Below are 110,415 nucleotides of genomic sequence, written 5' to 3'. Positions count from 1 at the left end.
TTTTTTTTTTTTAAAGATTTTATTTATTTATTTGAGAGAGAGAGAGAATGAGAGAGAGCGAGCACATGAGAGGGGGGAGGGTCAGAGGGAGAAGCAGACTCCCTGCTGAGCAGGGAGCCCGATGCGGGACTCGATCCAGGGACTCCAGGATCATGACCTGAGCCGAAGGCAGTCGCTTAACCAACTGAGCCACCCAGGCGCCCTGGTTTCTTTGTTTTTGTTTTTGTTTTTTGAGTGAGAGCATGAGCCGGGCCGAGGCGCTGAGCAGGGAGCCTGACGTGGGGCTTGATCCCAAGTCAGACGCTTAACTGACTGAGCCACCCAAGCACCCCTCCCTCAATTTTCATCTTTCAGTTTGAGATCTGTGCCCACTCCCTGACCAGCAGCAGTCTCCAGGGGAGTGCCGTGCACTGATGAGCTTACAGATCCTGAGGTGAGACAGCTGTTGGCAAGTCAGCTGCAGTGTGCACTGTAAAAGGAAACTTCTTACTTTACTTTTGAGGTTAAACCATGTTAAGAAAACAGCTAAAAGTATGTTTAATACGTTCTGTATTGTGAATCATACTTCACCTCAGTCTAAGCAAAATCTAGTAATGAATACCGACCACCAATAATACCGCAAAAGGTGCATTACCAGATTTTCCCATAGGGCGGGAGTGATTCAATGCTAATTATGTTTAAGTGGAGCTGGCCTTGATGTCCAGTTACAATTGAGACTTTGGGTCCCTAGCTTTGAACCTTGCCCTTTCGATAAAATAATAAAAGTAGAACCCTACGTTTATATGATGGTTTTGACTTTCTGAAGTGGTTTCCACATCATATGATCTAATTTCATTTCACAGCAGTCCTATGAAGGGGCCGGGCAGGTGACAGCATTTTGTTTTGCAAAGAAAGTCCAAGGCCATCTAGTTAGTCAGTGGCAGGATTGAAACTAAATCCAAGCTTTCCTTGTGCTGTGGTGGCCACACTGCTGCTGCTTTGCTGGGTAGGAGTTGTGGTCACTAGACAAGATCCGGTCAACACATGAGTATGTAGAACATTTGACATCCCAGTTTAGAATAAGCTCCTTTTTCCATGCTGGCTCCCTCCCGTGCAGACCGAGGACATCCGTCTGGAACCAGATCTGTATGAAGCTTGCAAGACTGATATCAAGAACTACTGTTCCACTGTGCAGTATGGCAATGCTCAGGTGACTGTCTGTTTTTATTTTCTAATTGTGAAAATGGGAAGGTAACATTTTAATAATTAATTCTTTGCTGGTGGGATGAGCCTCCTCACATTCTCTCCAGCCTAATCACCCCCTCCTAAGCTATATCAGCCTTCTCCCAAAGGAAGTTCCTTACCTGCATTCATCTTGATGTACTGTTCATTGTCTTCCCTCTTTCAGGTTACCTTGTCCTTCCCCACCATGTCTTCCTGAGAAGCTCTTCCTGATCCTTCAAATGCTTCCTCCTCTCCATAGCTTTCCTAACACCGTGCACCTCCAAAATTGATTAGTCCCTTATTCTGTGCCCATTACACAGAAGTTCTTAACTAGTTCTTACTCTGTTAACATAAGAGTCACCTGGGAAACTTTGTTTCCTTAATGCACAGAACAGGGCCCTACCCAGAATTGTCAGGAATGAAGTGCAAACGAGTGATTTTTTTCTTTCAATGTTCTTCCAGTGATTCAGCTACCTTTTCTGTGTAGTTCAGGGCATTGCCATAGTGCTTTAGCCTCAGTTATTGTTTTTTCAAACACTGCCCTTTCCTTCCTTCTGGAACATCTGAATCTGTCCTCCATGTCTCTTTTTCTTTCATACTTTCCATTTCTTTGTTGTTTGTACTGCATTGAGGTAATTCCTCAGTTCCACTTCGCAGAGAAAACATGTATTCTTTAGTTCTGTCCGTTCTGCTCTTTAGAGAGACCACCTGTTGGGTTTTATTTTTTGTTTCCAAGATCCATAATTGGTTCTTTTCACAACCATCTGTTCTTGATTCTGGTTTACCATTTCTTTCTGTATTATTCTAAGGATATTAAATGCATTTTTTAAATTGATCTGTTACTTTTCCCTCTCAGTTATTTGGCGATTTTTGGTTGTGCCTTAGAGATTTCCTAGAAGTCTCCTGACCTTATGTACAGCCCTAGTTACTACAGCTTCCCGTCTGTTTCCCTTCTTTATCATTTGTTTATAATATCTAAAAGGTTGGTGTAGGGAACGGCAGATTTCAGGATACACTTAATTCACTATCTTAAAATCCATCGTGTGGCACTTTATGCTTTTATGTTAACCCACTCCTCTTTTTTTTTTTTTTTTTTGGTAGTTATTTGTTTATAAAAGTTTGCCCTGTGAGACTGTATTTATCAGGGGTAAGGACTGGGTCTCTTTCATGTCTGGCATCTAATGCTCTATTCTCATGTGGTAAATGGTGAGTTAAACTGATCCTCCTAGCTCGTGCCTACTGTCTAGTCAGGGCTTTTGCTCCAGAGAAAGGCAGAGAGCCTAATGTGGGCTCCAGAAGGAATCTGGACAAGGAAGAGCTGGAAGGCAGAAGAAACCAGGAATCTGAGTGGGTTTCCTTCCTTTTAGACTCCAGTGCAGTCTGCTCAACTCATCCATTATTTTTATACAGTTTGGTTCACTCTTAGCCCTGAAGCTGTAAATTGATTAATTCTCCTTGGTGAGCAAATTCTGATTCCTATTGCCTAGGAATTCGGAATGGAACAAAAGATGGGGGATGCACTAAGAACTGAAGGCTGTAGTCAGAACTCTTGGATTATCAAGCCAGGATACACCCCTTAACACGACCATAATTCTTGTGCCCTAGATTATTGAATGTCTGAAAGAAAACAAGAAGCAGCTAAGTACCCGTTGCCACCAGAAAGTTTTTAAGCTACAGGAGACAGAGATGATGGACCCAGAACTAGACTATACACTCATGAGAGTTTGCAAGCAGATGATAAAGGTAAGGGATCCAAAACCAAGGGGGTAAACACAGGGTAAGTAAAAATAACAACATAAGCTTCTTTAAATGTCGGAGTAAATTTGTATAATCTTTTCATTCAACCTCTTTTATACAGATGAGACAGTGGTTCTCATAGTATGGTCCCTCAGCATCACCTGGGAACTGATCAGTGCTTGGGCCCACCCCATATCTACTGAATCAGAAACTCTGGGAGCAGAGTTGTCCGTTTTAACAAGGCTTCCAGGTGATTCTGATGCAGGCTCAAGTTTAAGAACCACTGAGCTAAGCTAACTGAGCTCACCTTGACCTAAGGCACAAGTGAATAGATACCCAGGAAATACATGATTAGTCTTTGAGAGCGGGTAGTGGTAGGTATACTGAAAAAGCCACCACCAAGTGTCCTGATCATCGTCCTTCCGCAATCGAAAGACTTTTCTGTTCTACAAGTTCTTTTGTTTCATACACTTTTCCAGTGAGCGTTCTCTACAGCAGGGCTGACTTGAGAACCTAGATGCCAGTTCCTCAATCTTTCCACATATGTGAAGAGATTAAACTTAAAGTTCTGATGCCTTATTTAAAATAAAATAAAACAAAATGCTTTATTATAATTTACTTAAATAAAATACTACTTTAAAATAAAATGGTATTTTTCACTCTATCAGATACCAAAGAGAATTGTGAAAGTTAGAAGTGTCTTTAGCTGGGCCTGGTAGATTTGAGTCCTATGTAAAAGTGGAAATGTCAGACTCTGATTTGGGGTAGTTTTGTAAGATTTTGATGACTTTTATAAAAGCCAGTCAGCAACCCACGTCACCAACCTATATTAAGATATCAGTAGACTGTGATTAGCAGATAGACTGTTGATTAGCACATAGAGATGGAATTTATTATTAGTCCAAAACGGATCTCTCTGGCTTCAAGGACAGTAACACGTGTACAGGGGCTAGCTGCACAGACTGGTAGGATTATAGCCCCCGTAGTTAAAAGATGAACTAGACTGGTCCTTTCCCCACATTCTTGTTCCCATTGATTGGTGTGTAATTTTTAAGTTCCCTGTTCGGATTGGGTAGATACGGCTTGAGGGCTACCTGGCCACCTGGTATGGCATCACATTCATCCTTAAACAATGTTTAAGCTCAGGAGATGTCGTATAATGTAATATAGCCATGTAGGTACAGAGTCAGTCCTATGCAAAATAGGAAACGGTGAGAGTAGTAGAACTATGAGCGATATAGTAGAGAATAGATGAAGAAAAGGGAAGTTGAGGCTGGGTGTGTATTCAGACTTAGCTGTTTCTCTTGCACCGAGTGATATCTTCAAGCCGATTTTGTCGTTAGCACTCCAATAGATGAAAGAATGGTATGGATGGTGTTAATTGCCGTATTTGGATAACTACTTTTGTAAAACTTTATTTCTTGCAGAGGTTCTGTCCAGAAGCAGATTCCAAAACCATGTTGCAGTGCTTGAAACAAAATAAAAACAGTGAACTGATGGATCCCAAATGCAAACAGATGATAACCAAGCGCCAGATCACCCAGAACACAGGTAACATCATGGCCTGGCTTTCCCCGTCCCTTTGAGTGGGGCTTCAGTGGAACTGAGTTGGCATATACCTGCCTTATTAAACTACAGGTGTTTTGTTGTCTGTGGGTTTTAAGGGAATGGTCTGGATGCAATAAGCAAAACGACTTATTCTTTCTTCAAAGAGTATCTGGGAGAACAGAATGGAAGTCGTAGGAAAGAGGAGACAGGAGTCAGGGCTGGAGTTCTTTGAAAACTCTAGAGCTTTAACAAAACTTCCTGCATGTGGTAGGAGAATATATGGGTAATGTCTTTTAGAAGAGAGAAATTTCGGCTCTGAGTTGCAAGACCTTGTAACATAGTTGGTAAGATGAGTCAGGTAATCTCAGTGTTTTCCAAAACCTCTGTTATGGGGAACATTGGTGATGGCTGCTTGGTCTTCATGACAACTACTAAGAATACTGGTACCAGCAGAGCCCGTGGAGCTGCTGCAAAGTAGAATTCCTGGGGCTCCATCTCCACCTCTACTCTTTCATTAAATTCTGTTGCTGGTTAAAAATAGCATAGTGAGAGCTCGGTAAACATTTAGCGAATAAACAAATCAGTGGTTTGTTTGTGGTCAGTGACATAATATGCCCCCTTTTGAAAGGTAGATCTCTAATGTTTGTGAATCAGGTGGAATATTTTATCATGTTCTTATAACTTTCCACTCCAGATTACCGCCTAAACCCTGTGTTAAGGAAAGCCTGTAAAGCTGACATTCCTAAATTCTGCCATGGTATCCTGACTAAGGCCAAGGATGATTCAGAGCTGGAAGGTCAAGTCATCTCTTGCCTCAAGCTGAGATATGCTGATCAGGTATAAACTGGCTTGGACTCTTCACAGAGGTGTGCTTGTAGAGGCCCGTCGACTCCTGGTCATTTTTTCTTGGGAAGTCCCTAGCTTGCTCCTACTTTCCCAAGACCTTTTTCATACCTTCCCAAATTGGGCCAAATAAAAAGCTGCAATTGTGGGGCACCTGGGTGGCTCAGTCTTTAAGCATCTGCCTTCGGCTCAGGTCATGATCCCAGGGTCCTGGGATAGAGCCCCACATCAGGCTCCCTGCTGTGCCAGAAGCCTGCTTCTCCCTCTCCCACTCCCCCTGCTTGTGTTCCCTCTCTCGCTGTGTCTCTTTCTGTCAAATAAATATAAAATCTTTAAATAAATAAATAAAGCTGAAATTGTCTGATAGGCTGATGAAGTCTCCCTTTGTCACATGTAGCGGCTTTCTTCAGACTGCGAAGACCAGATACGGATTATTATCCAGGAGTCTGCTCTGGATTACCGACTAGATCCTCAGCTCCAGCTACACTGCTCAGATGAGGTAGGATTTGGGTACGAAACTGATTATGAACAGAGCTGGTCAGAGAAATCTTATTGGAGAAGAGTCCTGTTTTCTCTTGCCCTTCAGCCTTGAATCCAGGATAGTTGAAGGCCCATCTTCTGGATTCTCCATTGTTTGAGTTTCTGGTTCCCTGTGACACTGAATTAGACTTGGCACTGGTCCTATCACTATACAGTGTTGGTTCCGTGTTTCTCTGTTGTACTAGAGTATTCTTTTTATTTTATTTTATTTTATTATTTTTTATTTTTGGTATTTTTTTTATTATGTTATGTTAATCACCATACATTACATCATTAGTTTTTGATGTAGTGTCCCACAGTTCATTGTTTGCGTGTACTAGAGTATTCTTTTTTTATATATGTCTCCATATAGTTTGTTCTTCCCTTCTCCTTATTCTGATGGTCAACCTAGAATACCCTGAGACTTGCCAGAAAGATAAAGTGCTCTTCTAATAGCACTAAAGAAATGCCTGTCCTTGGAAATTATTTGACTTCCTAGCTAGAAAAGGCCATGTGGAGAACTTTGTTCAACATATGTCAATTTTAGGAGATCATAGCTAAAGATTTTTAAAAGAAGCTTACTCATACAGCTGTCCAAAGAAAGCTAAGTTTTTAATCTTTGGTGTGGACTGTGTTTTAGAACCCCTGTGTGTGTGTGTGTGTGTGCGTGCATACCACGTGCGCACACGTGCTGCCAAGTTGTGAGTCTGAGTTGACCCTGAACCTTTTAAAGCATTTGCTTTTAGTATTTCACTTGGTTATATCACCTTCCTCCTGTGTCATCAAGGATAGCCTTCTTTGTGACCAATCCTGGGACAGTCTGACTCAGGGTTGACAGCATAAAGATGGGTACGCTGACTCTGTGTGCCAGTCCTTGTGAAGGAGAATGGGGCCTGGCAGCTCGTACAGGAGGCAGGGGAGTGACGTCCATCGGGAAGCTGTTTGAGAGGACCTGTGGCTCTGTGTGGGAGGACCACCAGATCTACAGGCTGCAGAGACAAGGTTTCTGGTGAGAGTAGAGATGGCCTTGTGTTTCATGTGTCTCTTGAACAGATCTCTAATCTGTGTGCTGAAGAGGCAGCAGCCCAAGAGCAGACGGGTCAAGTGGAGGAATGCCTCAAAGTTAACCTGCTCAAAATCAAGACAGACACTTGTAAGAAGGTAACCACCACCATCAGTGGCCCTTTTCCTGCCTGCTTTCACTCCTTTTTCTTTTTCCTTCCAATGCTGTCCTCTGACGTCTCAGTGATAGCATCTAAACCTTCCTCCCCAGAATTCTACACACTGTTCCCTCTTAGAAAACCTTAATTGGGTTCTTAACAATTAATCACCTATACCTTAAGTATTCTTTTACATGTACTAATTATTTGTGAATATGTCTCATCCCCACAACCAGGCCGTTGTTGAGGGGCTGTGAGTACACTGCCGAGAGCAAGATGTCACGTCCAACATATCAGTACATACACTGCATCCATAAAAGTCATTTCAGAAATAGCACATAAAAACAAAGTTAACAAAATGTGACTGCTAAGCATACATTATCTTGTAAAACTGCAACTGAGATGATCTATCTGATCTTTTTTAAAAAACTTTTTCTTTTTTTGAGAAGTGTTTCAGTGATGTCATTGTTGAGTCACTGTGACTACTGTACACAGATCTTTTCATCTGCTGAAATGCTTCCGATTGCACACGGTCTGAGGAATGGAGGGAGTTGGCGGAAAGCTAAATCCAGATATTTTCCTTGGACTGCTTTGTCATCAAATGATCCCATTTAACTTTGAAGAGGACTTTTTGAACAATATTTGAGTTTCGGGTTTTGTTTTCTTGTTTTTATTATTGTTGTTTTATTGGGACTATAGTCTTTCCATTGAAAGCAAACTATTTTTATTTAAGAAAGCATTTCTAGGGGCACCTAGGTTGCACGGTTTAGCGTCTGACTCTTGGTTTCAGCTCAGGTGATGATCTCAGGATCGTGGGATTGAGCCCCGCGTCAGGCTCAGCATAGATTCTCTTTCTCTCTCTAAAGTAAATAAATAAATTTAATTAAAAGAACAAAAAAGCATTTCTGGCCTGTCTTTACCTCCTATTCTTTCATCGTGTATAAATGGAGAGACTGCAGAGCTGATTTCAGTTCCATCATTTTTATATTCCTCTTGTTCGGAACATCTTTAAACTCAGTAAGAATTGTTCTTGCAGTAAAATTTATGCTCTCTCAGTCTTTTTTTTTTTTTTCTTTTGAGGATAATGGAGGTAAAGTGAAACATTTTGCAAATGTTGACCGTTGTTTGGGAATTTTAAGATAGCATATTACTGATTTTCAGATTTCACATTTTTCAGTCTTCTTAAAGTAAGAAAATAGCTATGTTATACCAGTATAAATACTAACACTTAGTATTTAATAATATGGCATGCCAGACTGCCAAAACCCAAATCTGATTTTATAACCCCACACTTTACTGAGCATACAGCTTTGCTTACACTAGGTCTCCCAAGTGTATTTATGGAATTAAATCATTTGCTGAAAATCTACATTCTTTTCATCATCACCACATTGCCACCTATCTCGACAAGTTCTGTTGCTAACCCTCAGCCTTCCCTCCTTGACTATTTTGTTTGTATATAAAGTATTTGCAGATAACAGATCTGATGCATTTCCTCTATAAAAGCTCTCTCTGCGATGATTTTCCCTTCCTAGGAAGTGTTAAACATGCTGAAGGAAAGCAAAGCAGACATCTTTGTGGACCCAGTCCTTCATACAGCGTGTGCCCTGGACATTAAACACCACTGTGCAGCCATTACACCTGGCCGAGGGCGTCGTAAGTCACTGTTGACTCTGACAGTCTCTGAACTCTCTCTCAGACTCCCTCTGAGAGCACTTGCAGCCACTCTCTTCTGTAGCTGCAGCTCAGACACAGACAGCATCCTCTGGGGGCCTGGTTGGTGCTGGAACTAGGCTTTTGTGGCAGAATGAATTTAAGAATAGTCCTTTGGGTTTGAACTGACCTAGCCATGCCCAGATGTACGGATCTGATGAAAAGGGAAGGTTGAGTACTTATCAGGGAAGCAAAACTTAGTCATCATCATGGCCCTCTTCCCCCTTGTCCAAACTAGACCAGCTTCATCAACTTTCCCAGTAGCCACACTGGGCGGATCCTGGGCAGGTAGAAAGTTGTTTCCGAGCCAGACGTGCCCAGTAAAAATGAGAGCGGTTTTAAAAGTCTCTGGGCAGCTGGCCTTGGAAGTTCAATATCATTCTTCTTCATGTGAAATCTTGGTTCGAGTTTCCTAGAATGGATTTAACTTTGTGTAGCCTATAAATCTGAATTCTCTGGTGGTGAGGTCCCCTTCTCCCAACCTTACAGAAATTTCTGTTCTGGACAGTTTCAGACTCTTCTTATCCCTTTTCTTCCACAGAAATGTCCTGCCTCATGGAGGCCCTGGAGGATAAGCGGGTGAGGTTACAACCCGAGTGCAAAAAACGCCTCAATGACCGGATTGAAATGTGGAGTTACGCTGCAAAGGTAAGGACCGAGAGAATCTCCTGAAACGGCCATCTCTCTGTCATTTCCCCAGCTTCTCCACTGGTCTTGTCCTTGCTGCGAGACCAGCAGGGAGGGTATACGAAAAGCCACCCCAGCTTCCCTGAGCCTGCAGCCCCCAACTGCTTTTGCACGGGGCTGTGTCCGCAGGCTGTGCCAGGGCCAGCGCTTTCTCTTCATTGCCCATAGTCCGCCACGGAAAAGCAAGTCACCCAAAGGATGGGACTGAAGCCAGCCATGCGCAGAGAACCCAGACGTCATGCCCATGGGAAAGCAAGCGGGCTGGCCACTGCTGTCTGAAAGCTTGGTTTTCTGACTTGACCCAGTGTTTGGGAGGAGCATATGTTTATGAGACTAGCCCTGGCCCTCAGCTAGGCTGAAGCAGGGAAATAATTGGGCAGAGAGACATCAGGACACTGGTGAATGTGTGTGGTACCTGGGCAGACTGGGGCCGGGGGAGATTTTTCCTACAAAAATTGAGCCTCAGCGAGAAGAATAACAGTTCTTCTCATGTGTACATTGCGTTGTGGTGTATAAGACACACTGATGGCCATATTACCTCGCTTGAACCTTGAAACCCAGCAGGGTAAGTGGGTTGATTATTTCCTCACTTTACGGTCATGGAAGCTATGACTTGGCCTCAGTGAGAAAGTCAGGTTTCTAGATCCACACTCTTGGTGTCACCCACATCGGGATGGACATTCCCAGTTGCCTTAGATTAAGAGAGTGATCACAAGAACTGCGCCCACTTTCTTGACCAGTTCCTCCTGTCGCCCACTTGAAAGGTCAAGGTAACAGGCAAACAGGAAGGACCACGAAAAGTCTTCACACCTAGATGTAAGGGAAATGAAGGGACGGGATCACAGCTGTCCAAGTAGCAAGCACGTCCCTCACCCCTTCTTCCAAGGGACCCGAGTTGGCTTGGAAGCCATCAGTTAAGTGAGGCAGTGGAGAGGCGCCAGGTCAGTCTCTCCCTTGCTCAGCCTCTCCGCCAGCCAGTTGCGAAGCGTTGCTGCCATGACCCCACTGCTGGCTTGGTGCCGGCAAATGTCAGCGCGCAGATCACGTTCGTCTGAAACCTCCCCGCTCTGTGGGATGCGCAGAGAAGCAGATAGACATAGCCAGATGTCTCTGGGAAGATGCTCTCGGGCACCCAGGCTAAGGTGAGACCCAGAAGAGCAGGTCCCTGTCCCTGTGCGCCTGGGGAGCCTTTGGGCCCTGATTCTGCTCTCGGGGGCTGCATAGAGGTCCATCCGAGAAAGCAGAGAGAGGAGCACAGTATGGAAACTGGCTAGACTGCAAGTCCATGACTGTGGGAGTGGTGCAGTGTGTTCAGTCGGCCTGAGTCATGTTTGCACAGTGTTTCTGCTGGGGGGCAGTGCTCACGATTTAATGGTGAGTGAAAAGAAGTCAAGATACAGAACCAGCATCCAACACAATCTCAACTGTTCTCTGTGTTTTTAAAAATAAATCCGAATACATAAGAACCTGTGACATTGTGCAAGTAACCACCTCCCACCCCTTGGGCCTCTGGGTCTTCAGCTGTAATGTGGGAGTAATAAAATCTACTTTCAAGGATTGGTATGAGGACTAAATGATTGAAAACATGTCAGTGGGGCACCTAGGTGGCTCAGTTGGTTGAGCGTCTGACTCTTGATCTCAGCTCGGGTCTTAATCTCAGGGTGGTGAGTTCAAACCCCACCATGGGCTCCACGCCAGGTGTGAGCCCCGTTGGGAAAAAAGCAAAGCCATGTGGAGCACTCTGCCAGGTCTTCAGTGTAAGGGCTGCTGCCAGGTTGGTGGTGACGGTCACCATGATGGATGGTATGAGACCCCATCTCTTTGTATTTGTCTGTATTTTCTAATTTTGTGCAGTAGATATGCCTGTATTATCAGGAAAAGGAATTGTAGCTCTGTGTTTGATTTTCTTGTCCCTTGTCCTCTCTCCCCAAAAGAAATGGCATAAGCTAAACTAAGAATTGAGGGGGGCGACATAGAGCTGGCGCCGCCCTAGCCCACTTCTCTCTCAGAGGCCGATGCTGCGGTGTGTCGTTGCAGGTGGCCCCAGCAGATGGCTTCTCTGACCTCGCCATGCAAGTGATGACATCTCCATCAAAGAACTACATTCTGTCTGTGATCAGTGGGAGCATCTGTATATTGTTCCTGATTGGCCTGATGTGTGGACGTATCACCAAGCGGGTAACACGAGAGCTCAAGGACAGGTAGAGCCACCTTGACCGCCAGAGGAACTACCTGTCCGGTGCCCAGTTTGTACAGCCCTCCTGTATAGTGTGCCCACTCACCTGGTTCTTCTCACAGGTGGCACCAACACCCATGTTAGAGCAGCAGCAGGTGTCCTCTGCATTGTCCCGTCTCCGACTTCGCCCGTGTCCATGGTGCCCTCCTCCTCCTCCTCCTCCTCCTCCTCCTCCTCGACCGTTTGTGCAGCAGCTGCAGCTGGCCGCTCTGGTTATTGCCTGTGTTGGCAAATTTGGGTTTACCTGCCCGTAGACAAGTCTCTCTCATACCAATGGAACTACCAATACTTCCAGAACCAACTTACCTGACCTGCAACTCAAATGATTTTTAAAAAAAAACAAAACAAAACAAAACCAAAAAAAAAAAGAAAAAGAAATTTTTAAAGAAAGAAAAAAATGTATATAGTAACACATCTCCTCCAGGCTTGATTGGGCAATGGGGTTATTTCTTCTCTGTGACTGTAAAATGAAGGCAGGACTTTAGGGGGAAAACACACCACCCAATATGCTATTACTGGGATGTCTTGCTCATTTCTCAAAAGCACCTTTGGACTATGTGGGGGCCATGGACTTCACCGAGGAGTGGGAAACCACTAACCAGCCTGCTTTGGGTCTTGTTTTCTTCTGGGCTGAAACAGTGATGCCTTCCAGTTCCCACCTTAACAGAGCGACTGCTGGTCACGACCCCAAGGCCATGAGTATTTCTATGATCTCCTCACTTCAGTGAAGTAAAGCAAGCATGAGCTTCCCTGGGCCAAGGGCAAACGGGTTGGGGAGGAGATCAGAAGAGTGTGAAGCTGGTCAGCCACTTGATCTGCACCGAGAGGCTGGACTCTGAGTCCCAAGGCACAGGATCCCCAGGCATCATCCTCCTCCAGGCTAGCACAGGACTCAGTCACATTTGGATTGACCCTGCTGGGGGATAGCAGTTACTCTAGAAGGCCTGCTGGGAGACAGTGACTACAGCGGGGGAGGGAGCTCAGGGCAGGAAGGAGGGGCAGGGATTGATTCACTTTGCTTTATGTTTCAGGCAACAATGCAGGTCAGAGACAGTGGCTTATAAAGATTTAGGCGTGGTCTCAGGGTGTGACTGGCCGTCCAATGTGACCCTTCTGCAGGCTCAATGCCACCTTCCCAGACAAGTTCCCTTATGCCTCTTTGTGGAGAGGACTTGGAAATTACCATGTTAAAAGATGGAGCCTATTCTCCGTGTTTTGTTTTGTTTTTTTCCCCTTTCTGTCCATTTGCTGCATAACCCACTGTAGTAGGCATTGGCTAAACGTTGTACTTTGATGATTCATCAGTCTTTCCAGAATCTGAGCTTTATGGAAGCAGTCTTCCTGGCCGTCCTCCCTCGTCCTTCCAGTGTGGGATAACAGGTTTGGAGTGTAAAAGGGAGGGGTGCAAGCATCAGGGTCCAACCTGGCACACCTTGGTTTGAGTTTGGGGCATGGAGTTACAGTGGCTGCACAAGAGGGTGGCGTGTACAGTAGGAGATATATTTATATAATATATATTTTATTAACCTGTTAGACGTCCACAGAGTATTATAAATCACGTGCCTAAAACTGTCCACATAGACCATGGCGCCCTTCCTTGCCCTGCCCCTCCTTTGCCACCGTCCACATGGGCTGCAGGACCTACGCAACATTTGTCTCCCCTGAAATGTGTTCGATACAAAGTGGGTCAGTGTGTGGATCAGTTGATTCAAATTACTCCTTGTCTAATCTGACTGGCATATATTTGAATACTGTGGTTTTCTTCTTTTTCTTGTTGCTACCCTTCCTGGAGGCAGTGGGGTCCAGAAGCCAGCTCTGTCCCCCTGCCTAGGGTACTTCAAGTCACCAAGGGGAGCTGCTAAGCTGCTTGGTCCCCTCAGTCCTGCTCTTAGGGTCTTCCTGATTCTCAGCACCTGTCCTGGGATTCTTTAGCCTCATAAAACTTGAAACTCTTGGAGTCCAGGCAACAGCCCCCTGCTACCACCATGGTGGGACTGAATTGGGCTGGTCCAGATGTTCCACCTCCAGGAGTTCCCACCTGGGCTGCAGGAGCTTGGGAATGAGAACTGGGGATGTCATCTAAACGCAGGCCCCCACCGACGTGTCTGGCGTGGTTTACAGGATAGGACAAACATTCGTCATTTGGTGAGTGTGCGCGTACCACTCTCCATCTGTGCATTCTCCCTCCCAGTGTACGTAAAACATCTCCGTAGTTTAATGTGTCTTGACGTTTTGGGTTTGTCTTAGTTGTCTGCAACAAATCGGGAAGCTTGAAAAGGAGTTTGATTCTTGAAACATTTGTCATCTTTAGAAATAGTCAGAATAAAAGGGATAATTCTGCCAGTATCTTCAGTTGCTTGTTGCTAGAAAGCATTTCATCATCCTGCGTGGAGTAGTTTCAGGTGACCGGTTCTTGAGAGTCCCAGGTAGTGTCCTGAGCAGTTTTCTACCTCCAGGGGGCCCAGCACCATCTGAACCTGCAGCTCAACTGTATCCATTGGTCCCTCATTTGGTGGAACAACACAGGTTCTGGGCCTCATGGATTACTAGCCTTATGGGTCAGTCGTGGATAAATCAGCTAGTCGAGAGTTAATGAAGAAGAGGAAACCATGGCCCTAGTGGAGGAGCCGATGATGGACCTTTTCCTCTTCTCTTCTGGTGTCTAGCCCGTGGACAATAACAAGCAGCCAGTGATGGGGTTGGGGGGCAGGGGGGTGGGTGGTTCCAAGGTCAAGACTTCAGGCACTTGCTGAAAATTACAGTAGCCAGGGAACTCATCTGGCCTTGTCAGCTCCCTCCAGTATCTCAGGGAGTCATACTCAGTGTGCTCCACAACGCTCGAGAGGCACCAGGAGGTTACTCTCCCGGGCTGGAGGCCCTGCGGTACAGGAAATCAGAAATGCAGGCAGGCTGTCAAGAACAGGACTGTTCCCTCTAACTGAGTTTCTCTCACAGAAGGGTAGCTCTGGAAGTGAGACCTTTACCCTGGTGCATGCCTCGCCTCCCTCTGCTCTTGCTTCTGTCCCAAGAAAAGTCTCTTAGCAAGATGTGCTGAGGTGGGAGCAGAGCAGAGGCTCAGGTTCACTCCAGCAGTAAAGCCTTCCTCCTCTGCATTCCCTGGAGAACCCTCAGTTCTGTGGGTCCGGTCGGCTTGTTCGGAGCCAGCCCGTCCCTGGAAGCCAGGGGATTCTGGTGCTCGGCAGGCATTGGCCTGAATTCCCTGCAGGCCTTCCGGGCCTTCCGCTGTCTCGTATCCTGTACTTCCTTTTCTGGGGGACAGAGAGCAGCTCTGGGGGGGGGGGGGGGGGGGGGAGGAGAGTCTGCTTTCCCAGAAGAGGTGACAGAATGATCAGGTTTCACTTCCTCCCATTTCCCGAAGTCATGTAATAAAAGAATCCAATAGTAAAGAGGTCTGTATTATCCGTTTACATATCATCAAAGTGGAAAGGGACTTATGTGCTGACTTCCCTCTATTTTCCCAAGAGAAGATTCACTCTCATGTGTGAGAATGACTTCTGGAAATGTCTCCCATCCTCCCCACCTCCGGGCTTCTATCCCAAAGACCCCCACTATAGTGAGTCATCCAGGGAGAGGTGGATTGCTTCATGTAGCTGGTCTCAAATTCTTTTGAGAAAAGGCTCTCATTTCCTGTTTTTTCTCCTCCCCCACCAAAAACTACCCACACTCTGAGTATAGCTTATGTTAAGTGAACAGATACGGAGAGCCACAACGCCAGCCAACCCAGCCTGACACATTCAACCTAAATTTTGCCATAGAACAAAAAGAAGAGGGCTTTTTGAATTGTGTGCATTTAGGTATATAGTATCTGTATTTCAGATTCTTACAAATTTGAGAAACCTGAAAGATCCCTTTTATTTCTCACGATTTGGGTGGCACCTGCATCGCTTTATCCAAATGCAGCGCTCCAGTTCCTTGAGTTTCTCCCGGGCCTTTAGGGACTCCTCTCTCTTCACCTCTTCTCCTCTGGTCTCCGATTCCCAAGGGCCATGGGGCCAGAGCTGATGTTCTGGCCTGCCTTTGTCTTTCTTACTGTCTCCCTCTCTCCTCTGCTTTCGGTCGGCCATCTCTCTAGTACTCTCCTCTTGGTCCTCCTCTCCATTAGGACCAGGGTCACATGTTAGGTCAGTCTAGTTCGAAGGCGAAGCCCCTTTCCTACCCCGGCCTCAGACGACAGACAAGTCATACAAACCCAGACTGACTCTTCAGAGTGACCAGCTTCCCCGAACCATCTAGGGAGGTCACTATGGAGACCCAGGGACTGTTTGTCATCCGGAGCACAAGGTGGGACTATCTCCTTGGGCTGGTGGTGACAGGATCCTGACGGTTTCCTCTCCGTGCCTCCTCCCAAGATCTGTCACCACACCCCGGTAGGGATGTTGGGATTCGGGCAGTAGAGAAACCTCCCTAGGCAAGGAGAAAGTTCAGATAGTGCCTCTATATTCTGTTTTTGCCTTCCCCCATCATGGAATCGACACCTGGACCCCAGAGCCCAGCAGGCCCGTGCCAGAGCCGGGGAGGCAGGAGCAGGCCCCCGGGGCAGGCTGCAGCACACGGGCTGGAGGGGCCGCGGCAGAGCCGAGCCGGCCGTAGGCTTCCTGACGGCTCCCCCCGGCTCAGCGTGCCCAGGTCAGTCCAAGCAGGAAAACAGACTGAACAGCAGGTGCTGTGTGAGATCTTAGGCCTTGAACTTTTTTTTTTTTTTTAAGAAAGAGAAAAAGTGAAATTAACAAGCCTCTTTTGTAAATGATTTTTCTTTCTATGTATAAAATCCCGGCAGTTCCTTGTTTTTACATGTTCATGCTGTGTAATTTTGAGATGTTACTGAGATCCTGAACATAATGTGCATTTTTTTCTGTACAGATGAAATGGGAGAATTTAATAAAGAGTTTGCAGGTTTTTACTGGTGAAATCTTCTCTGGTGACTGGGAGGACCCCCGCCTGCTCTGCCAGGAGCTGCCGTGGAGCTGTGTGCACTGACTGAACCTGCCGCCGACTCGCCGCACTCGCTGGCGTCCTTTGTCTCCTCGGCTGGGGAGGTCAAGCAGAGTAGGACATAGGACCTTTAGAGGAGAGCCAGAGGTCAGATCCAAGGTTTTCTGACTTTCAGGCTGAGGTGTTGGGAATGATTCACTTGACGGAGGTGTTTAAGGCACGGCCTAAGGCTCCTTCCTGGGGAGAGCTCCTAGCCGGGACCTATCCTTACAGATACAACACGTGGATGGCACCAGTGACTAGTGGCCACCTTCCCACTGGGGCCAGAACTAGGCCGTATTTCTTCTCTGTGCCCCACCAGGTCCCTGTTGGTCAGCCCTCGCCTCCCCATCCCAACAACCCAGTCCCAGGGCCAGTGACCTCTGGGACACCCTGAGCCTTCCGCCTCCTCCACTGTCAGCAAAGCTAATTTGCGCTGGGGTATTACAAAGTCCACACTAAGGAGTTGGCACGATAGCAAGGATTTCTCGCAGTAGACATGTGCGTACCGGGATTCAAGTGCTGGGACGCCCAGTGAGAGAGGACTAAGGGGTCCTAGGACCAGGGTTTCTTCTCAGAACTCCTCAGATCCATTTTCGGCAGGTGCCACATCAGTGTAGCGCAGAGGCTGGGAGAAGGTGAAGTGTAGAAGAAAGGAGGAAGACGGCTTGGGGGCCTTTGAGCCCCAACTACAAACACTATAGGGAGCTCTGGGCAGCCATCACCCTGAATGGGAGGAGTGTGGGGCCAGATGCTCGAGAGAGTCCCCGAGAGGCGGCCCCCTGCACAGGTGTGAGCATGGGAGATGAGGTTCCGGGCTCAGGCTCCTCGTCACTGGTATCCCCACAAAGGAGAGGTGGGTTACCTTGCCCCGCTGCACGTGGCTCCTCACGGAGACACTACAGCAGCCATGGGGACCATGCTGCCTTAGCGGTCTCTGAATGACCCCCTACCGTCAAATTCTGTGTGCTCTCTCTAGTAAGAGATCCTTGACCAACTTCAATCCTCAGAGGTATTTGGCATTTGTTCTCAATAGGGGGTAAGAGGGGCGCCTGGGTGGCTCAGTCTGTTAAGCATCTGCCTTTGGCTCAGGTCATGATCCCGGAGTCCTGGGATTGAGTCCCATATTGGTCTCTCTGCTTAGCAGGGAGCCTGCTTCTCCGTCTCTCTCAAATAAATAAATAAAATCTTTAAAGGGGGGGTGGGGTAAGAAGAAAAGGATTTTAACCAAAAAGGGGAGGACCTTAGATACCCAACTCTCAACTAGATGAAGAAGTGACAGAGGGTGGGTGTGACCTGGCTTTCTCAGTTCATGAGCAGCAAAACATGATTGTCTGCCTCTGCCGTATGTGTTTCCCTCTGACTAGCCAGACTGGCTCCGGGACCTGTTTGACCATCAGGCTCCAGGCTGGGGTGGCTGGCCTGTCTCCAGAGTCTGCCGACCCTGGACAGGCCTCCCCTGGGAGCTGTTGGCCTTGGTCCTGGGATCCCACCTCCCTTGCCCAGAACAACCAACAGCACAGCAGTATCTTCTCAAATTCCCTGTATTTGTGGAGAAATTTGAACAGTCTGGGAGAAAAAGGGGGCCCCACGGGGTAACAAAAGGCAGCAGACTAGGAGGAAGCTGGCTGGAACAAGGAGGGAGGGTCCGGTGCACGGGCAGCCCCTCGGAGGACGTGGAATCCGCTGGGGCTCAGCCCCTTGCGCTCCGGGGCCCTGGCAGGGGGGCACCTTCTGCCCACCTGCACCCTGGAACCGAGGGCTGCTCCTTGACCCTGTCGGGTGAGTGGCTCCATAGGGTGGGCCCTACAGCAGCGATCCCTCTGGAGGGCAGCCACGATGAAGCCATAGGCCAGAGCTGCAGCAAGCAGGCCCAGGTAGCAGCAGGCGGCAGCGGTGAGGGTCTGTTCCAGCTCCGCTTCAAGGGAGACAGGCACAGCATGAGTTGGCCCCGCCGGCCCTCTGACGCTGCCTCCTGAAGAGCTCTCTCTGGCTCACTTGATCCTCCAGGAGGTTCTATTACTCCCCATTTTTACAGAAGAAAAAGTTAGACTTAAGATCTGTAAGGGCAAAGACAGTTTGGACTGTGAGTGGTAGATGGGTGGGTGGATCTGAGGCCGAGGGAAGGTAAAAGACTCCCCCAAGGGGCCACAGAGAGTTGAGGGCAGAACCAGGACTAGACCCAGGTGCTCTTGACTGGGCCTACACCCTTTCCAGCCAGAATCTGAGGGCTCAGCTCTGACTCTGCTTCGTCCACGGGAGCTTCCCAGGCCCTCCTGCAGGAGGACCCCCCCCCCCCCAGCTCTCTGAGCTCCTGAATATCCCGTGTTCCTGCCCTAAAACCCTTAGGGCAGTTCTCCTTGCATTTTAAACATTGGTTCAGTGTCTGACCTAGCCTTCTAGACTTACTAATGTTCACACTGTTCCAGTCATCTCTCTGCCCTGGGAAATACGTAGTACTCCTAAATGCTTGTCAAATGGGTGGTTGATGGTGAAAAGTCATGGCTTTGCTACCTAGGGGGTCCAGGTCCCAGCTCAGTGTCTGGGGGTCCTTACCTAGACGAGTGTGTCCAATCTTGTCATGAGTCTCATTCCTATTCTCCAGTTCCAGCCTTCTCCCGCACCCTGGAACAGAGCAGATGCCCTTCAGATAGCTTCCCTCTGCTGTATCCCCCAAAGGAAATAAAGAAGCATTCGCCACTAGAGAACGCAGAAGCCAGGAGTGACAGAGTGGATATTAGGGCTTTGGGGAAAGCTGGTCCCACAACGTCATTGCATAGGCTCCAAAGCCAAGTCCAGGCTTCACCCAGAAGCTGGGGCAGAGTCAAGGGTTCTTTGCCACACACAGCAGTGCCTTGAATTTGCCAGGGGGGAACTGATGTCAGTGTTCCAGGTGGTTGCATCAGGAAGCCTGGAGCACACCCCTAGGTCCTCTTTTCTCACCTTGGCCGCAGGGGAGGGGCAGCACGACTTCTGAGACTCCAGTCTGGTGCAAGCCTCGGCAAGTCACAGACATCCCTGCCACCTCCTGAGGCAGCTGCAGCCAGCTGACCACGGGCTCCCCGGCTCCCCCAGTGGAGTCCTCTTCCTCCTGATACTGGCCTTTCAGGACCCAGGAGACCCTCAGAGGGTCAGGGTTGTGTCCTAGGGCCACACAAAGTACATGGGAGGGAGGGCCAGAGTCTGGGACAAACAGGCTCAGCTCAGGTGGCTGGAAAGCCGGGGACTGCATCTTAGCTGCGGGGAATGAAGGGAAGAAGGATGTTACCCAATACCACCAGCCTCTTCCAAACTCATAGTCCTATTGCATCTCCTTCCTTCTGGAGACACTTCTCCCCTTCCTCTATGGCCTTCCCTTGCCTTTCTTGGAATCTATTTCCCCCCACAGCTAGCCTTCTGGCCAGAATATGAGCTCTGAGTTTGTCTCTGCCACGTACTTTTCATCCTCTGGGCCTCCAGTATCCTTCCTACAGAGCAAGGGAAGGGAGTGGATGTAATGTTCTTGATTAGGCTTCCCCTCCCAGGCCTAAAAGTCTGGGCCTAAGGTGTCTGTGTCCATCCTTAGATACTCCCAGTCGAATCCACCATCCAGAAGCTTGAGCCTTTTCTCTGCCGGCCGTCTAGTCTTTTGGGCCTTCCTTCTCTTCCCCTCATCCCTACTGAGCAAGGCTTTCTCCAAGGGGGCTCCACCATCTATACCTTTCTGCTCACTGCCACCCCCGCCATTACAGTCTTAACACACTAGAGCCACCAGATCCCTACACTCTTAGACTCACTCACCCTGATAGAGCAGACGGGTACCTTCTCCAAAGACATACTGGCCTGAAAACCACAGGGCACAGTAATAGATGCCCTCGTCAGCAGGGCTGGCATTGCCCACGGTAAGGAGGGCGGCATTCTTGGCTGGGTCCATCTCTACGAGGAAGCGAGGATTCACACCCAAACCATAGGTTGGGGGCATCCCTTCTCGCTGACTCAGCAGGAAGGTGGGGCCACTCCCCCTCAGCTGCTGGTACCAAGACAAGACGTGAGCGCTGGCAGGGCTGCCCTGCACCACACACCAGATCTGTGGATTGCCTTGCCCACTCACCACAGAAGACTGAGGCTGGAACAGAGAGGGCTGGGAGACCTTTGAGGCACCTGAAGAGGCAGAGAAGATAGTGACCCACTTGAAACAACTCAATGGTCATTTATTAGACACTGTCAGCTCAGCTGAGTGCATGGTCTTCCTAGAGGGCTGGTTGACAATACCTGTCAAAATTGCAAATCATCATATTCTGTGATCTGGCCATTTTATTTCCATAAATTTATCTTACGAAAATAACTGAACTCATGTATGTCGGTATACCTATAAGGATGATTATTGCAGTACTCATTATAATAAAGAGAAAATATAATTAGAAGAGAGGTTAAATTTTTAAACGAGACACTCATATGATGTAATACTCCACAGCCCCCAAAAAGGAAAATGTAGAACTCTCACTTCTGGATAGGATGGAGTAGTTGGCAGCCAAATAATGTTCCCAGTGAAAATAAACAGGTGATATTTCAAGTTTAAGAGAGTTACAACAGCTATTGGAAGGGTTAAGGTTGTGGAGAGGGGAGAACCGTGGGGATTTTCAGCCACTTGCATTTGCTGACTCTGGCAGGAGGCTAAGGATCCAGGCTTTCCCCAGGCAGAAGGGTTTTTATAGTGAGACAAGAGAAATTAGCAGAGGTTTTTATAGTCTCTTAGGCTGGAGTGATGAAATTGAAGGTTTGAGAAGCCTCAAATATAAGTTCAGGTTTCATGCCATTTACTGAAGTCTGAAGTTTTACAAGATGGGAACCTTAGAAGCTAAGCCCAGACCTCTGTAAAGCAGAGCAGAATTTTGCAGAGTCACAGTGCTGAGAGGAGATCAGAATTCAGCCTCTCTCAAAAGGAAAGACCCTGCTGTATACACCAGGATTTCAGTTGAAAACCCCAAAGGGGTAGGCCCTTAGGAACAAAGCAAATGAGAAGTAGATGGAACTCTTATTAAAAATGCATTCTGTAGACTTTCAACTAATTGTAGAAGGAATTCTGGAATTAGAAAGCCACCGTTTGACAACCACCATAGTAGTAATTGCTCAGGCAAGAAGCATCAATAGATGATGAAAAGTTTTGGGCTTTTGGTTTGGTTTGTGTGTGTGTGTGTGTGTGTGTGTGTGTGTGTGTGTGTGTGTGTGTGTTTTGAGATCAGTATCTTCATAGATTCTCAAAATTCCTCCCCCAAATTACTTGTTAACTACAGGGAGAAAAAAATAGTAATTTATAGTGGAGAAACCTGGCAGACACAGCTTAACCACATGATCAAAATTAATATCAGCAGGAATGGGGCAAACAGACTTCATGTGCCCCCTGATATAATGCATTGAGAACACTACCTCCTTTCTGAGGTATTCCTATCAAAAATGCATAGCCTGAATCTAATCATGAGGAAATATCAGACAAACCCAAGCTGAGGGATGTTACAGAATAACTGGCCTGCACTCTATCATGAAAGGTGAAGACTAAGGAACTGTTCCACATTAAAGGAGACTAAATAAAGAGATATGATAACTAAATACAGTGTGAGCCTACATTGGATCCTAGACCATATTTTTTGTTGTTGTTCTAAAGAATACTGGAGAGAGAACTGGTGAAATCTGAGTAAGATTGGTAGGTTAAATCTCATATTAATGTTGACTTCTTGATTTTTTTTTAATTTGATGAGACTTTTTTTTATTAACATATAATGTATTATTTGTTTCAGGGTTACAGGGCTTCTTGATTTTGATTAATGTACTAACTATGTTACACTAAGACTGATGGCTGACTTCTCATCAGATATGATGAAAGCCAGAAAACAATGAAAAGACATATTTAAAGTTCTGGGGTGAAAGAAAACTGCCAACATAGTTTGTTTTTGTTTTTTCCTAATGAAAACAGTCTTTAAAATAAAGGTGTTCTCAGATAAAAGCTGAGAAAATTTGTCACCATGAGGCTTTCACAAAAGGAATCCTAAAGGGAAATCTTCAGGCAAAAGAAGAGTGATCCTAGGGGCAGGCCTGGGTGGCTCAGTTGTTAAGCGTCTGCTTTCAGCTCAGGTCATGATATCCCAGGGTCCTGGGATCGAGCCCCGCATCAGGCTCCCTGCTGTGCCAGAAGCCTGCTTCTCCCTCTCCCACTCCCCCTGCTTGTGTTCCCTCTCTCGCTGTGTCTGTCTCTGTCAAATAAATACATAAAATCTTTAAAAAAAAAAAAAGTAGGCAAAGATTTCCTAGATGGAAATAGGGAAATGCATGAAGGAATGAAGAGCCTTAGGGTAAATATGTAGTTAAATATAAATAAACATTGTCTGCACAAAGCAATACAAATGTCTTTAAAATATATATTGACTTAAAATGCCTTACCAGAACAACACAAAAGTTGGGAGGAGGCAAGTGAAGTTAAAGTACTCTAATATCCTAGCCTTATTTGAGAAGTGATCAATGTAATATTATATTATACCATAAAGTCAGAAATGCATATTTTAATCTGTCAGAGTAGCCACTAAAAGAATAATAAAAGAATGTTTAATTAGCAAATTTTTAGAGGAGGGAATTTTTTTTTTTTAAGATTTTTTAATTTATTTTTTTGACAGAGAGCGAGAGAGGGAATACAAGCAGGGGGAGTGGGAGAGGGAGAAGCAGGCCTCCGGTGGAGCCGGGAGCCCGATGTGGGGCTTGATGCGGGGCTTGATCCCAGGACCCTGGGATCATGAGCTGAGCTGAAGGCAGACGTTTAATGACTGAGCCACCCAGGCGCCCCAGGTATGATATTTTTTAAAAGAATCCAAAAGAAGACAACAAATAGAGAAAAAGGAAGAAGAAACAAACAATAGAGTAGATATAAACCCAAATATATTAGTAATTATGCTAAATATAAGTGTACTAAATTCTATGATTAAAAGACTAAGATAGAATGGATCAAAATCTAACAACTATAACCTGCTAACCAAAGACACACTCTAAATATTAGGACATCAAAACATTGAAAGTAAAAATATGAATATAACTGGTATAGCTATACTAATATCAGACCAAGTAGACTTTAAGGCAAGAAACTGTGAGAGATAAAGATGTCCACTTAATGATGTAAAGGGGTCATTCTACCATAAACCCAGCCATATCGATAATCATATTAAATGCAAGTGGTCTAAACACCTCAACTGAAAGTCTGATTGGATAAGAAAATAAGCCCAACTATATTCCATCACAAGAAACCCACTTAAAGGCAAAAATAGTTTAAAAGAAGAAAGATGGAAATGAGATACTATACTACTATGATTAAAAAAAAAAAAACAACTGAAGGGGCAGTATCAAAATCAGATAAAGTTGATTTCAGGGCAAAGAATATTACTGATGGTAAAAAGTTTTATTTCATAAAGAGCTTAATTCATCAAGAGAATTTAACGATCTTAAACATTTATGCACATAATGGAGTTTTAAAATAAAAGAAGCAAAAGTAATAGAACTGCATAGAAAGATCCACAATAACAGCCAGAGATTTCAACATCCATCTTTTAGTATTTGATAGAAGTACAAAGAAAATCACTGAGGATAAAGATGACTTGAATAATACCATCAAACAACTTTTTTTTTTTTTACCATCAACCAATTTAATAAGTGCTACTTATAGAACAACCCACCCAACAACTGCCAAATATACTTTTTTTTCAAAAGTCCATGGAACTTTTATCAACATAGATCACATTCTGAGCCATAAAACAAGTCTTAACTACATTTAAAAGGATTCAAGTGACACAAATAATGTTCTTTGACTACAATGGAATTAAATTAGAAATCTAACAAAGATATTTGAAAAGTTCCCAAATGTTTGGAAAATAACATACTTCTAAATAACCCTTCTAAAAAAAAAATGCTTTAAAACTGGATTGTACACTTAAAATGGGTGAATTGTATGACATGTATACTTCACAGAAGTTGTTTCTAAAAATACATAAGGACTGGAAAGGAAGAAATAAAATTTTATTTGTAGACAACCTAGTGGTATTCATAATAAGTTTTTAAGTGTATAAACTATATTAGAATTAATGAATGAGTTTAGCAAGGTCACTGGATATAAGGTGAAGATAGAAAAATAGACAATGAAATTAATAAAATCTATGATAGCATCAAAAACATTAGATACCTAGAAATTAATAAAAATATGCAAGTCCTCTACACAAATCTATACAACATTACTGAAAGAAATTGTAAAAATGTAAATAAGTGGATGGATATACTATGTGCATGTATTGGAATATTCAATATTATAGAGTTATCAGTTCTTCCCAGACTGGTACACAGTGTCAAAACAATTCCAATCAAGCCCCAGCGGGTCTTTTTGTGGAAAATGATAAGCTGATTCTAAAATTTTTATGGAAATAAAAAGTTCCTAGAATATCTAGGGCCATCTTGAAAAACAGCAAAGCTGGAGGACTTACACTACCAGGGAACCAAACCATTAAAGGACTGGTGTAATGTGAACAGTGTGGGGTTGGTGCAAGAATAGACAAGGGGTCAGTGGAACACAGGACAGAATCCAAAACATGGATACAGTTTTATGACAACGGGATACTGCAAGTCTATGGAGAAGGGACAGTCCTTTCCATCAATGGTGCTGGGTCAACTTGATATGCACAAGAAGTGAATTCTAACCTCCATTCTTCGTAGATTACAACCAAAAATTAGTTTCAGCTGGATTATATATCTAAATCTGGAACGTAAACCAATAAAGCTTAGAGGAAAACATAAGAGAATATCAGCATAAATCCTAGAAAGAAATCTCAGAAGGCAAAGATTTCTTAAATACAACACCAAAAAAAGTCAATTATAATGGAAAAACTTTTATTTGAACAACATTAAAATTGGGAGCCTTTGTTTATCAGAAGATACCATTAACAACAGTGAGAAAATCCATGGAGTGGAAGATACAACACATATGACCAACAGAGGATTCTATTTAGATTATATAAAGACCTGCAAATCAGTAACAAGAAGTCAAACGAACCAATAGAAAAACAAACAAAAATCTCAACAGGCCCTTCACAGAACAAGATATCCTAAAGTTCAATACACATGAAAATGTGCTCAATCCCATTATTCATCAGGGAAACAGAAATTAAGACTACAGTGAGATCAGGTGCACACACACCTGAATGGCTAAAATGAAAGGTAACATTTCATTTTGGCAAAGATATGGAGCAATGGGAATTCTCTTACGTAGGTATGTGTCTGTTTTGGTCTGTATCCCCAAATCTGAAGGAGATTTTAAAACCATTAATAGCAGTAGTGTGTGGGTTTAGAACATGGGAGGTCCTAACACCTTTTAATATTTCTACCCCTGTTTAATTGTATTTTTCAGGCTTTACTATTACAGTCAGAAATTAAAAGTTTCACATTTGGAAAAGAACAAGCCCCTCTCTCCCACCACACTCGACCACCACAACCAGTGGGTACTAGGATCTCCTGGTCTTCATCTCTCCTGAACTTTCTGCAGCACTGACTTTGACCCTCCTGTGTCAAAGCCCGGTCTGCTCTCACCACCCCCCAACCCCGCTAGCCACGCCCCCGTCTCTCCTGGCTCCTGTAGGAGCGCATCTGGGGTAGCTCTTCCCTGAGGACTCCTCAGTTCCTCTCTGGTCTCCTTTCCACACAATTAGAGGGAGGAAGATTCCCCACCCCCTCCATTCCCCATCCTCGGAGCTTCACCAGCCTGCAGACAAAGTCTGGGTCTCCAGGTCCTGCAAATCCTGTCACCCAGCTGTCCTCCCCTCCACCGAAGCCTCCCCAGCCTGGGTCACCTCCTGCCTCCTGGATGACCCCCAGCCTCCCGCTGCTCCTGCTGATGCCTCTGTCCTGCTCCAGCCCATCCTCCCCCCAGGAACTCCACCGCTTCCACCAGACCCCCAGCGGCCCCCAGGTCAGCCCCCATCTGCTAGCTGTGTGACTGTGGACACCTTACGTGAGCCTCAATGTCACTGTAAAGTGAGGGTTGTAGAACCCACCTCACAGAATCGTCATAAGGATTAAATGAGATAAAGTCTAGCACACAGTGACTGCTTGATCAGTGTCACGAATTTCTACTATCTCTGTTTAGCTCCATTGGACAGCATCACACAAGGGATCTGTCCCCCTTCCCCAAGTACCGGTGCCGACCCTCCCATCCCTCAACTGCCCTTCCCAAGGCTCAGCCCCCTCATCCCTCCACCTTCTTGGCGCCCTGTTGTCACTCAGGCCTGGGTTCACCACAGGGGCTGGGAGTGAGGGGTCCGCGGGGCTGTGCACCAGCCTCTCTCCAGTCCACACCCACTCCTTCTAGGTTCCTAAACCAGAGTCTGTTGGGCAGCCCTCCACCCCTATAAAAAGGAGAGAGAGGCCTAATTAGGCTCTGGGACAGGGAGAAGGGAGGACCTCACCGGAGACAGACAGCAGTAGCCAGACGCACAGGACCCAGCCACGCCAGGATACCGGGACCCCGCTCGGAAGCTCTGGTTGGGTTGCCATCTCGTAACCGCCCCGAGACTGGATAGAGCATGCAGCACTTCTCAAACTGAGCCCTCCCTGGGGCCCCAGAACCAGGACCTGGGTGTCTGCTTCCTCCCTAGGTCTGGAGTGTGGGGGACAGACAGGCACAGTGCAATTGCGGGCCAACCCCAATATCCGGGTCTCTCGGAAAGCCCCTGTAGGAGTGGGGGTGGGGCATCTGAGTGCTGGGTCGAAGCATAGACGACTGCTCGGTTTGCAAAAAACAGAAACCCAAGTGCAACTGGTTTAAGCAAAGGAGGTGGTTTATTGCCCCCCAAACCGAGTCCTGAAGAGGTCCCAGCTTCATGGATGGCTGGACAGGCCTGAACTATGATGTCCAGAAACACATCCCTTTCCTTCTCTCCGTCCTGCATCCATCTTTCGGTTTGGTTCTCAGGCAGGCTCTCCAGGTGTGGTGGAGAGATGCCCAGCAGCATCCAGGGCTCCCATTGGCCAGCATAGCCACCCCGGGGAAAAGGGAAATTCTCCTTCCTGTTGCTTAGAGCACATGTCCAAGGCTGATGTTGGTTGACCTAGCCTGGCTCATGCATTTGCCCAAGCCAATCACTGAGATCAGTGAGCTGGCCGGGCCCTCTGGAAGCTGTGGTGGGAGCAGGGGGCAATTTCAGCTGACCTTTGAGGACTTCAAGTCATAACATGGTGGTTCCCAGAGGAAAGCTGGATACAATTACCAGAGGGTCCTGGGCGGGCATCTACCTGTCCAAAGGGATAATGTAGCAGAAGAAGGGGGGACACTCCTGCCCAAGAGAGGCCCCTCTGCAAGCCCCTTCCTGCTTCTCAGTTCAGCAGCCATGTCCCGACACTCGCCCACAAAACCTCCACCTCATTGTGTTGCTCTCTAAAGGGCGCCTCTGCTTCCTGATGTGTCCCAAGAAGTGGGGAGCAGCTTCTCCTGCGGCTCAGGGAGAAAAGCCCTGATGTCCTGCTCACCAGAGCCCTGAGACGCCCTTCCCTCCCAGAGACCAAGACCTCATGGCTCTCTGATCACAATCAAGATAATAATAACAATAAAGAGTTGGCCACTTCCTCATCTTCACTTTGGGTTGGGTTGCTGGGTGGGTGGACTTAGTACCAGCGCTGTAAAGTACTTAGCACACACCTGGTTGAAACACCTGCTGAATGAGGTAGGTTGTATTTTCCAAGATGGCGGCCATAATGTATCTCACCCCACACACCCTTCCTTTTTCCACCATAGTATTCATTTTGGAAGTTGAAATATAATTGACACACATCAAGATATTGAACATATCCATCAACCTTAAAAGTTTCCTCATGCCCCTCTGCCATCCTTCCCTCCACCCCACCCCTAGCATCTCCAGGCAACCTTTGATGTGCTTTCTGTCATCACAGGTTAGTTTGTATTTTCTAGGCTTTTATATAAATTGAATAATACCGTACCTGCACTGTTTTGTCTGGCTTCTTTAACTCAGCCTAATAACTTGGAGAGCTGTCCACGTTGTTGCATGTATCAACAGTTAATTTTTATTGATGAATTGTATTTCACTGTATACCATAAATTACTTATCTGTTCACCTGTTGATGGACGTTTGGGTTGTTTCTCATATTTGGCTAGTTCAAATAAAGCTGCTACGAACATAGGCTTTCCTTTCCCTCAGGTGGTTACGTCGGAGTTGCAGGCGGGATCATATGGTAAGTGGATTTTCACTTCCAAAGAAACTGCCCAGCCCTTTTCCAAAATGGTTGTATGAGAGCATCCTCTACAACACTGGGTATATTCCCAGTCTTTTGCGTTTAGACATTCTAGTAGGGGTATAGTGGTGTCTCAGTGTGGTTTTAATTTGCATCGTCTAATACGAATGATGCAGCTGGCCTGCCACGCTGGGGGGCAGCCGGGCAGCAGCAGGCAGAGCCCACGTGTAGGGGTTCAGCTGATGACCAGCCGCCACTGCTGGACATGTAAGGAACTGTCACATGATTCCAGCCCCCAGCCTTCAGGCCACCCCTACGGATGCCACATGGAGCAGAAACAAGCTGACCCCACCAAGCCTGGCCCAAACGACAGATTCATGAGCAAAACAGATGATTGGTGTTTTAAATCCCTGTTGGGGAGGGGGGTGTGCAGCGGTAGATAAACCAGAACAGTGAGTCGGCTAGCTGTGATGTTGTTATTACCACTGACCTAGTTCTGTTCCTCCACCGGTGGTTTATATTCGTCTTCTCAACAAACCCACAGCTCCTACAAGACAGACATCAACTCTTCGTTTCTGGAATCCTAGCCCCAGAACCTGGCTCCTTTTCTTATCCCTTCAGGTCTTTGCCTTCAACCCTCGGACCCTTCACCTTCTCTTAGCCACCTCTCGGGGGGCCCCGGGTAGAGGTGTGGAAGAGCTTAGGCTCTCCTGTGGGGCTGCCTGGATTTGAATCCTGTCTCTGAGACTTCTTTTCTAAGCTGTAAGAAGTTAACCAAATTCTTTAACCTCTCTGAGCCTGAATTTCATCTTCCACAAAATGGGAACAGCAACACCTACCTCAGAGAGTAGTTAGTCTAAAACGATCCATGTAAAGAACTTAGCAGGCTTAGCCTGGTCCCTGCTATTGTTTTTACTAGTGTTGTCTGATGGCTGTCTGCATATAAACACACCCTCCCTCATTCCCTCCCAGGGAGCTTGCCTGCCCAGCTCCTGGCATAACGGCATCAGGTATATGGGTAGGAGGAGTTAATATCGATTGTTCTAGGTGATTTAAAAACATGAAATCCCTTGGGTTTTTTTAAAATCTGGATTCTCTCTTTATAGGTCCTTGTATTGCCAGGCAAAATGTTCTGCCCCTCTGAACCTGCTTCCTGTCCCCCAAAACGGGGGTAATGCTGTCTCCCAAACAGGGGTGAATGTAGGGATATGTTATAAGGCACCATCCCGACACAGGTCCCTGATAAATAGTAGCTATTAACACTAGTAACATTTATCCTGCGATATGTCAGGTAACTAATTATTTTGGAAGGAAAACAATGGTGGGGGCTGACTTGCTAATGTCTATTTTTTGGAGCGTTTCAAGTTTGGTATTATCTATATTGTTTTAAAAATTAAACCTAAATTTTAATAATGTTAATAAATTCAAATTATTAATAAAAATTTAAATCTGATATCCTGGGTGCCACATAAATATTTTTATCCCGATTTATAGGTGAAGAAACTGAGTCACAAATAACTGGCCCACGTTCAAGCAGCCAGCCGAAGCCGGAGCAGGATGAGAACCCATGTCTGCCTGATTCCAGAACCCGTGGCCTTTCCTTGCACTTACCGTCTCGTTTCTGGGTAAGTAGCACTTTGGTGGTCAGGCAGCATAATGGATGAGAGTAGCTTCGTAGTGAGAAGCTGGCCCATGCCTGGTCCCCCTTAGGCTTCTGAGGATGGGGCATCTCCTCAGGCCATCTCCCAGCTAGGAGTCCTGGCCTCCTTGCTTTCCCACGTTTGCCCTTTGGGGTCCCCATCCCTTGGACAGCAGCCACGTCTAGGCCTGAGCTGATGTTTCAGAGGGGCCAACAACTACCCACCACCCTCTCCTCCCCGTTCCCGTAACTCAAGGTCTCACATGGGCAGCAGTCCCATCTCCAGAACCCAAGTGGACACCCATGGGGTTGGGGAGGTTTGGGAGGGCTTTAGCACCCCGATAATCTCCATCCACTCCCTCCCCCCAAATAATGAAACAGCTTCACGACAAGTCCTCAAATCCCCACTTCCTGACGCTCTTCACTCATCTCTATCTCATCTGTGACCCGTGGCCGCTGGTCAGAGCTGTTTCCTGACGTGTCTGTGCTATAGCCTGCCTCCTGTTGGCCCTACAGAAATGCAACCCGGGTATTCCAGAAACAACTACATTCTAAAAAAATTACATCGCTGTGGGGCGGGGGTGGGCCTGCATCGTGGGGCCTGGTCCCATCATTTTGCACTTGGGGAACCTGGATGGGGACAGGCAAAGACGTGCCTCTGGACAGCAGTGGCCCAGGCTCTCCCGACCCCCAATCACCCACCAATGCCCTTCTCCCTGAAGACCCCCTCCCCTTGCAGGGAACCCGAAACCAAACAACAACAATGACAAAAACAACACCCTGCCTCCAGGGCTTATGAATGTCCCTGCTAGAGAGGAGACGATGGAGTGAGGGGGATTCATGTCAAAAAACGAGGGAAGCCATGGTTATCCCATAACAAAGTCCTCAAGCTCACAGATGAGACCAACATGCAGACCTCCATGGGACTTGGGGAGTGCGTAAGTGAGTGTGTGGAGTGAGGGCAGGGAGAATATTATGGCTATAATTTGAGTCTTTCTGAAATGGTTAGGTCTAGCCACTTAGCTGTGCCTGGAAAGAGACTCAGTCAGGAAACAATGAAAGAAAGAGTCGCCCTAACTCTGACATAGGAGCTTCTCAATGTGGGGCATCGGGTTGTCTGGTGAGAGCAGGTGTCCTCAAAGGGAAGACAAAACAGATTTTGCTCAATTCCACCCCACGGACATAACTGTCAAAGTGTCTCAGAGTGCTCCCGGGAGCACCAGTGACACAGATACAATTACCTTTAAAGGGAAAAGGAGATTCGGAGACAGGACCAGTGTCAGGCACGAAACAGGAAACCCACAGCCCAGTAGAGCTGTTCTAGCTGATCCTTCCGCAGATAAAACCGAGTGGCTTAACACCCTGATCGGAAGCTGCCATTAGACCTTCAACCCAAACCCCACGAGGAAGAAGAGGAAGAAGAGCAAGAGTTTTCATTTTTTAAGCAGAGAAACTTCAAAATATTGCTGTAACAAAGAAAGCACACATACACTATGTCCCAAAACATTGTATAAAAAAAGAAATGGCACACATATGTTTTTCATTGTAAGTAAATTTACCCCACCCCCCACCCCCAACACACCAACTTTAAATAAACATTGAACTCTAGTTAATGATATGAAAGCTGAACTGTTTTGGAGGTGGCATGTCAAGCTTCCATAAAGGAGGAGAAAGCGGGCGCCTGGGTGGCTCAGTTGGTTAAGCGACTGCCTTCGGCTCAGGTCATGATCCTGGAGTCCCTGGATCGAGTCCCGCATCGGGCTCCCTGCTCAGCAGGGAGCCTGCTTCTCCCTATGACCCTCACGCCTCTCATGTGCTCTCTCTCTCTCTCTCATTCTCTCTGTCTCAAATAAATAAATAAAATCTTTAAAAAAAAAAAAAAAGGAGGAGAAAGCTCCTCACAAACAGATCTTCCAACGAATAACAATTATACACTTTGGACAAAATACAGAACACAGTGCCCTGAGAAATTTGAAGATGGAACAAAAGCAGGTGGTTTTTAGAGGGGAGTCAAAACTTGGAGCAGCAGCCTGAACCACCTGATGCTAAAACTCCAGGACTAAAACCCACCAAGTTCTGGCGCCTCAGAAGACCCCCGGCTGCTAGAGAGTGAGGAGGAGCCTCAGAAAGGACCAGTCAGAGAAGGAGGACGCCTAATTCCAGTGAAAACTCACCCAAGTCTGGCTGACCCCAGAAATGTGCATGGGGGATGCAAATGATTCCAGACGTGTCAGCCCCCATCGTCCCCGGAGCCAAGATACGGGCACTCCCAAGTTTTAGTGAGATGCCGTGACATTGGAACCTACATATATTGCTGGTGGCAAATTAAAAAAAAGAAAAAAAGTACACTTTGGAAAAGAGTTTGGCAGTCTCTTAAAAAGTTAAATATGTACTTGCCATGAACCCCAGAAATTTTACTCCTAGTTCTCTGCTCAGAGAGTCAGACACAAGACAAAGTCCATACAAAGACTTGGTCACAGGTGACTGCAGCACCATTCATAACAGCCTGAAGCTGGAAACAACCCACACGTCCCTTGAAATGTTGAACAGATAAACTGTGTATGGCCATAAAATAGAATACCATTCAGCATTAAAAAGGACCAAACTTTTGTCCCTGAGCTTTATTGAGATATCATGAACAGTCATGGAACAAACTTTTGAGTCGTGCTGCAAAACGGATGAACTTCAAATGCATGCGGCAAAGAGAGGGAAGTCACACAAAATGCCATATGTTGTATGATTTCATTGATAGGAAATGTCTACAAAAACAAATCTCTAGAGGCAGAAGGCAGACCAATGAGTATCTGGGGATGGGAGTGGGGCCTGACTAACTATAAAAATTCATGACAGAAGGTTTTGCATGATAAAAACGTTCTGAACCTGGATTGTGGTGATAGTGGCAAAAACGTATAAATTGATTGGAAATCATCCCACAGTACATATACGATGGAGGAAATTCCTGGCATGTAAAATATATCCCCATAAAGCTAAAATGAACAGACGGAGGAAACACCAACTCGTTTTGTGAGTCCAGCATTACACGGACACCAAAACCAGACAGAGATATCACAAGAAAAATATTTAGGGTGAAGAGTCCCTATGTCTACCATTTACTTTGAAATGTACCAAAACCAAGACAGATTAATGAATGGATGAAAGGATGACCAGATGAATAAAGACGTGACAAAGGATGTTTAGTACAATGGTAGGATCTAGCATTAGGTATTTGGGTGTTCACTGTAAAATTCTTTCAATTTTGCAGTACCTTTGAAATCTTGAATAATAAAACGGAGAAGGAGAATGAAATCATAGCACAGGACACGGCTCAGCTGCGAATATTTTTTATGAAGTCAAACAATGTAAATAATATTGAGTTCATCCAAAAGGGAAAAGAAAAAGTTTAAAAACTAGGTGGCAGGGTGCCTGGGTGGATTGTCTGTTGGGCATCCGACTCTCGATTTCAGCTCAGGTCATGGTCTCGGGGTCATGAGAGCAAGCCCTGCGTCAGGCTCCACATTCAGTGGGGAGTGAGCTTGAGATTCTCTATCCCTCTCTCCCTGCCCTTCCCGTTCATGCTTTCTCTCTCTCTCTCTAAAATAAGAAAGAAAGAAATCTTAAAAATAAAAAAAGGTAGCTTATTGAGCTCATACAATTTTGCTGAGCTCCAGGGACATCCTGGAATAAATTTACATCAAGCCCAGGTCCTTAGTAAACAGGTCATGATAAGCTCAGTTAAAAAGCATTAGCCCTAGTGGCACTTGGGGACTTGAGCCCAGCTTTTGTCATAAGCATCTGCTGAACAGACCCTTTGCTCCTCGAGCTTCATGACTCTCGTTCCCTTTGGATCACTCAGTGTTGCTCATCCCGCCACAGTCTCCCACCCCCTTGGTGCCAGGCCATGCAGCGCACCTTGCAAGAGTAAGAAAAGCAGGAGTGCCTGGGTGGCCCAGTCGTTAAGCATCTGCCTTCAGCTCAGGTCATGATCCCAGCGTCCTGGGATCGAGCCCTGCATCGGGCTCCCTGCTCAGCGGGAAGCCTGCTTCTCCCTCTCCCACTCCCCCTGCTTGTGTTCCCTCTCTCGCTGTATCTCTCTCTGTCAAATAAATAGATAAAATCTTTAAAGAAAGAAAAAGAGAGAAAAAAGAAAGAAAGAAGGAAAGAAAGAGAAAGAAAGAAGAAAGAAAGAAAGAAAGAAAGAAAGAAAGAAAGAAAAAGAAAAGGTGTCATTGCCCATTTTACAAGCAGGTAGATAGAGGCTACGATGAATAATTTTATGTGTCAACATGGCTAGGGCAGGGTGCCCAGAAGTTTGGTCAAGCACGAGTCTGGCTATTCTTGTGAAAGTATTCTCTAGATGTGATTAACATTGAAACCAGTAGACTGATTAAAGCAGATCACCCACTATAACGTGGGTGGGGCTCATGCATTCACTTCAAGGTCTTAAGAAAAGGACTAAGGTCTCCAGAGGAAAAAGGAATTATGCCCCCTCGACATCATGAGACCTCGACATCAATGATTCCTGGGGTTCCCACCCTGCCTGCCTGCCCTGCAATTTCAGACTTGCCAGGCACCAAATCCTTAAGATAAATCTCTCTGTATATACACACATCCTATATGGCCCTCTCTCTCGTTCTCTGTAGTCTCTCTGGGTGACAACTACAGCGGGGGCTCGGGAGAGGTAACGTGTCGGTGTCATACTCCAAGGGGGAGGCAGTGCGGGCATTCGGACCCAGGCCAGGTCAGCTCCAAAGTCATGTTCTTAACCAAACAGGACAACAGCCCTTCCACCCTGGACTCTGGGGGACTGAGTCAGATGATGCCCCAGATCCAAGTGTCTGAGGTGCCTAACTCCACAGACCCCTCCAGGTGAGGACAGCGGGAGGGAAAGGGCACATCCCTTTTATCAAGGCTGCCCAAAGGAGCCTCTCCTCAGCCCCTCCTGAGTCACGGGGGCCACATGGGGTGTCACCTCTCAGGGGGAGATTTGATTAGTCTGATTTGGGTTTCTAGTTCATCCTGACAACCCACACTCCAGATGCAGGGCTGGGAGGCCCCAGGAAACTTCATTGGTATGTCACAGCGCCACCTACTGGTCCGTTGGAGGGCCAGCTGCAGTAACCGAATGCCCCCTGCCCTCTGAGGCCAGGACCTTATCCCCATTTTACAGATTGGCAAACAGAGCTTTTGCTCGCCACTTTCCCCCATTCGCTCCATCATGTGATAGATGCCAGGCATGATGCCAGATGCTGGGGGTTCAGAGAAGCCAGTCCTCCTCAGAGGGATTGACAGACGAGTAGGGGAAAAAACCAGTAAAGACAGAGGTGGAAAAGAGTAGAGTGGGCACACCAAAGGGAGGCCAGTTGTCGTGGGAAGGAAAGGCTTCACCGAGGAGATGCTGGTGATGGTGCGCTGAGGTTTTGAAATTCTGGAGGCGTCTGCCAGGCTGATGGGAGGGGCCGCGGGGGATCATTTGATTCTCAAGTCAGGACTCTTCCCCAAGCACAGAAGGACAGGGGCCGGAAAGGACATCTTAGCGAGCAAAAGATGTGTTTGGCGGAGTGGGACTTGAGAGCAGGGTGTGCGATGGGATCAGTCGCACACGGGGGGCAAATGGGTCAGGATTCGGGCCCCAGCCTCGCACACAGTTGGCCCCAGAGCCACCTGGGGCACCTCTGCCGGTCCCACCATGGAGACCGTGCTCCGCCACGCTGAGGAGTCTGAACACGTCTCCCCAACAACGGGGAGTCCCGAGGAGCTGTTAGGTTAAGCCAGTGAGTAAAATGATCTGACGTGCTTGGGAAAGACAACCCTGCAGAGTGAGGATGGGGTGACACCAGAAGCAGGGATCATCCTTTTAGGGATGATCATCGCAGCAAGGGATGCCAACTCTCTGACCTCCAGCAGCGGGGGTGGGGAACGAGAGGCCAGGAGAGATGAGAGATCTGGGGACACAGACTCGGTTGAGCTGGGTGATGAACTAGAGGTACAGAGAGAAGCCAGTGGGGTGACCAGACGACTCCCCGGTTTGGGGCTCGGTTGACGGTTCGTGGATGTGAAATAAAAGGAGACTTGGAAGACAGGATGATGAGGTTGTTCCTGACGTGTTAGCCTGGGGGATTCCCACCTGTAGCTGCTGGAACATTGCTTGGATGAGCAGAATAAAGACCAGTGACTCCAAGCTGGCAGTGAGTGGAGAATTCCTCAAGGGGATGAGGCCGTGATGGCATCATTCCTACATGGCTACACCGTGGGAGACCCCCTACTTAAGCTGCACAAGGCGGCATACAAACCAGCCCAAGACCTGGTGCCTTCCACCGGCATTTTGTCTCGTGCTTCTGGGCCTGCGGTGACCGCGGTTTGGCTGGGCAGCCGATTTAGGCTGCAGGTCAGTGGGCTTTGCTTCAGGTCGGGGTCCCATCTGTTTCCCGTGTCTGTCACTCATGCCGCGTGATCCTCCGAGATACGGTGGCTACTCAGGGCACCATCTAATGATGACAGCAGCACCCAGGAGGGCTGATGACCACGCACGATTCGCCTGAAGGCCTCGGTCGCTCCACCTGCACACGGTGGCGGTTGCCTGGCTTTTAAAGCAAGGTCTCAGCATGGCTGACGCCAACCAACATGACCGGACGAGAGCTATGCTCCAAGCCGGTCATGCGCTGCAAGCTCATGGGGCAGACGAACGAGGAACTGAAAATGTCCAGTGTACCACAGCCAGGGAGCACCTCCCTGTTACCCTGTGCGCTCTTTTCTCGCTCCCTGTCCCCAGCCTCAAATGGCCTCCTGGCCACCTGCCCGGTGCTATAACGCAGCACCTTTGGGTTCATTTCCAGATCTTCCCCCAAGCTGTGTGATCTTGGAAACGTCATGTTCCTTCTGAGTCTACATCATCTGCTAAAACCTCACCTCCTGAGACTGTCATAAAGATTACATGGGATGATGTGTAAGAAACACCTTGTCCTGCTCAGGGACCAGCGAAAGTCCTCCCTAACCCACAGATCTCTCAACAACTACCATGTGTCCTGCGGACTCTTAAACAGGTGGCATCCAGTGGTTTCGAGGCACAAGAGAAGTTGCTGGAAGTCTCTGGAGAAGTACTGATCAGATCTCCAGTCCTGTTGATTCCAATTCACGTGGAGGGGATTGCTTTAGGTGCCCCAGATGATTCTAAGGCACCCCCACTGGCGTCTAGCACATGCTCAGCACCTACTTGACTAGTTCACCGGTTTCGTGGGTTAAAGACTCAGGTGTGAGTCCTCGTAACCTTCGGAAGGAGGAAGGGAGGCCCTCCGTCCCCAGCCAGGCCACCGCCGCATGGACGGTGCTGTAGTGCCTGCCCGTGTCTGCTGTCCCTGGGTGTCCAGAGTCTGTTTCACAGTCTGCTAACACAGACGCGAACGGTTTTATGTACCACGTTTAGCCTCTGTGATGGCAAATACGACACACAGCCACCAGAGATGAAGAACGTGTCACAAGTAGCCACGGCCAGAGTAATGAACATGTCTGTTTATTCACTTACAAACCTAGTAGCATGAAAAGAACATCTTAATTAAAATCCGGTTTGATAGAAATATAGGGCACGATGTTACTACCGCCTTCATGGACTCAGAAATGCTAGTCGCTCTGGGTGCCTAAGATCAGCAGGGCTCCTGAGAAAGATCCCATCCCCTAAAGTGCCCCAAACGTCCTCAGTACCTCGTGCTGTCGCCACGCAGGGACAGGAAGGGGCTGAGGGAACTGCACACTTACAAAGGTAAATAAGGAGTTACGTCCCTGTACAATCATTACAATGGCATTTCCCAGATCCCAAGAGTAGACCCGAGAGTGAAGGGTGAACTGTTCTGCTAGAAACCCTTTGATTGAAACGAGCTGCAGAAAGGCGTTTGATCTGGGGACAGGAGGCTCTGGGGGGAGGATGGGCACCCATCCCCCATGGAGAATGAGTGAAGTTACTTTCTTTTTCTCTTTCCTGTCTACACCCACCATTGGGTGTAGAGACATTCTGGGGTAAGGCACGAGAACCCGGCTTGGAGAAGAGAGGTGCTCCCAGCTGCAGTTCTTGGTGTACAAAGGATCAAAAGATCCTGGCACAGATCTTTTGAAAGAGATGCCGGAAATACCTTCCCCACCCCTTGTAATTTCTGTCCTTGAGAGACAGAAAACCAACAAGGCAGAAGGTTTGCAAAGGTGAATCCAAACATCAAGCGAATAAAGTCCTACCAGGACATGTGTAATTGTGCATGGGATGCTCTGTTCTGTGAAGTATCTATAGTACAGGAAACCACTGTGACCTTTCTCAGACAAGGAGTAGCCAAAAAAGATTAAAATATTCCATCCTCTTGAAGAATAGTGCAGTTGGTGGGTATGAGAGCCTACAAAGTACAAGAATCAACGTTGACAATAAAAGGAGGCTTTGGACTTTGCAGAGAAGAACAGCAGTGGTGGTTGAGGGCAGCAGGGAGAAATCTGCACGGCTTGTTCAGCACTCACTGCTTGTCCACAGAGTGGGATGAACGCCTTAATGATCACTTTACTTCACCCACCGTTTCCTACAGACAGTGAGGTTTCTCCCAAATTCATAAGCCTGCAAATGGCATAGGTCAAGCTGCTCATCAGGAAAGCCTGTGGAGGTTTCCTCCCCAAATTGCCACGTCTGGGCATCAGGAAAAGACTTCCCCAGGAATACACCTCAGATGAGTTCGTCTATCTCCTCTTCTTTATGGGCAGTCAGGTGACACCAAGCTCTCGGCCATTAGCCAAAACATGAAAGTATTTCTCTAGCACAGAAGCCCGGAACGTCTTAAACTTTCACGTATCAGACTAGCCAGAGACGGACTTTCTGTCCTCAGGCAGCCAGAACTCATCTGCCGTGTATCGTGTGAGTTAACTGGCGCTCGCGTCTGGGGTAGAAAGTATGCAGCTCGGGGGCTGGCGTGGTGCCACAGGGGTCCCCGGAGCTTTCTTGCCACTCGCGAATGGAAGAAGCTCTCTCTTTGTGCACTGCCGAATCCCATCGCCCAGCACGGTGCCTGGCCAAAAGAGGCCATAAGGAAACAAGATGGGCTTGTGTGGCGAGGGGGGCCTGAATTCAACGAACGGGAAACGGGAGTGTGGCGCAAACTGCAGGGGCCGCTGTACCCTCCGAACGCTCTCCATTCCAAGAGCGAGTGACTGGACGACGCGCCAAGCAGGGCTGCACGTGCTGGGAACGCAGCCGTGCCCAAGACCGAGGTTCTGTCGAGAGAGGGCAGGGCTTGCAACTGGCGGGAAAGGCAGTCCACCAACACAGACTGAACAGGGGGACGAGTTCCACAAGGGAAAGAAAACAGGGCCACTGACAGTAAGGGAGGGCGGGGCGGGGGCCTTCTCAGAAGATGGACTGCATGAGTCCATTTCCTCGGCGCAGACAAGGCAGGAAGGTGCAGAGTGACGACCGGCCCAGAGCTCAGGGCCTCTAAATCCCGCCTCCCAGGTCGGGCCAGGCCGGCGGGGCGGATTTCAGTCGCGCTCCGCTACAGCCTCGCCCAGGAGGAGCCGAGCGCCTGCGGGTCCAAGACGCCCTTTGGCGCCCTGGACCAGAGTGGCTTTGAGCCGCGACCCACTCGGGGACGGAAGTGGGAACGCGCCTGGAGGGCAGAGCGAAGCCCCGCGCTCCCCACAGCACGGCAGGGCGAGCGGCCCACCGCGGACGTCCCGGCTCCACCTGCAGAGGTCAACCGGGTCGGCGGCCCGAGCTCCGAGACGGCCCCGGACCACCGCAGCTGCCGCCCAGAGGGCCGGGGCGGGGCCTGGCGAGACCCAAACAAGCCCCACGTGGCAGGGGCGGGGCCGCCGCGGGGCGTCACGGCGCGCGCGTGCGCCGGAGCGATCTCGCGCCGGCGTACCCTTGTGGGGGCCGTAAAGCGCGGAAGGTCGCGGGCCCCGGCTTTCCCCGGAACTTTTTGCTCCCTCCGCCCCGCCCCTTTCCCTTCCCCTTCCCCTTCCCCATTCCCCGTGTTCTGGCGCCGGGACCTCCCGCAACTGTTGTGGCTGCTGCCCCGCTGCCGCCCGGGTGCTGCTGACCGCGGAGCCCGCGGGGGCCCGTGAGGTAAGGAAGACAGCTGCGGGGCTGCTCTGGCCTCCCCTCCGCGCGCGTCTCCGCGTCCCCCTTTCCGCTCTGGTCTCCCTCGGGGGTGGTCCCGTCCGCCGAGTCGCCTGGGGACTCCGGCGGCCCGGGCCGAGAAGGGTCCGCCTCATCTCTCTCAGCCTGTCCGCGGCTGCGCTCCGTCCGGCCGAGGTGGTCCGGGCCTCGGAGACCCGTGCCCGGCTGGCCCGGGGCCTGCGCACCGGCTCCTCGGGGGGCGTCCGCCGGCTCAGCCCGACGTCCAGAGCGGCCGGGGTGACCTCGCTTCGGCCTCCCGGCCTCGGGCAAGCCCCTAGCGCGCATGAGGCCGGTCTCGCCCGGTCTTCCTCCACTGCGGGTGCAGTTGCTTTCCCGCCTGGAGACGTGCGGTCCGCCTGTGCTTCCCTCACGTGTAAGACTGCTGCAGAGTGCGGCGGCCGAGTTCCCGGGGAGAGTGTAGGCCCAGGGCAGTGAGCCGACTTCGTGATGTGTGACCACTCGGGACCGATGTGAAGGACACTGAGATTAGATTCGGGCATCTTCAAGTGCATTTTGCCGGTGTGTGTAAGCGTGACGTGCGGGGCCGCGGAGGGAAGGAGGAGGGGAGCCGGGCCACGGGGCACACTTGGCCAGCGCTAGCGATTTGTCTTAATTTCTTCAACTTGTCTGATCACCTGGTGGCACTTGTTGAGAATTACACACCCGGGACCAGCAGGATCCACTCTCCAGAGACGGAGCCTGGGCTAGAAATGTGCTGGCTGGCTGTTGTGCTGAGGCAGGTGTGGGAGATGTTGTTAATCGCTCTCCACTCACCTGGCTTCCTAGTCCCCAGCGGCCCATTTGTACACGCGCTGTGACCATACAGAGGAACAACTCAGAGGGACTTGGAGCTGCCCTCTTGTTCTTCTTGGTGTAAGCAGGTGTGAGCATACCTAGTCCCGATATCGCGGTTGCTTGGCAGATATTTTTCTTAGCAGAAAATATTGTAGGGTCATCTTAGTTTTTAAAACATGTAATTTATTTTTGGGGCCCCTGGCTTGTTTAGTTGGAAGAGCATGTGACTCTTGATCATGAGTTCCAGCCCCAATGGGGTGTAGAGATTACTTAAATAAAACTTAACATATATATTTATGTGTGTGTTTATATTAAATCTGGTTACGACTTTTCTTTGTTTTTGACATCTTCAGTTTCTTGTCTACCGACTTTCCCTTCTCTGCCATCAAACTTTGCCTTGGTTTTGCTGCCAAACCTACTTGGGTACTCTGGTGCCTTCCTTTCTTTGTTTGCATTCACTTTAAATCCTTTTTTGTTCTTGTTTGCCCTCACCACTTCAGTGACTCTTTGAAGGTCATGATGCACACAGGGTCACAAATCCTTTTCTTGGTTCTTACCACCCTAGGCTTTTTTTTTTTTTTTTTTAATCACCCTAAGTTTTTAACCTTGTTTATCCCATCTTGAACCTCAATTGTTGTTATGTGTCTTCTGTTACATTTGCAGTTCCTTTTATCCTGCCAGGGGATGTGCCTTGTGGTTCTGTCCTCACAGCTACCCTTTCTTTACTCACCTGATGTTGTTTGAAAGGTAGCAGGGAGGAAAGATTCCAGGGCAGACTCCGGTGCCAGCCCGGCAGGGTTTGACTCCTGGCTCTGCCCCTCACCGGCATTAGAGAAGCTCGGATGAGTTACTTCTCTGTGCCTCAGCTTCTTCAAGCGTAGAAAAGAAACTTTAGTATCTACCTCGTAGGGTTGTGAGGCTTAAGTCCGTTGTACACGCCTGAAGCAGCATCTGGCCGGCTGTAACTGCCTATGAAGATACTACCATTTTCTGTTTTAAAAATTCTGTCACGTGATTTAGATATCCCCTCCAATCTGAGGGCCTAGCCTTGAGATCCCAGAGTCCTCATTGAACTTTTCCCCCTCTCGTGTGTTCTCTCCTCTCAGCCATTCGGCAATGTGTATTTCCTAGGTGCCTCCCCTGAATGCTGGGAAAACCATGATCAAGTTATATAATTGGTCTCAGCTCCCAGAGAGCTCCATCGTAATAGGAGACTAAAAAGGACCACTTACTGAGTGCTGCTTAGGTGCTCGTTGCCATGTTTTTCCTTCCTGTCTGATTGAGTGTTTGTAGCAGCCGTGTGAGGTGGGTAGTCCTAGCTCACCTTATGGATGAGGAGCCCAAGGCACAGAGATGTGGCATAAGTTGCCGAAAGTCAGAGCTAATGAGAGGTGGGGGGAGGTTTTCCAGCCCACAGCTGTCTGCCTCTCTCTCAAGCCTACATTCTCAGCTGGGTGGTTGTGCTGTTTCCCTCATTGGCGACCAGACCGTGACACAGTCCGGGAGGCTCTGTGCTGGGAGAAGTGCAGGGTGTGATGGGAGAACATAGGAGAGTCACCCGACCCAGTGTTGGGGGAGAGGAGGTCTGGTAAGATGTCAGATAGGCTGAGAGCTGAGGCAGTTACCTTTGTCTGCGGGGGGAGAGTGGCAGGAACTATATACTATTTGGTTTAGAGGAACAGCGTGCCCAGATCCCGGAGGTTTCAGAATCCTGTCCTGTTTGAGGAGTTAATTACAGGTGGTTGCGTGTGGCTCCAGAGAAAGAGAGCAGAGATAAGAAATGAGCCAGAGAGTGAAGGATCTTGCCCTTCCTGTGAAGGACATTGCCTTTTCCTGAGGACATCAGAAAGTCATTGAAGGGTTTTAAGCAGGGGCGTGAAACAAGACTTGCATTTGAGAAGACTGGCTCCGAGTCCTGTGTAAGGACTGTGGGGTGTTGGGGAGAACGGTGTACAGAAGCCCCGTCAGGAAGCTTCTGCAGTAATCTGAGCAAGGGTGGCGGCCTGTACTCAGGTAGCTGCAGTGGGAATGGGGAGAAGTGGGAATGAGGGAAACGTGGCTGTGGAATCGTTAGTCCATGCTGGTTGGCTGCATAGAGGAGAGGAGAAAGGAGGAGCCCAGGGTAACACCCAGGGTTCTCGAATATGGTGTCACTGGGGGACACAGAAGTGGAGCAGATTTGGAGATTGAGGAGGATGGGTTTCCCTGTTGGAGGTGCCCGGTTTGACGTACGGGAGCCCAAGTGGACATGCCATTGTTCTGCTTAGAGGTACAGGCGCAAAGGTCGGGGCTGCTGTGGGTTGGGCTCTCGGTCACGGTAGGCAGTGAAATCCCCCTGGAGAGTAGTGGCCCGAGGGGAGAAGCTGGTCCCAGAGCACCGTGAGGGACGTGGACTCGGAAGGACGGGCCGGGGAGAGAAGCCAGCGAAGACGTGACCAGGGTAGTGGGAGTCAGGATAAAAACCGGGAAAGGGGGTGTGAGTAGCGGGAGCGATGGGCGATATGCGGTATTGTGGAGAGGATGTGAGGTGGGGCCGGTGTCCCCGGAAGTTGGCGACGTGAGCCTTCTTGGTGAGAGCAGCGTTCCTGGCTTGGCGGGCAGAAGCCCAACCGCTTTAGGTTCAGGACAGACTGGAAACGGGGAAAAGGGGACAGATCATATAGGAAGCCCTTTCCTGAAGGTATTTGTCAAGTGAAAAGACAGGCTGTGAGATCACATTAAGAGTCAGTTCTGGGGGCGCCTGGGTGGCTCAGTTGGTTAAGAGACTGCCTTTGGCTCTGGTCATGATCCCGGGGTCCTGGGATCGAGTCCCACATCGGGCTCCCGGCTCAGCAGGGAGCCTGCTTCTCCCTCTCACCCTCTCCCCTTCTCATGCTGTTTCTCACTCACTCTCTCTCTCTCTCTCTCAAATAAATGAATAAATAAGCAAAATCTTAAAAAAAAAAAAAAAAAAAAAAGAGTCCGTTCTGGCTTGACGGCCGGCAGACTCTGCAGTCACTAAGGAGTAAGGAAAGAAGGACACGGGACAGGCGGCAGCACTCAGGTGGGCAGCAGGGCAGCACATTGGGACTGCTAATTTTGTATGATGGGAAATCATGGTTTTAAATTTTATTTATTTATTTGAGAGAAAGAGCGCAGGCATGTGCGTGCGTGCCTGTGAGTGGGGGAAGGGGCAGAGGGAGAGAGAATCCCGACGTGGGGCTCGATCCCCCGACACCGAGACCACAGACCTGCGCCAAAGCCAGGAGTCGGATACTCAGGCGCCCTGATGGGAAGTCCTAACTGCCTCCTATGTTTGTGCTTTTTGCCAAGACCGTATTTTTTACCATTTAGAATTTTTAAAATGACGCTACTCGAAGACAGTTATGGAGCTTTTGTTCCATTTCTTTGGTGGGTTGGGAGGACTTGAGCATATGAAAACGCTGAGGGTCAGAGCGGAGCACCGAAGGTACGTGGAAGAGGAGCTGGGTTCATGGAGCTGAGTCCCAGGGAAGGAGGGAGAGGGATCCGGGGCTCTTGTGGGGCGACGAACTTTTGACCCTCTGAGGGAAGGAGAGATGGTTGTAGATGCAAGTGGGATTATTGGTGGAGTTTCAGGGGATGCGATGAGACAGGTTATCTGCTTTGAAGGGAGGAAGAGAGGAGGTGGGGTCCGAGGTTGGGAGAGGAGTGTTGTGGGTTCAGAACCCGAATGTAGACAGACATCTGCCTGTGGCTGAACCCGCGGTGGCCCCGGGGCTAGGCAGGGGGTGCCTGCTAGCCTGAGCCTCAAAGGAACTGGGCCTTTTCGAGTGTGACCAAGCAGTAATAGTTCTGAAGGGAGGAGGAGGCAGATACTCACCCCCCAGCCCCCCGCGTGGCGAGCTCAGTAGAGTGGGGCTGGCCGTGTGGCGGTGGCCGCTCCCTCAGAAGAGCTGCGTCCCCGTGGAGACAGGTGAGACGGTACTGGCGAAGGGCCGGGTGTTTAACTCTGGAAAGGATGTTCTGGAGGGCACGGTGGAGAGGTCTGGAGGGGAGGACAGCAGAGAGACACGGAGGGAGGGACAGAAATTGGTCACGTGGAGACGAGGTTGCAGGAAGAAGCTTCTGTCTTGAGACCCTTGGACAGGGACCGAGGGTGTGAGGCCTGGTGACTACCGCCAGGTGGCCGAGTCATCAGCCCTGGTTGGATGGGATTTATCCTGGGACGCGGTAGAGGCCTAGCTCGGTCTCTGTCCTGAGATGCTGTGTGGTGATGGACGGGCACCCACACCTGGGCCTTGGACGAGTTGGGCTGTTTGGGGCCCTCCGTGGGTAGTGGCATGCTGCTGGGCGCACTGTCTGCCGGGGCTGTCCTCTGAAGTCCCCCCTCTCCCCACGCTCGGTGACCCTGCCGTCTCCCGGCAGGTCTGTCTGCAGTTTCCTGAACAGGCCTCTGCTTTGCCGGGAGAGTAATTCTCTCTGGTGGCCCGATCCCGTACCCTTTCCCTTCTCTGCCTTATGATGCTAGTTGTCTCGTAGACACGTGTGCTTGGTCACAGCGTGTGACACCCGAGTTTGCGGGATAAGCCCACCTGGACTAACCTTCCCCTGCTTCTGGGAAGAGGCCTGCTGGTCCTTGAGTCTCCCTCCAGCCCGTGGCCTGGGCAGACCCGGGGCACGCCGTCCCTCACTGCGGCTTTGGGTCCTCTCTCTCTCTGTCCTCTTCCAGGACCTCGTTCTTTGTCACCACCTCTCCTTCCGGACCCACCTCTTTCCCCTTTACTGGCCCTTCCTGCCAGCAGTGAAACAGTCCCCACGGCCCACGCCTTTATAGACCAAGAATCCTGCTCTGCTCCCATTCTTTTCTTGCTGCTGGCTGGTTTTTCTGCTCTCTTTGCAGCAGAAAGTCAAGGAGTGGTCTGCACTCCCTCATCTCCTCGCTCTGGAGCTTGCTCTGGTCCGGATTTCATCCCGAGCACTCTCCTGGGAATGTTCTTTTTGGGGCCACCAAGGACCTCCGTTGTCAAGTCCCAGCGGACGGACCCTTGGCCGTCCTGCTGCAGCCCCGGGCACCCTCCGTAGCGAACCGCTTCTTAAAACCCTTTCCTCTCTCTCGGCTTCTGTGACACCGCAGCCCAGTTCTCTTTTCTGCCTCGCCGAGGCTCCTTCTCGGTCTGTTGCACCACTTCTGTTTGTCCGGATGCTCTGTGCGTCTGCCCGGCGCTCTGTCCTCTGTCCGGGACTTTCTTTCTCTTCCCAAGCTGTACCTGCTGGGGAGCCTCAGAGTTCTTCTTGTTCCTCAGCATGCCGGGTCTCGGATACCCCACGTGTTCCCCTGGCTGCCGGCCTGGATGTCCAGCTGCTGCCTGACCTTTTCCCGTGCGTGCCCGCCCGGCGTCTTGCACTTGACCCCTCAGAGGGGAACGTTGGCTTGTCTGCGCACCCGCGCCTGCACCCTTTCACAGCCTCCCTCTCGCTCCCTCTCCTTCCCCGCCTCCCTCCCCATCCCTAGCCCTTCACACTGTAGTAAGTGGCACCAGTTGATTAACCCAGAAACTCTGCCATCATCCTTATTTCTCCCCTTGCCCCATTTTAACATCCCGTTTGTTGGTAGGTCAGTTCCGTCATTTCACCTCCAGAACAATCCAGCCGTGGCTTTGACTCCACTGCCACCGTCCGGGTCTCAGCCCCCAGGCCCTCCCTCTAGGACTGCCACAGCAGCTGCCCAGCCCTGCCTTTCCTCTCATTCTCCAGCCCACTTCCCGCCGCCGCGGAGCCTGACTGATCTTGGAAAAGCATATCTGATCGTTTCATTCCGTGCTTTAGTATTTTCCTTTGCGCCCGGAGCAGAATCCCAGCTCGTCACGATGGCATCCCAAGCGCTGTGTGTCCTTGCTTTCTGCCTCCCTCTCCAGCCTTGTCTTGGGTCCTCTCCGCCTCGCTCCTCGTGCTCTGGGCACACTGGCCTCCCTTCTGTGCTCGGACTCCGCAGGGTCGGCCTCCCCTCAGGGCCTTTGTACGTGCCTGCGCTTCTGTCCGGAAGACGCATCCAGCTGATTCCCGGTCACCATCAGGTGTCTCCTCCGACGTCCCCTTCTTCCCGACCGTCCTAGTTTACATATGCCTTCGGGTATTGCAGCACACCGGCCTTGTTCCTTGTTTTATCTGTGTCTGGGCCGCCCCTGCCACAGGCACCCTCACACACACTCACACACCCACTCACTCTCTGTGTCTCTAATGAAAGGTGCATAAAGGCAAGACCGTCCTCCTCGTTGTCCCCTGCTGTCTCTGCAGCTGGCAGGGCGTCTGGAACTGCGCAGGGCCTCAGACACTGGCCGAGGGCATGATTAGCGTTCTTTGGCGCCTCCTCTCCCTTTCTCAGTAACCCTGTGCCCTGAGTACAGTACGTGGAATGAAATCTGGTTGCTTTCTCCGTCTAGTGTGCATGTCGGGGGTCTCTGCCGTAGCCGAGTGAGAGCACCGCGCCGAGCTGCTGGCAGACGTGATGTTTTACCGGCTGCTGTCGGCGGTCCGAAGACAAAGGACCGGCCGAGGATGGCAGAACTGGTCGTCGGGGAGGAGCGGCGCGTCGGCTGCCGAGGCGCATTCTGTCGCCCTGCCTGCCCAGGCGCAGGTGGTCATCTGTGGTGGTGGGATCATGGGCACATCCGTGGCCTACCACCTCTCCAAGATGGGGTGGAAGGATATTGTCCTTCTGGAGCAGGGCAGGTAAGGACCAGACTGCGCGGGCTCCCCTCAGCCCCTCCCCTCCCGGTAATGCTGTCCCGCCAGTAGCTAAGCTGACTGGCGCTAAGTCGCAGGACAAGAACCACAGACAGGCAACATCACCTGGATGCGGTTTTGCAATGCAAACCGCCCGTGTTTTCCGGCTTGGACAGAGGTGGCCGATTCCAGCACACCCAGGTCTCTAGAGAGGGTGCGTTTCATTTCAGGGTGACGGCACACCTCACCGTCTTGTCCTCTCCGTTGTAGTCACACAGCGACATCAACCCCGTGGCTCAGGAGCTTCCTCTGTGAGCCGAGATGAAACTGGCTACCTCCTGCCTGATCTCTGTTCCTTTTCCCCGTCGAACTCACTCACTCGAGAGCAGTGGTAGATTTACAGAACAGACGTGAAGGTAGTGCAGCGGTCCGTATGCCGGGGTCCCGTGCGCACCTCGGAGGAACATCTTAGGGTGGGATCGCCGTGAAATGCAGTGAATCTGTGTGGATACCTTAGTATTAACTGAAGTTCATGCTCTGTTCGCGTTGCTTCACTCTTCCCCTAATGTCCCTTTTCTGTTCTATTGCCTACCAGAAATTGGATGACCTTTAACACGTCCTTTGTATTTATTTCTGAATAGGCAATACATGTACATGAGTCAGATTGAAAATTGTAAAAGAGTGTACAGGGAACATTCTGCCTCCCACCCCTGACTTCTAGCTGGAAGGTTCCCTCGCTGGAGGCAAGTTAAGTTCCTCGTGTATCGTTCCAGATACTCCCCGAGTCATTATATTAGAGCAAATCTGTATCGGTCAGTTTGTATATGTGTACCCGGGTATTCGTTTATTATTTTTTTCTCTTTTTTATACAAGTTAGTAGCGAACCTTAAACAATGTCCCTCCCCTTGCTTTTTTCATTAGGGTTGTTCCGTATTGTTGCATAAAAGCTTTCTCTCGTTCCTTTCTTTATGGCCGTGTAGAGTATCCCATCGTAGAGGGGTCCTCCAGCCTGTTCAGTCCCGCTCGTGTCGGTGGATACGTAGGTTGCTTCCATCTTTTGATATGACACACGATGCCGTAGTGAGGATCTTTGAACTAGTTGCATTCACAGCTGTGGGAGTGTACCTGATAGCATTTTGAATGCATCCTGCAGGCTGGCTGCCGGCTCTACGAGGTTCTGTGCTGGTATCCTGAGCACCGCCAGGCACTTGACCATCGAGCAGAAGATGGCAGACTATTCCAACAAACTCTACCACCAGTTAGAGCAAGAGACCGGGATCCAGACAGGTAAGCAGGTAATCCGCCATTTACTGGTCCGCCTGTGCCCCAGACTCTGGTGCTCCGTGCCGTGTGTGGCCCGACGCCGCGTCAGCCTGCCGACCTGGTGGTCAGGGCTTGAGTCTTAGTCCGGGCTCTGCCAGTCGCCAGGGTCTTTCCTGGGGCAAGTCTGTTGGCGTGCTGGGCTGTCTCCAGTTTCCCTACCCGCCGAGGGGATTCCGTCCTTGTCCCAGATCCTTTCCAGAGCCTATCATTCTCAGGATAGGAAAGGCTTCCCGGGCCATTTCCTATTATTTCACTCACTGAAGTCTAGCAAGTGGCCACGCTTGGCTCCTGAACGAAGAAGCCAAGGACATACTTCCGTTTCGGTGCTTGATGGTGAAATCGTGGTCTGACCCGCTGCATTTCACCAGTTGCTCCGAAGGCCTCTTCTGACTGAAAAGCTTAAACGGAGGTTACCCCTTATGCGTGTCAGCAAGGGAAAAGAACCCAGGGAATCGTGAGCTAAGTACGACCGGAGCAAGTAGAAGGGGAAGGCTGAGCCATGGGAAGGTCCCGCACGATCACAAGTTAGAAGCGTGTCTGTCAGCGTGTCGTCAGGTGATGCATCGGCCAGGAGCCCAGGGGCGAGCCTCGCGTCGTGGCTGATGAAACCGTTTGGTGGCCACGGGAAATGTCCCGGGGGAGTAGCGGGGCCTAGTGATGAAATTCAGGACGCCCCCGCCCGTCAGGGTTGCTCTTTTGAAGACCCGCATAATTCAGATCACAGGTAATTCCAGGCTAATCCTGACAAGGATGGTAGCCTGATCTGTTCGCCCGCTGAGGCGGCCCTGCCGGGGGTCACAGCGTAAACACAGTGGATGGTCGCCTTTGCTGGCCGGCTCAGACCTTATGTGACCCGTGACACGGTTCTCGTTGGGAAGGTGAGATTTGAAGTATTGGAAATTTTGATGACAGGCTGAGGTTTTATAGCATTTCCCCTTCATAGGATTCCTGCTCTGGCGAAGTGTCCTTGTGTGTAAGTCCTCGATTAAGACTGAACGTCTGGGAACTGGGATTGGGTAGCTGTGTTCGTGGGGAGAGGAGATGCCAGGAGAGGAGCTAGAGGAGGGGAAGGAAGGGGCTGTAGCCCTCGAGCACATAAGCAGGGCTCCCAGGCTGGCCCTGCCCCGGCTCGGTGCCGAGAGCGGGCGTCTCACTTGCCTCGCCCTGGTCCCCGCCCAGCAGATGAGCCTGACTCCCCCACGGTCACCTGTCACGTGGCCAGGCTTCCTTCAGAGAGGCGAGGACTCTGAGTGAAGATAGTAGAAGGCGTTCCTGCTGCCTCACCACCTCTGGCTTTTGTCAGGGAGGATGCCTGCTACGTGCAGGACAGGCGGGAGCGAGTCCCTTTTGGTTGGATTTAATTTGGTGGCGACGGGTGCTTGAATCGGGTGGTGAGCAGAGTTTGAGTCAGAAGAGGGCCCACCTAAGGGGCCCCGAGCTGGAACTGCTGACTTCCTTGCGGTCCCCTGGTTCGGTCCCTAGTGCTTTGCCGAGCCCTGCATTGCTCACCTGCTTGGATGCTGGAGGAACCCGAGTCGTAGGCCTCTTGTCTGTAAGCTAAGTTTGTCTCACTTGAGTTCTGGGTCACCATCTGGAACGCCTTTTTGGGCCTGGTATCTCCTTGATGCTTGCCGGGCAGCGAGGAAGTCAGGCAAGGGAGAGTCCAGGGATCACCCTCAGTCTGTCACCCCCATTGCAGTTCAGCCGTGGTGCAGTGAAAAGGGGACGTGGGGTCCCCCGATGGAGGATTCTGTTATCCGGCAGGACGCGCAGGGGCCGGTCAGTGGACTGCTTTTGAGACTTAAAGACACGTGACATATGTACAACCTGGATTTCCCGGTATGACAGCGCTCATCCTCAGAAGACAGTGCATTTATGTGAGGTGTATGTTCGCTCCTTTAATATTCTGACACATCACTACTTCATCCGGAAGTCCACACGGATTTTGTCTCTCCAAAGTTTGCATTACCTTTTGTTGGTGCTTTTTGCTTAACACTTTATCATATACTTTTTGTACCATCTTTTGTTTTGGTAATTGCTTCTCTGCTACATGTTTATTTCTTATTTCCTTTAATACAAAAACATTTTAATAATCATTAAATATAAGTGTGTTATGGAGGGCTCTCTAAATTAGCTCATATAAATAAGTCTGCTTTGGGGCGCCTGGGTGGCTCAGTTGGTCAAGCGTCTGCCTTTGGCTCAGGTCATGATCCTGGTGTCCTGGGTTCAAGTCCCGCATCGGGCTCCCTACTCAGCGGGGAGCCTGCTTCTCTCACTCTCTCCCTCTGCCCCTCCCACTCATGCTTGCCCTCTCTCTCTCTCAAATAAATGAATAAAATCTTTAAAAAATTCTGCTTTTTATAACTGCAGAGGAAGTTGCCATAGTATGTGCAGTTTTTTTATCCATTTCCCATTACCTGATGTTTATAGTTCCTTTTCTGTTGTTATAATGATGCAGTACAGATCCTTGTCAGTATATATTTGTTTTCTATTGCTAGTTCTAAAGGATGGATTTCTAGAAGGTTGATAATTTGAGCAAAAAGTGTTCATATTTTCAGCTCTGATAGGTATTGCCAGATCATCCTCCAAAAGAGATGCCCCTTCCTACCACCAGTATATGGGAGTGCTTATTTCTTTAGAGTCTTCTCAACATTGCATATTGTTTTATTTTTCATTCTACTTTTTTTGTTAAGTAATCTCTACGCCCAACACGAGGCTCAAACTCATGGCCCCGAGATCAAGAGTCACATGCTCTACCGACTGAGCCAGCCAGGTGCCCCAGCATTGGGTATTATTTTCATTATTACTAATCTGAGAGATGGAAAAAGTTAGCAGATTCCAATTTGCATCTTTTTCAGTTAAACTTTATTTCATAGGTCTATTGGCCATTCATATTTCTTTTCTGACTTGTTTTTTAGTATCAGATGTCTACCTTCTTTTCTTACTGAACTTAAGAGTTCTATTTTATTGCTTTGAACCTGTAATAAAGCAAATTTTATGTCAGAAAGCTCTAGACCAAACTTTACAAGGCCTCTGTGGGAAAACAGTAGACTGTTATTCTTGTGAACTGGCGATAGGCTTTTGTTACGGCAGGTGGTTCTGTTTGGAAAAGCATGATTTGACCTCGTGTGTGCCGTGATGTGTTACGTTGCTTCGTGCATAGTGGCCCTGTCCTCCCAGGGGGACTGTTTGGTAGTGAGTGGGAAGTGACTGCTCAAGCCTTTGTCTGCAGGTGAGACTCAGAGTGTGATAAGCCCCCACATCACTGGCCACGATCACTGCACTGGCCTGGTCTGTCTACAGTTTTTAAAAACCAGTCTCTGAAATTTCAGTTCTCCAAACGGAGACATTCTTGTCATGTCAGCGAAGGGCATATTTACCTGATGATTTCAAAAGAGATGAGAAAAACATTTAAGTGACCGTCCTGTGCTGCCTTTTAAAAAAAATACCCTGATTGATTAAGCTTTTTCATTATCAGAACTGAGAGTCACTGCATGTTAGGAAGATTGTCATTGACCCAAGCGTAATCAAGGTTGTGTCAGGTATGTTGATTGCAAAGAGCAGGAGTCGACTCCGGCCAGCTGGGGCAAAAAGGAGTTTGTTGGAAGGCTTTCGGAGCCAGTCGAGTTGGCAGGAGGCTGCCAGCTGGAGGAGGCAGCGTGGAGGCCGGACTGGGGGGACCCACGGCAGGCAGCCCCTCGGGAAACGGCCCATCTGGCCAGGACACCGCTGCTCCTGAGATGATCAGCCTCCAGCCATTCACCTGCTTGCTCCAGACCCGGTATCCCGGGAGGGTTTGATTGGCTGAGCTTCGGCCACATGCCCCCTGGCTCTGCCGGGGAGGTGGGGGGGGGTCCAGCCCCGCACTGATGTTGTGAGTGGCCTGCATCGGGGGTCACACTCCCACCAAAACCATGGGGAGGAAGGTGGGTTTTGGGGTACATTCCCTTCCAAAAGGCTTTGTAGCAACAGTAGCTCTCGTGTTTATTTTAAGAGTGATTATTTAAGATGTACATGAAAATCCCACTCGATCCTCCCCAAATCCTAGCTGAGGATGTCTGGATGGTGGCAGTGCCAGGACTCCTCACCGCTCTTTGAACTTGTAGTCTAGTGGGCTCGCCCGCCTGGCCCCGCAGGAGGCCTGGGCTGCTCAGTCTGGGCTGGTTTTCCTTACAGGTTACATAAGGACAGGCTCGGTCTTTCTGGCCCAAACTCAGGACCGGCTGATCTCCCTGAAGCGCATCAACTCAAGGCTGAAGTACGTATGAGGCCAGAAGCCTGTCCCGATGCTCCTGTCAGACTGACGTCTGCCAGAGGGCCATGCATGTCATTGTCCCCTTGTGTTCTGCGGCAGCGTCATAGGTATCCCTTCTGAGATCATCTCCCCCAAGAAAGTCGCCGAACTTCACCCTCTGCTCAACGTGCACGACCTGGTGGGGGCCATGCATGTTCCCGAGGATGCCGTAGTGTCCTCTGCTGACGTGGCTCTTGCCCTGGCAAGTGCTGCCTCCCAAAATGGTAAGCAGGTTTCTGGGTGAAGAAGGAAGAGGTTACGGAAGAAGGTGTCACAGCCGGCAGTGACGCCAGCTCGGCTTCCGTTGTTGAACGCTGGCTCTTAGAGTGTTTGTTTGAATATACCCTCTGTTAATAAATGGGTTTCCTCAGGGCCACATTTCCCTTATTAAAGTTCTAAGGAACTGCTTTTAGTACTGACCAGTGCACTTCAAGCTTATGGGAATCCCCCCCCCCCCCAACATGAGAAGCTCCAAGGTCAGAAGACACAGCGTGGACTGAATCCACAGCTGGTCATGTCCTGGGGTTGGAATGAATGAGGGGAAGACTAACCAGTGTCCAAGGTGCTCTGTACTTTGGATGAACTGATTCCCGGTGTGGGTGGTTTAGGGTTTAAGATGCCTTATTTGAACTTTTTCTCCCCTGCCCGTTTTATGATTCCTGGAATTGAGTTGTGTACTAAAGTCGTCTGCTGTTTTCAGTCTTGGAATAGGCCCATTGACACAGTCTTAGGATGTGGTTCCTGGGAGTTTTTGTTTTTTTTTTAAATAAAACACTGACTTGGCTTTTTCAGCATTTCTCGGGGGTTGAGAATCTGCTGCAGAGGCCTTAATTCTGGGCCATCAGAGGATGGATTCACCAACTCTTTCTTTACCTTGGAACAGGTGTTCAGATCTATGACCGGACCAGCATTCTTCATGTAATGGTCAAGAAAGGTCAAGTTACTGGTGTGGAGACAGATAAAGGACAGATCGAGTGCCAGTATTTTGTCAACTGTGCTGGTCAGGTAGGTTAGCAACAGTACTGGGTCACTGATTTTATCACTTCACTTTTACCTCTGGGATTTTAGGTATGGAGATGTAAGGTTAATACTGTGATGAATTAAGCAGACGTCAGGGACCACCTGTTCCTTCTTTGGACTAAAAACTCAGAATTCTTGTATTCTAAATCAGAGGCCTGTAGCTAGTCCTCAGAGAGGAGCACCAGTGATGACCTTTTCCTTCCTCCACCCTGGGTTAAAGGGTGCCAGGAAGTCTGTGAAATGGTCGGGCATTGACAGAAATCCTTGGCGTTGGGTCTCCTCTGGTGTTTCATTTCATCCTGCAGCCTAGCAAATAAAGCATGGGGCTATTTTTTTGTGTCAGGAGTGTGGATTCAGTTAGGAACACTAAGCTGCTTCTCCTGACCTAGGGGTACTTTTTGCCTTGCAGACGTCACATATGACGGGATCTGGGGTTTGTAGTCGAGGCCAGGCGTTTTGTTAACAGGGCATCACTTGCCCCCCAGTGAGCTCCTTTTATTGGTTGCTGAATCTCTTGTTCTTTGGTCTAAGAATAATTGTTATGGTTTAAAAAGGACCTGTTGCTCCCCATCCACATAACTAAAGCAGTCTGAACCTTGGCTTCCCATGCCTCACGTTGGGGCAAGAGCACACACAGGCCGCTTGCAGTTAAACTCCTGCAAGCAGCTGAATATGCTCATTTGTCTTTCTGTTCCTCTTCGCACCCACGGATCAATCTCTCTGTTTGTAGTGGGCATACGAGCTGGGTCTGTCCAACGAGGAGCCGGTTAGTATCCCGTTACATGCCTGCGAACACTTCTACCTTCTGACTCGCCCCTTGGAGACCCCTCTGCAGAGCAACACACCGAGTGAGGACTTACACTTTGTTTTTAATCGTGTTTCCTTGCCACTGTCCTGTCCTCTGAAAAGGAAGACTTTCTGCTCAGGATAGACTGTGTTCCAGAGAGTCTCGTCTCTTCTGGAGCGTGTTACGGGGAGGCTGACCCAGTTCTACCTTTTCTCTAAGAACTCTTTATGAAAGGATGGACAAAACAGACATTCCACTGAAGCAATTTTTTGGTTTGTTTTGTAAGCTAATTGCAGTCCCACACAGAGGTCCAAATTGAGAATTTGGAATGTAACCTGGAGTTTTTGACTTGAATGGCATACGTTGCAGACAGGTTCTAGGTAAGCTACAGTCAGGTTGCTCCACGACCCTGAGTGCCACAGGAGAGGGCTTGACATCTCCTGGAAGGTCTCAACCCCGAGAATGGGCTTGCAGTCCCCCGGTTATGCTAGGCTTTCGTGTGGCACTGCGGCAGTTCCGTAGTTTGGTTGCGAGCACCAGTCAGAGCTTCTAGGTAGCTGATCAGGGAAACAGGGTCCCCTGTAAATCTGAGGGGGCAGATCCCCCACCCCCACGACCTCGAAAGGTCTGCGTTCACTGGATGCTTTTTCGCTAATAAAGCCAATAACGGGTGTCTTTGTTCTGCTTTTTCTGTCCATTTAGAAAGCTGGCCTACCTCTAAACCTTGCTTTTCTCTTCTGTCCCCCACTCCCTTGTTGTTTCTCTTCCTTAGCTATTGTGGATGCTGATGGAAGAATTTATATCCGGAACTGGCAGGGTGGCATCTTGTCTGGGGGCTTTGAGAAGAACCCGAAGCCAATCTTCACTGAGGGCAAGAACCAGCTGGAGATTCAGAATCTGCAGGAAGACTGGGATCACTTTGGTGTGCGAGCTAGAGGATAACTATAACGCCCTGTGTTTGTCTAAGATGCTATCTTTTTTGAAGCATTTTCAAGGAGTTCCTTCTTTGATCTTTTTAACAGCCCCATGAGGCGCTTACAGAGGGCAGCCTGCAGAGTTTGCCTAAGGCTGCAGTTATGGGTAGCAGATTCTGGGGACGAAGATCTTGGTTAAGGGACTTCTGGCGTATTATCTAAAACCACTGCTGAAATTCTAGGCTAGGAGGAAACCTTTTTGTAGGACAGCATGTAAGACTGAAGAAATTTTTAGAAAGCAGAATTGTTTTGTTAATACGGTCTTTTAGTTGGTTTTTGTTTTTATTGAACAATTGACCTATGATACTGTATTAGTTTTAGGTGTACATCATAGTGATTAGATATTTATATGCTACTTGATTTTGTAATTTATTTTTATTTCCTGGATAGTTAATACAGTCCCAGGGTCCAGATTCCAAAGATATGAAGGGGTCTATAATGAAGAGTTTCCCCTCCCACCCTTAATGGGCGTTTTTTAAAAGTAAACTTTTTATTGTGGGAGATTTCAGACACTTAAAAGGAGAGAGAAGAGTATACAGAACCCTCTGTGTACCCACCAGCCAGCTTCAGTCTGGTTTCATCTGTTGCCAGTGTCCCCGTGGAATAATTCCCAGATGACGGGCTGACTTTCAAACAGGCTGGGGACCTGTCTTTCGCAGCTGTTCCAACTTAGGAAATCCTTGCTTTGATTACATGTCTCCTCGGGTACCGCGGAAGAGCTTTTCCCCAAGTACCGATCCCTTGGAAATCTTACCTGTCCTCCCGTGTGTTGTGTGCCCTTCCACAGCTCCTGGTCTTTCTAAAGAGTGTCTTTTTTCTCTGTATGCCAAGCACTTTGTAGGTTTGTCCCTTAATTCCAGCACGGTTTCTGCTCAGGGCCCGTTTGGCTCATCTGAGAAAGCCTCTTCCAGGAGATTTTCTAAGAGGAGAGGGAGTCGGGAAACACAAGGAACGGATGAGTTTGAATTCCCTAAAGCTGAGGCCTGTGTTTGACTTTGTTTTTATGGCTCAGAGCCCCTGCTGAGTTCCCTCCTGCGTCGCGTGCCAGACCTGGAGACTCTGGAGATCCTGAAGTTGGTGAACTGCCCCGAGACCTTCACCCCAGACATGAGGTGCATCATGGGCGAGTCTCCTTCAGTTCAGGGCTACTTTGTGCTGGCGGGAATGAACTCTGCTGGCCTTTCGTTTGGTGGAGGGGCTGGAAGGTAAGTCTTCCTTGCTCAGACCCTGCTTGCTGGGTGCTTCCTTCCTAGAGTTCCCTGTTGCTAATGTGGCGTGTAATGGATGTATGTAATCTGGTATGTTAATAATGAGGAGGTACACATAATTTGAGAGTTGTCCCCTTCAAAGTAGTCACCGTGGGATATTCCAGAAGTGTCTTTGTGCACAATGTTTTGGGAACTCTTCTTTGGAATTAGTCTCGGAGCCCCTGAGGTGTAGTTTTTGGCTTTTGCATGGTTACAAATGTTGATCCTTTGAGTACATTTGAGTTTGGAAACAGTAAGTACTGTGAGTGAGACCTACGATCATGCTGAGTAATACAAGTCTTTTTTAAAAATTACATACTAATTAAAATCAGCCAGTCAGAAAGGACAAGTACTGTGTAGTTGCACTTCTCTGAGCTACTTGGAGTGCCGGGGTGGCTGCCAGGGCTGGGGCAGCGGAGTGGAGAAGGACTGCTGGCCTCACGGAGGGAGTTTCAGTTGGGGAAGATGGAGAGTTCTGGAGATGATGGTGGTGACAGTCACACAGCAGTGTTGAAGTACTTAATGCCCCTGAACCTCACACATGAAAATGATTAAGATGGTCAATTTTATGTTCTCTTTTGTTCTGTTTTGTTCTATGTTCTGTTATGTTCTGTGTATTTTATCACAATTAAATTTTTAAATTTTTATTCATGAGGCCATTTTTCTTGAGTGACTTGTAGAATGGCTCTGAAAACTCTTATGGAAGAGGAGTTACCAAAAGTGTTTGGAGCTGAGATGTGGTCAGATAGTTGTATAACCTCTGAGAGTTTTCCAGAAAAAAACCACTGGATGGATAAATTAGAGTACATTTGTATATTTTAGTCTTTTTTCATAGATGTGGCTTGTTTTATAGCACTTTCTGGGAATCTTATTAGAGCTAAAATCATCAGTGGTTTTGAGAACAATAGATGGATCCATGATTGTTCAGAAAAGTTAAGGAAATTGCCCAGAATTTCTCAGCCAGTCTGTGACAAGATGGGATGTTTCTGTTGGTTCTTGATTCCTCGTATAGTTAGGAGAGTGTCCCATCCGAGGTCTAGCAACTTCCCCCACATCTAAACAGGTACCTCGCTGAATGGATGGTGCACGGTTACCCATCCGAAAACATCTGGGAGCTGGACCTGAAGCGTTTTGGAGCCCTCCAGAGCAGCCGCACCTTTCTGCGCCACCGGGTCATGGAAGTCATGCGTGAGTGGAGCTCAGTCCCAGTTGCGCCTCGTTGAAGGTGTCTTCCCTGGGGCCTCTTTGATCAATCTGAGGGGCAGTTGTTTAAAAATTGCTCCGAGTCAAGCTTCTGATGTTTGGTTGAGGCATTAGGCCCCGTGTGGTATTTATGGAACCTTCTCTTTAGTATATCGTCTTTTATTTACCTCTGGGGCTAGGAAGAATAGGCCTTCTGGGTGGTAGTTGCTGTCCACCTCCCCTCGGCAGCTCCTTGTGGATGCCTAGGGTTGTCTGCTTTCCACTGTGCCTGCAAAAGTCCCCGTGCCAGGTGAATGCTCTCACTCCCTACTTGATCTCTGAGATCATGATTTGCTTTCCAGGGCAGAGAATTTGCCATGTTATTCTCAGAGTGTCAAGCTTCTCTTAGTGATTTTTGTCATTAACTGTTACGTGCTAACAAGATAGGAAACCACTTCTCGTGTAAATACAAAACATACGTTTTCATTCTCCTTGTTCTTCCGTCCAGCTTTGAAGGCCTCTTCATTTTAACTTGGTACTCTACCTTGTCTCTGATTTACTTTCTAGTAAATCCTTAGGGTCAGCTTTTGTATCAGGAATTGAACCAAATCAGACTGTCATTTCACTGCCCTGTACTGAGGAACAATTGTTCTGAGACTTTGCCAAAATATTCCTAAATATTTGGGGCATATTTATGCTCACAGCCAAGTCTCTACATTGGCTGTGAGCACCATTCTTGATTAACAGTGAACTGTTGGTTTAGTAGCAGGGGGTTCCATTCACGATGAGGCTTTTGGATAACGGATAACCTTCAGCACCTGTGTGCTCACTTCTAGCCTGGGGCAGAGAACCGTCTGTGGGAGACAGAGGGCCTGGCAGCAGTGTGGGTGGCCACTAAGGTTCTTTAATTTTAACAATTATTTTGGTTAAAATGTTGAACTGCTATAAGTCCTGACTTCTCCAGCCATAGTTACTTTAGAACCTGTGCAAATCATAATGGAGCTTAAGTTTCTCCTTGATGACATGACACTTATGGTGGCCGCCTCTGATTCTCACATAACAGGAATCGCAGGCACGACAGAAAGTGGGGAAAGGGTAAGTAGGACCTTAAGTGTGAGAAGAGACTGAAGAATCATCACAAGATAAGGCAAGCAGCGTGGCTCCCTTCTCTTGAATCTCTCAGCCTCCTCCCCAGCCCGCCGTCCCTCTTGTGTGGAATGCCGTGAGGTCAGGTTTTCTCGGTGCAAGGGACTCGAGCTCACACTCTGGCTATTTTTACATCTTGCTGTTGCAGATTAGACCCTAGGAGAAATAAATTCTGACCCTAGCTTTGTTATGTGAATATGTCACTGGGCCAGGACTATGCAACCTGTCCGATTTCAGAGCCACCAAATCAGGGTATGCTGTGTGCCCTTTCACTTGGGAAGCAGGTTAGATGCCAGAGAGAGAGGTCTGTAACAGTTCTGAGGTCTCAGCGACTCGGGCTCTGTAAGGAAGCACGCACCATGTTTTCACACGTTGTCGCTCCCCGGGTGCTCTGGCCATGCAGCCTTCCTCTCTGCTGTGGAAGTCTGAGCGTCCTCCCGTTGTTTCTACCTACTGATTCGAAACGATGATTGTGAACAGAGACCTGGAGCTGTTCTGTGACTCACAGCTGTGTAAGCATGGAGGGATGATAGCAGCTCTTGCAGCATGAGTCTTTCTTTTGGAGCCGGCTTGTTACACGGGGTACTGTTTCCGGATTAGGCCCTGTTAGCCTGGAAAGCATGCTCTTGTGAATAGGAGCAAGTCCCGAATCTCGTGGATGCTGTGTTCTCTGCCCTGTGGTTTGGGCTAGAAGAGACTGTCCTTATCTGTTCCAGCTCTGCTGTATGATCTGAAGGTTCCCCGTTGGGACTTCCAGACCGGGAGGCAGTTACGCACCTCTCCTCTCTATGACCGGCTGGATGCACAAGGAGCCAGGTGGATGGAGAAACATGGATTTGAGAGGCCGAAGTACTTTGTGCCACCAGACAAGGGTAAAAAGGGCCATTCTCATTTTTTTCCTTTATGCTTTAAGAACCAATAAAACCCATTTAAAATGTATTATAGCTAGAATGTGTTCCTAGAAGAATAAGTAAGAAAAACCTGTCACACTCTACTAAGCTATACATGGAGGGTCCGCAATATAAATCTCCTTTTCTCTCTTCCTTTTGTTGTTTTCTGGTCCACAGACCTCCTGGCATTGGAGCAGAGCAAGACGTTCTACAAGCCAGACTGGTTTGACATTGTGGAGTCTGAAGTCAAGTGCTGCAAAGAAGCTGTGTGTGTCATTGACATGTCTTCTTTCACAAAGTTTGAAATAACAGTAAGTGCTTGGGAACCAAAAGAAGAGATTAGGAACCTTTGCATATTCATTGAATGCCCCGTTTTTCATCTGTTACTTTAAAACTGCTTTTGTAAGGACTGTGGTATATTTTAGTGTTTTATCTGTATTATAGCATTTTTCTAAATTTTTAGCTGTTTCTGGGTTGTAATCTGCTTGCAGAGGCCCACTTACCATTCAGCTCAAGAGCTAGCTTTCTCTAGAGCTTCTTGTGGTGGAGTAAATCCGCAGGCAGGGTTGCCCGGGGACTGACGAAGGGAGTCTCATCAGCAAGTCATGCCGCCCGTCAGACGGTGTCACCCGGCCACGTGCTCTGGTGCTCACGCTGTCTGCTTTGTCCCCTAACCCTGCAGTCCACCGGGGACCAGGCGCTGGAAGTCCTACAGTACCTCTTCTCCAACGACCTGGATGTGCCCGTGGGCCACATCGTGCACACCGGCATGCTCAACCAGGGCGGGGGCTACGAGAACGACTGCAGCATCGCGCGCCTGGGCAAGCGCAGGTGAGGCCCGCGGCCGCCCTCCCACGCCACGCGGCAGAGCCGAGCGCCGGGAAACCCGGTTACACCGAGGACAGAGAGGTTTCTGTCACTCATGGCCTGTTGATTGGCAGTGCAGTACAAACGGAAATCACAAGGAAAGGCAAGGAGAAGAAACCAGCCCAGATTATATAAAACTCCATGTGACAGAGCAGTCACCCTAGGGGCGGAGACGTCCGCTTACAGTAGTAGGTCTGTATGCCCTCTTGGCACCAACAGGAAGCCCAAATCTGTTTTGTCCTTACGTGGTAGAGCCTGGAATGCGGCGCTGCTGGCCCCCTGACAGCTAGGAGTCCACTTGCTGGTCTGCTGCTCATTGGTTGCTTTGAAATGAGTTAACCTGCCTGCTTCCTGACCCTTTCTCTGCTGCCTGGCTTTGATTACTGTCTGTCTCCCTTTCAGTTTCTTCATGATTTCCCCCACCGACCAGCAGGTCCACTGTTGGGCCTGGCTTAAGAAACACATGCCGGAAGACAGCAACCTGCTTCTGGAGGACGTCACCTGGAAATACACCGGTAAGTGGGCCCTCTGGGGTCAGCTGCACAGGAAAAGGCCAGCCTGTCCAGGTCTGTCTTCTCCATTTGCCTTCTATTTGACATTCAGAAATGGGGGTCAGAGTGAGAGGCGTGCAAGAGGTTTTCTGGTCGCACAACATTGATCTCTAATACCCACGTTTTTGTCAGGTGTGGAGTGAGTTGTGCTTTAGTTTTGGTTTGTTTTGTTCACTGCTATATCCCCTGTAGCCAGCATGGAGGAGTGCAAATATTGGTTGAATGAATGGGAAAGTTGTTTTTTGTTTTTTTTTTTAAGATTTTATGTGTCTATCTGACAAGGCACCTGGGTGGCACAGTTGGTTGGGCCTCCGACTCTTGATCTCGTCTTAGGTCATGATCTCAGGGTTGGAAGATCAAGCCCTGCGTCGGGCTCATCGTGGAGTCTGCTTGAGATTCTCTCTCTCCCTCCCTTTGCCCCTCCTTCCTCTGGCGTGCATGCACTTCTCTCTCTCTTTAAAAAAGATTTATCGGGGCGCCTGGGTGGCTCAGTCGTTAAGTGTCTGCCTTCAGCTCAGGTCATGATCCCAGGGTCCTGGGATCGAGCTCTGCATCGGGTTCCCTGCTCGGCGGGAAACCTGCTTCTCCCTCTCTCACTCCCCCTGCTTGTGTTCCCTCTCTCGCTGTGTCTCTCTTTGTCAAATAAATAATATCTTAAAAAAAAAAAAAAAAAGGATGTATCAGCAGACTCCATGCTGAGCACTGAGCCCAACATGGGCCCCACTGAGCCCAACACGGGCCCTGATCTCACGACCCTGAGATTGTGACCTGAGATGAAATCAAGAGTCGGATGCCCAACCAACTGCACCACTCAGGTGCCCAGAAAAGTATTTTTTAATTTATTGCTTAAGTATTATTTTCTTCAAAATTTCCCCTTAGCTTTTTTTAAGTGAGTGAATAATTTTTGGGGATGACTTAATTTCCTGATCATCTCCTCCTCAGCAGTCCTGTGGGGGAGCAGGCCCCCCCAACGTCCACATTCTCGGTTTAAGGCCTGCCCCTCCCACTTCACTAACACCTGCCCTTGTCCCCAACAGGCCCTCACTGCCAATTCATCATGACACCAACCACGTTTTCCTTTTTGCCACCAGACTGGCAGACTGTGGGAGCAAAGCTGTCTAGCCCGTGAGGACGGCTGACGTGTGGTTACCACCAGCTGCCGTCACATGATGGACTCCAGGGTGGTTGGGCGGCTCTCCTCAGGGCTCTCCTCCGGGTGCAGATTTGGGAGTGGGCTCTTCCCGTCCCGTGGCAGCACTGGGAAGAGGGAGGCAGTGGGAACTGTGCAGGGAGTTCATGGCCAGGCCTGGAAGCAGGCTCCTGTCATGGGCCAGGACGTGGTCGCACGACCCCAGTGTCGCGGCCGAGGAGGCTGTGGGGCGCTGTCCGCTCACCAGCAGGCAGGAGCTGCACTTAGCAGGCCTGTCGAGGGGTGTGTTTGCCAGAATGGAGGTGCTCTCTGTCCGCCCTTGGGTTGCCTGAGCAAAGGGTTGCTGTCATGGTCTCAACACCCAGGCCTGGCAGTAAGGGAGCAAGTCCAAAACAGACTTTGCTCTTGGGCTCACCTGTCACCTGGACTGGCATCTCTTGTTCTTTTCTGTTTAGCCCTCAATCTGATCGGTCCCCGAGCTGTGGATGTGCTGTCTGAGCTGTCCTACGCCCCTATGACTCCAGACCACTTCCCAAGTCTGTTTTGCAAGGTGGGTGCTAATAAAGTTTTAGTTTTTTAAATGAGTAGGGATTATTTCTTTTACAGGGCTGGCAATTACATGTTCTTACTACAGCATCAGTGCCCACAAAGGGTGTTGTGGTTTTCATTAAGCAAACAAAATGAGTAAATTGATTTATTTTTCACCCTTCCAGGTCTCCCTATTCAGTAAACATTAGGATATCTTTCAAATGGATTTAACTTCTCTGATTATCAGCCCTATATATTTATTGCTTTGTGTAGCAGTGGATTAAATTTTGTAAGTTAAAGGATTATGACACGGATGCCAAAACATTCAGGTGCCCTCTCTCCATGCAGTGCTTCCCCCTTTCCCTTCACAGGGTACCTTCTGTGTGCTGGCATCTCTAGGGAGCCGCAGTCTAGGTGAATCCCTGAAGAGCTTATGGAAGTTTCTTATATTTGGCAACAGTAGCAACTTGTAACTGAGTAAAAGAAATGGCAACTGAATACTGCTGAGAGAGGTCCAGACAGACCCGTGGTTTGGTAACCTGTCACAAACAGCTGGGGGACGGGGACTGACGGAGGCTCTGGGGAGTTCAGACCCAGGCTGGGATCCGCCTACTGACTGTACAGTGTTTTTTCTTCATGGCGGAGGGAAAGCAACAGAAAGCTGACCGGTAGGCATCAGCAGACCCTCGCCTGCACGGTTTGCTTCCTGCACGAGGGACCCACGTGCGTGAGCCTACAGAGTAGCGTGTAGGGCTTCCCGTGGGAGTAGTTTGCTACGGTGCCATCTGGGACCTGCCACTTCCAGGATGAGAACAGCGATTGTGTCAGAGGCCCGTTAGGTAACTGAGCCGCCGTAAACACATGTTGAGCATCAGAAGGCCAGCCTCTGACCCCAGAGAAGCAGGTGCACTGTGTTCTGTGGCCATCAGGTGTCCTCTTTTGTTGGACAGGTGCCCAGGACTTGCCAGATCCCCCGGAGAAGACATTTACCCGGTCTTCGTTGCTCCTCATGCCCCTGACTAAACTTAACAAACCGTTAGCAGGATTTTGTGAAAAGAAATGTTTCATGCTTGTAAAGACTTTGCCTCCACTTCCCACCAGCAGCTTGGCTGGCCCTCCTGAAATGGTGGTATTCATCAGAAGAGAGACTGCGAGACAGTACTCCATCCCTGGTGACCCCAGTACTTGGAAACAGACCACTTTGAGGATGCGTTTCTTTCATTGACATATATGTCCTTTAGGCTCAAACAGAGGGTGCAGAGCTAATGAGAGGGGTTTACGTCAGGTGGTCATCACTTTAACAAACGCGGAGTGCTCACTTCCTCTGAAGAGTCTCCATACTCAACTTCTCCCTTTGCTTCCACAGGAGATGAGTGTGGGCTACGCGAATGGCATCCGGGTGATGAGCATGACTCACACAGGAGAGCCGGGATTCATGCTTTATATCCCCATAGAGGTGAGCCTCCCGGAGGAAGGCGGCTGGCTTTCCCATGCCTGCTGGGCCCTGGCAGGGTTAGAGAGCCGGATCGGACCGGGCCTTGGGTATTGAGATAGGCTGCAGTAGAGGGACTTCAACATTTTGAACTAAGTTATTTCCTTTTTGAATAGGAAATACATTTACACGGTTTAAAAATCAAAATCTGTAGGAAGGATTTAGTGCCACCTGACCAGTTCCCACCAACCACCACTAATGATACAACTATTAGTTTTTGTAGGTCATGTCGGAGATTCTGTGCATACACAAGCAAGTTCAAAGACACTCTTAACCCTTTTTTAGAAACACGGTTGGAAGCATACTGATGTTCTTCTTGATCTCTTAATAATTTATTGTAGAGCTCCTTCCCAGTCAGTACCTAAATAAGAGAGCTTCCTCCTCATTTTTTATCAGTGGTTAATCCTTCACCTCGCCGAATCATCATTTATGCCATCAGTCTGGTACTAATAGACGTCTGTGCTTGTAGCGCTTTGTAGTTCTTTGCTGGTATAAGCAGCTGTGTGTACGAGTCTTCCCGTGGCGCGTGCGTGCGCGTGTGTGCGCCCGTGCCGCTTTCACCTCGGCCGGTAGGTGCGGCGCTGGCAGTGCGCTCTGCTGGGTGTGAGATGAAGCCGAGTTTCCGAACCCATTTCCGAGTAAAAGCTCATCAGTAGCACTGACGCACTCCTGCCTGCCTGTGCCCCATCCCGTTCTTCTGACCTTATCCTGCCTCCTCTGCCTCTTGAACATGCTGCTGCTCCAGCCTCGGGGGCTTCGCACTCGCTCGCCCCTTCCCTGGCCTGGCCTTCCCCCCGAGAGGCTCTCACGGCCGCACCTGCTTCAGGGCTTGTTCACATGGCATCTTCCGGAGGCGGCCGTACGGGCGCAGCCTCCACCCCACGCCCGGCTCTCCCGCTCCGCTTTCCCTGTGTGGTTTTGCTCCGCGGGCTTATCACTGTCTGATAAAATGTATTTTATTTCATTCATCAGATTACCCTTATTTAAATGTAAGTTCTCTGGGGCAGGAATATTTAACTTTTATATCCCCAGCACCTAGAGAAGTATTTGGCACATAGTAAATGCTTAATAAATGTTGCACGGATGAATGTTCTAGGCATACCCTCCGTGCATTTTTGTATTGAATGATTGGGCTTTTTACCAATTTCTAGGCATTGTCTGAATCAGTCCTTGCTGTTGAGGTGTATCCCAGTTTGTCATTTGTCTTCTTTTTTTGAAGATTTTATTTTAGAGTGTGTGCACAAGCAGGGGACGGGCAGAGGGGGAGAGAGTCTCAGGCCGACTTGGCACTGAGCATAGAGACCAATGTGGGACTTGATCTCGAAACCCTGAGTTCGTGATCTGAGCTGAAACCAAGAATTGGAGGCTTTAACCACTGAGCCACCCATGTGCCCCCCCCGTTTGTCGTTTGTCTTTTTTTTGCCACATAGGTTTTTTTTTAATTATGAGAAATGTTTCATATGTTGCAGAAATTTTTTCAATTTTTATGTAATTGAGTTGATCTTTTGTGCCTTCTAGAGTTTGATGCATAGAGGGGACTTCTCTACTCCAGGATTATAAATTTTTTTCAGTTTTCTTCTAGTGCTTTTATAGTTGTGTTGTTCTGTTGTATGGGTTTGTGTTTTGTTTTTTTTTTTAATATTTCAATGCTCCATCCTTTTGCAGTGTCTCTTGCTGTACTTCATGAGATAGGATCAGACTTTTTTTTCCCATATGGATAAACAGATTTGGTATTCTACCCTTACCAGATCCTAAATTCCTCTATGTATTTGGGTTTATTTCTGGACTTCCATTCTGTTCCCTTGGTCTATCCATAATCAAGATCACACTGTTTTAATTACTGAGTCTTTATTATGTATTTTAATATTTGGTTTGCTCTTATCTCCCCTTCATAGCTTGGAAAACTCTGGAAGGAAACCATTCATGTTTTCTTATTTCCCCTTGGAAACTATAATTATCTAGTTAAAAACACTGACTGCATTTTTTTGGATTATGTTACCATTTATACATTAGAAGAACTGACATGTATTGAATCTTACAAAGAATGCCTTTTAAGTTAGTTCTTTTTTTAAAGATTTTTATTTATTTATTTGACAGAGAGACAGAGAGGGAACACAGGGGGAGTTTGAGAGGGGAAGCAGGCCTCCCGCTGAGCAGGGAGCCCGATGCGGGGCTGGATCCCAGGACCCTGGGATCATGACCTGAGCTGAAGGTAGACACTTAACGACTGAGCTACCCAGGCGCTCCGCCTTTTAGTTTTTATTTAAGTTTTTTTGGTGACCTTTCAGAGGTATTTTTAAGTTTTCTTCATATAGATGTTATAATATTTTGTTGTTGCTGTTGTGAATGAGAAGGGTGTCTTTGTTCCATTATCTTCTAAGTGATTATGATTTTTTTTGAAGATTTTATTTATTAGAGTAAGAGCACAAGGAGGGGGAGTGGGGCGGGGGCGGGGGCGGTGAAGCTGAGCCGGGAGCCAGATGCAGGGCTCAATCCCAGGACCCTGAGGTGAAGGCAGACATTTAACCAACTGAGCCACCCAAGCACCCAAAAGTGATTGTGATTTTTGAAAGCTATTTTTTCTATTGTAGTCTTTATTTCTTACTAATTATCTTATAGTTGTTTTTTAGTTGAGTCCCTGGAATTTTCAGGGTCCAATCTTAAATACATACAGTAATAGTTTTTTCTTAACTTTTATTCCTACAATTTCTCTTGTCCAGTTGTGACAAGGCATAGGGATCCTAGGCATCATTGTCTTGTTCTTGATTTTAGTCACATTACTTACAGCCTTAGGCTTTGTTTTAGTTACTAGCTGAAGCATGCATTTACCATCTCATGGAACTTTATGTGCTTGTCCAGACAAATATAACAGTATTAAGATGAAGGGAGTACTCACGGTTTGGGAAGAGTTGGTACAGAGGTAGTTGACTTGTGCCTGTACAGGTAGGGATCGAGTCTGAATTTGCCACTTGGGTGCCTGTGTCATAAACTGGCCAAACCCGATGAAGAGGGGGAGGCTCTGTGGCTCCAGCAGCTTCATTACTTGAGGCCTTGGTTTCTACTTCTGATTATCCTGGGCTGGTCCCGTTTTTATGATTTTCCATGAGTCCAAGAGGTGATTTGTGCCGTGCCTGGGTTCTTTTCTAGCTGGCTTTTGTCCTCAAGAAGGTTATACAGTTGATCCTTGAATAACGTGGGGGTCAGGGGCACCCACCCACTCAAAGCTCCACATAGAACTTTTGACTCCTCAAAAACCTGAACTAATAGCTTGCTTTTGACTGGAAGCCTTACTGATCACGTAAGGAGTTGATTGATACATATTTTGTGTGCTCTATGTATTGTGTACTGTCGTCTTATAATCTAGGAAGCTAGAGAAAGTGTTAGTAAAATCCTAAGGAAAATACATTTACGGCCCTGTACCGTATGGAAAAATCCATGTAGAAGTGAGACCCACGCAGTTCAAACCCATGGGAACTATACTTGTCTCTCTGAGGGAAATGTCTCCGAAAACATGGTGGCAAATGGCAGATTCTTGTTCTGTTCACACTAAATCCCCAGCACTTAGAAAACGAGGACATGCTGGGGAGTTGTTTTTCTCACCTAACCAAGACTAGTTACCTGCTTTAAATCTCTCTTCCCTGGCCTTCCTCTTAACTCCAGTATCCAGCTTGAGACTGGAAAGCACTGAGCGGAAGGCACCAGGGACGCGGGCCCTTTATTAATGTCGTTTCCCTGTCAGCGTCCCCCCCCCGGCCCCCTTCGGGCCTGGCTCGCTCGTACAGGCGCCACAGCTGTGTGTGGATTCGGTAGCACGGGGGCCCTTCTAGGGGCTCTTCCCGCGGGCACGTTGTCCTGACCACCGTGGCCCGTTCAGTAGATGCCAACTCAGCCCAAGGAGTGCGACTGGCAGGGCAGCGGACCCCCCCACCCCCGGGGGAAGAACTGCAATGCCAGGGAAGCCGGGTGTTTTTCTGGTTTTCCACTTTTATTGAGCTGTCGTGGGCACACATCACTGGTCAGGTTTCAGCGCGCAGCCTGGTGGACGGACAGGTCCCGTGAAAGAACTTCTGTGTTCAGTTTCACGAGCGTCCCTCGACTCAGAGATGCTCTAAGAAGCACTAAAGGGGTTTTCCTTGTGATGAAGACACTTAGGATTCACTCTCTTAACTTCCGCATCTGTCACACAGCAGGGTCCCTGCCAGGGCCATCAGGTGGTTCGCTCCCTCCCTCCCTTCCTCGTTCTCATTTGTCTCCTACCTGGAAGTCTGTGCCTTCTGCCCCCTTCCTCCACTTCCCCTCCTTGCACTTCCCAACTCTCGAACCACAACTCTGGTCTCTTTTTCCGTGAGTTTGCGTCTCATTGTGGTTTTAGATTCCGCTTAGATGTGCAATCGTATGATATTTCTCTGATTTCTCGTCGTTTTGTCCGTGTTACAGTTTTTAAAGCAAATAATGTCGTCTGTTCTGGGCTTTAGCTTCCACATAGCGTGTTTAGGTACGGATTGAACATTTACTTTCCGTTTGGAAAACTTTGTTTACTTAAGCTATCTGATACTTACGGTTTCTGGAACCGAGAAGAGAATGCCATGAGAGGCTGGCTGTTGTGGGACACGGGTCGGGGCGCGCTGCCTTCCTGGCTCCTCTGGGACTTGATCTGGGTCTCCTGATGTGCCATCATCTGTGAAAAGTCAGACTGTACACAGAGTTGTGTGTGACCCACATTTCATAGCACAGGCCGTGCATGAGGGGTCACGGGGGTGGCGAGTGGGGCGAGAGAGCAAGGGGCAGAGGAGCGGGCTGTTGGAGAGGCAGTTAGGGGCCTGGCCACGGATGGGGTGGTCGGAGTGTGTCTGGGATTCGCACTTGAGGACGGCTCCCTGTCCTAGGCTCCATAGAGAAGGGATATGGGTACTGCTTTCATGGAGCTTAAACTGGGGTTAGGGGTGACCCTGGCTCATGACCCCTGGGCTGTAGTGCTTTGTTGTGTCAAGGATGAGGCATCTTGAGAATTTCGTACACCCTTCTGCCTTGTCACGGTGCAGGCGGCCCGCCATCAGCGCTGCAGACCCAGCCCGTGTTGAATGGTGCAGGTGGGCGGGTCACTGACCTCTGGTCTCCCCCTCTAGTATGCCCTGCACGTGTACAACGAGGTGATGAGTGTTGGGCAGAAATACGGAATCCGGAATGCTGGGTACTATGCTCTTCGTAGTCTTCGAATTGAGAAGTTTTTTGCCTTCTGGGGTCAGGATTTAAATACCCTCACCACCCCCCTGGAATGTGGACGAGAATCTCGGGTGAAACTGGAAAAGGTACTGTATCTGCACAGCCCACTGCCCCCCCCCCCCCCCCCCCCCGGAGCCGACTCTACCTCAGAAAGGAAGGGCTGAGGGGAAGGCCCAGGGGTGGCCGTGGGTCAGCAAGGACAAGGAGGATGTCCTTAGAATGAAAAATACGTCTGTCCTAATAAGGAAACGTTGTGAGCACTTGGCTCCCGCCAACACCCCCAACCCTGAGCTCAGGAGCCGTACGCCCCACTGTCTGAAGCAGCCAGGCGCCCTACTTGGCGCTCCCGCAGACTCTGGGCTTCCAGGGAAGTTTCTCCAGTAACGTGCCACGGACATGTGTACACAGTACTCCTCTTATATTCAAATGTCTCATTTTTTGTTTCTTTTCAAAGTAAATATGAACATTTTTTTTTTTAAAAAGTCCTAGGTCAAGAGGATGTTAGTGATGAGTCTCTTTCCCACCTCTGCCCCCCACCGACCCGCACTCCGAGCTGCCCTCCCCATGCTTGCTCGCTGCAGCTCAACAAAATCTCTTAGTCCTTCCCTCTAGTCTTCTCGGTGAGCAATTACAGATAACGATTTTTCTGTGCTATGAAAGTAATGAATACTAATTTTGGAAAATAGGGAAAAGAATGAAGAAAATTAAAGAACACCTGTTTTATCTGTTCATAATCTCAGTTTCTATCCTGCTGAGGTTTCTTGTACAAACCTGTATGCACTGAATATAGATGTATATGCATGGGCTTTTGGTCGAGATTATATAAAAACATAAGTTTTTCTAAAATAATTCTAGCAAGAACGTTTGGAGGATTTTTCTTCCTAAATATTTTTTTCTATGTGGTCTTGTTGGTGAACTCTGAAAAATGTATGCCCGTGTTACAGAAGTTCTCTGAGGAGGTCTTTTAATATTGTGAAAGCAGGTTTTCATGCGGTGGGAAGGCCACGCGGCGGGGTGAGTGCGGCCTCCAGCGCGGCCGCCCCGGCTCAGCCTTGCCCTTCTTCCCCAGGGGATGGACTTCATCGGCCGCGATGCCCTGCTGCAGCAGAAGCAGAATGGGGTGTACAAACGCCTCACCATGTTCATCCTGGACGATCACGACACCGACCTGGACCTCTGGCCGTGGTGGGGAGAGCCCATTTACCGCAACGGGCAGTACGCGGGCAAGACCACCAGCAGTGCCTACAGCTACACCCTGGAGCGCCACGTCTGCCTGGGCTTCGTGCACAATTTTTCTGAGGACACTGGGGAAGAGCAGGTGGTGACAACAGATTTCATCAACCGGGGGGAGTATGAGATTGACATCGCGGGACACCGGTTCCAGGCCAAGGCGAAGCTCTACCCGGTCACCTCGCTGTTCACCCACAAGCGCCGGAAGGATGACGTGGAGCTCAGTGACTTGCACGGGAAGTAATGGCCACTAGCCTCGCTTCCCCACCTGCCTCCCAGCTCCTTGAGGGGATTTTAAACTTCACCCGCTTTTAAACCTTTTGCTTTGCAGCCTCTCTTCTCCTTCCACCTTCCCTCCTCCCTTTTGCACTTTCCCATCTACTACTCATTCTGGGCTGTTCTTCCCACCCACCCCTTCACCCCTCAGATTCCCGTGGCGACATGAAGCATGGCTGAGGGGCAGCACAGGTGCCAACTCCACTTGTGGAAGTAGGTAACCGTGACAGTCTGATTTCTAATGTTGTCTCTCGAAGCAAGGGAAGTGGGTGCTGTGCAGGCCTCTGGGGGCTAACTTTTCTCGGAGCGACCCGTTCATTTTGGTGGGTTGTTGTGTGTCTGAATCAGCCCTGTGCGCGAGCCCGCCCATGCTGCTGCGCCAGGCAGATCATTCTCCTTTTCCATTGGGCTGCCGGTGGGCACCCTGACACCTCTAGCAAGAGGATGACCATCTACCTCACTCATGAGCGGCATCACATGGACGTTACCTGGTCTCTAGCAAACAGCTGACCTGGCTCTGGCCTAAAATCTTCCTCCTGTCTCAGCGCTCTCAGAGGGTTTGTTGGCCTGAGTAAACAAGCCGGTGTTTGAAAGGGAAAAACCACGTTGCCTTTTGTGTTGCTTTTCCCAGCTGAAAGGGTCTGCTCTCCGGAGGTGCTCAGCACCGAGGTGGTTTCCCGCCCTTAGAAGGCTGCTGCTGCTTCCCGCCGCTCCGGGCTCGGTGACCCGACCCAGCATCTCCCTCACCTGTCCCTCGTGCGGCAGGCGCTGCTGTCCCTTCGGCACAGGGTGGGTGTGCTGTCCTGGTGAGGAACCAAACCTTGCTGGCCGTTCTGAGCGCGCTGCTGGCCTCCCACGTTTGGCTTCCTCTGCCCCAGAACAGGCAGATTCCCCCCCCCGCCAAGTGACCCCACGGGTCTGTGGAGAGGGTACATTCTGTGGGTCTGCCCGCCAGCCAGCCGGCGCTCCGGGTCTCTGGAATGGAAAAGGACCTGGGGCGCCGGGAAGGCCCTCCACACTGCGCCCATCCTGTGCTGTTCCAGATTTTAAACCTTTGTCGTGGTAACTTGGAAGCGTTAGCTCTGATAGGTATCTGTACTAAAGAGTCTTTTTAGAGCAGCTTAAAATTCTCAGGTGGGTCTGTCTGTTGTGGCATTTCTTGGGGTGTTTGCCATTTCCCCAGCCAGACAACTCCTACTTGATTACTGACTGCTCAAGGAGGTCTCGATTGATTAAGGGAGTAGGTCGTTAGAACTCTGTTCCCTGAGAGCTGCTGCCCCTGGGTAGGGAGGAGAAAGGGGGTCGCCCCGCTGCAAAGCAGAGTGCAGCAGCTGAGATGCGCATAGGAGAGCGGGCGCCGGGCCGACGCGGCAGGGGCCCAACTGACCAAGGAACGCGGCGCTAAAAGCATGCCGTGCTCTGTGCCACGCTCGTCTTTGTAAATGAAAGATTATTTAGGGTTGAATCTAAAAGACATTCTAGATTTATGTGTTAAGGGTCACACTTTTAAGACTCTGGCGAGATGTTAACATCCTGGGGCATCACTTGTTTATTGAGGGCCCTGACATACACTTCACTTCTGCCACTTTGACACCCTTGAAATCTCTTAATTTAGACATCATCAGTGTGAGTCGGGTAGTTTCTCTCTTTGGTCCTAACTGAAGGGGGTGACTCACTCCTGCCTCCTTGCACACCGGGCAGTCAGGCCATGTGCATTTACCTCGTGTGATCACTCGTCTCTCCCTAGTCTGGACTCCCAGACTGTACGATGGCTGGTCCTTTTTCTCTCTGAAATGATCCGCCGTCACCTCTTGTCCTCTCTTGAGGGAGGGGCTCTACTCTCTTCTTTTTGAACCTGGAAACACAAAGTGTACTGGCCTCAAGCAGATGAAAACTCAGGGCTGCCAGTCTCCTGTGGCCCCTCCCCTCCCTTGGAACACCTGCTAAGCCCCTGCTTACTCGTGCCACATGTAAATCCTGGTTCCCAGCCCTGCCGTGGTCACTCGTCTTATATGGAAGCTTGCAGCAGAGACACTGCCTGTCCGTAACAAGGGCAAAGTCAGGAAAGCTCTAATTTGGAAAATTTAAGAGCGAGGGACAAGAACGACCTGCTGACCTGTAACCTGTGTTGGAGCCACAGAGCACCACACGGGCAGGACCTGCTCCAGGAGAGAGAACCCAACAATTCCCACTACATTTCTAGTGCTCTGCTGGGGGCGGGGGTCTCTCCCTGTACCCCCAAATATAAGAGCTGCCGTTCAGGCCAGGGGCCCAGAGACCATTTAAGCTCAGTGATTAACCTCAGTTACCCCATTTCTGCAGGAGAAACCCGGTCACTTGGCTTCTCACCAGGAGACATGTCCATGGACTCTACCTTCTTGTACAGACCAACAGTTTTACCTCTTTCCAAGAAAGTCACTAAAGTAACTCCACTTTCTCCATTACCCTGCCTCTGAGTGCATTTGAAATGTTAACACCCCCACCCACCCCCCCGCCACGGATGCAGCAGGAATGACAGCAGCTTTATGAAAGTGGTTTAGCTTCCCTGAAGAGCCAACCCCTCACCTTGCTTTCTGGCTTGGTTTATCCTCTGCCTCACGGACACGTGTGCTGGCATCGGAGTGAGTCTTTACCCTCCTCTGAGAACCTAAGGGACATAAAAGGGAAGCTTCTATAACCTGTTGTCTTGGTTCTGACCCTAGAAGGCTGTGTCCCGGCTGACTTTCAGGGGTAGCTACCGGGTTCAGTCTTCTCTTTGTAGCTGCCTGACCAGTATAAGCAACAAGGCTCCCCTTCAGTGTCCCAGGTAGAGGTGTGGTCACTAGTGCTTAATACTGAAGAACTTTCTACTGTTTCCATTTCCTTTTGCACAGCCCCCGCACCCACATCCCGCCCCAAATTGATAAAAGCAGCTTTTATCAGCACGATAAAGGGAACATTTTCACGACTCAAGAATAGTCATTTGCAGGCACATGGATTCAGGAGCAGCACAGCAGAGGGGCAGAAATGGTAGCTGACAGAAGGGTCGTGCTAACTGTGTCCCGCTGTGAGCGAGCCCCGGCTCTGCCTGGCAGCCCCCACCTCGGCCTCCTCCACTGCAAGGTGCTGAGTTGTAAGGCTCCCTCCCCACCCGCACAGGGATTGCATTTGCAGTCCCTCATCACTACAAATGCACTATTTTTCCAGAGAACTAAATATTTTTGTATGTCTTTGCCTTCTCTGTCCATTAAACACCAGAGTTATTCATTGTATAATATGATTCTTGACTTCTCTGAGCAGAGAATCTGCATCCCTTGAAGAATTACACATTTCTTCATGGGCTTTCTCTTATTTAGATGTACCTATTTTTACCCTTCGCAAACCTTTTCTGCCTTCTCGGTTTTCTGTCTCTCAAGGATAGAAATTACAAGAGGGTGGAGAGGATATTTTTAGCATCTGTTTCAAAAGATCTATGCCAGGATTTCCTTTGCACACCAAGAACTGGAGCTGGGAGCACCTCTCTTTAAGCCTGGTTCTCGTGCCTTACCCCCGAATGTCCCATGGTGGGTGTAGACAGGAAGGATGAAAAGAAACTTCATTTCAGTCTGAGGGTTTCCATCCACCCCACCATAGCCTCCCTTCCCCAGACCAAGCAGGTGAGGGGTAGAAAGTTTCTGCAGCTTGTTTCAATCGGGGTTTCTAGCAGCATAGTTAATACTCTCGGGTCTACTCTTGGGATCCAGGAAATGCCACTGTAATGATTGTACAAGGCTGTAATTCCTTATTTACGTTTATAAATGTGCAGTTCGCTCAGCCCCTTTCTGTCCCTGTGTAGCGTCAGCTTGTGGTGCTGAAGACATCTGAGGCACTTTAGGGGATGGGATTTTTCTCAAGAGCTCTGGTGACTTCAGGTACCTAGGGGGACTGAGCATTTCTGCCTCCATGAATGCGGTATTAACATTGTGCACTGTGTTTCTATCAAGCCAGATTCCAATTAAGATTTTCTTTTCGTATTACTAAATTTGTAAATGAATAAACAGACATTTTAATTACTCTGGCCGTGTCCACTTGTGAAATGTTCTTCAACTCTAGTAACTCGATAAATATATTTGCCATCACAAGGGGTAAACACTTTCCATAAAACCATTTATACTGTTACCAAAGAAGAGAACCATGTGGAAACCAAGGGTAAGCTATTAACCTCCACAGTGTGGTGGCAGCCTGGAGAGAGCGCCTCGGACTATCGTCCTGAGGTTACTCTCTGTTGATGGATCTGACCTCCCCTCCTGCGGGACAGTTGATTACACAGTAAGAACCTGGCGCTTGACATATCACCCATCTACCTGAGGACCCACACTGGTGTGTGAAACAAACTCTATATTCTTAGTCACACAGTAGGAAGAGAAGAAAACAGAAGCACCCAGGATTCTCACTATACTAACCTAAAAGTCAGTCACTGGACTTTATTACCCAGCTATTTTATGAGCTACTACATCTGTGAATCACTAGATAGGCTAATATGTCTATAACAATCTCATTAACTGGTCTTCCAAACCTACTTGTTAACTTTCCAGATTACTGAATGGCGAGCATTCAATAAAAAAGTACATCCCACAGGCTTCGAGACTAATTCCAAAAGAAGAGTTCTCAAAACATTGTGCACAATGACATTTCTGGAATATCCCACAGTGATTACTTTGAGGGGGACGATTCTCGAATTAAGTGTACCTCCCTCCTCATTATTAACATACCAGATTACATACATCCATTACACGCCACATTAGCAACAGGGAACTCTAGGAAGGAAGCACCCAGCAAGCAGGGTCTGAGCAAGGAAGACTTACCTTCCAGCCCCTCCACCAAACGAAAGGCCAGCAGAGTTCATTCCCGCCAGCACAAAGTAGCCCTGAACTGAAGGAGACTCGCCCATGATGCACCTCATGTCTGGGGTGAAGGTCTCGGGGCAGTTCACCAACTTCAGGATCTCCAGAGTCTCCAGGTCTGGCACGCGACGCAGGAGGGAACACATCAGGGGCTCTGAGCCATAAAAACAAAGCCAAACACAGGCCTCAGCTTTAGGGAATTCAAACTCATCCGCTCCTTGTGTTTCCCGACTCCCTCTCCTCTTAGAAAATCTCCTGGAAGAGGCTTTCTGAGGTGAGCCAAACGGGCCCTGGTCAGAAAGCACATACCACATAAATGCACTGTCTTCTGAGGATGAGCGCTGTCATACCGGGAAATCCAGGTTGTACATATGTCACGTGTCTTTAAGTCTCAAAAGCAGTCCACTGACCGGCCCCTGCGCGTCCTGCCGGATAACAGAATCCTCCATCGGGGGACCCCACGTCCCCTTTTCACTGCACCACGGCTGAACTGCAATGGGGGTGACAGACTGAGGGTGATCCCTGGACTCTCCCTTGCCTGACTTCCTCGCTGCCCGGCAAGCATCAAGGAGATACCAGGCCCAAAAAGGCGTTCCAGATGGTGACCCAGAACTCAAGTGAGACAAACTTAGCTTACAGACAAGAGGCCTACGACTCGGGTTCCTCCAGCATCCAAGCAGGTGAGCAATGCAGGGCTCGGCAAAGCACTAGGGACCGAACCAGGGGACCGCAAGGAAGTCAGCAGTTCCAGCTCGGGGCCCCTTAGGTGGGCCCTCTTCTGACTCAAACTCTGCTCACCACCCGATTCAAGCACCCGTCGCCACCAAATTAAATCCAACCAAAAGGGACTCGCTCCCGCCTGTCCTGCACGTAGCAGGCATCCTCCCTGACAAAAGCCAGAGGTGGTGAGGCAGCAGGAACGCCTTCTACTATCTTCACTCAGAGTCCTCGCCTCTCTGAAGGAAGCCTGGCCACGTGACAGGTGACCGTGGGGGAGTCAGGCTCATCTGCTGGGCGGGGACCAGGGCGAGGCAAGTGAGACGCCCGCTCTCGGCACCGAGCCGGGGCAGGGCCAGCCTGGGAGCCCTGCTTATGTGCTCGAGGGCTACAGCCCCTTCCTTCCCCTCCTCTAGCTCCTCTCCTGGCATCTCCTCTCCCCACGAACACAGCTACCCAATCCCAGTTCCCAGACGTTCAGTCTTAATCGAGGACTTACACACAAGGACACTTCGCCAGAGCAGGAATCCTATGAAGGGGAAATGCTATAAAACCTCAGCCTGTCATCAAAATTTCCAATACTTCAAATCTCACCTTCCCAACGAGAACCGTGTCACGGGTCACATAAGGTCTGAGCCGGCCAGCAAAGGCGACCATCCACTGTGTTTACGCTGTGACCCCCGGCAGGGCCGCCTCAGCGGGCGAACAGATCAGGCTACCATCCTTGTCAGGATTAGCCTGGAATTACCTGTGATCTGAATTATGCGGGTCTTCAAAAGAGCAACCCTGACGGGCGGGGGCGTCCTGAATTTCATCACTAGGCCCCGCTACTCCCCCGGGACATTTCCCGTGGCCACCAAACGGTTTCATCAGCCACGACGCGAGGCTCGCCCCTGGGCTCCTGGCCGATGCATCACCTGACGACACGCTGACAGACACGCTTCTAACTTGTGATCGTGCGGGACCTTCCCATGGCTCAGCCTTCCCCTTCTACTTGCTCCGGTCGTACTTAGCTCACGATTCCCTGGGTTCTTTTCCCTTGCTGACACGCATAAGGGGTAACCTCCGTTTAAGCTTTTCAGTCAGAAGAGGCCTTCGGAGCAACTGGTGAAATGCAGCGGGTCAGACCACGATTTCACCATCAAGCACCGAAACGGAAGTATGTCCTTGGCTTCTTCGTTCAGGAGCCAAGCGTGGCCACTTGCTAGACTTCAGTGAGTGAAATAATAGGAAATGGCCCGGGAAGCCTTTCCTATCCTGAGAATGATAGGCTCTGGAAAGGATCTGGGACAAGGACGGAATCCCCTCGGCGGGTAGGGAAACTGGAGACAGCCCAGCACGCCAACAGACTTGCCCCAGGAAAGACCCTGGCGACTGGCAGAGCCCGGACTAAGACTCAAGCCCTGACCACCAGGTCGGCAGGCTGACGCGGCGTCGGGCCACACACGGCACGGAGCACCAGAGTCTGGGGCACAGGCGGACCAGTAAATGGCGGATTACCTGCTTACCTGTCTGGATCCCGGTCTCTTGCTCTAACTGGTGGTAGAGTTTGTTGGAATAGTCTGCCATCTTCTGCTCGATGGTCAAGTGCCTGGCGGTGCTCAGGATACCAGCACAGAACCTCGTAGAGCCGGCAGCCAGCCTGCAGGATGCATTCAAAATGCTATCAGGTACACTCCCACAGCTGTGAATGCAACTAGTTCAAAGATCCTCACTACGGCATCGTGTGTCATATCAAAAGATGGAAGCAACCTACGTATCCACCGACACGAGCGGGACTGAACAGGCTGGAGGACCCCTCTACGATGGGATACTCTACACGGCCATAAAGAAAGGAACGAGAGAAAGCTTTTATGCAACAATACGGAACAACCCTAATGAAAAAAGCAAGGGGAGGGACATTGTTTAAGGTTCGCTACTAACTTGTATAAAAAAGAGAAAAAAATAATAAACGAATACCCGGGTACACATATACAAACTGACCGATACAGATTTGCTCTAATATAATGACTCGGGGAGTATCTGGAACGATACACGAGGAACTTAACTTGCCTCCAGCGAGGGAACCTTCCAGCTAGAAGTCAGGGGTGGGAGGCAGAATGTTCCCTGTACACTCTTTTACAATTTTCAATCTGACTCATGTACATGTATTGCCTATTCAGAAATAAATACAAAGGACGTGTTAAAGGTCATCCAATTTCTGGTAGGCAATAGAACAGAAAAGGGACATTAGGGGAAGAGTGAAGCAACGCGAACAGAGCATGAACTTCAGTTAATACTAAGGTATCCACACAGATTCACTGCATTTCACGGCGATCCCACCCTAAGATGTTCCTCCGAGGTGCGCACGGGACCCCGGCATACGGACCGCTGCACTACCTTCACGTCTGTTCTGTAAATCTACCACTGCTCTCGAGTGAGTGAGTTCGACGGGGAAAAGGAACAGAGATCAGGCAGGAGGTAGCCAGTTTCATCTCGGCTCACAGAGGAAGCTCCTGAGCCACGGGGTTGATGTCGCTGTGTGACTACAACGGAGAGGACAAGACGGTGAGGTGTGCCGTCACCCTGAAATGAAACGCACCCTCTCTAGAGACCTGGGTGTGCTGGAATCGGCCACCTCTGTCCAAGCCGGAAAACACGGGCGGTTTGCATCGCAAAACCGCATCCAGGTGATGTTGCCTGTCTGTGGTTCTTGTCCTGCGACTTAGCGCCAGTCAGCTTAGCTACTGGCGGGACAGCATTACCGGGAGGGGAGGGGCTGAGGGGAGCCCGCGCAGTCTGGTCCTTACCTGCCCTGCTCCAGAAGGACAATATCCTTCCACCCCATCTTGGAGAGGTGGTAGGCCACGGATGTGCCCATGATCCCACCACCACAGATGACCACCTGCGCCTGGGCAGGCAGGGCGACAGAATGCGCCTCGGCAGCCGACGCGCCGCTCCTCCCCGACGACCAGTTCTGCCATCCTCGGCCGGTCCTTTGTCTTCGGACCGCCGACAGCAGCCGGTAAAACATCACGTCTGCCAGCAGCTCGGCGCGGTGCTCTCACTCGGCTACGGCAGAGACCCCCGACATGCACACTAGACGGAGAAAGCAACCAGATTTCATTCCACGTACTGTACTCAGGGCACAGGGTTACTGAGAAAGGGAGAGGAGGCGCCAAAGAACGCTAATCATGCCCTCGGCCAGTGTCTGAGGCCCTGCGCAGTTCCAGACGCCCTGCCAGCTGCAGAGACAGCAGGGGACAACGAGGAGGACGGTCTTGCCTTTATGCACCTTTCATTAGAGACACAGAGAGTGAGTGGGTGTGTGAGTGTGTGTGAGGGTGCCTGTGGCAGGGGCGGCCCAGACACAGATAAAAGAAGGAACAAGGCCGGTGTGCTGCAATACCCGAAGGCATATGTAAACTAGGACGGTCGGGAAGAAGGGGACGTCGGAGGAGACACCTGATGGTGACCGGGAATCAGCTGGATGCGTCTTCCGGACAGAAGCGCAGGCACGTACAAAGGCCCTGAGGGGAGGCCGACCCTGCGGAGTCCGAGCACAGAAGGGAGGCCAGTGTGCCCAGAGCACGAGGAGCGAGGCGGAGAGGACCCAAGACAAGGCTGGAGAGGGAGGCAGAAAGCAAGGACACACAGCGCTTGGGATGCCATCGTGACGAGCTGGGATTCTGCTCCGGGCGCAAAGGAAAATACTAAAGCACGGAATGAAACGATCAGATATGCTTTTCCAAGATCAGTCAGGCTCCGCGGCGGCGGGAAGTGGGCTGGAGAATGAGAGGAAAGGCAGGGCCGGGCAGCTGCTGTGGCAGTCCTAGAGGGAGGGCCTGGGGGCTGAGACCCGGACGGTGGCAGTGGAGTCAAAGCCACGGCTGGATTGTTCTGGAGGTGAAATGACGGAACTGACCTACCAACAAACGGGATGTTAAAATGGGGCAAGGGGAGAAATAAGGATGATGGCAGAGTTTCTGGGTTAATCAACTGGTGCCACTTACTACAGTGTGAAGGGCTAGGGATGGGGAGGGAGGCGGGGAAGGAGAGGGAGCGAGAGGGAGGCTGTGAAAGGGTGCAGGCGCGGGTGCGCAGACAAGCCAACGTTCCCCTCTGAGGGGTCAAGTGCAAGACGCCGGGCGGGCACGCACGGGAAAAGGTCAGGCAGCAGCTGGACATCCAGGCCGGCAGCCAGGGGAACACGTGGGGTATCCGAGACCCGGCATGCTGAGGAACAAGAAGAACTCTGAGGCTCCCCAGCAGGTACAGCTTGGGAAGAGAAAGAAAGTCCCGGACAGAGGACAGAGCGCCGGGCAGACGCACAGAGCATCCGGACAAACAGAAGTGGTGCAACAGACCGAGAAGGAGCCTCGGCGAGGCAGAAAAGAGAACTGGGCTGCGGTGTCACAGAAGCCGAGAGAGAGGAAAGGGTTTTAAGAAGCGGTTCGCTACGGAGGGTGCCCGGGGCTGCAGCAGGACGGCCAAGGGTCCGTCCGCTGGGACTTGACAACGGAGGTCCTTGGTGGCCCCAAAAAGAACATTCCCAGGAGAGTGCTCGGGATGAAATCCGGACCAGAGCAAGCTCCAGAGCGAGGAGATGAGGGAGTGCAGACCACTCCTTGACTTTCTGCTGCAAAGAGAGCAGAAAAACCAGCCAGCAGCAAGAAAAGAATGGGAGCAGAGCAGGATTCTTGGTCTATAAAGGCGTGGGCCGTGGGGACTGTTTCACTGCTGGCAGGAAGGGCCAGTAAAGGGGAAAGAGGTGGGTCCGGAAGGAGAGGTGGTGACAAAGAATGAGGTCCTGGAAGAGGACAGAGAGAGAGAGGACCCAAAGCCGCAGTGAGGGACGGCGTGCCCCGGGTCTGCCCAGGCCACGGGCTGGAGGGAGACTCAAGGACCAGCAGGCCTCTTCCCAGAAGCAGGGGAAGGTTAGTCCAGGTGGGCTTATCCCGCAAACTCGGGTGTCACACGCTGTGACCAAGCACACGTGTCTACGAGACAACTAGCATCATAAGGCAGAGAAGGGAAAGGGTACGGGATCGGGCCACCAGAGAGAATTACTCTCCCGGCAAAGCAGAGGCCTGTTCAGGAAACTGCAGACAGACCTGCCGGGAGACGGCAGGGTCACCGAGCGTGGGGAGAGGGGGGACTTCAGAGGACAGCCCCGGCAGACAGTGCGCCCAGCAGCATGCCACTACCCACGGAGGGCCCCAAACAGCCCAACTCGTCCAAGGCCCAGGTGTGGGTGCCCGTCCATCACCACACAGCATCTCAGGACAGAGACCGAGCTAGGCCTCTACCGCGTCCCAGGATAAATCCCATCCAACCAGGGCTGATGACTCGGCCACCTGGCGGTAGTCACCAGGCCTCACACCCTCGGTCCCTGTCCAAGGGTCTCAAGACAGAAGCTTCTTCCTGCAACCTCGTCTCCACGTGACCAATTTCTGTCCCTCCCTCCGTGTCTCTCTGCTGTCCTCCCCTCCAGACCTCTCCACCGTGCCCTCCAGAACATCCTTTCCAGAGTTAAACACCCGGCCCTTCGCCAGTACCGTCTCACCTGTCTCCACGGGGACGCAGCTCTTCTGAGGGAGCGGCCACCGCCACACGGCCAGCCCCACTCTACTGAGCTCGCCACGCGGGGGGCTGGGGGGTGAGTATCTGCCTCCTCCTCCCTTCAGAACTATTACTGCTTGGTCACACTCGAAAAGGCCCAGTTCCTTTGAGGCTCAGGCTAGCAGGCACCCCCTGCCTAGCCCCGGGGCCACCGCGGGTTCAGCCACAGGCAGATGTCTGTCTACATTCGGGTTCTGAACCCACAACACTCCTCTCCCAACCTCGGACCCCACCTCCTCTCTTCCTCCCTTCAAAGCAGATAACCTGTCTCATCGCATCCCCTGAAACTCCACCAATAATCCCACTTGCATCTACAACCATCTCTCCTTCCCTCAGAGGGTCAAAAGTTCGTCGCCCCACAAGAGCCCCGGATCCCTCTCCCTCCTTCCCTGGGACTCAGCTCCATGAACCCAGCTCCTCTTCCACGTACCTTCGGTGCTCCGCTCTGACCCTCAGCGTTTTCATATGCTCAAGTCCTCCCAACCCACCAAAGAAATGGAACAAAAGCTCCATAACTGTCTTCGAGTAGCGTCATTTTAAAAATTCTAAATGGTAAAAAATACGGTCTTGGCAAAAAGCACAAACATAGGAGGCAGTTAGGACTTCCCATCAGGGCGCCTGAGTATCCGACTCCTGGCTTTGGCGCAGGTCTGTGGTCTCGGTGTCGGGGGATCGAGCCCCACGTCGGGATTCTCTCTCCCTCTGCCCCTTCCCCCACTCACAGGCACGCACGCACATGCCTGCGCTCTTTCTCTCAAATAAATAAATAAAATTTAAAACCATGATTTCCCATCATACAAAATTAGCAGTCCCAATGTGCTGCCCTGCTGCCCACCTGAGTGCTGCCGCCTGTCCCGTGTCCTTCTTTCCTTACTCCTTAGTGACTGCAGAGTCTGCCGGCCGTCAAGCCAGAACGGACTCTTTTTTTTTTTTTTTTAAGATTTTGCTTATTTATTCATTTATTTGAGAGAGAGAGAGAGAGAGTGAGTGAGAAACAGCATGAGAAGGGGAGAGGGTGAGAGGGAGAAGCAGGCTCCCTGCTGAGCCGGGAGCCCGATGTGGGACTCGATCCCAGGACCCCGGGATCATGACCAGAGCCAAAGGCAGTCTCTTAACCAACTGAGCCACCCAGGCGCCCCCAGAACTGACTCTTAATGTGATCTCACAGCCTGTCTTTTCACTTGACAAATACCTTCAGGAAAGGGCTTCCTATATGATCTGTCCCCTTTTCCCCGTTTCCAGTCTGTCCTGAACCTAAAGCGGTTGGGCTTCTGCCCGCCAAGCCAGGAACGCTGCTCTCACCAAGAAGGCTCACGTCGCCAACTTCCGGGGACACCGGCCCCACCTCACATCCTCTCCACAATACCGCATATCGCCCATCGCTCCCGCTACTCACATCCCCTTTCCCGGTTTTTATCCTGACTCCCACTACCCTGGTCACGTCTTCGCTGGCTTCTCTCCCCGGCCCGTCCTTCCGAGTCCACGTCCCTCACGGTGCTCTGGGACCAGCTTCTCCCCTCGGGCCACTACTCTCCAGGGGGATTTCACTGCCTACCGTGACCGAGAGCCCAACCCACAGCAGCCCCGACCTTTGCGCCTGTACCTCTAAGCAGAACAATGGCATGTCCACTTGGGCTCCCGTACGTCAAACCGGGCACCTCCAACAGGGAAACCCATCCTCCTCAATCTCCAAATCTGCTCCACTTCTGTGTCCCCCAGTGACACCATATTCGAGAACCCTGGGTGTTACCCTGGGCTCCTCCTTTCTCCTCTCCTCTATGCAGCCAACCAGCATGGACTAACGATTCCACAGCCACGTTTCCCTCATTCCCACTTCTCCCCATTCCCACTGCAGCTACCTGAGTACAGGCCGCCACCCTTGCTCAGATTACTGCAGAAGCTTCCTGACGGGGCTTCTGTACACCGTTCTCCCCAACACCCCACAGTCCTTACACAGGACTCGGAGCCAGTCTTCTCAAATGCAAGTCTTGTTTCACGCCCCTGCTTAAAACCCTTCAATGACTTTCTGATGTCCTCAGGAAAAGGCAATGTCCTTCACAGGAAGGGCAAGATCCTTCACTCTCTGGCTCATTTCTTATCTCTGCTCTCTTTCTCTGGAGCCACACGCAACCACCTGTAATTAACTCCTCAAACAGGACAGGATTCTGAAACCTCCGGGATCTGGGCACGCTGTTCCTCTAAACCAAATAGTATATAGTTCCTGCCACTCTCCCCCCGCAGACAAAGGTAACTGCCTCAGCTCTCAGCCTATCTGACATCTTACCAGACCTCCTCTCCCCCAACACTGGGTCGGGTGACTCTCCTATGTTCTCCCATCACACCCTGCACTTCTCCCAGCACAGAGCCTCCCGGACTGTGTCACGGTCTGGTCGCCAATGAGGGAAACAGCACAACCACCCAGCTGAGAATGTAGGCTTGAGAGAGAGGCAGACAGCTGTGGGCTGGAAAACCTCCCCCCACCTCTCATTAGCTCTGACTTTCGGCAACTTATGCCACATCTCTGTGCCTTGGGCTCCTCATCCATAAGGTGAGCTAGGACTACCCACCTCACACGGCTGCTACAAACACTCAATCAGACAGGAAGGAAAAACATGGCAACGAGCACCTAAGCAGCACTCAGTAAGTGGTCCTTTTTAGTCTCCTATTACGATGGAGCTCTCTGGGAGCTGAGACCAATTATATAACTTGATCATGGTTTTCCCAGCATTCAGGGGAGGCACCTAGGAAATACACATTGCCGAATGGCTGAGAGGAGAGAACACACGAGAGGGGGAAAAGTTCAATGAGGACTCTGGGATCTCAAGGCTAGGCCCTCAGATTGGAGGGGATATCTAAATCACGTGACAGAATTTTTAAAACAGAAAATGGTAGTATCTTCATAGGCAGTTACAGCCGGCCAGATGCTGCTTCAGGCGTGTACAACGGACTTAAGCCTCACAACCCTACGAGGTAGATACTAAAGTTTCTTTTCTACGCTTGAAGAAGCTGAGGCACAGAGAAGTAACTCATCCGAGCTTCTCTAATGCCGGTGAGGGGCAGAGCCAGGAGTCAAACCCTGCCGGGCTGGCACCGGAGTCTGCCCTGGAATCTTTCCTCCCTGCTACCTTTCAAACAACATCAGGTGAGTAAAGAAAGGGTAGCTGTGAGGACAGAACCACAAGGCACATCCCCTGGCAGGATAAAAGGAACTGCAAATGTAACAGAAGACACATAACAACAATTGAGGTTCAAGATGGGATAAACAAGGTTAAAAACTTAGGGTGATTAAAAAAAAAAAAAAAAGCCTAGGGTGGTAAGAACCAAGAAAAGGATTTGTGACCCTGTGTGCATCATGACCTTCAAAGAGTCACTGAAGTGGTGAGGGCAAACAAGAACAAAAAAGGATTTAAAGTGAATGCAAACAAAGAAAGGAAGGCACCAGAGTACCCAAGTAGGTTTGGCAGCAAAACCAAGGCAAAGTTTGATGGCAGAGAAGGGAAAGTCGGTAGACAAGAAACTGAAGATGTCAAAAACAAAGAAAAGTCGTAACCAGATTTAATATAAACACACACATAAATATATATGTTAAGTTTTATTTAAGTAATCTCTACACCCCATTGGGGCTGGAACTCATGATCAAGAGTCACATGCTCTTCCAACTAAACAAGCCAGGGGCCCCAAAAATAAATTACATGTTTTAAAAACTAAGATGACCCTACAATATTTTCTGCTAAGAAAAATATCTGCCAAGCAACCGCGATATCGGGACTAGGTATGCTCACACCTGCTTACACCAAGAAGAACAAGAGGGCAGCTCCAAGTCCCTCTGAGTTGTTCCTCTGTATGGTCACAGCGCGTGTACAAATGGGCCGCTGGGGACTAGGAAGCCAGGTGAGTGGAGAGCGATTAACAACATCTCCCACACCTGCCTCAGCACAACAGCCAGCCAGCACATTTCTAGCCCAGGCTCCGTCTCTGGAGAGTGGATCCTGCTGGTCCCGGGTGTGTAATTCTCAACAAGTGCCACCAGGTGATCAGACAAGTTGAAGAAATTAAGACAAATCGCTAGCGCTGGCCAAGTGTGCCCCGTGGCCCGGCTCCCCTCCTCCTTCCCTCCGCGGCCCCGCACGTCACGCTTACACACACCGGCAAAATGCACTTGAAGATGCCCGAATCTAATCTCAGTGTCCTTCACATCGGTCCCGAGTGGTCACACATCACGAAGTCGGCTCACTGCCCTGGGCCTACACTCTCCCCGGGAACTCGGCCGCCGCACTCTGCAGCAGTCTTACACGTGAGGGAAGCACAGGCGGACCGCACGTCTCCAGGCGGGAAAGCAACTGCACCCGCAGTGGAGGAAGACCGGGCGAGACCGGCCTCATGCGCGCTAGGGGCTTGCCCGAGGCCGGGAGGCCGAAGCGAGGTCACCCCGGCCGCTCTGGACGTCGGGCTGAGCCGGCGGACGCCCCCCGAGGAGCCGGTGCGCAGGCCCCGGGCCAGCCGGGCACGGGTCTCCGAGGCCCGGACCACCTCGGCCGGACGGAGCGCAGCCGCGGACAGGCTGAGAGAGATGAGGCGGACCCTTCTCGGCCCGGGCCGCCGGAGTCCCCAGGCGACTCGGCGGACGGGACCACCCCCGAGGGAGACCAGAGCGGAAAGGGGGACGCGGAGACGCGCGCGGAGGGGAGGCCAGAGCAGCCCCGCAGCTGTCTTCCTTACCTCACGGGCCCCCGCGGGCTCCGCGGTCAGCAGCACCCGGGCGGCAGCGGGGCAGCAGCCACAACAGTTGCGGGAGGTCCCGGCGCCAGAACACGGGGAATGGGGAAGGGGAAGGGGAAGGGAAAGGGGCGGGGCGGAGGGAGCAAAAAGTTCCGGGGAAAGCCGGGGCCCGCGACCTTCCGCGCTTTACGGCCCCCACAAGGGTACGCCGGCGCGAGATCGCTCCGGCGCACGCGCGCGCCGTGACGCCCCGCGGCGGCCCCGCCCCTGCCACGTGGGGCTTGTTTGGGTCTCGCCAGGCCCCGCCCCGGCCCTCTGGGCGGCAGCTGCGGTGGTCCGGGGCCGTCTCGGAGCTCGGGCCGCCGACCCGGTTGACCTCTGCAGGTGGAGCCGGGACGTCCGCGGTGGGCCGCTCGCCCTGCCGTGCTGTGGGGAGCGCGGGGCTTCGCTCTGCCCTCCAGGCGCGTTCCCACTTCCGTCCCCGAGTGGGTCGCGGCTCAAAGCCACTCTGGTCCAGGGCGCCAAAGGGCGTCTTGGACCCGCAGGCGCTCGGCTCCTCCTGGGCGAGGCTGTAGCGGAGCGCGACTGAAATCCGCCCCGCCGGCCTGGCCCGACCTGGGAGGCGGGATTTAGAGGCCCTGAGCTCTGGGCCGGTCGTCACTCTGCACCTTCCTGCCTTGTCTGCGCCGAGGAAATGGACTCATGCAGTCCATCTTCTGAGAAGGCCCCCGCCCCGCCCTCCCTTACTGTCAGTGGCCCTGTTTTCTTTCCCTTGTGGAACTCGTCCCCCTGTTCAGTCTGTGTTGGTGGACTGCCTTTCCCGCCAGTTGCAAGCCCTGCCCTCTCTCGACAGAACCTCGGTCTTGGGCACGGCTGCGTTCCCAGCACGTGCAGCCCTGCTTGGCGCGTCGTCCAGTCACTCGCTCTTGGAATGGAGAGCGTTCGGAGGGTACAGCGGCCCCTGCAGTTTGCGCCACACTCCCGTTTCCCGTTCGTTGAATTCAGGCCCCCCTCGCCACACAAGCCCATCTTGTTTCCTTATGGCCTCTTTTGGCCAGGCACCGTGCTGGGCGATGGGATTCGGCAGTGCACAAAGAGAGAGCTTCTTCCATTCGCGAGTGGCAAGAAAGCTCCGGGGACCCCTGTGGCACCACGCCAGCCCCCGAGCTGCATACTTTCTACCCCAGACGCGAGCGCCAGTTAACTCACACGATACACGGCAGATGAGTTCTGGCTGCCTGAGGACAGAAAGTCCGTCTCTGGCTAGTCTGATACGTGAAAGTTTAAGACGTTCCGGGCTTCTGTGCTAGAGAAATACTTTCATGTTTTGGCTAATGGCCGAGAGCTTGGTGTCACCTGACTGCCCATAAAGAAGAGGAGATAGACGAACTCATCTGAGGTGTATTCCTGGGGAAGTCTTTTCCTGATGCCCAGACGTGGCAATTTGGGGAGGAAACCTCCACAGGCTTTCCTGATGAGCAGCTTGACCTATGCCATTTGCAGGCTTATGAATTTGGGAGAAACCTCACTGTCTGTAGGAAACGGTGGGTGAAGTAAAGTGATCATTAAGGCGTTCATCCCACTCTGTGGACAAGCAGTGAGTGCTGAACAAGCCGTGCAGATTTCTCCCTGCTGCCCTCAACCACCACTGCTGTTCTTCTCTGCAAAGTCCAAAGCCTCCTTTTATTGTCAACGTTGATTCTTGTACTTTGTAGGCTCTCATACCCACCAACTGCACTATTCTTCAAGAGGATGGAATATTTTAATCTTTTTTGGCTACTCCTTGTCTGAGAAAGGTCACAGTGGTTTCCTGTACTATAGATACTTCACAGAACAGAGCATCCCATGCACAATTACACATGTCCTGGTAGGACTTTATTCGCTTGATGTTTGGATTCACCTTTGCAAACCTTCTGCCTTGTTGGTTTTCTGTCTCTCAAGGACAGAAATTACAAGGGGTGGGGAAGGTATTTCCGGCATCTCTTTCAAAAGATCTGTGCCAGGATCTTTTGATCCTTTGTACACCAAGAACTGCAGCTGGGAGCACCTCTCTTCTCCAAGCCGGGTTCTCGTGCCTTACCCCAGAATGTCTCTACACCCAATGGTGGGTGTAGACAGGAAAGAGAAAAAGAAAGTAACTTCACTCATTCTCCATGGGGGATGGGTGCCCATCCTCCCCCCAGAGCCTCCTGTCCCCAGATCAAACGCCTTTCTGCAGCTCGTTTCAATCAAAGGGTTTCTAGCAGAACAGTTCACCCTTCACTCTCGGGTCTACTCTTGGGATCTGGGAAATGCCATTGTAATGATTGTACAGGGACGTAACTCCTTATTTACCTTTGTAAGTGTGCAGTTCCCTCAGCCCCTTCCTGTCCCTGCGTGGCGACAGCACGAGGTACTGAGGACGTTTGGGGCACTTTAGGGGATGGGATCTTTCTCAGGAGCCCTGCTGATCTTAGGCACCCAGAGCGACTAGCATTTCTGAGTCCATGAAGGCGGTAGTAACATCGTGCCCTATATTTCTATCAAACCGGATTTTAATTAAGATGTTCTTTTCATGCTACTAGGTTTGTAAGTGAATAAACAGACATGTTCATTACTCTGGCCGTGGCTACTTGTGACACGTTCTTCATCTCTGGTGGCTGTGTGTCGTATTTGCCATCACAGAGGCTAAACGTGGTACATAAAACCGTTCGCGTCTGTGTTAGCAGACTGTGAAACAGACTCTGGACACCCAGGGACAGCAGACACGGGCAGGCACTACAGCACCGTCCATGCGGCGGTGGCCTGGCTGGGGACGGAGGGCCTCCCTTCCTCCTTCCGAAGGTTACGAGGACTCACACCTGAGTCTTTAACCCACGAAACCGGTGAACTAGTCAAGTAGGTGCTGAGCATGTGCTAGACGCCAGTGGGGGTGCCTTAGAATCATCTGGGGCACCTAAAGCAATCCCCTCCACGTGAATTGGAATCAACAGGACTGGAGATCTGATCAGTACTTCTCCAGAGACTTCCAGCAACTTCTCTTGTGCCTCGAAACCACTGGATGCCACCTGTTTAAGAGTCCGCAGGACACATGGTAGTTGTTGAGAGATCTGTGGGTTAGGGAGGACTTTCGCTGGTCCCTGAGCAGGACAAGGTGTTTCTTACACATCATCCCATGTAATCTTTATGACAGTCTCAGGAGGTGAGGTTTTAGCAGATGATGTAGACTCAGAAGGAACATGACGTTTCCAAGATCACACAGCTTGGGGGAAGATCTGGAAATGAACCCAAAGGTGCTGCGTTATAGCACCGGGCAGGTGGCCAGGAGGCCATTTGAGGCTGGGGACAGGGAGCGAGAAAAGAGCGCACAGGGTAACAGGGAGGTGCTCCCTGGCTGTGGTACACTGGACATTTTCAGTTCCTCGTTCGTCTGCCTCATGAGCTTGCAGCGCATGACCGGCTTGGAGCATAGCTCTCGTCCGGTCATGTTGGTTGGCGTCAGCCATGCTGAGACCTTGCTTTAAAAGCCAGGCAACCGCCACCGTGTGCAGGTGGAGCGACCGAGGCCTTCAGGCGAATCGTGCGTGGTCATCAGCCCTCCTGGGTGCTGCTGTCATCATTAGATGGTGCCCTGAGTAGCCACCGTATCTCGGAGGATCACGCGGCATGAGTGACAGACACGGGAAACAGATGGGACCCCGACCTGAAGCAAAGCCCACTGACCTGCAGCCTAAATCGGCTGCCCAGCCAAACCGCGGTCACCGCAGGCCCAGAAGCACGAGACAAAATGCCGGTGGAAGGCACCAGGTCTTGGGCTGGTTTGTATGCCGCCTTGTGCAGCTTAAGTAGGGGGTCTCCCACGGTGTAGCCATGTAGGAATGATGCCATCACGGCCTCATCCCCTTGAGGAATTCTCCACTCACTGCCAGCTTGGAGTCACTGGTCTTTATTCTGCTCATCCAAGCAATGTTCCAGCAGCTACAGGTGGGAATCCCCCAGGCTAACACGTCAGGAACAACCTCATCATCCTGTCTTCCAAGTCTCCTTTTATTTCACATCCACGAACCGTCAACCGAGCCCCAAACCGGGGAGTCGTCTGGTCACCCCACTGGCTTCTCTCTGTACCTCTAGTTCATCACCCAGCTCAACCGAGTCTGTGTCCCCAGATCTCTCATCTCTCCTGGCCTCTCGTTCCCCACCCCCGCTGCTGGAGGTCAGAGAGTTGGCATCCCTTGCTGCGATGATCATCCCTAAAAGGATGATCCCTGCTTCTGGTGTCACCCCATCCTCACTCTGCAGGGTTGTCTTTCCCAAGCACGTCAGATCATTTTACTCACTGGCTTAACCTAACAGCTCCTCGGGACTCCCCGTTGTTGGGGAGACGTGTTCAGACTCCTCAGCGTGGCGGAGCACGGTCTCCATGGTGGGACCGGCAGAGGTGCCCCAGGTGGCTCTGGGGCCAACTGTGTGCGAGGCTGGGGCCCGAATCCTGACCCATTTGCCCCCCGTGTGCGACTGATCCCATCGCACACCCTGCTCTCAAGTCCCACTCCGCCAAACACATCTTTTGCTCGCTAAGATGTCCTTTCCGGCCCCTGTCCTTCTGTGCTTGGGGAAGAGTCCTGACTTGAGAATCAAATGATCCCCCGCGGCCCCTCCCATCAGCCTGGCAGACGCCTCCAGAATTTCAAAACCTCAGCGCACCATCACCAGCATCTCCTCGGTGAAGCCTTTCCTTCCCACGACAACTGGCCTCCCTTTGGTGTGCCCACTCTACTCTTTTCCACCTCTGTCTTTACTGGTTTTTTCCCCTACTCGTCTGTCAATCCCTCTGAGGAGGACTGGCTTCTCTGAACCCCCAGCATCTGGCATCATGCCTGGCATCTATCACATGATGGAGCGAATGGGGGAAAGTGGCGAGCAAAAGCTCTGTTTGCCAATCTGTAAAATGGGGATAAGGTCCTGGCCTCAGAGGGCAGGGGGCATTCGGTTACTGCAGCTGGCCCTCCAACGGACCAGTAGGTGGCGCTGTGACATACCAATGAAGTTTCCTGGGGCCTCCCAGCCCTGCATCTGGAGTGTGGGTTGTCAGGATGAACTAGAAACCCAAATCAGACTAATCAAATCTCCCCCTGAGAGGTGACACCCCATGTGGCCCCCGTGACTCAGGAGGGGCTGAGGAGAGGCTCCTTTGGGCAGCCTTGATAAAAGGGATGTGCCCTTTCCCTCCCGCTGTCCTCACCTGGAGGGGTCTGTGGAGTTAGGCACCTCAGACACTTGGATCTGGGGCATCATCTGACTCAGTCCCCCAGAGTCCAGGGTGGAAGGGCTGTTGTCCTGTTTGGTTAAGAACATGACTTTGGAGCTGACCTGGCCTGGGTCCGAATGCCCGCACTGCCTCCCCCTTGGAGTATGACACCGACACGTTACCTTTCCCGAGCCCCCGCTGTAGTTGTCACCCAGAGAGACTACAGAGAACGAGAGAGAAGACCATATAGGATGTGTGTATATACAGAGAGATTTATCTTAAGGATTTGGTGCCTGGCAAGTCTGAAATTGCAGGGCAGGCAGGCAGGGTGGGAACCCCAGGAATCATTGATGTCGAGGTCTCATGATGTCGAGGGGGCATAATTCCTTTTTCCTCTGGAGACCTTAGTCCTTTTCTTAAGACCTTGAAGTGAATGCATGAGCCCCACCCACGTTATAGTGGGTGATCTGCTTTAATCAGTCTACTGGTTTCAATGTTAATCACATCTAGAGAATACTTTCACAAGAATAGCCAGACTCGTGCTTGACCAAACTTCTGGGCACCCTGCCCTAGCCATGTTGACACATAAAATTATTCATCGTAGCCTCTATCTACTTGCTTGTAAAATGGGCAATGACACCTTTTCTTTCTTTCTTTCTTTCTTTCTTTCTTTCTTTCTTTCTTTCTTTCTTTCTTTCTTTCTTTCTTTTTTTTTGGCAAGACTCAAATAATGTGGATAAAACACTTGGCTCAGAGCACAATTTTCAGAGCACAACAGCTGCTTTTCTTACTCTTGCAAGGTGCGCTGCATGGCCTGGCACCAAGGGGGTGGGAGACTGTGGCGGGATGAGCAACACTGAGTGATCCAAAAGGAATGAGAGTCATGAAGCTCGAGGAGCAAAGGGTCTGTTCAGCAGATGCTTATGACAAAAGCTGGGCTCGAGTCCCCAAGTGCCACTAGGGCTAATGCTTTTTAACTGAGCTTATCATGACCTGTTTACTAAGGACCTGGGCTTGATGTAAATTTATTCCAGGTTGTGCCTGGGAGCTCAGCAAAATTGTATGAGCTCAGTGAGCTACCTTTTTTATTTTTTTTAAGATTTCTTTCTTCCTTCTTATTTTAGAGAGAGGGCATGAACGGGAAGGGCAGAGAGAGAGGGATAGAGAACTCCTAGGGCCACGACGTACGTGAAAGCAGATTTGCACCAGTGTCTAGGAATGTGAAGACAGAAAGCCTGAATTAGCTGGGACACACCCTGTGTTCGCCTGGCGACCTGAGGCAAGTCCCTTAGACACAGCGAGCCCAGCTTCCTCATCTACAAAATGGGCACAGCATCTCTGCTATGCCCAGGGTCGTTGCGACAATTTGGTGAAGCCACGTGCGTGCTTTGTGAACTCTGCAGAGAAAGGTCACTGTTATTAAGCACTGCTAGGACCCAGGCAGGATGAATCTGAAATTGGCCATCCGTTGGAGGGAGAAGAAACTCCCAAGGCCCTGGGGTATTGTGTGGGGGGACACACAACCCCAGGCCAGCTTAGGGGTCCTTATGCCTGGCCCCACCCCCGCCCCATCCCCCAATCCCATGACAATATCCACTTTCCATCTGTTTCTCCCCAGAAAGCCAAGCCCACTTGCATCTCAGCAGTTTCCTGGTAGGTGACACCTGGCTCTGAGAGGGTGCTGGCCTAGAGGTCAGGGGTCACACAAACTCCAGAAGGAGGAAGGAGTTGTTTTCTGAGGCTATCCTTTGTGGTGGGTGAGTAACCTTTGATCTGCCCTGAGGTGCGGGGTGGGGGGTGTGAGCATTTGGCGATGGCCTGCAGGATAGCCTCATCTTTTTTAGGAATCATGGGCCACGGTGCAGGTCTGTTTCATTGTATTCTGGTGGGATCGGATCGTGTAGGCCTCAGCCAGGCCCCAAAGCATCACAGCAATGTGCTGCCTGATTGTCTAGAGTCCGACTTGCTCCCAGCAGGACTCCAGTCAGCCAAGGAAATCACGTGCTCTCCTCTGCTCGCCTGGCCCTCTCCTGGCCTGCAGACATGTGGGGGAGGCAGGTCCCCTGGGGCTGGGGCCCAGCCCCCCACACTGCCCAGACGGATACTGCCCAGAGTCCTAAGGCACTCTTTTCCTCCTATAGGTGCAGCCCTAGCCCATTCCCCTACAAACCCAACCCCCCAGGGCCCCCACCCACCGGTGGTACCTGCCTGGTATGTGGTTACCATCTGCCTATGTTTAATTCATGGCTGGGGGCTGGGACAAGCTTCCCAAGAAAGGGAAGAACTCCCCTGGGGTCTTGCCCAGTTCCTGCCTGCCTGCCCCAGGCCTGGGCCTGAGCCTGGGCCTGGGCCTGGGACTGGGCCTAGAAGCTGCCGGTGGGCCTGAAGGTCACTGTCCCAGCCAGGGCACGGCCATCATTTGCTAATCCACCGCCCTGGAATGTCTGTGGGCCAATCAGCAGGGTCTCCCAGGGCTCCCCGAGGGCTCTAATAATCCTGCAATGATTAGCAGGGGCCACAGGGTCAGTGCACACTGCTCGGTTGGTTGTTGTGGGCAGGGCTGCCGGCCAGGCCCTCGGCTGGAGGAGGGAGGGAGCCCTGGGATTGGAGCTGGCTGTCTCTTCATGCCAGTGTCAACGGGAGGCTTTTTGGATACACCGATTATTCACACCAGCCTCCCCCTTTTGTCTGCCAGTCCAGCCTGCCTCCTTGAGATTGTGAGTAGTTCTGTCTAGCCTGGGAAGCAAGCTGGACGGCTGAGCCAGGCCACACCCGGAGCGCCCAACAGGCCCATGCCGTGGCCAGAGCCCTCCGCCAGGCTGGGGGGCCACCGGCCCGGCCTCCTGCCCGTGCTCCTGGCCCTCCTTGGCACGGCCTGGACAGAGGCGCGGCTACTCCCGCTGCAGGAGGATCAGGCTCCAACTCCTGGAGGTAAGGGGCCCCTGGGTGAGGAACGACGCGGAACAGCTATGAGCACCGCAGATCGGTGCCAGGGGCCTTCTGGAAGCCAGTGCCCAGGCCTGAGCTCTGGGCAGGCTAGTGTGGTTTAAAGAGCCCCCCCGCCCCCGCCACCTGGTAGCCCAGGGAACCAAGATGGATGGGGGAGGCTGGGACTGGGGAGCAGGAAGAATGAAGGGGAGTGGACCCAGGCTTGGGGGTCAAGGAGGAATACCAGCCCAGAGTCTGTAGCTGGGGGCCCCAGGACTGCCTCCTCCACACACGCAGCCCGTGGCCCCCTCTCTCTCCTGTTAGCCCAGGCCCCAGCTCAAGGGTCCCTGTACACCTGCCTCTCTCCCAGCCCCTCAGCTCTCTGTCTCCCGTAGGCCCCCCCACCCCCCCATGCCACATCAGCTCTTGTTCACTAAGGGCAGGGCTGCCCTCTGAGCTTGCCATGGCGACCCCCACCCCATCAGCCAGGGTCACCCGGGGGGAGCCCAGGTCCTGCTGTACAGGGGCCCGGCCGTGTCTCCCGCCCCAGCCCTGAGCAGTAAGGAGGCGTTCCTGCTCCTCTCCGTACATAACCGTCTGCGCAGCCGGGTGCACCCCCCCGCAGCCAACATGCAGAGAATGGTGAGTACCCCGAGGCAGGCCCGCCCAGGGGGTAGCTGGAGGGGCAACCCTGGAGAGGGCTCAGGAGGCCACGCTGGTGGCAGCCGCCTGGGCAGGGCAGGGGGCAGCCAGTCACCCTGCCCACTGGGGGGACCATGCCTGGTTGCTAGGGCTCCGCAGCGGCCTGCTTCCCAGAAGGGCAGTCCTTTGGCCTTTCCTCACATCCCATCCCGTTGCCCTGGAGACCAGAAGACATGGAAGAAGCCCCGCAGGAAAGAGAAGCTCCACAAAGGAGTCCCAGCAAGATCAGAGGGGCAGAAGACTGGGAGGGAGAAGCATCCTGCTTGAGGGAGGGGGCTTGAGTGTGATCAGGACCCAGTGCTTCTTCAGGGTTTATCTGGGTGACTAGGAGGGGCCCCTCCAAGGTCCCTGCTCCTTCTCTGGGGGCTGGGGTAGGACGTGCAGAGTCGGTGGTATCATCCAAGGGCCCAGAAACACTGCCCAGCACATGCTAACAGGCCCCGGGGGTGAGGGCAGGATAGTGTGGGGGTGGGCAGGGTTCCCCATGGCTGCCTCCCATAAACTCCTCCAGGCTGGCTCAGTGGTGGTGACCTTGAGAGCTCTCGGGTCAGTTTCCCAGGAGGTGGGGGTGGGGCGGGCCAGCGGGAAGGGGTCGCTTCTCCCCCTTTCTCTGCTCTGTAGAAGTTCTGCCCCTCTTCAGGCCCAGGTCCTGGCTCCCACTGCCCATGCCTCATGCTCCCAGCTCAAGTCCCTGGCGTGGAGGTGCTCCCGCTCATTGGGTCATCGGTGTCGCTGATTTTCATGCGCCTTTGGCCAAAGTCTTAGAAATCAGCATTTCATAAAAGATGAGATGAGAATGGAGCCTCACCACTCAGCCTCTCTCACCTCTGCGAGCCTCTAGGGCTTTTACCCAGTGGAGGCTAAGCCTCTTAGGGTGGTGCAGGGCTGCCAAGGGGCCCCCCCAAGCAGTCCCCACTGCTCCAGTCCTCATCAGAGGTAAAATCAGAACAGCCATCCAGCCCACGGTGGGTCAGGCCGTGAGCACAGCACTCTGCCCCCTGTACCCTTTGAATCTCCACGACAATCTTACCCTCCAGGTACCTTACTGTCCCCATTTCACAGATGAGGATGCTGAGTCTCATGGAGATTAGGGGACTGCTAGAGGCCACACAGCTGGGGTGAGGTGGCTGGGCTGGCCCAGGGCATGGTGATGGGGTGACCCAAGTCTTCTTGATTGCTGAGCCCCTGATTTAAGGAGGGGGATGACTGGCTGGCCGTGGGGGTATAAGGGCAAGTCTGCTGGTGTGTGGGTGGGGAGAGAAGATCAGGGCCACTCCAGGGAACGGTGCTGGCTGGGGCCAAAGCCCTGAGGCCAGGAGCCTCTCTGGTCCTGCTTCCCCGTTGGCACCCCACGCAAGGCCAGGTGGGTGGGGAGGACAAGACAAAGCAGCCTGCCTGCTAAGGCCCTTTTGCATCAACGAAAAGCCAGATGGAAGCAACCAAGCCTTCCTGACAATGGCTAGAGCCAGTTGTACCTTACGGCAAACACAAAACCAGTTTGAATGGCTTGGGCCCTGCCCCGGGCTCACATTACCAGACAGAAAAATCTACCACAGAAGCCCATCCCATCACCCAGGCTGGCACAGCTCAGGAATACCCATCCCCCTCTGGGGTGGTGCCTAGGGCAGGGCCGAAGGGTGCCCACACTGGGGTCAGGAGGACGGAAGCTCTCAGTCCCGCCTGAGCCAGGCTCCGGGTCAGGTGCCCAGACCTCGCTGGTGCTTTTACCAACACATCTCCGAGAGCTCCTTGCAGGTCCGGTCTGACCTTCCCTGGCCCCGGGGTGAAGTGGGCGAAACAAGACTCCCCGTCCAGTGCTCTCGGCATGAACCCCACACCCGGGGGTGGGGGAGGGAGTGGGATCACTAAGGCATGGCCCAAAGGTCCCCGCTGACATCTCTATTTGTGCGGCCCCCAGGACTGGAGTGACAGCCTGGCCCGATGGGCTCAGGCCAGGGCGGCCGTCTGCGGTGCCCCAGCCCGGAACCCCGCGTCAGCACCTCGGGCCCCGCAGCAGGTGGGCTGGAACGTGCAGCTGCTGCCCGCGGGCTCGGCGTCTTTCGTCGGCGTGGTGGGCCTGTGGTTCGCAGAGGGGGGTTGGTACAGCCACGCGGCAGCCGAGTGTGCCCGCAACACCACCTGCGCCCACTACACTCAGGTGAGGCTGTAGGCCGGCCCCCGGGCCCCCAGGGTCGGCTCAGAAGGGCGACGGGCCGTCTTCACATTGGTGGCTACTCTTCCAACGATCTGTAGACTTTTCCTTTTTTCAACTCTAAGTATGAACTATTTCAAACGTAAATCTAGTAATGGACTCCCTTTTACCCACCACCTACATTTAGAAAATGTTTAACTTTATTTGTTCTCATCTCTTAAGAAAAAACCAGCAACTAGGGGCGCCTGGGTGGCTCAGTCGTTAAGCATCTGCTTTCGGCTCAGGTCATGATCCCAGGCTCCTGGGATCGAGCCCCGCGTCGGGCTCCCTGCTCGGTGGGGAGCCTGCTTCTCCCTCTTCTCCCTGCTCATACTCTCTCTCGCTACCTCTGTTGCTCTCCCTCTCTCAAATAAATAAATATAAATCTTTAAAAAATAAAAAAAAGAACATAAAAAAATAATAAACTGAATAAAGTAGGAGAAAGTAAATAATGGGGGTGCCTGGTTCACTTAGACAGTGGAGCATGCGACTCTTGATCTCATGGTCATGAGTTCGAGCCCCATGTTTCTTAGATTACTAAGAAAAATAAATAAAATTTAAAAAACAGAAAGTAAATAATAAAAATGAGAGCAGAACGTCAGTTAAGCGTCCGATTCTTGGTTTCAGCTCAGGTCATGATCTCGGGGTTGTGAGATAGAGCCCCGGGTTGAGCTCTGGGCTCAGCACAGGGTCTGCTTGGGATTTTTCCTCTCCCTCTGCTCTTCCCCCTGCTTGCTCTCTCTCTCTCTCTCTCTCTCAAATAAATAAATAAATAAATAAAAAATTTAAAAAAAAACTAGGATTAAACAGGGATTTAAAAAAATATTTCCTGGGACACCTGGGTGACTCAGTCAGTTAAGCATCTGCCTTTGGCTCAGGTCATGATCCCAGGGTCCTGGGATCGAGTTCCGCATCGGGCTCCCTGATCAGCTAGGAGCCTGCTTCTCCCTCTGCCTGCCGCTCCCCCTGCTTGTGTGATCTTGCTCGCTCTCTTGCTCTCTCTCGGACCAGCGGGAAGGGGTCTCTAAAAATTATTTACTTTCTCCTACTTTATTCAGTTTATTATTTTTTTATGTTCTTTTTTTTAATAAAATAAATAAATAAATAAATAAATAAATAAAATCTAAAAAAAAAATTTCCTGTGTCTGTAGCTAGGTCCTTTTAAAATTATCAGCTTTGTTTATTTCCACGTTCTCTCTTTCATTCTTTACCAGTCTTCCCAGAGATGTATCTATTTTAACAAATCAGCTTTTGTTTGTTTTTATCCTCTTTTTTCTTTTTTTAAAATTTCTGCTCTTATCTTTATTATTTACTTACTTTTTTTAAGTTTATGTATTTTAACGGGGTGCCCCCATTATTTACTTTCTTTTACTTTATTCAGTTTACTCTATTATTTTTTTATATTCGATCCCAGGACCCTGGGATCATGACCTGAGCCTAAGGCAAATGCTTAACTGACTAAGCCACCCAGGTTCCCCTTTACTTCTTTTTTTTATTATTATTTGGGGGGGGGCAGAGGGAGAGAGAAATTCTCCAGCAGACTCCCCGCTGAGTGCAGAGCCTGACATGGGGCTTGATCCCAAGACCCTGAGATCATGACCTGAGATGAAATTAAGAGTCAGATGCTTAACCAACTGAGCCACCCAGGCGCCCCAACCTTTCCTTACTTCCAAGTTATTTGCTTGAGATTTTATTGCGTTGAATTTATAGAATGCAGCCCATGGGATATTGTTCCTTTGGTTTTTCTTGAATCTTGCTTTGTGGTTAAGTGAGGGGTCAATGTTTGCAAAAGTTTCATGCATTCCTAAAGAGAATGTATGTTCTCCAATGACTGAGTACGTCTGTCCGTGTCTCCCTACTTCACAGCTGTCCTTTTGAACACTGCAAGAGTTCGCCTAACCATTCCCCTGTATTGACTATGCTGTTTCCAAGCTGTCCCTGATTTTAAGATTTTCAGTCCAAGTGTTGAATACTATCAGAGACCTGTACCTGTTAGCTTTTGTTGCATGACACACTACCCCAAAGTTTAGCATCCTATGATTCTGTAGGTTGGCAATTTGGGCTGGGCCCAGTGGGGAGGTTCTTCTGGTCTTTGCTGGGCCCATGAGCGAGTGTGGTCAGCCACTGTGTGGGCTGGGAGTGGGCTGTCTAGTGGGCTCACCTCAGCTGGCTCACCTCTGCCTGTGGGGTCTCCAGGCCTAGGTTCAAAACCAGCTCAATATCATTTTTTAAAAATGACTTTATTTTATTTATTTGAGAGAGAGAGCACACACGCACGCGCGTGTGTACACACACACACACACACACACACACACACAAAGCTGCGGGAGGGGCAGAAGGAGAACCAGAGAATCCCAAGCGGACTCTGCCCTGAGCCTGGAGCCTGACACAGGGCTCGATCTCACAACCTTGAGATCATGACCTGAGCCGAAACCGAGAGTCGGACGCTTAACCGACTGAGCCACGCAGGCGCCCCCAGCTCCATATCACTTCTGCTGCATTCTGTTGGCCACTGCAAACCACGGGCCCAGCATGATTCAAGGTTGGAAAAGAGAGTCCTCCTCTTATTGCAAAGAAATGCAAAGGCACGTTTAAAAGTGGGCTGTAGGGAGGAGGGAAGGGTTGTAGCCACGTATGCGATCTGTCGCAAGGCCTTTGAGGTCCAAGACTTTCTTTTGCCACTCTCCCCCCCATCCACAGTTCTCTCCTTTCTTCAGGTATCTGCTGATCCAAACCTCTCCACCCCCCCCACCCAGAAAGCCTTCCTGGGCTATCCCTGCCTGTCCTCATAGCTCTGCCCAGCACAGCACTGCTCCTGAGGCCCCGAGGGAGCTCTGTCTGCCTCGTTTGGGGCACAGGCTGTCTCCCCTCCCCAGGCAAGCATCATCAGTGCTGTCGGCCCCCAGACTGGGAGTGGGAGGGGCCCCGTGATAGGGTTTCTGAGCCACCGTGTCTCCTCAGCTCGTGTGGGCCACGTCGAGCCAGCTGGGCTGTGGGCGGCATCGGTGCTCTGGGGCCCAGGCAGAGATGGAAGCCTTCGTCTGCGCCTACTCTCCCGGGTGAGCCCCCACCACGGCAGCACACTGCCATCCACCGCTGGGCTGTGGGCTGGGGGATACTTTCACCCAGGCTAGAACGCTCAGCCACCCCCTCAAAGGCCTTCACCCCTGGGTCTGCACCCTCACGGGGAGAGGGAAGGAGGAAAGGGAGAGGGTGTGGAAGTGGGCAGCCCCCGAGATTCCAGCCAAGCCGAATGTGGCCCCTCCTTGGCAGCACCATTCTGCTTTGCCCGGTGGAAGAACAGAGTATTCGTATTAGTTTGGAGGCCATCTGTCCTTTCCTAGGACATCTCCCCAGCTCCCCCAGCTCCCTGACTCCCTGGGTGGGCCAGACGGAGCTGAAGGGGCCGGTGGGGCAGACAGCAAGGCCCCCCCCCCGCCCTTACAGCCCTCTGGTGCTTGCTCTCACAGAGGCAACTGGGAGGTAAACGGGAAGACAATCGTCCCCTATAAGAAGGGCTCCTGGTGTTCGCTGTGCACGGCCAGTGTTTCCGGCTGCTTCAAAGCCTGGGACCACGCAGGGGGGCTCTGTGGTAAGCGCCCCACCCTGCCTGCCTCCTGCTGGGGCAGGGGGTGCAAGACAGCTCGATGTGGGGAGCCTCGTGGAGGGTGGCAGCAGCCACTGGGACTGTCCTCGAAGCCCTGGCCCTTGGCACTGGGGGAGGCAGCCGCCTGGCCTGCCTGAAGGAGGGCCCCCTCTCAGAGTTCACCCTCGTCTGACCAGAGGTCCCCAGGAACCCATGTCGCATGAGCTGCCGGAACCGTGGCCATCTCAACATCAGCACCTGCCACTGCCATTGTCCCCCTGGCTACACAGGCAGATACTGCCAAGGTGAGGAGCACCCGGAGCCCCAGGTCACAACTGCCCGGGGGCCCCGTGAGTGAAGCCCGGGCCAGGGCCCAGGCAGGCAGCCACAGGGCTGAGGAGGGACACACATGCTAGCGTGGTGTGTCCAGGGGCCGTGTGGCACCCGCTGAGAGTGTGTGGAGAGAGTCCTGAGGGAGTGGGTGGCTACTGACCAGGTACTTGCTGATCTGAACACCGCATGTAGTCATTCAACCACCAGCCTGAGCACCTGCCGGACCCTGAGCCGTGTAGGGGATTCAAAGTAGAATCAGGTTTGGCCCTTAGGCCCTGGGATGGCAGGAGGAGCACATTACCAGGATCTAGAAGTAGACTCTGGTCCTGCTCTCCCCCTCCCAGCTCTGTGACCACAGGCAGGTCATCCCCCCAAACCCCAATTTTCTTCTCTCTATGATGGAGATCAAATCGGACACCAAGCATAGCAGCAGTTGGAAGCCCTGCTGGGGTTCCATCCTTGAGGGTCTTTCTTGTCACGGTTGGCCATTCCCCACACTCCGAGGCCTGTGAGGGGCAGCACAGGGTCCGGGGGCTGCGGGCTGAGCTCCGTCCTCTCCCCCCACCCCCACCCCACCCCGGGCAGTGCGGTGCAGCGTGCGGTGCGTGCATGGCCGGTTCCGGGAGGAGGAGTGTTCCTGTGTCTGTGATGTTGGCTATGGGGGAGCCCAGTGTGCCAGTGAGTCCTGCCCCGAGGTCCCCCGATGATGAGCCAGGCCACCCCCTGGGAGCCCCTCACCAGGGTGCTGCATCCGGCTCAGACCGGCGCACGGGAGCCCACGGGCCACATCTCTTCCTGACTCCCTGTTCAGTCCCATCACGTTTGGTAGCTTGAAACCAGCCACGGTGGGGGTATTCACACCACAGAAATTGGCAAATGCCACAAATCTTTTTTTTGTTGTTACGAGAGAGCAAGCTGGACGTTACACATTCCCCAGCATGCCACCAACTCCCACCCACCCTCCAGCTTGGAGAGGGTGGCCAGAAGAAGGGGCTTCTTGAGCTTAGCTCCCTGGCAGGGTGGAAGGCGTGATGGGTCTGAGTCCCCCCCACGCATAGTCAGGCTCCCCTGTCCCCAGCCAAGGTGCACTTTCCCTTCCACACTTGTGACCTGAGGATCGACGGAGACTGCTTCCTGGTGTCTTCGGAGGCAGACACCTACTATGGAGCCAAGATGAAATGCCAGGTGACGGTGGACCCCTGCCTTCCCAGGGACCCCCAGGGTCTCAAGCGAGGGTCTTCATGGAGGGACCTCGGACTAAGAGATGGTTCCTTCGATTTCTCCTGCCCTGACTCTGGTCATTACTCTAAAGCAGGGGTCACAAACTCAGAGGCCCATGGAAGCCAGGAGGTCACTGAATGAGCTGAGGGACGCAGGGGGGGAGGCCCTGCTCAGCCCCCCTCTAAGGAGCCGTCCTGATTCAGCTCTAGCTGCTGGCTGCCAGGCAGGTAGCCGAGTTCAGGGAGGCCAGAACTTGGGATTTTTCAAGAGAATCAGAAATTCAGATTTTCGCTGGGATCTCTCGATGTATTAATGTTGGCAACCGATTCCAATGTATTCAGGACACTGAACACATGAAACAAAAACCTCCCCAGGGCAGGGTGCCCGGGCCCAGAGAGAGAAGATGCAGGGAGGGGATGCTACGAAGCAGGAGGCTGTGGGGTGGGGGAGAGGACATCCCTGGCTGTGGTGGGACGGGCGGGACGGGCTGGCCTGAGCTCTGGGGCCCTACCAGTGTGACCTGGAGTGGGGGTTATAGGGAAAGGGCGGGGTGCTAGCGCAGATCGAGAGCCAGAAAGTGCAGGACATCCTCGCCTTCTACCTGGGCCGCCTGGAGACCACCAACGAGGTGACTGACAGTGACTTTGAGACCAGGAACTTCTGGATCGGTGAGTGCTTGGCTGGTTGGGGGTGCAGGAATCTGGGCAGTGAAAACCCACCAGCAGACAGTAAGGGTGCGGTGGGGGCTGGGGGCCCAGAAGGGGACTGGCAACTTCCTTCCCTGGGGAGAGCACGGAAGGGAGGGAGAGGGAGAGTCACCAGGGGCTGGAAGAGCTAGGAAGGGGGTTAAGGGCTGGCAGCCGAAAGGGCATTAGGCGGCAGGCTCCAAGCTCAGGGCGCTCCTCTCAGGGAACCTGGGCTCTGAGTGGGGCCCTGGGTGGTGGACCAACCTTAGTTGCCATGGCCCAGGGCTCACCTACAAGACCACCAAGGACTCCTTCCGCTGGACCACGGGGGAGCACCAGTCCTTCACCAGTTTTGCTTTTGGGCAGCCTGACAACCAGGGGTGAGTCTGGGGTGCCCTCCCTCCCCTGGGCTCCCTCTCTCACCTGGGCCCTTGGCTGAGCCTTCAGATGCCACTGAAGACCCTCCACCCAGCCCGCTGCCTGGCTGAGTCCCCTGAGGGCCTGGGCCTCCCCCGGTGCCCAGGAAGTCTGGGCACGGCTGGGTGCGGCACGGTGCTGAGCTGAGGCACAGCCCGGCCTCCACAGGCTCACACAGAGGAGAGGGAACTCCAGAAGGCTTCATCCACCATCCCCTCAGCGGTCCCTCCATCCCTCTTCTTGAGAAGAGCGGCTGAGGCCTGGGGAGCAGGCATGGGAGCTGGGGGGTGGGTCTGGCTCCTGGAGGCCCCATCTGTGGGCCGGGGCTCTTAGACACAGGGGGGCCTGCTGGCGTGGAAGATGGAAGCCTACTTTCATTGCCCCACGCTGAGCACCCAGCATCTCGGCCTGGCAGGTTCGGCAACTGTGTGGAGTTACAGGCGTCCGCCGCCTTCAACTGGAACGACCAGCGCTGCAAAACCCGAAACCGTTACATCTGCCAGTTTGGTGAGGGCCCCCTCACAGCTCCCCTCTTCTGGTCCCTGCTGGCCCGCTCCAGGGGCTGGGATGTCCAGGTCACAGACCCGCAAAGTGTCTGAGCATGCAGGGCCGCCGGGGAAGTCCTGCTCGGCGCTCTGAGCTGCCTGCAGGCCCCTGAGGCCCGGGGAAAAGAGAGAAGCCCAGCCTCACGAAGCACGTCCATGCGGCGGACTGGAAAAACAGCCTGGCCAGGGATTTCTCCACGGTCCCTTTCCCCCTGTCACCAAAGCTGCTACTTAGGGACCTGTTGGGTTCACCAGTGCTCCCTGATTCCCTAGAGCCCGGTGAACTGTGGCAGGGAACAGAGGGGAAATGTGGCCCAGAACCCGCCCCCAGCGGCACCTGCTGGAAAGATCTGGAGCTCCACGTGGGAGCATAGCCATTTCAGGACCAACTGCAGAAAGGTCCCCATCCTAGGACTGCCCAGGCTGCCACTGACCCTCGTTCTGTCCGGCTTCCTTTCCAGCTGAGGAGCACATTTCCCGGTGGGACCCGGGACCCTGAGACTCGGCCGTGACCCCCTGCCAGCACCCGGATGCACAGCCGCGCTCGCCCAGCTGCCCACCTGTCTGGAACAAGGGCCAGGCCAGGACTGCAAGCCAGCATCCAAAGACGTCTCAGAGAGACCCGGCAGGAAGGGAGGCAGGGGGTACAAGTCAGGCCCAGAGGGAGTCTGCCATAGGGGGAGGGGAGCCGGGGCCCCTCAGCCTGCTGTTGATTGGGAAGGTGGGTGTCAGTTAGGCGCCCAAACAGGAGGCAGGGCCAGCAGCCAGAAGAGACCACTCTCCTCCATGGTCGCCAGACCCTCTGGGGCAGATGGAGGTTCCTCACTGCCCAGGGTGCACCCCACAAAGGATTAAACTAAGTTATGAATCAGCCGGACTTGCGACTGCTTGTTTTGAAGGGGAATCAGCCGACCAGAATGATCCTGGGAAGACCAGAGGATGCCTGAGAGGCTTCACAGCTGGCTGCCCACTACCCACCCCTTCCCTGCCCACCCACGTGACCCAGGCCACCTTCTGGAAGCTTTCCAGTCTTAGCCCCTGAGTGATGCACAGATTTAGAAGCTTTGTTTGCCTCCCTAACTTCCTGCTCCAGCTCCTCTCACCACTGGCTCTGTGGGCTTTGTGCTTCTGCTGACAGCCTCTCCCTGTAGACACTATGCGGGCTCCTGCGTGTTCCACAGGAACTTAGTGATTGTCTGAACGGGGGGGGGGGGGGGGGGTGTCGTGGCCCTGGCTCCCTCCGCTCCCTACAGTGGTGAGAGGGGCCGTGTGGGCAGGTGAGCGCTGGGAGGTGCCCTCGTCAGGGTCTGGGAAGCACCCTGGCCCATTTGCACACTGTGATGTGTGGAGACGCTTTGCTGGTTGGAGGTGGGAGTGTGGCCCGGGACCATGGAACGGGGACAAGTGTAGCAGCCACAATTTTTATCGTGGTTGCAACCAGGAGAAACATAGAAACAGCTCTGACTAACCATGGCAGAAAAGGAATTTATCAGCAGAAAAGGAATTTATCAAAAACAATGACTTTAAAATGAGCAAAGGCAGGGCGCCTGGGTGGCTCAGTCGGTTAAGCGACTGCCTTCGGCTCAGGTCATGATCCCGGAGTCCCGGGATCGAGTCCCGCATCGGGCTCCCTGCTCAGCGGGGAGTCTGCTTCTCCCTCTGACCCTCCCCCCTCTCATACTCTATCTCATTCTCTCTCTCAAATAAATAAATAAAATCTTTAAAAAAATAAATAAATAAATAAAAATAAAATGAGCAAAGGCAGTTCTCCAAAGGAGCTATACGAATGGCCAACAAGCACAAAATCACTAGTCATTAAGAAATCCACATCGAAACCACACTGAGACACCACTTCACACCCACTAGTACAGCTGTTATCAGAGAAACAGAGAATAACAATGTTGACGAGGACTTGGACCAGCTAGAACCCTTATGGGCTGCTGGTGGGAGCTTGAAATGGTGCAGCCACTCTGGAAAACAGTCTGCTGAGTCCTCAAAGAGTTCAGTGCAGCTACCATGTTACCCAGCAATTCCGCTCCTAGGTTTGTACCCGAGAGAACTGAGAACAAATACTCAAGTCCTTACACACAAAGTTCACAGCAGCATCATTCCCAACAGCAAAAAGGTGGAAACCAGCCAAATGCCCACCAGTGGATGAATGGACGTGCCACAGATTATTATTCAGCCATTAAAAGGAATGAAGAATGGATATGGGCTCCAAGGTGGATGAACCTTGAAAACGTTATTGTAAGTGAAAGAAGCTAGTCACAAGGGGTCACATATGGTACGATTCCATTCAGATGAAATACTCAGAATAGGTAAACCCACAGAAACAAAACACATGCTGGTGTTTGCCAGGGGACGGCAGGAGAACGGGGAGTAACTGCTCAATGGGTCTGGGTTTTATTTTGGAACAAAAATGTTTTGGAACTTAGCGGTGGTGGTCTCACAACATGGTGAATGTACTCAATGCCACCAAATGGGTTACCTCCATGTTATGCGAATTTCACCTCAATTAAAAAAAAGGGGGGGGCTGGTCACAGGATCCTGGGGAGAGTCAGAGAGCCAGGCCCCAAATTCTGCTGCAAAGTCAGGCCAGGTAGACACTCGCGCCACGGCTGCCGGGTACTGGAGTCCCCTCTGTGGCAACCCCACCTTGGCCTTGAGAACTACTGCTGGCAATCCCGTGCCCTTCTGAGCCCGGACACCAGCTTCGCATCCAGCTGCACGCAGCCTCCCCCGTCAGTCGTCCTGGCACGGAGGCCTTTCCCTCACCCACGTGTTTCTCAATGCCATCTCGGGCTTTGTGAGTGCAGGTGGCAGTGACCGTGTCCTACCTGAAAAGTCCACCCCAGCCTTCTCGTCCGGAGGCGAGGTGGCCGAATGCGGTGATTCTCCAAGTCCGTTTGCAGCCCGGCAGCACCGGCATCACCTGGGAACTTGGTAGAAAAGCAAATTCTCGGCCGCCCCCAACGGATTGAATGGGGAGGGTGAGGCCAGGGCTTGGGTTTTGGTTTTTTCAAACAAGATCTCCAGCTACTTGAGACGCAGGCTCTTCAGACGCAAGAACCACTGGCAGAGGTGGAGAGTTTGAGCCTAAAGTCAGAACACCTGAATTTCAGGACAGGTTCTGCCACTTACCGCGTTCCTTTGGGCAAGTTACTTAACAAGGAGACCAGTCACCCCAGTCTGCCTGGAACTGTCTGGGTCTTAGCACTCCATGTTCTACATGCTGGGAAACCCCTCAGTCCCAGGTCGCCCTAAGACATTTCTCTGCCTCACGTTCTCCTGTAAAATGAGGATAATTGGGGCCCCTGGGTGGTTCACTGGGTTAAAGCATCTGCCCTTGACTCAGGTCAAGACCTCAGGGTCCTGGGATCGAGCCCCACATTGAGCCCCACGTCGGGGCTCCCTGCTCAGCGGGGAGCCTGCTTCTCCCTGTCCCTCTGCCCCTCCCCCCGCTTCTGCTCTCGCTCTCTCTCAAATAAATACATACATTTCTTGGGATGCCTGGGTGGCTCAGTCGGTTAAGCGTCTGCCTTCGGCTCAGGTCGTGATCCCAGGGTCCTGGGATCGAGTCCCGCATCGGGCTCCCTGCTCCGCGGGGAGCCTGCTTCTCCCTCTGCCTCTGTCTCTGTCTCTCATGAATAAACAAATAAAATCTTTAAAAAAAAAAAAATACATACATTTCTTTAAAAAATTTTTTAAAAATGAGAATCATGGGGGCACCTGGGTGGCTCAGTCAGTTAAGCGTCTGCCTTCAGCTCAGGTCGTGATCCCAGGGTCCTGGGATCGAGCCCCACATCAGGCTCCCTGATCAGCGGGGAGTCTGCTTCTCCCTCAGCCTCTGCCTCTGCTCCTCCCCCAATTGTCTCTCTCTCTCTCATTCCCTCAAATAAGTAAAATCTTAAAAAAAGTAAATAAATTGATCTTATCTCATCCTCAAAGGTCAGGTGGAACCTAGTTCATATCCAGGTTACAGCTATATCACAAATAACTGACTAAACTAATTGCCTGTGAGGAAGGAAGGGGTATTGAAGATTATTATCTTATTTTTTTTTAAGATTTTAGTTCTCATTAAAACTGTTAATAAAAATGATAGTGAATTTTAAAATATATGGGAGAGACTCATTTAGCTAGACTGAAGTGAGGGGAGATAGAGAAACTATGAGAGAATTAATGCTACCTAAGAATAGGTTTTCAGAATAAATACATTTTTCTTCTGTGTAGAAATTCGAGGAAAGGGTACTTCAGGTAGAGGAAATAACATATGCAGTTCAGGAAATGTTCAGGGTATTTTCTTTGAGTGTGAAGGGTGGAAGGGATAAAGAGCAGTTGGCACATAATCAGTACTTGGAAG

At 51.0% G+C, this 110,415-nt stretch overlaps 5 protein-coding genes across 9 annotated transcripts in view; 3 read left to right on the top strand and 2 right to left on the bottom strand.

The window, feature by feature from the left end:
* The window catches only part of GLG1 (golgi glycoprotein 1), a 148,962-nt gene extending 136,985 nt beyond the window's left edge, over positions 1–11,977 (top strand). The window contains exons 18-26 of the mRNA XM_032424500.1: positions 1,097–1,189; positions 2,809–2,946; positions 4,368–4,491; positions 5,183–5,325; positions 5,729–5,830; positions 6,904–7,011; positions 8,546–8,666; positions 9,265–9,371; positions 11,448–11,977. Of these exons, the coding sequence (XP_032280391.1) occupies positions 1,097–1,189; positions 2,809–2,946; positions 4,368–4,491; positions 5,183–5,325; positions 5,729–5,830; positions 6,904–7,011; positions 8,546–8,666; positions 9,265–9,371; positions 11,448–11,615 (1,104 nt within the window). The 3' untranslated portion in view covers positions 11,616–11,977. The remainder of the gene's footprint in view (positions 1–1,096; positions 1,190–2,808; positions 2,947–4,367; positions 4,492–5,182; positions 5,326–5,728; positions 5,831–6,903; positions 7,012–8,545; positions 8,667–9,264; positions 9,372–11,447) is intronic.
* A 6,971-nt stretch (positions 11,978–18,948) lies between these two features.
* LOC116644710 (immunoglobulin alpha-2 heavy chain-like) lies at positions 18,949–22,751 on the bottom strand. The gene is made up of 2 exons (XM_032424499.1): positions 20,419–22,751; positions 18,949–19,875 (listed from the first exon to the last, which is right to left on the bottom strand). The coding sequence occupies exons 1-2, from the start codon at positions 20,597–20,599 to the stop codon at positions 19,541–19,543; spliced, it is 516 nt and encodes a 171-aa protein (XP_032280390.1). The 5' UTR covers positions 20,600–22,751; the 3' UTR covers positions 18,949–19,540.
* Positions 22,752–40,482: 17,731 nt separating this feature from the next.
* LOC116644560 (pyruvate dehydrogenase phosphatase regulatory subunit, mitochondrial) lies at positions 40,483–73,738 on the top strand. The gene is made up of 18 exons (XM_032424232.1): positions 40,483–40,607; positions 47,858–48,146; positions 49,294–49,427; positions 53,640–53,721; positions 53,818–53,981; positions 54,641–54,762; positions 55,508–55,625; positions 56,337–56,486; positions 57,551–57,743; positions 58,849–58,973; positions 60,830–60,985; positions 61,181–61,314; positions 61,686–61,834; positions 62,273–62,385; positions 64,027–64,121; positions 65,466–65,555; positions 70,718–70,900; positions 71,884–73,738. The coding sequence occupies exons 2-18, from the start codon at positions 47,923–47,925 to the stop codon at positions 72,286–72,288; spliced, it is 2,637 nt and encodes an 878-aa protein (XP_032280123.1). The 5' UTR covers positions 40,483–40,607; positions 47,858–47,922; the 3' UTR covers positions 72,289–73,738.
* A 101-nt stretch (positions 73,739–73,839) lies between these two features.
* Positions 73,840–88,357, bottom strand: LOC116644561 (pyruvate dehydrogenase phosphatase regulatory subunit, mitochondrial-like). 2 transcript variants are annotated; one of them, XM_032424234.1, is made up of 6 exons: positions 88,220–88,357; positions 80,689–80,977; positions 79,408–79,541; positions 77,144–77,336; positions 74,886–74,967; positions 73,840–74,175 (listed from the first exon to the last, which is right to left on the bottom strand). In XM_032424234.1, the coding sequence occupies exons 2-5, from the start codon at positions 80,910–80,912 to the stop codon at positions 74,916–74,918; spliced, it is 603 nt and encodes a 200-aa protein (XP_032280125.1). In that variant the 5' UTR covers positions 80,913–80,977; positions 88,220–88,357; the 3' UTR covers positions 73,840–74,175; positions 74,886–74,915. The 2 variants fall into 2 exon arrangements, with proteins under 2 accessions (XP_032280125.1, XP_032280124.1); XM_032424233.1 differs by having other exon boundaries at positions 77,226–77,336; positions 88,220–88,344.
* A 7,322-nt stretch (positions 88,358–95,679) lies between these two features.
* Positions 95,680–107,247, top strand: LOC116644715 (C-type lectin domain family 18 member A-like). 4 transcript variants are annotated; one of them, XM_032424507.1, is made up of 13 exons: positions 95,680–95,968; positions 96,142–96,377; positions 96,925–97,016; positions 98,995–99,234; positions 102,229–102,326; positions 102,738–102,859; positions 103,051–103,158; positions 103,772–103,864; positions 104,265–104,371; positions 104,946–105,075; positions 105,377–105,473; positions 105,926–106,017; positions 106,517–107,247. In XM_032424507.1, the coding sequence occupies exons 2-13, from the start codon at positions 96,239–96,241 to the stop codon at positions 106,552–106,554; spliced, it is 1,356 nt and encodes a 451-aa protein (XP_032280398.1). In that variant the 5' UTR covers positions 95,680–95,968; positions 96,142–96,238; the 3' UTR covers positions 106,555–107,247. The 4 variants fall into 4 exon arrangements, with proteins under 4 accessions (XP_032280398.1, XP_032280400.1, XP_032280399.1 ...); XM_032424509.1 differs by lacking the exon at positions 95,680–95,968 and having other exon boundaries at positions 95,979–96,377; positions 104,970–105,075; XM_032424508.1 differs by lacking the exon at positions 95,680–95,968 and having other exon boundaries at positions 95,979–96,377; positions 104,952–105,075.
* Positions 107,248–110,415: the final 3,168 nt, after the last annotated feature.

The sequence above is a fragment of the Phoca vitulina genome, unplaced genomic scaffold (assembly GCF_004348235.1).
Source record: "Phoca vitulina isolate PV1807 unplaced genomic scaffold, GSC_HSeal_1.0 scaffold30, whole genome shotgun sequence".
In the NCBI taxonomy this organism is placed as follows: domain Eukaryota; kingdom Metazoa; phylum Chordata; class Mammalia; order Carnivora; family Phocidae; genus Phoca; species Phoca vitulina.
The sequence above is the reverse complement of the archived record's forward strand: the minus strand, read 5'-3'. Positions and strand labels throughout refer to the sequence as shown.

What these genes read in the sequence shown, in the direction of transcription:
- LOC116644715 (XM_032424507.1), top strand. Translation starts at nt 96,239, where the DNA reads ATGCCGTGGCCAGAGCCCTCCGCCAGGCTGGGGGGCCACCGGCCCGGC. An exon ending in GTCTGCGCCTACTCTCCCGG is followed by an intron (nt 102,327 to 102,737) that starts GTGAGCCCCCAC and finishes TTGCTCTCACAG; the next exon opens with AGGCAACTGGGAGGTAAACG. An exon ending in GGGCAGCCTGACAACCAGGG is followed by an intron (nt 105,474 to 105,925) that starts GTGAGTCTGGGG and finishes TCGGCCTGGCAG; the next exon opens with GTTCGGCAACTGTGTGGAGT.
- LOC116644560 (XM_032424232.1), top strand. Translation starts at nt 47,923, where the DNA reads ATGTTTTACCGGCTGCTGTCGGCGGTCCGAAGACAAAGGACCGGCCGA. An exon ending in TTGTCAACTGTGCTGGTCAG is followed by an intron (nt 54,763 to 55,507) that starts GTAGGTTAGCAA and finishes CTCTGTTTGTAG; the next exon opens with TGGGCATACGAGCTGGGTCT. An exon ending in CTTTGTGCCACCAGACAAGG is followed by an intron (nt 60,986 to 61,180) that starts GTAAAAAGGGCC and finishes TCTGGTCCACAG; the next exon opens with ACCTCCTGGCATTGGAGCAG.
- LOC116644710 (XM_032424499.1), bottom strand. Translation starts at nt 20,599, where the DNA reads ATGCCCCCAACCTATGGTTTGGGTGTGAATCCTCGCTTCCTCGTAGAG. An exon ending in TACCCGTCTGCTCTATCAGG is followed by an intron (nt 19,876 to 20,418) that starts GTGAGTGAGTCT and finishes CATTCCCCGCAG; the next exon opens with CTAAGATGCAGTCCCCGGCT.
- LOC116644561 (XM_032424233.1), bottom strand. Translation starts at nt 80,912, where the DNA reads ATGTTTTACCGGCTGCTGTCGGCGGTCCGAAGACAAAGGACCGGCCGA. An exon ending in GTCCTTCTGGAGCAGGGCAG is followed by an intron (nt 79,542 to 80,688) that starts GTAAGGACCAGA and finishes TGCATCCTGCAG; the next exon opens with GCTGGCTGCCGGCTCTACGA. An exon ending in AGACATGAGGTGCATCATGG is followed by an intron (nt 74,968 to 77,225) that starts GCGAGTCTCCTT and finishes TATGTCCCTTAG; the next exon opens with GTTCTCAGAGGAGGGTAAAG.